This window comes from Parambassis ranga, chromosome 2, assembly GCF_900634625.1.
Source record: "Parambassis ranga chromosome 2, fParRan2.1, whole genome shotgun sequence".
In the NCBI taxonomy this organism is placed as follows: Eukaryota; Metazoa; Chordata; class Actinopteri; family Ambassidae; genus Parambassis; species Parambassis ranga.
The window spans coordinates 19,217,980-19,362,158 of record NC_041023.1 but is presented as its reverse complement, the minus strand read 5'-3'; the positions used below and the strand labels follow the sequence as shown (position 1 = coordinate 19,362,158).

Genomic DNA, 144,179 nt, shown 5'->3' with positions numbered 1-144,179 from the left:
GCCTCCCCTACAGATTAAGACTCAAGATAAAACCCTAGATTAGGTTAGGTAATCCAAAGAAAAAAGGAAGCTTCTGGGATTACAATGAGATGTCTCTTCCTTAGTGCTTAGATCAGACTCCTTTGCCTCAGCTGGGAGATTGCACCACTCGCATGTCAAGATCAAACTGCAATTGGACAAGGTGATGTGTGGGAGACAGCTGAAAAGTTGATGCAGCCGGGTTTTGTTTGGAGCTCAGGTTGTGTGAATTTCTTAAAAACCTTTGCTGAGTCATTTCATATCTGCTCATCTCTTCCCCTAAATAGCTCTTGAGATGAACTTTGCTATTTTGATCAATAATGCACTGTTAGCTTTTTATCTGATAAGGTCAAGGCTTAAAAAAAGGTTATTATAAGATATAGTAAGATGTGATACCGGAGGGATAGAAAAGAGAACTTGGCTCTTTATACGAAGGCTGTGTTAGAGAGGAGACTAACCTAAAGAAAAAGATGGATGATGAAACGGAACAATATGCACACAAGCGTGTAGGGGACAGGAGGTGTTATTTTGTACTCGATCATAACACTGTGTACTGGCCACCGGCTTCGCCTAACTCTCCACAGACGCATCTGTTTATCTTCTGTCTCTGTCCCTTTATCCCTCCTTCCACCAAACTGTATGCATCTCTTTGATCTTTACTTTTCATACAACCATGCCCTGGATACATCTTTAATCCATCTTCCTCCTCCTATCCTGAGGCCTTTATAGCCTTATCTCTATAAGCAATCAATAAGCTATAGAAACACATTCTCAATTAATGTTAATGTTCTGTGTCCTCTCTAGACCCAAAAGATCCTGTAAATCCCTGAATCTGTTTGTCCACATCTCCTGATTTGTGTCCGATATCGATTTACCATATTAAGTAAAATCAATAGGATTATTGCATTCACCTAGACTGACCTCATCAAAAAAGATGACTTCAGCAAATTGCTATTACTATGCTATTATCAAAGTGAGTATATGATGTAGCCCTTGGCCGCTTCATCAATAACTGTATCAGCAGGCATGTTACCATTGGCTTTCCCAATTATGAGTGTCAGCTTCAATTAGCTGGGACAACACACTTATTGATCAGAGTCCGCTGGCCATTTACATTCCTCCTCCTCCTCTGTCCTCCTGCTCAGAGGTCATTCAGCAAACATTCCAGCAGCCTCAAATTATACATTACAGAACACAAAGAGCCAGTCTCAAGCTCCTTATTTATCGCTAACAAAGACGACCAGAGGTACTAATCATAATGTGTATAATTTGAATGCTACAGCAGCATTCTGTCATTAGTGAAACTTGCATCATATAACACTGCTGAGGACACTGTACTGATTATTGAGGAGGATTGCATCTTTTCCTTGACCGGCAGCTGGATTTAGGAGATCATTAACTCACCCGCCATCTTGCCGGGCTCCAGGCTATGTGCTTGTGACCGAACCACCAGTTCCATCCATCTGTCCATTTTCTTCTGCTTACTGCAGCATAGGGTTGAGGGGCAGCAACCTTGGAAGGGAAACTCAGACCTCCTTCTCTTCAGCCGCCACCAGCTCATTTGATCATCCCTCCAGTGTGTGCGGTTTCTGCCCCAAGTCCTCCTCCCAAATCAACTTGTCCAGAATACCTTCATGTGCCCTAACCCTCCCAATGTGGAGGAGCAGTGCCTCTGCTCTGAGCTCCTCCCGGTTGACAAGTTCCTGACTCTGTTTTTACAAAAGAGTCTGCCACCCTGTGGAGGAAACTCATTTTGGCTTTTTCGTTTTCGCAATCTCATTCTTTTGTTCACTACCCATAGCTCGTTTTCCACATGTGGATAAGACAGATTGGTAAATCAAGAACCTTGCCTTTTGGCTCAACCACAATGTACTGAAGTAGGGCCCACATCACTGCAGAAACGCCATCTGCCTGTCAATCTTTTGAAACAGCTCTGCTGTATGGATTTTTCCAGTCAGTTTTGTCTTCTGGTTTGTAGCCCAGTGCATAGTATTCCTCTTTGCATCTTTATCTGCTGTGTTTCAGACAAGAACTCATTAGAGAGCAAATGTTCATGGTTGGTAGAACCACTTTCCAGTCTTAATGCCCATACTCATCTTTACAACCTCTGACAGGTGAAGTGACTAATATTGATTATCTCATTACAATGGCACCTCTCAAGGGGATAGGATATATTGGGCAGCAAATAAGCAGTCAGTTCTTGAAGTTAATGTGGCTGAAGCAGGAAAATGGGCAGGTTTATGGAGTGAGTGTTGGTGTATTTTGTGAGTTCTCTCTGTGAGAAGCGCAGTTTAGTAGTAGTCAAGTGTCGGTGCATGTGTATGTGATGTTTACCTCAGGAAGTGATGACAGCAGGATGCAGTCTAGGAAACTGGCAAGGCGGTAGAGACAGTGAGTTGCTTTTGCCAATATTCTGGCATAAAACTGCTACTTCAACACACACTTATTATCCATTCTTATTTGATAATGCACCTCAGAGAGGTATGTCAGGACACAAAGTTCAAAGTATCTTAGAAAGCTCTGAATAAATGATCATTATGTCGTTTAACTCCAACTGTATGCCACAAACTTTTGCTGGCATTGACTCACAAATCTCACAAACAGACACGTGCTACAGACTTTGGATCCACCTTCCTCCACCCTCAGCTGTTTCTCCAGAGGTCAGCAACATCCTGCAGTCCTCTCTAGATCAATAGGTCATGTCATTATTCTGCTGGTGGAGTTTCAACCACGAGCAAGCTCAACCTCCCAGGACTATCTCTGCACACTAATGACCACAAACACACATATACACAATTTAGGGCCATATTTTGTCTGGAACACATTCTTTCCTGGTTTAATGTGCATTTCTCTGAGGGATTTTATAATGGCTTTCTTCAGACACATACACGCAATAGAGCATTTTTTTTTTCTTCTTTGAGACCATTTTCACCTTTTAGCTCACACATCTCCAGAGATGTCACTCAGTGCTATTGACAGCTCTGGGAATCCACAAGACACAGCTGCTATTTCTATAAAAATATCCACCTATGAGGATGTGCATGTAATGCTTTTAAATACATAATTTAATCTGCTGACCAGGTGTGAGAGATTAAGACAAAATCTACTCCATTAGCTTGTGGAGGAAAATAAAAGGAACAAACAAACACTTGGAAGCCCATATGCCACAATCGGTGCCTGTTTACCTGCCACCTAAAAGCTTGACACTTATCTACTTTTGCTGATGCACTTATTGCGATGACAAAAAGGTTGCGTAATATGGAGGTCTCTCACTGTGTCAAAGAGAGGTGGAATCTTACCAATACCACCACTGGACGAATCAAAAGCTCTTTGGTGAAACTTAGATTAAACAGAGTCCTCCTTTGGCCGGTTACTTTCAAGTTTCATTCAAAGCAATTACAACATTATTGACATTAGTCCAGTTATTGTATGTCGATTTCTCCGCGTACTGCGGTAAACAGTTCAGGGTGACGGCCATGTTATGTGTGTCTCTCTGATCAATCAGAAGGCTCGTAGTTGAGCTTATAAGAGTGGCTAAATGCAGAATGCATTGGTGATGGCGGTGAAAAGGAAATCGTTCTATTAAATGCCTAATTAGAAAATGATTTCCTAATTGAATCTATGAAATTGAAAAATCATTGTGAAATTGACAATTGCATTATTTAATAATGAATTATTAATTAATTATGGAATATCTTCATTGTAATATAAAATGAACAACACTTTTCAATTTAGATAAAAATAATATTTTAAGTAGCCTAATAAAAAAAAAACTATAAAAATATTTTCTAATTTCACAATTAAATAGTCTTTTTCAAAAGGTTTGATTACTTCTTCGATGACACCCCTGGTCCTCAATAGCATATGGGAACAACTATGCCCTGCAGAGCCCTGAAATATCTCATCTAATGATGTCATAAAAATCATGATAAACACTTAGGAACTGTGCAACTGTAAAGTTCCTGCACTTCTACTTCAGGTTTGTTTTTAAACCCTCTTCTGTACTATTAATCACACAAAAACGTAGTAATGATTACTATATTGTGATTAAACAGTTTTATTGTGGTATCGATCTTTGGCACTTAGATCCCTTCCTCGAATGAGAAAAAGGGGAAACAGAATGTGTTTAATGCCAACATAGCACCACCGGGAAGGATGAGGGCTGAGAAAGAAAATGGCCATGGACAGGCAGCAGCAGTACGCAAGACAGAGCAGTCCTGCATGATGTGCCACTGTGTATTGTGAGCCTTCCAAGGATGTTTTGCTTCTTAAAAGGTGTTTCAGCCCCCCCCCCCCCCCTCCCCGACCCGCTCCCCGACCCACTCTCCCCAGAGCAGAAGAAGGTTAGAGGGGTTTTTGCAGGGGAAATCACCATCCAGGCTGAACTAATGGCCCCTGACAGGGAGGAAAGAGGCCGAGAGGAGTGGAGAGAGGTTGAGAAGGGGCTGCAAGGGGGGGATAAGAGGCAAAAAAAAGGAAGAAGGAGGGGTCTGCAGGGTGGGAGTGCGAAGAGGATAGACCTAGACTTTGAATGGTGAATCTGACCGTAGGAGGAGGATGGATAGATGCATGAAACAAAGCACTGGCAGAAAGAACTGGAGGATTTCTGAAGGTAGTTTGTCAGTTTTGTTAGCAGAGATGGTGTAAGAGGATTTGTGTGCAACAGAGAAAAAAGTTTCAGTCATTGAAATTCCGAGAGGGATTTGCATCTCACAGTGTCAACCCTCAGTATGCCTGAAAAAACAGGACAGAAACCAGTCCACCCCACTGTTCTAACTTTACTCGACTGCATCTAGATGTCTGCCTCTAGTCTTACAATGCTGCTCTGTTTTTATCTCCCTCACACAGTCTTGTTGTCTTCTTTGTCTTTCAGCGGTAACACCAAAATAAGCACATTATCAGGGGGCTGCTTGATGGTGCAGAGTGAGTCATGTCTCACTTTTTATATCTTTTGCTTCATGTGATTCTTTTTCCACGACTTTTTTTTCTGCTCTATGCAGATTTCTACTATGTTCTGATGACACAGACCACTGATCTGCCTCTATAGGCCCATGGGGCATTTGCGTGCTGCTTGAACAACTTTTTTCAAGCACAAAGTTTGCATACCTGTGATGTTCAACACTCACTTTGTCATTTGGTCAGCTGTGTGAAACTATGTCTGTAAACCCACCCACTGAGGTCCCTCACCACATATAAACCATGTTTTCCCACCAAACGGAACTGATGAAGCTGTTTGGAGGAGCAGCAAAACGTCTTCAAGAAAACTCTAAAAGTGCAGTTGCCTTGCCTAAACCATCTGAGTTATTAGCTAATGTTAAAACACTGTCTTGAACCAGTAACAGCATCTAATGACTCCAAACACCAGGCTAACTTACCATTGCAGATTACAATCAGCTAATGTTATGCGGTGAACACAAGCAACAACTAATGTGGAAATGTTGCAGTTCACCCCATGGCCTCTAGGGGCTGACTCCAAAAGCGAGTAAATCTCCATAGGCTCCCATGTTGAAATTTGACAGTTAACTTAATGGACGCAGGTGTCGCTCTTTTTACGGCTTTTTTTGCACTTAATTTAATGATTGTGTCTGTGTGTCCATCAGCCATCCTGCAGCGTTTAGACTTTCTCTGGTATCCCATCCTCTGTTCTTTTGTAAGTAGCAGACAGAGCTGTGGAAATCTGAGGGAAGGACTGCCAGCTGTAAAGCTGCAGGCAAAGATCTTTGTCACTCGGTCCCCTGGTGCTGTCTCTATGTCTCAGTCTCTGCCTCCTTCCTTCAACTTCTTCTCTCTCTCTGTTTTTAGTGCCTTTTTGTTATTGTTCAAAGTGCTGAATAGAGATTCCAGAAAGAAGTGTTCATCATTTCATGAAAATGGCGAGGAGTTTTAAGATGGAAAGATTTGTGCTGTTGGTTATGGCTGTCAGCATGTTGGAAGCAGGAGGAGGAGAGGGGAGGTGTAATGACCTGAGCAACTCTGACAAGGACCAAATTGTTGTGGTCAGAAGAGCTTGCAGGCTGCTCTCGATCTCCAGTGACAAACCGTGAACTAGTGACAGGGCATAAAAAGATAAGCAGTAACATATCTCTTTGCTCAGATTTTCTCACTTTGTTTTTTATTCTAAAGTAAGGGGAGACCTCTTTATGCCAGATAAAAACCTCCCACTCTATGTTCAGTTATGCATTCTATATAAATATCTGTCTGTTGCAGGCAATAAAACAGGATGTAAATGTGCCCTATAAAGCCCTTATTTAGTGACATCATCTACAACTTTCCTCAGGCTTTTTCTTTTTCTAACATTTTCTGACCTTTTCCACCTCTTTTTCCTCCATATTTTCAAAGCAGCAGCACGTGTTTATCTTATTAGCATTCTTTATTACCACATATACACTTCTGCTGTATCATCTGATGAGTGAGTCAGCCAAAACCCAGAAATATAAGTACGCCTCTTGTGGATAAGTTGTCGACTCAGATCCCGCCACCTTTTAAAACTTCATTCCTTTAATATGCACTTTTTAGAATGTATTTTTTATCTGTTATTTTTCTCACATTAGGGATTAGTAAACTAACTTTGGGCATCCATTTCTATTTGATCCTTCTTCCTCCTGTCTCGTTTTTGCATTCTCACCATCTGTCTCTCAGATGTACTTCATAGAATGTTCCCCCAAGCCCCGGTTCCTCCTTCCTTTGTGAAGGACTTTTGCTTCAACAAAAATATTCACCACATTGGGGAAAGGATAAAAAGCCCCTGTTATTTTTCTAAAAATAAAACCAGCCATCTTGATGGAGGTGATGCAAGGAAGTGCATGTGTGCACGTTGCTATTACTGGTGTGTTTGCCATACATGCGTGGGTGGGCTTCTTGCTTGCATTTGGATGTCTCCAAGTTTGCATGTGTAAAATCAACACATGGGTAGCAGGTTGACATTGCTGCACAAATAAGTGGGAACTGCATCTTGGCCTTCATGTAACCTTGTACATAGCTTTGTTGTCTCCCTTTGGCATTCTTACCATCTGCTGTACATGGCATCTTGTTTCACCCTGTTAAAAAGGACACCCTGGGTTTTTTTAAATGAGATTTCCTTGACAATTATCATACACTTATCTTTCATAAAGAATGTTTTTCTACATTTTCTATACACAGGCCCAATGTACTAGAAATCTCTAGCATTTTTATACTTCAAATATGCAACCATTTTCTGACTGTCTTTCATATTGCCACTAGAAACGAAAGGCCTGCGCTGGCATATAAATAGCACGATTATCAAGTAGGTTTTGGCACCTTTATGTAGTATAACACACAATATGTCACCATAAAATAATAACTAACCCTAATCATTTAAAAAAAAAAAAGGTGGAAAAAAGTTGATTACACAATTTATCTATAGAAAGCCTGACGATAAGCCCAAATCTTCAAGTTTGCTTTAGCTATTTTATTTTAATGTAATTAAATCATTAAATTTAAATTAAATAATGTAAAAGAAAGTGTTTTTAGTCAGGAAGTCAGGAAGTCTTCGGATGCTCCCATTCATCCAGGTCATAGTCATTTCCAAGAGTTTAAATCGAGGCAACTGGACTCAAGGATTGTTTTTTGAAGATGTTTTCCCACTCCCCCTGAGTGGCTTCTTCAGTTCTGCTGCTGTTCTGGTGGGGAATCACTGTCACGAAGTTCTAACAATTCTTAAAGTTTTTGGCTGTGAAGATTGGTGGAACTTTAAAAAACAGAATAATTATCATTCAGTTACTGTTTTAAGAAGTGCGGTAAACATGCTGAATATTCCCACTCTGGCCAGCTCTCATTGCAAAAATCTAAAATGGCAAGCAGAAAGATTTCCAGCTTGTGGATACCAGATGGGCACACATTGCTTCTATATAACTGTGGAACTGTATAATGGTCTGCACACTATTATAATAAATGGTTTCCTTGGTCTGTTGACTTCTTCATAAATATTGATGGTAAGCAGCAGGAGGATACTTCCTGATTCCAAGCTGGCATGGCGAGAGATTTCCAAGATAAGGATGGCAGGTGGGAATACAAACCAGGTTTGCTGAGTAGGCACAATATTATAATTAGTATCTTTGCTTTGCTGGTGTATTCTCATAAATATTCACGTCTAGAGGCAGGTGCACTGCAGGAGACATCAGAAGGTTTCCCAATGCCCACTGGAGCCAAGCTGCCCAGCAACATTACACTGGGCGGACCAGTCTGTTGGATGCTGCTAGCAAGTGCACCTGAGCGCACACACACACGTCACAGACTGTGAGTAAAAGTTGTGCATGACTGATGAACGCACCCAAGGTTTTGAGAAAATGTGAAAGAACATACATTTTGTGTTTTTGACCTTCTCTCTCCTGTCCACACTCTGAGATGAAAAGCATTCAGTAGATGATACACACGCACTGAACTTCTTTGTGTGTGTGGTGAAAGGTCATTCACACAGGTGACTCATCGTTGTTTATCGACATTTTGCACCTTATCTCTGCAAGCACACATCCAGATGTGTGAATGAATTTATATACATGTGTGTAAATCATGCACAAACACACAGTTGGAAGCCAGAACTGTGCACTTGTTTGCATTTCCTCGTATACCCATAGTGCATGCATATGTGCAGTATGTGCCACTGTAACATGTGACCTGCTGCACACACATGTTCATTAGAGATGATTGGTTGGTGATTTTATTTTGGAGTTTGTTTTAGTCTGATAACTTGCTTCTAAGTTGTGACTAAGCACATATATCTTTAAATTAAGGCATAAAATCCGAGGTGCTGATTTGAAAGCACAGCACAGCAATCTGATCATTATGGCAATTGAGCAAGGTCTTGATCATCCTGAAGGGTCTCATTTGGCATTAATGACCAGCTTGCTCTACATTTTCACTGATGACATGGGTACCTGGCATTAATCATTTAGCATGAAATTAATCATTTTGTATTTAATCAGTTTATACCGTTCAGCAGAGACAAATATCCAGTAATGTCTGGCCACAAAGCACCAAAGGTTAATTTAATGTATGTGTACTTTAAAACTGAAAAGGGAAGATCTAATGGGTTTAGGTAGGTATTAGTACCCCGTTATCAGTAGGAAACAATGCTATTTTCAGGTACAGTTATACACATATTTTACTTCATTCTTTGTTGTAGTAGCATGTCCACCCAGTTGTCATGTTGGCATCAGGGCAGATTGGAGGTGGATACCGGATACAGAGCTGTTTGGGCCAGATATTGTTGACAGTTCTGCCCTTTGTCTTTGACAGCAAAGGCCAGATTTTATTTGTCATGTTTGAATATGTCTTCAAACAAAGAAAAAAGAGCTTTCTCTTTATGTGTAATATGTGATAAATCCCTTAATCCTTTAATTAGTTCAGAGTGTTCCAATTACATTTTTTTTGCCAGGAAATAAGAAGGGATCTAACATACTAATAACAGGCTTTAAACAAAATTAATGGATGGACAGTCACAAAAAACTACAATATCCTATAAACTAAAATATCAGACCTGAGGTCTTATGGACTTTTTGAGTTTAATGTGCTGAATTAGCTGGATTAAATGTCTTTGTGTTGTCATGAAAAGCCACAGTGCCGTATGATAGTGAACCTTGCACCTAGACTTCCATGCTGGCAGCTATACAAACTCTCTGCTGCACACTACTCACAGTAGGCTCCACTGTACAGTAAACACACACAAATCCTGGAGAACACTTTATTGAAACAGATTTCCTTTGCCTTCAAGTGAACATTTGTTGCTGGTGTTTCACTGGGAAGATGTTATCTTTGGGGAAATACAAACACACATACACATTTGTCTCTTCGACATGTTAAAGGCGGTAGTCCGGCTGAAATCCTGCTCACCCAAGGGCATCTCCTTCTAGATGTCATGCTCGTGTGACCCCCCTGGATATTGTGGTGTGTATTTTATTTATGCTCCTGTTTGGAGACCATCTGTTTACCAATTCATGATCCAACATACACATTTGTTAGTGTTGTGCTGGTAAATTTAGCGCTTTAAACCTCACGTTAGGATGCAAAGCAATTCATACATTTTAAGGTTGTACCTCACAAGTTCCCTTATCTTTACATTTAATACATTTGATAATGTGCGGCCGTTAAGAGAATACACCCTCTTAACCCCCTTTCACGTTTCCTTCTTGCTAAGCGTGTCTCCTGCATGAGTTTTTCTCCACTGCAATTCAAAATTTACTGCCAGCTTGAATTAAACATGCTCAATTCAATATTCATTTCAAGTGAGGTCTTAGTAGAACATTTGTAGGTTTGTTTGCTTGCACATCCCAGAAGGGATCACCAGCTATGAGACACAGCCTATCCAGCTATCAGTATTCATGAATTATTTGTGCATTACTTAAGCCTCCTCATCTACTCTACTTCAGTGTATAACAAAGCAACTGCTTAGCTAACAACCATCAAAGTGACAGTTTCTTCTGCGCCCCACGTTATACTTTTTGAGAGGTTTAGAGACACAGCGTTAGATATTATACAAGTGCTGTAAAGTTTCAAGTCAAGCTACCAGGCAGAGGATCATACTTGCCTAATGTATGCGTGGCTGGTGTCCATGTCCCAGATCGATAAGGCTGAGATCCATTGATTAGTCCTGGATAGCCTGAGGACTGAGGGGGGCAGACAGTGATGACTGCAGCTTTAACACTTTTCTGTGTGTTAGCAAGCAACAGCTTTACATGCTTTACTGCCAATGTATAATTTAAGGCTGTGCTATAGGCTATCACACAGAAAATATCTGCACATTTAGACACATATTGATGTTGTACTGTGAATCCTCTTCTTGCTTAGTGCTCACACACAACATGACATGTTCAGGACCTCTGCAAATGTGAGGTTGTAAATATCAAACCTGATATGCAGCTCAGATCAGTCTGCATGTTGACAGGAAACCCAGTTTTATATCAAAATGTGTGATAGGTATTTGTTCCACAAGTAAGGCTTTGCAGTGGAGGTGACTACATGACAGCCTTTTCTTTTTTTCTTTTCTTTTTTTAACCCTGCTGACACAGGACTTTTATCCAAGTGACAAAGGCCTGTTCACCAAGGAAACACAGGTCTTTTTACTTGGAAGACAGGGTATGTTTTTTTTACACAGACACAGGACCTTTAGCCAGTTGACACAGAACTTTCAGCCAGGAGGCAGCATTTCTAGCCAGTCAATGGAGGACTTTCAGTTAAAAAAATGTGTAGTCTTTTTTCTTCAGTGGCTGATTACTTTAATTTTGTGGGTGAGATGCCTACATTTGCTACTCAAGCCTTCATTGTGAAATTATTGCATTTGGCTCTGAGGATCAACATAGCTACTACACATCTTTTTGTAAGACTTTCCTCTAGTAGAAAAAAAAGTAAATCCATAAACTCCATGGTTCCAGATTAGCATATTCCTACTGGGGTTTATCAAGCTCTGATTGACAGAAGTGCCACAGATGCTCTAAAAGAGCCCGATACTCCTCCACTGTATAGCAGCTGCAATCCAAAAATAGCCTGAGCTTTAAATCTCATCTTCCTTAACCGCATAAAGTGAGAAAATCAAAATTTTCTCTGATGCAACCTTAAAGGTTGACAGCATAATGCAGGTGACAAACCATATAACGCTCCCACTTTGCACAGAATTGCAGTTGTCAACTCTGGAAAACACTAAATTGTCAATAGTGTCACACATAAATGCATGCGTATGACACACACACACACACACACCATCAATCCGCTATATTACACACATATGCAGCTGTCAAAAACAAGAAATATGTACACACACACACACCGTTACATTAAAGTGGCGCCCTGCCACTTGCTCCACAATAGTATTACAGCGGCTCTCAGCCTGTTATGATCTCATTCCAAAAGCATTCAGCAGTGCCACAAAGCAATTCCAAACACATTTCCAAAACACATTTTGCAGCGCCACAAAGTGTTACATCCATCACCAAGGGGAATAAGGCGTAATGACCGACAGACACTGTAACAGTTGATTCCTCCCAATGTGTGGGTGCTAGGGAAAAAGTGCGTGTGAGTTTCTTTTTTGTGCGACAGCTTGTTCGTGCATGGGTGTGTCTCTCTCAGAGATCCATTGTGCCAGAGTCAGTGTGATCCCTCTTTACCTTAATGCAGGAAGGAATAAATTATACATCTCTGTCACTCCCTTTCTTCCAGCTTCCCTAGTCTACCTCTATCCTTTATTAAAGTCCCCACCCCCTTCTCTTCATATATACGGACAACTTCATCTGAGATAAAACAGCTCTGTCTTGTACCTCGTCTTGTAACTTACTTTCACTCATTGTTGGTGTGTGATTAACAACTGTGCACTCATGTCCTGCCAAGGCTCTCGATTTCTTTTATAATGGGAAGACGTAGTGAGGGATCATTGGAGATGTTGGCAATGAGGACTGCTTTGTAAAAGATGATGGAAATCGGAGAGGGTGAGAGACATAAAGACAGTGGAGCCACAGAAGATAAAAAGGACAAACTGATCAAAGAATCTGAAGAGACGGAAACGTATAATTAGAATGTGAAGATGTGCACTAACGCTTGTACAAGAGGAGGGACTGAAATTGTTAGTGAGTGCCTGTATGAGGAAGAAAACGATGTGCAAATATTGTCATATAAAAAAGCAAGACGGAAAGATGAGACGGATGAGATATGCGCTGCCAGTCATCGTACAGTGGACAGCTCACATATTGTTAACGTGACTTAAAAAGTCTCTGCAGCCTCTTTTTATATGTGGATAATACAAAGCATACAAAGCAGCCTGTGCAAACTCATATTAGTTGTGTACCTGAATTTGTATATGTACGTGTGGACGCAGCCTGCTGCCAACAGGAAGCTTCAAAGCCGTCAGACACTCTCACAGGCGCACACAAACACAGATGCTCTCGTTCCTCTGATCTTTTGTTACATCCTGTAAGAGGAACAGAACACACAAAAAACACATGCAATTGCAGCAGTCAGAGCGATTTCATCAGCCTCCCTAGTAGCCTTTGAGTTACCATGTGAAGCTAAAGTGGTTTTATGTTTTCTTTTCCCCCTAACTTGTATTTGTATTTCTTAACATGATCCTGCCTCTATTCGATTTTTAAAGGAACTATATTTACAGCTACAGCAGAAAGTTTGTTTCCCCCTGCTGGCAATGGGCATAAACACACATATGTTGTGCTTCAACAGGTAGACAGGTCACAGAGTGTGATGTAACACCAGTCATTGCTTTATCTATAATATAAAAGTAAAGCTAGCTTAGCATTGACATACACCCCAGGGTTGATTTGAGGATTTTTAAGCTTTAGAATAGCCATAATAATTATTTTTCTTAACACCAGAGTGTTACCCAGCCTGTTAATTCAGATTGCCACTGATGTATCAGATCTCACCTTACTGCTCATGCATCCATCCATCCATCTATCCACCATACACCTAGCTGCTGCAGCCTACTCTATCTCTGTTCTTATGTTGGTCCTCTTTAGAACTGGTGAGTTAGTCATTGCTGGTTAATGTGAAGCACATTGCTGTCATTGCACTAGTGTGCAAAATGTCTCCACAGACACAGATTCAATGTCCTGTAGAGAGATTTACCTGATGGTGATGGCTTTAATTACTCATTTCCCAAAGGTTTGAATATTACAGGCAGTTATGTATGTGAAAATCCTCCATTAGTGCTTAATGTGGTGCAGTAAAGTTAAGCACAATGAGAGGGAGGTAGAGGACTGATGAAAGACAGCAGAAAGAATGATATGAAGTAAAGAGGCATGTCATTGTGTTTTGTTTATTTATTTGCACGAGGGTCATGGTCAGTCGTCTCTTTTTCAATTTGGGTGTTTTTCAGCAATCCAGGGTGAAATCGCTCTGTCACAGGACAATATGGGATACAAGCTGACAGCCACACACTGCAGACAGTCAGAAAGACAGGCTTGTGGTCTAGGCAGAGGGCCTGTAGGTTAATGGGTCACTGACATACATAGACAGACAGCGGCCTACACTCTGTATCAGTGCCCACAATCACATCAGCTGCCTTTCTAGTTTTTCTTGTGTGTGCCACATCTTCATTAAGTAACTTGGGATTTCCCCACCATGACTGTCCTGGAAACAAAATCTCATGCCTTGACAAGTGTTTGCACACCTTATTGGTTTACAGTACCGAGCTGAGCAGACACAGTGATTACCTCTCACAGTATGTCAGTTGACCATATTGTGGCTGTAGAGGCAAATCATCAGGGAGAGGGGACTGCAAAGACAGCACTCAAGGAAAGTTTAATAGCACTCGTGTAATATAGCCAGCTGTGTGCTGATCCACTTACATGATTGACTACCCGCAGGGCTACTCTAGCCCATGATTGGTTGCCTAGTACCACCTTCCAATCAAGCTGCCCGGTTTAAATTTCCTAAGGATGTTATTTGGTGGTTTGTGTGCTCAGTTAAGCAGCTGCTTCTGCTAAATGAATGCTGCTGATTGTGGTGTTGATGATGATTCAATTATGTGAGTAACTATGTTGCAGGGCAGCAATTATCTTTTATCTGTCAAAATGACAAATAGCATTTTGATTATCTCTGAGGACGCAACTGTCAGACTGAAAACCCTGTTTTAATGCAGTATTAGTCCCAGGGATATTGAGCAGACAGGGAAAATAAGAAATGAAAGTTAGGTGGAAGGGCTTCTGTGTCCCCGGGTGATATTGTCTTACTGTCCTACTCACAAAAAGACTAAACCCACTGTCGGTGGAAAAAGTGCTGCGTCCTCTGCTGGAAATCATATTACCGTCCCTCTCAGAAAGAGACTGACAGATGGACTGAGACAGACAGGCAGAAATAACAGAAAAGAAACCAAGTCATCAGTCCCGGGGCAAGATGAAAGACAGGGGAGGAATGACAAAGCAATGGAGGGTTATGGGATGCTTTAGGAGATAAATATTTTTTTTCTTTGACATTTCTCCACTGAAGATAGTGATGGCAGGTGTGCATGTTTTTTTGACTTAAAAAAACAATATTATGGATACATTTTGCAGCTTATTCTTCTACTGTGACAGTATATACTGTATATGTTACCGATCAAACATGCTTCCAATAAAACATGCCTGAGATAAAGAACAAAAAAAGTACAAAAAAACTCAATCTATACTCCCCTCTGAAGTCCTGTACCACTTTATGCAATCCAGCCACCATGCTGTGTGTTCGTGCTGAACTCTGCAGTTTCCTGTGTGCTTAAGTAAAGGTATGTGCAACGGTGTGACAGCAGCTCCATCACCTTTCATTACTGTCATCATTAAGAGAATGAGATGTGAACGATGTTCACGGTGTAGAAAAACCTCTGGAGACAAACTCTACTACAATCTCGGGGAGGCCGGGGGGGGGGCACTAGGCACTCCAAAGCCAACTGTGTTTGGTTGTTGTTTATCAAATCCGAGAATCTAATCCTTATGAAGTTGATATGGCAAATTAATTAGCAAACACATTGTTTGTGTGTGTGTCCCGCAGATGTGGAGCAACATCTGAATTAATTTAAAGACTTGTGTCCTACAAGTCCAGAATTCCTTTCTGCTAAGCCCTGGTCTCCTCTATGCCAGCTCCTGAAGGAAATGCCTTCCTCTTTATCTGCAAAGTGCTTTGCTGTGTTGTGCCTGCTGTTGCTGTTGTGTGTCTGTTGTGCTGGGAAGGCCATGTAAAGTGGGATTATCTGATCTTTTTTTTTGTAGCTGAAAACAGCTGTCCGTTTTGAGTGGAAACAGCAAAGATTTTAGTACAAAAAACTAAGTAGTAAGTAGCAGGATGTGCGCCAAAACAACAAGCTGAACGTTACTAACATGGGTCTGTGAATTTTGCATAGTCTTATCAGAATATAAAGTGGCAATAATTACTCACTTTTTGTAAAGTATGAAATAATCAGAAGTTATATAGATAAAACTTTTGGCAATTTTAGGGACAATGCAACATGTATGCGCAGACCATAGCCTGTATATAAATATAGTTGCGATCTGGTGGGTGGCTGCAGTGTATGCCATAAACCCTGCCTCCCCCATGTTTGTTGTGTGGATACAGTCCAGAGTAAACACCAAAAGAACGGATTGAAGAAATGATTTCTCACCATCTTTCATCTTATCACCATCATCAAACCTGAGACTTGAGTCGGACAAGTCATAGGATGATAACCTTTACAGTGAAACTACACTTCATAGATATTACACATATTTGAGACTGTAGCTGCTGTACAATTCTGTGGTTAGTGCAACATGCAGTAATAATAATAGTTGAGAAGCAGGTCTGCAGCCCATCATTACCAGAAAAACAGGCTGACATTTCCCGTCCAAACAGCCATTGTGTACGGAGCCACAGTCTGCTTCTTCAGTGTTGTGGTCATTCCAGACAAGCTGCTCATTAACACATGTGATAGGGCGTGAGTGCAATTGATTGAGGGGGAGGGAGTAAGACTATTGATGAATTTATTTCAAAGGTAAAGAGTTAGATTTCACTTAAAAGTTCATAGAGATGAACAGAGCATGACATACCGAGCTGTGGTCTCTGTTGCAACTTGAGTATTACTGGCTTATGAAGGCAAAGTGGTGTAGAGTGGCACAGTGGAGCAGAGCAGCACAAATGTGTGAAAGAGCATTGGGGATTGTTAAAGGAGATGTGAATGGAAGGTGGGAATTGGTGAGAGTGACATGGGGAAAAGTAGAGCATCATGATGAGAGCTGAAGAAATAGAGAGATGTGAGGTGGACTGTTGGCATGTGAACCACACAGAGCTGCCTTGGAGTCGCACAAAATCCTACAAGCACACAGGACTTGAGTTATTTTGAGGTTTCTGTTAAACTAAAAGATGCAGGCAGAGAGGCGTTAGATGATGACAAGCTCATTTGCCATGTGCTGTGCACAAAACTGTTGATCCAAACCTCTAATTCCAATGACTGACCAATAATTTTACCTTGGCTGAAACCCCAGATGCTTTTTAAAGCTGGATTCCAGCTTCATTTGCCCCAAAAAGAAGCAAATCCTGGGCCTCCTGTCTGAATGGATACAGGCACAGGCAATGGGGTTTGGAGCTTCGGCAGAGATACAGGACAGGACACCTGCGGGGGTGTTAGTGCAGAGGTGTAAATAAGTGAAGAGAGGAATCCAGGTGGGGAGAGACGCCAGGGAGTAGACATGAAAAGGAGGATGTGAGATGAGGTCGAGGAATGACACAGTGGAGGACTCGGCCACCTTTGATTGCTGAAAGACAGATGAGGCAGATGAAATGTCACTTTCATGTTAACGGGTTCTTATAAATTCTTTTTAATGTAGTTTCTTGAATTAACACAAAAAACCTGCTGGTGCCAAGCCATCGCTGGTCTTGACTTTACTCTCTCACACACTGAATCTATGCAATAGCAATAAGCCAGTGTTGTTAGTTTCCTGACATGTTTTTAACAGAAATGCTATAAGTATTAGAAACAAATTAAAGCAAGACATTAATAACATTACTCATCTGAAAGTTGAGTATTTGAGTATTTGATATTTGATAGTCTGAAGTTCAACATCTGCCTCAACCTGTATCCAAATTTCAGATCCTAAATTGTTCATAATCTTGGATATGTAGTGGAAGATGAGGGACCACCAGTCAATTTTCACAATAGCAGCTGAGAAAGCTGCAACTGTTGCCTACCTATTAGGTTAATTTGGCAGTGTGTAATGATTCGCTACCATAAATGGGGCAGTTAGTATTAAACCAAAGTATTGTAATTACATACTACAACCAGAGAGAAAGTATTCGCTCCTTGAAATGCTAATCTTTTTGATGTGCCGAATCTCTACTGTATGATAATGTATTTATTGATCTAAATGTGGCTCAAGTATAGTAAAGGAAAATGCCAGTGATTATTAATTAAACACCTGTTGGTAGCGGCATAAACAAGCTGACCTTCACTAAAGACATGACATTTAGCAAAAGCCGTCAGATGAGACAAATGAGAAGGAATTATGAAAGGACAAAAACTGATGAGAACAATCTGTGTAGAGAGCAACAGGAATTAAACAGGGAAGGAAATTTTCCTTTGTCTTTTATGTTAATAGATGGCTTCATTAAAGACTAGAGAGTCTGAGGTAGAGAAAGGTGGAAGCAGATGGAGAGTGAAGTGGATTTTAGGTAAAGAAAGGAAAAATGGAGAAATTAGAGATGGATAGAAAGCAGAGACGATGGACAAAGGGCCGTTTTTAAGCTGAATACAATAAGGCAGTTGATGGTTGACTAAAAGTACTTTACTGTGGAGAGAATAGGGGCCAGTGTAGAGCAGATAGGCTCATGGAAAGCCTCTAACACAGTGTTTCTCAACCTATGTGTGCCGTTAGAGATCACTAGGTGTGCCGTGGGAAGTTATCCCATTTCACTTAATTGGTCTGAAAATTCTTATTCTTTCATTGTAAATAATTTGTCTTTGTCTATGCCAGCAGCGTACATGTGCTGTAGGACTTTTTAAAATGTGAAACAAAGTTTGGGAAACACTGCTCTAACAAAGACTTTCAACTTCCTAAAAATCATCCAATCAATTCTTTTGTGTTGCTTTTAAATCAGATTTCTCCACAAGGGATGCATAAAGAAGGCGTAGTCATATCTCTTTCTGAAACAGTGTGGTCTAATTTATATTTTTCTAAAAGTCCAGATTGTAAATGAATGGTTTTGTGTTTGTTTTGTGCTTATACCGAGCCTGTGGAACTGTAACTAATGAGCCAGCAATCAGCTTTAAATCTTCAGTTTTTCACCATTGTTTTCCTTGGGATTTAAAGATCGTTTTGCTTACTTTAAGTGTGTGCTTGTCAGATAAAGTTGGAATATTTTCCTAACTTTTAATATCTGACACATTCTTTATTTTTTTCTCACCATAAATCGTATTCAGAAGTTGTGGTTTTTCTATCACGCCTTCCTTCCTTTCTTTTCCTCCTTTGCATCCTAATATTGATCGCAGTTTTATCTGCTGTATCCTCCCATTCATCCTCCGTCCAATACTTACCTCCACCATCCCTCATTTTACTTCTTTCTTGCCCCAGTTTACTTCCATCTACCAATTATATGAATATCATCCACCTCCACCCTTCCTCCACCTATCCTATTATATTAATAGGCTGTGAGAGTGTGTGACTTCAGCAGTAGCTCTTTCTATTAGCTAACACTGCATTAGTGGATTTAATGTGTGTGCACTGCAGCCTGTTACTCAGTTGGACACATTAACAGCATAATGGCAGAGCAGGTTTTGCTGGTCTCATGTACAGCTGCAGGATGCACACATTCATCAGTAATAGTGTGTTTAAGTATGCATACAGCCCTGAATAAGTTAATTACATTGTGAGAATTACATCTATGCTTGCTCATCTACCTCACATAAGGAGAACGGGACTGCACAAAAGGAAACCATATAGCGTCCAAAACCATATGTGCATGCTAATGCAGCCACCGATGACTCACACAGTGAGTTTGTTAAAGTGACGGCACCACAGGTAAAGGAGGCGTTGTTCCCAGCATGTCCTTTAATAGAAATAAGTCAATTAAGATATAGAATGGACGTCCGGCTATAGTGCTGACATACGTTGGACGACAAAGATCCAAAAACAAAGGTGGAGGTGTTGTTGTTGGTTATAATGTTGCTTTAGACATGGTATGTTCTACACATGTAACACTGGTTCTATATATTGCCTAGAAAAGGTTTGAAGTTATAAAGACGAGCTAGATTTTTCTCACTTGGCTGAAGTTAAATAGTGTGCCCAAAAGATTGAATGATCTCTTAAGAGAAGTGAGAATCAAATATGTGCGTGTGTGCACATGTAAACCCGTATGAGTGTGTAAAACTTTGTTGGTGGATTGGAAGACACGGGGGGTATTCGGAAATGGAATTGCTTCCTCTCAGCGGGTGTGTGCGAGTGTGCGTGTGTGAGTGTTCTCCCCTAAAAATAAAATGATACCGCTTCCCTCGAGACCATATGGTACAGATAACAAGCCGGTCCTCTGACTCTCCTGCCTGTGCTCTCCCTGGTGGCACCAAAGAATGGCCCGTGTTAGGAGATTTCTTTTTAATGGAGTAACCTCAACAATGGGGGAACTTTCAAGTGGGGGAATATTATTTCACTTTCTTTTAACCTTGTCTTTGAAGGCATGTGATTTAATGTTTCATAATGTTGCAGTGTTTTTTAAGGCGTACACCTGCGAGCCTGTATCAGTGCAATTACCTTCTGTGAGTGAAACCCCATTGCTTTGAACTGAATGGCTGCTGACTAACTTCCATATCTATTACAGCAAACTCTGTAAGTGCTGACTTGTCCGCACTCATTACCAGCAAAACATAATCACTTCCTCTTTTATTGTAAGTTTAATTTTTAAGAGCAAGCACCTGCTAACAGCCTTAATCCTTAATTTGATTAAAACCACTTCATAGCCAGGAAATGTACGTTAAAGAATCACCTGTCTGATCATGTTTAAACTCGCCGTCGCTGAACCAGTCCCTTTCTATTCGTCTAAACTGTTGGAGTGGGTGTGTAAGTGTGTGTGAATGGCCTTTTAGTAATGCTTGGGAGCACAAGAAATAGATGAGTGGAATGTCTCACCATCTGCTCCACTGTTGTTTGAATCCTGAAACAAATGTTGAAATGCCAGAATGCATTTGTGCCTTTTATTTTTTCTGTGCTCCGTGAAGGCACTGGGACTGCTGTGACAACAAGCTGTTAGATTCTCCAAATTAGAATCAGTTTAATCACTGGGTACAATACAGATTCAGGGGTTTCATCTCAACAAGTCATGCATAAGACGAGAAATAAGGGGGAGTTACCTGCATTTTTACAGTGATTCAGTGCATAAATGAGGACACCTGTTACTGTCAAGCTATTAATGATTATTCAGCCTAGAGCTGCCATGTTGTCAGCTGCATGGCTATCACCTGTAAGAATTCACAATATGGTTTCATTGATACCTAACATATTGGTATTGATATTTAACAACACATTTATTCTGCTTTTGTGGAGATGATGGAGTTAAAGGTGGGTGAACAGAATGGCAGTAGTGAGAGCCAACATGCTAGGTACTGCATCTTTTTCTTTTCTTCCAGTGATGGCATGTGGCAAAAATGTATTGCTACATATATTTTCATGAATGTATTTCAATATTTGTATTTATATCAGGGCATTGGAGCCTTACCAAGCTGTCAATGGACAAGAGGACATCAGTCAATCTCACACTGATACTTATGTTAAGTCCCAATTAATCTAAGTTGCATTTTAACAGCCTGTTTCAATTTAGAAACATATGTTGCAGGCGTGGCAGGATTGTAGTGCAGTGATTAGCACTGCCGCCTCAGTAAAGCTGGCTTGTTTTAATCACAGTCAAAATATGTTGTTAAATATTATAAGAAGACTGAAGTATGAGTTTAGTTAACTGATTAATTAAGTATGTTTGATTATTTTTTATTATCAAAGGTGAGGTGAGGACGGAGCACTTCAAATGGACAGTAGATGACAATGTTGTCAGCTTGGCCATCCGGTCTTTCATCAGCTCGTCCCCCACAGACTTCAGTTTGTATGCCTGTGCCTCTGGACTCTCTGACAGGCTGGCTGTCAGATGTCTGGTCTGGCTTCCTCTTCTTCATGAAGCTTTTGGATGGTGTCTTCAAGCTGTCTTTCCAGGGCAGCACTGTATTCGGACTTGTTTTTCCATTTTCAACCAGCTGAAGCTCTTTGAGTTTGTGCTCCTTCTGCTGCAGAACCTCAGCTGGCTTCCTGTCATCAGACAATTTTTGTTAGCATCTTTGAGTTCTCTTTCCAGGACCAGATTGCACCGGTGCTCACAAGGACTCACAAGGACTTTTCTGTCTTCAACACATCATTGGTGTGCAGAAAGACTATAAGGTCCTCTGCGGTGTTTTTGAGCTGCTGAGTTTTGGTGTCAAGATTCTTGTTCTGTTGACGTCTTCTCCATCATGCAACTTTTTCTTGAGCGCTTGGTTTTCCATTTTCAGGACTTGAAATCTACACTGCCATCTACTCTTTGGAGAGACACGGTCGCGCTGTCCACACTTTATAAATGCTGTGCGACTATGCTGAAATGAAATTCCGATACGGTGGTGCTGCAGTTGATATATTTCATTGTCATCTGCTCTTAAAAAGCACAGTTCCTGCCCGAATTTCCAAACTTTAGGATTTGATACTTTTTAACTATTAATGGTTTTCTTCAGTGAGAATCTCTTCACATCACCTATGCTGCTCTGCACTGTGTGTGCTGGAGTTTCAACATACAACGTATGTACACTCAAAGCAGACATGGGCACACACAGTGCAGAGGACAGAGGAGTAACCAGTGAATGACAGCAAATGACTCTTACATAAAGGTAGATACTAGATTTATAAGAAAGGAAGAAAAAAACATGCACACACATTTCGAGAGAAAACACTCTTTTCAGACATGACAATAACATTGCATATTTAAGCCATGTGTGGACACATTTGTCCTCTTTTGTGTTGTTTAAAAACCAGTCCTTGCATTAAACACTGGATCAACACTTGTTTCATAACCAGAATGCATGCTCAAATGGTTTTAAAGCCTCTAATTTGCAACTGCAACGTTTTTCATTAAACAGGTTTAAAATGCTTTCTGAAGTGTATTGCATGATGTATGAGCCCCATTTACTAGCAGATAGAAGTAGAAATATGAGCCTACTGGGTGTGATGCTGGGGAATACCTTTCTGAAACTCAGATTCATATTTGATTCTCTTGGGTGTATTTGAAAAGAAAAGACTGGAATGCATGGAAGTTTGACTTTGGTGGAATTTGTGACATTTGCAGCTACAGTCGCGCAGTGGGATGCGGGTATGCATACAGGAACAACAAGAATGAATGCTGGCAGGTGTCAAGCGCTCATGTTGACACACACGCACCTGCCTGCACACACATACACACAAGCACTGTCAAGCAGCACTGGAACTCACAATGAAGCACTGTTGGATAGCACTTTTGTGTAACTGCAGGCAGAGACAAAACAGAGAGGAGAAGCTGCAGGTGGCTGGCTTGGATCAAGTAGCTGGGTGCCTTCCTCCTGTGTGTGTGTGTGTGTAGCTTTAGGTTGCTGAAGGGATGCAGCTGCTGAAGGAATATATTGCTCCAATAACATCGACATCAGAGGGAAGTGTGTCAATAACAGCGGGCTGAAGCCTTTTGGAGGAAAAAAGGTGACGTAAGGCCAATGAGGATGATACAATAAAGGACTTAATTTCTGCCATATTGTCATCGCAGATAAATTTATGATTGTTGGGCTGGGTACCAAACTTGGTAAACCAATCTGTGCCAGATCATCTGGGGCCAATTAGATGAAGCTATTTTTGGTCAGTTTGGTAGTGATTATCTAACACAATTGCTAAAGAAGGGGAGAAGTTGCGAGCAAGTAATCATTGGATTACACACTGTAACACAATATTTAAATTTATTAACATTCTCTACTTTTACACCAGTCAAGAATTAGATTGTTTGGGTGCACAATCAAGCTATCAAGTGTTCGTTCCCTGATTTAATTAGAAATAGCCATGACTACCCTGTCCCCAGGAGGTTTAATAGATAAAAGATAATGAGCAGTATAAGGAGACTTTCCTCTTAGCTGTCATCGTTAATTCTTTTGCTTAAGATATTTGTCCTCTGTTGATGTCGCTTTGCTGTGCAGTTCGTGTATGCTTTTGTAGAAAGTTTGGCAGCTCACTTATGTTACTTTGAATGTCACTTTGGACTGTTTTTTAAAAGACTCTGTCAAAAAGGCTGTAATGAAAATAGGATGTAATCAATGCAGCTCTATCTGTCAAACTGAGTAGTTTTTAATAATAAAGTGAAGATAAAATTGTGTGTCTTTAAACCTCTGGCTGTGTGTATTTGTTGTATATTATTAGCAGATTGATATCCATGGCTTTCAAAGTCAGGTGAGGTCAGATGGGGAGTTGTTCCGTGCTGGTTCCTAAATGTGTGTGGAAAGGTGTGGGTGAGTGTGTGCTAGTGTCTGAGGGGAAAGTGATGATGTATTGACGGAGATTTATTAAAGGCTGTAGCCTCAGGTCCCTGGCCTCTGGCCCTCTGGCCATCCTCTCTGATATTGGCAGTGTGTGTGAAAGTGTGCGTGTGGACACAGATGTTCCCCTGGAGAAACTTGCATCATGTGTCCAGTCATGCACAGACTCTAAAAACCCACACCAATGGAACCACTGTGTAGTTTGTGTGTCTGTGTGATATTGGCACTCCTCCATCACTTGTCATGCTGTCCTCCAGCTAACCCTCCGACCTTCTCCCAGCAGCCGGTGCGGATTCATTGCTGCAATTGTAAATCTTTCGAAGCTAAGTGCGGTCTTTAATAAGGTTCTTCTTGAAATTTAAATGAACTGAGGTGGGGGAGTTGGTAATATAGCTGCTGGCTCTGGATCACAGCTTTCTGTGTCACTGTGGTTAATTCATTGTCACCCTGAGCATGTAAGAAATGCAGGGTTCAATTTTAGGTTCCATGCTGTATTTGCACATGTACTTCCATCTCTGTGAACCGAATGTCTGTCTGGCTTGGCCGATATTTGCATCTCAGTTATCCAGTGAATTTCTACAGCGTATGTTCATATTCAGCAAACAGGTTGGGTGGGTTAAGCTGGATCTATAATCAAATCAATACTAGCCACTCGTAATCCAGGCCTTTATCTTCCTTCTAAGGTGATTACTGCAAGTCAGCCTGCTATCTCAATTAGACGTCACCCTCTTGTGTCCTGATTGCTAATGCTACATGCTAGTTTTACACAAATTAAATTAACCGTTATGCCTGTATGCTTATACAGGATTTTGGGTTGAACCCTTGATTTGTAAAAAAAAAAAAAAATCCTTGATAAAATATTCATGTTTAGGGGGGCCGTGGTTGTGAGGTGGTCTTGCTGCTTGAGTTCCTTGGCTTAAGTGGCAATGCATTCTAACTGTCAGACAAACACCTTCCTCGCTGCAGTCTGCCACTGAAAAGCTTCAGGGAATTAATGGCTCACTGGGCCATTAATTCAGTGCTCCGCTTATACTTGAAGCTCCCAGATAAACTCAAATGTTAGCAAAGAGAGCTAATAGGAGGAATGACTCAGTTCTTCTTATCTGGCTGGAGTTTTTGTGACTTTGACATGTCTTGTGGTCGATCAATCTCCTTTTTTTGTCAAGTTTTGTTTATTTAAGTGTGGAATATCAACGATACGAAAGAGTTAAGTGGAACGCCAGGGAAGACGAGCATTAACAGACCCTGTTTATGCTGGTCTCGCTCTGTTATTTTATTGTAGTATCTTCTTTATAAATCAGTCATTTCTTTGTCACTTCTGTTCATTTGCCTGCTGCATAATAGTTCTCACTCCTTTTGTTTTTCATCTTCTATCGGTGTCATCTCCCCTTTTTCTCCTTAACCTCTCGGCTTTTTAAACACTCTTCTCTTTTTTTATTTATTTTGCTTGCTGCCCTCTTTAGATCCTTCTTGTTTTTCTAGGAATATGCATTGCTTTGCCACCCCCTGCTTCTGTTTGTTTCCCATCAATTATCTCAGCTTTCTTCTTCTCTTCTCTTCTTTCCTCTCTCTGTCTATTGCATATACATTTTCCCTCTCATCTGTGCTCCCATATTTCCATTTTCTCCCCCCTGCTTCCTCTACAGTCCCTCATGCTGCTGCTAAACATCTCCTCTCATCATTCCACTCTTATCTTTTCCCACTCACTGTTTTCCAAATCTTCATTTTTTTTGCTCTGATTAAATGTTTCTCTGTCATCGCCCTGCCTCTCGCTCATTGCCCCCACATTTATGTCATCTTTTGCTGTTGTTTTTTACTCTTTCAGCTCTGACGTAGCCTCTTCGTTCTTACCTACTTTTCCTCACTGTTTGTCCTTTCATCTCATGTTCCGGATTTTATTTGCTTGCCAACAAACAAATTACAGGCGGCTGTTTTATTCTGGATTGCCTCTGATCTGGAGAGCAAACAGGGTAAAAACCAAGACAGAGAAGTAAAGGGAATATCTTTGTTGTTTAGCAGCAATTAAAGTAGCATCTCTGATCCAGAGAGAAGAACAACCATCTGAGAATAAATGAGGAGGAACATTCTTTATTTCTTAACTGTTATAGCTCTGCAGCTTTGTGCTTCTGATCAATATGATCTCTCTCGGATGTTACACACCTTCATACTACACACCTGTAATATTGTGTGATAGTTAAGTAAGTGGCCATTTGAGGATCTGCAGTTTTGTGCACCATAGATACAAGTTGTCAGCTAATACACAGGATGAGGTGTTAGTTATTTTCCAGTTTTTAATGCTCTAATAAATGCAGCAATTTGGGCTTCAACTATAAAGATGGACAGACACATAGTCAAAGTGACAAAATCTGAGAAGAAAGTTAGACAGATGGCCCCAGACAGGGACAACAGGGTTAAACAGAACCTCCCCAGCTCTCAGCCTCAGCCGTCTTCATCCTGGTAAATTAGCTTGGCGATGTCCCACTGTGCCAGTCCTCTCCTCATTAAACAGAGACCACGGCTGGATGTTTGAGAGCTGAGTCAAAATTTGAGCAAGTAAACAACTCTCTGGTCTGACTCAAAACCAGGGCTCCAGACGGCCTGATCAATTTACAGTGTGTGTGTGTGTGTCTTCCTTCTTCGGGTTTCTTCAGGTTGGATCTATCAGTCTTTTATCCCTGTTTTAAACTACCATACAAATGTCCTTTGCACGGCAAAGTGTGTATCAGTGGACAAAATTTAAAACAGGATTGAACAGATAAATGATTTTGTTGTGACATTGTTGTGGGTTTAATTAATTTAATCAGCGCCATCGACCCTGACCAGCCTATGTAAACCTTAATCACAATGACCCTGTTACTGTAACTGTGCGTTCAATCCTCTCTCTGACAGTGTTGTGTGTGTGTAAGAGATGGGGAAGCTGTGTATGTGTGTAATGCGCTGGGGTTAATTAGCTTCACACCACTGCCATCTATCAACCTAATGCTCAGACTCTGGCCCCCGACAGTTCCATTACTGCCAGACACACAAACACACACACACGGGGCAGTTCAGGTTGTAATCTGGCTTTTGTCCGGTTTCCACATGACGACAACGATGCCATAATATCTTTGTAAAATGATATTTTTATTGAAAATTTACCATAGACTTTCAAAGGAGTTATTTTTAGCAGGTCGCAGAGCACAAGTTGCTGACTACAACCCTTCTCACCATTTGATAAATTTCCACTAGTCTCAAGCATAATTTGTTTCGCAGTGTTTCCATCACTTCGCTTCCTGTGTGAGGATGAAGTGCAACTTCTTTTAACTTTGGTCCTTAGCTGGACAGACGCACACACAAGAAGCCGCTGGACTGGATCATTAGGTCTGTTAAGGTCCAACTCCGGCTGTTAGTTATCTACTCAGCTCCCCAGTGGGATTCAGACGGATCCATAGTGAGGCATGAAACTGTTCCCCTCTATCGCCAAAGCCATTAAGGAATAGACGGGCCGGACGTAGCTGTCTATAGTTGGTTTATATTGGTTTCACTACTCCCAGAGTTTCTTTAGAAGATACCAGTGAGAAAGATGCATTGCCTTTAAAAGTTAAAGGAAAGATTCAGAAAAATAAAGCCTTATCAGCCTGCTGGTGTGCATTGTTTGTTGTCGTGAAGGGAACATTTATTAGCTTGTACTATTACAATTGCTCACAGTTCAATTAGGAATTTATATCATTATATGTTGTTTTTTTATGGCTGCAGGATGTTTAGTCATCTGTGGGATGTTAAGAAGTACCAGTATTTTCTTTTGGATGGCCAGCTTGCTTTTCAGTGGCATAAAATAGATGAGTTTGTGTCTCTTCTAGAAAAGTGTTTGACTTTGTCGAGTTCTTTTGGAGTTTTTTTTTTTTTAAGCAGTGGCCGCAATAAGGTGAACGCTCCAGTATGTAAGCCTCACACTTTTCATGCAGAGAATAATTTTGGTAATCCGGGCAAGCCTGGGAACAGAGGATTAAACGTTCAATAGGACTTGATTATAAGATCCCAAACAATACCAAAGTTAAGAAAGGTCAGCACAACTCATGACTGACAGCCGTGTATCAAAAAACAAACTTTACACCAAGTGCCTGTGTGGTGGTAATTGAAACTACACACTAGCCTATATGTATTCGTTTTCATTATATGACACACAGTATTTGCTCTCTCTATCTCTTTTTCATACACACTCACACACATATTCATTAGAGCAAATGGAATTAAGCGGATTGGAGGCCTAATCTTCTTCCCCAGCGATGTGGGGGAACCAAGCGGTTAATTTCCCGCCTCTAACCACAACTAGAACTCCACTTGCTTTGAAAAAAGCCCCAGTCATTGGCAACTCACAGCACATGAATGATTCACAACACTCATATGTCTATGTCTACGTATATGTTACGTGATGTTAGATGTGTAGGCATCTGTGCTTATATGTACGTCTGCCTGTGGGATGTATGGATGTGTTTATTTTCAGCTAACACAGGTGTGTGTACGGTTGTAGAAGACAGTATTAGGTCTGTTCCTCCTTCCTTACTTCATTCATTTCCCTCCTACTCGGCTGTAATGACTCAGGAAATAGGACTAGAAGATGAGTGTGCAGTGCACACCAGTGTATGTTTGTGCCTGTATTTTTTCCCCAGCTGGAGAGTGAAATAACTAAAAGATCAAAGTATCAGGTTTGCCCAGGTCATATGGTTTCTCTTACCCGTTGCTGTTGTAAACAGACAGACATCTCATATTCCTGTAGCTGTGCATTCATTTCTCTTTGAAATGGATATTTCCCTATTTAAATGTACATAGAGAGTAAAAGGACAAGTGAAACAGCAGAGGCGCAACACACACACACAAATACACACACTTGGCTGCGCACAAGTTGTTTCCCTTTGCCTGCTCAGCTTTGTTTTTTTATTTGTTTATCTGGATCCTGTATGAATTATACATACACATCCTGAAGTTTATGAAAGTTTACAATTGTATTCCCCAAACAAACCAGTAACAGCACTCAAATGTCCCATGTATGAACTTCCAGCACTGTTGAAAAAAATATCCAACAAAATTAGCCAGCAGGCAAAAATATGTATATGCTACTGTTATTGCTGCTCCTTAAGAAAGTTCCTGAAGCTACAGAGCCTTGAGACTCAAGGCTGTTTGCACCTACAGCAGCACGTCGGCACCATCAAAGAAGAGCGATTCAGAACAATCCCACAAAATGGATCCATGACCTTTTAAAATAGCAAAGACAAGTGTAGATGCAGGGTGGCAGGGACTTCAGATGACGCTCACTGGGAATAAAGACAGTGAGTGATGGGCTTGAGAAGCATTCCAGTCACACACACACACACACACACACACTGTCTTGAAATCTCTACTCACAGTAGCTACTGGTTTTGCTGTGGTCAGCAGTTGTAGACATTTGTAATAGCTGTGTGTGTGTGGTTGTGTAGAGGACAGACAGCTGACACGTCTTATGTTTTGAGATTGGCAGTTAAGTCTTACTCCCAATGAATTCTAATGAGATGTCTGAAGGTGTGTTTTGTATGTTTGTGTGTGGTGTGTGTGTGTGTGTGTGTGTGTGTGTGTGTTGGGGAGTACAGGGTCTTCCCTAGCTGTCCCCCCTGTCGGAGAGAAAATCAATCTGCTTGTCAGCCGTCGAACACCTTCGGCCTATTACGGCACCTATCACTAGCAATACATGTGTGTGTGCGTGTTTGTGTGTGTTCTGTCATTGTGTCAACCTCTTTGCCTCTCCATCCTGCATTCTCTGTGTTGTGCTTTTTTCTGTCTGTCCTCCTGTCTGGTTCCCGCTGTCTCCTCTGTGTCTGTCTCGCTGCGTCTTTCTACCCTTAATCTGTCAGCCATGACACCATTGTTAAAAAAATGACAGAGGTTTGCATCAGCAGCTTACCTTTTGTTTCCTCTCTGTGTTGCACCACATTCACAACCTTAAATATTCACCACTGAGTGTGAGAAGTGATTGATAAATTATTGGCCTCTCAATTTCCTTTTTTTTTGTAAATTCCAGATCCCACAGATCAGCTACGCCTCAACAGCCCCTGAACTAAGTGACAACACTCGCTATGACTTCTTCTCTCGCGTTGTACCACCTGACTCTTACCAGGCCCAGGCTATGATGGACATCGTCACAGCAATGGAGTGGAACTATGTGTCCACCCTCGCCTCAGAGGGAAACTATGGTGAGAGCGGCGTGGAGGCCTTCATCCAGATTTCCAGAGAAACTGGTAAGAGCTTTTTTTCCCTCCCTTTGGGATGATAACTATAATCAAAAGGGTGTGAAAGTTTTATTGTCTCTTTTGCTGGTAGAAGTGGTTGACGCAGTCTGCTTTCAATGCAGCATTTGTTTGTCTGCCTCTGTAAGTTATAGTATAAATAGACTTGAGTAAGAGCTTCTGCATCAGGATATGATACCATGACATGATGTTTGCAGTGCACTTTGCTGTATAGAAACATGATCATTTGCTTTGGCCTGCAATTTCAGGAGAACTATAGAGAATAAAAGACGAGAAATTCTTGTTTAAATCTGTAGTGAGACTTCACGGAAACTTCACTCTCTAAGTAAATTGCAGTGTGTAGATTGCAGACTGTGGCGAGTGAACTGAGACGGTTATTACAGCAAGCATGTGATGGACAAGTGTAGCCGATTCATCTTTCTTTTTTCCAGTTAGACAGGCTTGTCATTTTTGAACAAGGCTTCAACAGTTGGGTAATTTACTGACCTTTAGATCTGTAAGATGTTTAGTGCACAGGTGGGAGGTACGGCAGAGAACTTGTAAAATGTCTGTCGGATCTGTCGTATCTACAATGTGTTGCCATTAACCAAATAATACTTAAAATGTAAATAGAGCATTTAAAGTGATTCTCACTTGTATGAGCATCTCATCCTTGTTTATATGGCAGTAATAGAGTTGCACTTTTTATTTTTTTTTTATATTTCTGTCATCATTGTACAAGTTATATGAAAAAAAAACCCTACGCCATCTGCCTCTGGCTGCAGAGACACTCTGCACCTCCCAGACAGCAGCCGGATTTCCTGGGGAAGCTTCTCTCCATTTGTCGAGCTGTTATCGTCATGCATCACTTAGGCTGGCACAGCTGTTTCAGAGCGATGAGACCTGTGATGTGACTGAGAGTGAGTTTATCATTGCACCCTCAGAGTTTTGAATTCCACTTCAGCCAGCTCACACTCTACCATTACATTTTATAGGCCATGTTTTGCACAGTTCTGCTTTGTCTTACTGCAAATAGCAGGGAGTCCAGGTAGCGTGCACTGCATGCTTAGTTAGGCTCTGTGAAGGACTTGTTCCTCGAGGTGAGTCTGAGCAAACCCAGCTTAATAACTGGGTTTGCTCAGAATGGGAACCCGGACCCTCCTAATTGTGATCCTTTAATATTTTCCACTTTTCACTGTTTAATTGGAGTGGCAAAGGAAATGAGAGGGAATTACACTTGAGTATATGTGAGTGACAGAGATACAGAGAGGGAGACAAACACATGCGATGGATCACTTGTCTGTTTTGATGTGCAGCTTAAAAGCTCAGTCCCTGTGCTCCCTGAGAACATCAAATTGGCCTCAAATCAGCTTATGAAATCCTCCAAGTGATGTTGACAGATCAAAATACTGTCTCCCTGTTTATATCTTTAATGTTTATTGAAAACACATCACGGATGTTGACAAATATTTACAGACTAAAGATGAGCTAAGAATCCATTTGAGGGAGTATCGGGATCTATTTTTGTCTGTCTTGTCGATCCTTCACGTCAGTCTTTTACTCCCTCCGACGTTTTTTTTTTCCTGCATTGTTTATGCTGATGCCGAGATGACAGTTCTGTGTGCATCTGTGCCGCCGTCTATCTGTCCATCTCTGTCTCTGTGCGTGTTTGGAGCCAGCACGCCCAGAGCTGTATACTGTGGCAGTCAGCACGTAGATGTTTTCTGTGGTGTCAGATCAGTGTGTGTGTGTGTGTATGTGTATGCACCACTGTAAACAGCAAAGCAGTCCTCAGGAAAGTGTGTATTTGTGATCTTGGGGTCAGCACAGTGTATTTTCTTGCCCTCTATGTGTATGTGTATGGGAGGGCTACATGCTGTGACAGCAGTACGTCAGTTGTTTACCCGGCAGCTCTGAACCAAGAAGATGAAGGGATGGCAGTGCAGAAAACTTGTCAGTGAAAGAAGAAAAAAGTAACAAAATAGGGAGGGTGTGTAGTGTTTTAGCAGCCTGTTGCCACCAGAAAAAATATGCTCAAAAAGGGTAAGTTGTGCTTCTTCTTTGTGTCCAGACTGTCTCATAAAAGTGGAGCTAAAAATTAAACTGAAGTGACAAAGTAGTGGTCCAATATGATGCACTAATCCAAGTCTGCTAAGTGAAAGAGTGTTTAGAATATCACCTTGTCGAAATCTCCCAATTTAACTGTTATCAGCCCGTTCAATAGGCAGTTTCAACACATTTTTCTTGCAGAGGTCTCTGTTACCAAGAAGTGTGTTAAAAAGAAACACAATATATAGGTGACCTGCTGAGGATGTGTGAATATGTGCAGGCTACCCAGAAAAAAAGCAAAATGCCTCCCTCCAAAGCATGAAAGGTGCTGTGTTTCATTACTAGTTAATGTACTGTGAGCTTGTCATTACTGTATAGTAAATTTACAGAGTGATGTACAGAGCGACTGTGACATGGAAAAGTCTTAATCATCCTGAGCTTCCCCCAGTGCCACAAAATGGCATCCATAGCATGTTGGTTAAAAGAAAATTGACTTTAGATTGTTGCTTTTGGCCAATCAGAATTAAGTGTTGAACATAGCTGTGTATTAGCAACCAACACTACTATTTACTGAGAAGAAAAATTCCAAATCAGCTACCCATATTGTTGTCTGTCATGACAATGTGTAAGTGTATGTTTGTGTAGTCCTATAAGTGTTAATCTAGCTGTAGAGGGTGAGTAATAAACGAGTAGAGGCATAATAACAGAAGAATGAGGGCCAATTAAACTAGAATATTAATAGGGATCCTAATATAGATGCACAGCGATATAGAAAGTTACCCATACACACACACACATTTATATAGTGACACAGGTGGATGTCTTTAGACACACTTGCACACGCGCACATAGCCACAGGGAATTTCTAGGTGATTATTTTGTGATTGCAGTGTAATGACTGCAGCTTACAAAGCACTCTGCATACTGATAGCAAACATCCATATTAATTGGTGTGTAATCGTTCACTGATGATTCTTGACATTGCGTGTATAAGAAAGAGAGACAGGGGTGAGTGTGTTCTTGCATATCAAGTGCACAAAAGTTTGAGAATAGGTGCTCAAATCTCATTAGCATATGTCAGGGGTTACAGAGTGTGTGTGCCACTATGCTACTTACAGAACCTGTTTAAATGTGCCTAGTCAGTCATCCTTCTCTGTGCTTGTCTTGTGCCTTTTCTTATTTAAAACACTAAGGATGTTAAATATTTACAAAAAAAAATTACTTGTCCAATATAGGCTTTGGAACTGTCCTACTTATGTTTGCTGCTGCACAGTTGCAGTGTTGTGCCACTCCCAGGAGAAGTTAAAAAGAGAATTATGTTTCAGCCAAGTCCACACGGCAGTCAGCAAAATGTTTTTGTTTCAAAAGGACTGCTTAAGGGAAAACTGGAAATAACTTTTGAGGTTAAAGCAACGAATGCAAAGCTTGGATGCTGCTGTTGAAAAGAGTAAACCTCCATGTTGTCACAGTGTTCACACCTTCAGGCTCAATTACTTTTTTGTATGCCAATGACTGAAAGATTTTGCTAACTTTGGATTTAACTCGTTAGGGTTCTCTGATCTAACAGGATTCTTGGTTTGAAGTCATATAAGCATTTTAGTAACACACTTTGCTCTAGAGGTCATCTATGTGTGAACTGGAACAAGGCAAATCGTTGAAATGTCCCCTCACTACTTGAACCCATAAGATGAGAAAATTGTTTAGATTGAAATGTTGTTTTGGTTGAGTTGTTCTTAAATTTACACTCTATGCAGATGATGTCATAATCTCCAAATCTCCTCCATACATGCCTCTCAAAGTTACCTTAAAAAAGTTATTGGGGACCTCTGTCCGAGGTACTGATTGCACACCCAAGTAGATGGTAGTTTTGGAACTCTATATTTCAGTTTTGTCTGGCAAAGAAAGACACTCCAGTGTGAAGTCAAAAGTGAAGTGTGGACTAACATTTTGTTTTACAACTTGGCGTTCCATGCAACATGCTGATGGAGTGACTTCCTTGACTGAAGATTGAAGAAGTTCATATTGAGTTTTGGCTTTGCCCAGCTGTGGATGAGGCACAGTGGTGTTGTGGTGGAGTCCACAGAACAAATCCTGCACACATTGTAGTGGAAGTGGGAATAATAAGATGATTTTTACTTTGGTTGAAGTTGGCAGAGCCAAACTGGAAACAAAATAAATGAAATTAAGACAAACCCAGGCTTTTTTGCTCCTCTTAAATATTTTAGGTGAAATGCTAATTTTAACAGGGATTTGGAAAAAATTGGAACAAGCTTCTTTTCTGAACAAGAAGATGCATTTTATTTCAGCGGATTAAGACAGGACCCCCGACTGTTAACCAGTGGTATAGAGAAACCTTTAAAGTGTTGCCCATGGATCGATTGAGCTCAGTCTTGAAGGGGAATGGGAACTTTTTTGATAAGCTGTGGGAGCCTTTTCTCAAATACCTCCCAAATGGTGTAGCAGGCTGAGTACACAGAGCACATTACACAGAGGCTTGGCAGCCTTTTACAGCCCCCCCCGAAATGATTAACACACCTCCTTTGGGCATTTGACACCAGAGCATTGAGAGCTCCTTAATTCTTGTAATGAAGCCAAGCTGTTACATGTTTTGCAAACTCATGCGATCTGTGTCCATGTGTGTTTTTTCCTGTGACTGTGACTTTATTAGAGGGATTATGTTAACAGAAGCACAGAGGAAAGACATACCAGAGTCACATCTGACATTATCAAAGCTCCTTTTTTGTGATTTATATGGTCTGTGGCAAACACTAGCATGGCATAGACAACATGTGACTATGTACTGGCAATTATCTTATGTCAGTCAATGCTGAACATACTAAATTTGAACAAAGCCTGAAACGGCAAAAAAAAAAAAGATGAATTCATGAAGGTAAACCAGAAATGGAGCAAAAACCAGCATCTCCACCGGGGTGGCATTCATTGTTAAAGTGACATCTTTTAACTAATGCTGCATCTTTTTCCAGTGGATTAACTCCAACACTTCCATTATCCAAAGTGTATAAATACAAAACACTTCTGCCATTTGCTCATCCATGCCTACATCCTGAAATATATTCACCTTGAATTTTACAGCTTGTGCAGCCGGCATGTTGTCACCCCCAGCCTTGGCTTTCCAGTCATGCAGAACTAGTAACAGACACAGCTCAGTGAGCATGGGCCAAACATGTTTTCTCATCATTAGTGACTGTTGACAAACTGGGTGCAGAAGATAACAGTTCTTTGCTTTTGTACACAATTAACAGACATATCCCACTGTTCAAAGGTTAATGAACTAATAAAGCAAAGGTCAATTTTTGGGAGAGTTTTCAGGGACAGTGTAGGCCCTTACTTAGTGGCAGTGGTGGAGGAAGTACAGACAACTAGGTAAAGTAAAAGTACAATTACCTGGCAAAATATGTAAATAAAAGTAGAAGTGCTACATCAACAATCCTACTTATGTGAAAGTCTTATATGCTTTTAAATGTACTTTAAATACTAAAAGAACTTTCACTTAAGTACTCACAATAAGTTGTCTCTGAATATCTAGGTGGTGCCATTTTGATAGAAGAATGCAGCTCCTGGTGATACTTCTGCCTCTACAGATGTCACTACTAGTAGATCTTTGCCAGCAACTCTTTTCTTTGAGCCCCACACAGAATGCACTGGTATATACACCAATCAATTTTGGCCCCTCTAAAGTCAAAAATATCTTTTAAAGACACCTACTGGTGGCTCAGTTCGGTGGAGGCTGATTTTGGATCCATGTTCAGTGGTTAGCTGCAGAGGACAGGAGGCCAGTGACAGTCAAGTCTGCTGCCGTGCTGCTGCCAAACACCAGCTCTGCTATCATTGGAGCTGATAGAGTCACCTGATTCAGAGATAGCAACAAAATCCATATTTTTGTGTAGATCGAGGAACACTTTGGCAAAACTTTATTCATTAAATGTAACAAGTAACAACAAACATTGTAGTGGAGTAGAAAGTAGAGCTAATAGCTGCAAAATGTAATGGAGTAAAAGTCTAAACTATGCAGCATTAGTTTTATATATAAATATGTAAAAATGTACTTAAGTACAGTAAAGAAGTACAAATACTTAGTTAAATTCCACCACTGCTTAGTGGTAGAATGTGCAGGGAGACCAAAATCAGCAGCATACCTGTCTCTCAACCTCAGCTTAGTAAAGGCTCCAAGTCTTCAGCCTCCCGCCGTCTTGCTATGCCAACTTGCTGCTAACCCTCACTGTGGAAATCACAGCATATGGCACAGTGACTGCCGCCTCCTATATCAAGCTGCGACTGGAGCATATGGATTCCCGTACTATGAAATGCACAGTAACAGTGCGCTTACCAAAGACGGAAGCCATCTTTTAAATCAAGTCACGGCCCTCTCTCCTTCCAGTACCCTTCCTCACCTCCCTACGGAATCCAACTGGATTAAAACTACCACATCTACATTCAGACACACTGCAGACAGAGAGAAAGGCTTTATGTGTGTGTGAGAGAGAGAAGTGTGGATTTGTATGTGTGTGTGGGGGAACCTGTAAGAGGAGTCAGAGAAGGATTTTTTGTGTGTGGGGACTGAACAGTCACCTCCCCTCCCTCCTCCCCCTGACACTGGCCGCTCCACAGAAGCTCCCTCTGAGGGGCAGTAATGAAGAAGGGAAGGAAATGAGCAGGAGAAAAGGGCTGAGAGAAAATAATTAAACGTTTATCTCCAGATTCATTTAATTAGTTCTCTGGCTCTACACTAATCTTCCGCCTTTTTGCTTAGCTTTGCCTCTTTAGTTCGCTTTCAGTCCACTCTTGCCCTCCACAATGGAGGCGTTTCTTGTCATTATCCAAGTCTTGCTACTGGCTTATGTTGTTTCATTCAGGGAAGAGGAATTATACATTAATTGAAATGCTCTGTGAACTACTATTGTACTTATTACACATCTATTTATATTGTGTTCTTAAACTAGACTACATAATATACATTATGAGTATTATAAGTGTCGGGTGAGGAAGAAGAGATATACCAAGAGGTGGGGGTCTGTGCTAAGCTGAAAACACACTACAGCACTCCCATTTGTCCTCTTCTGTGTCAGCTTCCTGGACAATAAATTGTTTGACTTCAGTAGACAACACAGAAGTAGTTTAATAGCTGCTGTTTCATTGATTTTACAGAAACGCTGCTTAGCGATTGATTTACTGCAGTTCCTTGAATGGCCACTTGAGGCTCCAAACGTGATTAATCCTAAAAAGGGAATTTTGTTTGTTTGTTTTTTAAATGAATGACTGCTCAAATAATCACTGATAAACTGATAAATTTTGATGTGCTGAGGTGTGCACAAATAACATTTTTCAGTCACACACACACACACACACACACACACAGCTTCACAAAAAAAATATATATACTGGAGAAGAAGAACACATTCACGCTCTCCTAACTCACTCAGCTGACAACACATGTGTCCCCCGGGTCGAATTAGCTCTCTGTTTCTTGTCCTTGATTACATTCCCTCTCACAACTTAAGACTGATACTATTCATCACCACACACGTACAGACACACACAGGGAGCACAAACATCAACCCGTCCATTTGTAACTAATTACGCTAGCCTTGGTTTTCATCTCAAGGTGAAGATGTCTTTGTTGTCTGACTCTCAGTTGCTTGTCGAGTTGTTTATACTGGTTGGTTTGTTGTGTGTGCTATGTGTAACCTAAAATACAGTATTTGTGCACCTTGTTGATTATTTTACTTCAGAATATAAATTGTCGAGAGGACATTAACATCTCTGAGTCTCCAGATCATATTATAACCTGGCTGATGTTAGCCTTATGTTACCAATCTCTCACCTGGGTGGAATTGACAATATCTATTAGGAGCTAACAGCCCTCTGCGGATGGCATTAGTATTACCAGAGGACATCTAGAAATGGTAATGATTACCTGAGCAGCTCTGTGAATTTTATCCCATCCAGCTGAAGTAGCCATTTTTAGCAATTTCCCCACAGCCTCCCCAATAAAACATCCGACAGAAATTACCTCCTGATTCCCTGAAAACTCTGGGGTTTGCCTGCGATGCTTTTTTTGACCTACTTCAGTATTTCCAGCTCCCATCTTCATGATTGGTTGGGAATTGGGAAAGAATAATTACAAAAGCAGTTTTGCTGACATGCAGGATCAGGCCCTGTAGCTCCAAACATAAATCTGTCTAGTTGAGTCACAGTCATATCAGCAAGTTTAACAACTGTGAGAATACACCAGCCTTCTACAGAATATATGTACTTCCTGCAATGTGGCATTAATGGCTGTTGACCTGTTGTTTGGTTGGAACTATAGCGTCCATTTCAGCTCTAGTGGTTTTCTTGACAGAGGTGAGGACTCCTCATACTCCCTTGCGAAAAATCAACAGGGAGACCGAGGTACAGATAGAGGAGGAGAAATTAAGTATTAGTGTGTGCACAGAGTAGGTCTTTGCCTGCACAACATAAAAGCACTTTCAAGCCTCTTCACCGTTCTGCTTCACTAACCTTTTTCTCATCTTTGCTCTCTGTGTGTGTAAGAAAGGGTATCTGAGGTCATGTTTAAAATATATGACAAGAATCAGTGCACCCTGCAAAAAACCCAACAAAAAGCAAGTTTAACTTGAACATAATTTTAGAGCGTTATTCCAAAATATTTCTATTTTAGAAGACCTGACACAGGGTTAAATAATTCATCATTTCTGAACACACAGTTTGATTGTGTATGTGTGGAGACACACATGCAAAATTGAAATTGGTCTTGCTAAGTGCTGCTATGAAGGAGAAAGTATAGCTAAATATTGTGAAAGTGTGAAAGAATCACACACCAGATACTCGGTGTAATTAAGGCATATTTCACATGAGTTCCTCTCATTTAAATGCAATCCTCGTTGCATCTAGCGGAAAAAAAAGGAAATAAAAAAAAACAAAACAAAACAGTTTCACCATTATACAAACTGTCACTTGATGATTGCAGGAAGAGGCTTAGCGTAGCTTAGTGGCTTTAAGCTTAGAGCATCATTTGTAGAAAATTAGATTTGCAGTCAGTGATCAAAGCTGAATTTAACTTTGATGTTGTCAGCCTCTCATGATCACTTCCAAACCGTTGCATGCTGATGCAGAGGAATGCAGACTCCTTGTTTTTCCACTCTGCAAATGAATGAAGGCAGGACGACCTGATAATGTTTTATCATACTGAAATGAATCCTGATGATGTGATGATGATTATGATGCATTTAAAACGGTGAGGTAAATATATTGATGACTCACCCCCAACCCCTCTATCAACTGCAGGACACTTGATTATGAATGGACACAAGTAAAACATCCAGGTGATTATGGATAAGAAAAATCACCTCTGATGCCGAAAAGGTTTGGGCAATCAGACGGTCATTGTCTTTACAGCTCAAGTTAGAGTTACAAGGGACTAAACTGTGCAACTGTAAGACAATGCCGTAATCAAGACGGCATGCAGTGCCATGACCCCTCATACATTTGTTGTTTAGCAGCATGAAGCACAGCTTACAGAGTTACTTTAACTGATGGAGCATTGAGAACTGATGTTCAGCAACAGATGATTTTCTAAACTCCTCAAGTGTTTGTTTTATTAGGTAGAGAACTCTTGTCCTCTTATTGACTGAGAGGACTATTTGACAGACACACAGTCCAGTTCCTTCAATGTTTGACCTTCCAAGTCGATTCAGAAGCTAAAACACTGGCTCTCTGGTGCCAATGGGATCTGTTTGGAAATGTTTCCTGGGCCTTAAGAGAAACACAGCTTTTAATGATATAAACATCTGCTCAATTACTGCAGAACCTTGCAGGATCTAATTCAAAGTAAGAAGCCAGGAGTGCACTCCAGGAAGTGAGATTGATTAGAATTCCTAGAACTCCTTTATTAAAGGTAAACAAAAGTTAAAGCTAGCCTCACAAAAGTGGGACAAAATGAACCTACAGAGTGGAACCAGCTTTATTGAGCCTGTTATATTAGTTAGTCTGTATCAGCTTTGGTTGGACTGTCAGAGGGAAATATACTGTTGACTGTAGCATTTTACACGTCTTCATTTTAACTTACTGTGTGAATCTTGTGTTACCTTCTTCCTCCCTACTAATAAATCAAACTTGGATAACTGCAGTCACATGTACGCGGACATTATCTCATCCACACACACACACACACACACACACACACACACACACACACACACACACACACACACACACACACACACACACACACACACACACACACACACACACACACACACACACACACACACACAGAGACCAACAGGCTGATGAATGGTGAGGTGACAGAGGCTGATTAGCCAGCAGTGAATGGGGCAGAATTACAACTCTGTCTGCACTGCAATTGCATTGTTGCTTTGACAAGGATCCACATCAAAATGCTGGAATGTGGGAAGAGTAATCGATGATCCCCATCTGTCTGTCTGTCTGTCTTCTTGATTCTTTTCTCTTATCTACCTTCCTTCCTTTTTGTGCTCATTGCCTCTGTCCTTTCCAATATCCATTTCCTTGGGTGAGACTACTAACTGGTTCCCTTAATCACAGTAAAAACGTTATAGTCATGCCCCTGTAATTTTCTTCTTACCATATAATTCCCTTTTCCTCTTGTTCTGTCACAGTTGGTTCTCTCTCTGTTCACTTCTTCACTTTTTCTCCACTCCTCCACTGCCTGCCTACGTTGTCTCCTACCCTAGTCTTAAAAGGCATTAAAAAGAAAAAAACCCTTATTCTCACAGTGGCATATGAAAAACTGAATTTCTCTGCTCTGCAAGATTTTAAAGACCACAGCCAAGAAAAATCCTCTGAAAGATCACAGAATTTCAAGGTTTTTCATACAACTATTGTAAGTCAAAGTCACATTGTGATGTATTTTATTATTTAACAAACTTCTCTGTGCATATAGAGAAGTAATGGATGACTGAATATGATAAATAGGAAGCTTGATTCACATCTAAACAGATGGTGTATATTTCCCACGAGGGCCTGCAGCCTTTGTTTCATCTTCATAAACTTCACTTTACCCCTTTAAAGTTCAGCCTCGGTTTCACATTCACTGGCATGTGGAGAATTAAGGCTGTTGCAGAATAATCAAGCGCAGAAGCATGTAAATTCATATTGACAGTAAGGCTAGGAGAGGGTAAAAAAACACAGAGCAATCTCAGAAGAAGAGACCGACAGTATATATGGTTTGAATGCAGATTGACGGGAGACTGGCAAATGTTTCCTCTAGAAAAACGCAGAGCTTTCTTCATCTGATGCAATCTGCTTCTGAAGCGCACATACAGTACAATTTCTTCTTTCAGGCGTGAGTGGAGGAGTCAGGAGAGCCTCACCTATCAAAGTCCTGTACACCTCTTACATTGCCTGCCCTTATATTTACATCTAAATGACAGCTGATGGTGACAGCAGTAGCGCAGACCCAATTATACGACGGGGTTGGCAGTGAGACCTGACAAATGATGGGTAATGGCTGAGGGTCGGAAGGCATTTCCAACACTTTCCACTTTAACAAACATAGCTGTGTCTCCATAGTTTGACTCTGACAGAGTAATTTATTCCCACTCCGCCAGCACGGAACCACGGATTTAAAAGTTTCACCACTTACCCGAGCCTCCCCCATTTTTCACTGCAGAATGAAACTGTTATTATTCAAAAGAGAGAAAAAGCAATGTATGCAGGCTTAGACACGGCCTTATATCTTCACTTACTTTTCCGTCTTTTCCTCCCTTTTGTATTTGTGTTGCTCCCCTGTTTCCTGCCTTTTTTGTTTCATTATAAGCACATCTTTACCGCTCCCCATACAGCGCAAGTTTAATTAGTCTTAGGTGAAACACAGACTGCAAGTTTCTGCATCTGCATGTCTTCACTGACGCCGGCAACAAGAGTGGTGTAAATCTGTTTATATTGATCCAGAAATTCAAGTAATACACTGGCGTCGAGCTAATGAGGAAGTTGGGTTCAATATATGCACTACAGGAATCAAAATTGCATAAATATATATCATAAATAAATAGACTTACTGTCTAGAAGTGGCAGTTATTAAGTGAGGAGCTGTAAGTCGAAACCTGAATTAATTTTATGTCTTCTCATCATGACACTTCTAAAATTATCTGTGTGATGAGAAGGTCATGCGCTTTTTGTTGTTTTCGAATCATTATTACATGAATATATAAAAGCATATGTGGTGTTGTCTCTGGCTCTTTATTTAGCGTTGTGCCTTTTCAAACTGTTGAGTTTTAACAGCTAGAACACTTTAAAGGGCATTCATGAGGAAACACACACACACAGATAGGCTGAAAATGTAACACTAAATGTTGAGACTGGGTTTGAGTGGGAAATTCACACATGGGATACAGTCACCACTTCATGTGACAAGAGCATTTAATGCCTATGTGATCAGGGAAAACAACCCACGAGGCTGTAACATTTGGTTTGTCTTCAGTGGGACAGTGTGCGATCTTGGCTTGGGTCAAGGGTCAAAAACGGTGACATACCTGCGTTGGATTTCTGGCAACTGGTAAAATTGAGCCATGGTTGTATCTTTATGCTTTGATGCTTTAGCGTTCGATAGGACAAATCTATGAACTATCAGTAACTGGGTGAGTCCATTGCCTGTTGGTGTCCTTGTTTTCTTTCAGCTTAATGTAGAGCTGGCATTCAGAGGCTGTGTGCATAATATTCCTGAAAGAATCTGTGCCGTTGAATGATGACAGTTAAGATAAGATAAGATAAGATAAGATAAAACTTTATTAATCCCGAAGGAAATTCTTGTGCCAGAGGTATCAAGTTACATTAAATGCAGTTAAGTACAGAGTATAAGAGTATAAGTGTCACTATAATCCAAAATAAGAGTACAGTACGCAGTATGAGCACAATATATGATACATGGATACAATGTGGAGATGTAAGGTGCTAAGTAAACATAATATAGACAAGTGGAGGGAATGACAGTGATGCCTGACATGATTATCAGTTAAGGCATTTTTCAGTGGTAGCTGAACGGCCTTGTTCATTCAAATTTATTAACTACACTAAATCAGCGATGTTGCTTGCATTTACAATTCATTAATAACCAAGTTTTGATCATCTAGACATTGTATGTGGGGGTGTCCTTCATCTTATCACCGTAGCCAGATAGGAAATGTTGTCATATCAACCAACCCTATGATGCATAAACCTAACTAGCCTGGAACTGAAAATAAAAGTTTCATAGGGCGATGGCAGAAACAAAACATTAACTCCAGATTTTCCTTTAAGCAATTTGTGTTCCTCCATCTGACTTTTTGCATTTGAAATATGTGGATTTCAAAGCTGACTGCATCATCGCCGTTTTGGGATCGATTGACACATTCTGTTGTTTACACGTGATGTTTATGCAGATTCTCTTTTTGAGAAATTGTGAGGAAGACTGCTAATGTTATGACAAAGTTTTGTGACACTATAAAATGTCACGCTGTCTTTGTCTCTCACATGGAATGGTAATAATTCACACAGCCACTGGATGTCAAAGATGTAAAGATGGGTCGTTGTAAGTGCTCAAATGAATGACCGGCACTGTCATTTTCCTGTTAGGGCCGTATCAAAAAGAGGCGCACGCTGTGACGGGATCACACCACGTCAAGGGAGATAAAAGACAGATCAAAGTAAAGAAGAAAGAGACTCGCCTCAGTGTCGACACATTAAGCATCCATTTCACAGCCACGTTTAGCAGCAGCTCGCATTTATAGGCCATACGTTAACTATATAAATATCGTTTAAAATTCCAATAGAGGTGAAACAGAGGTGGACATAAATATTACAGAGCTGTGCTGAAACAGTCTTCATCATATTAAATCTTCACATATTCATGCAATGTGTGCAGCAGATATTTAGAAAATGTTATTATTAATAATTATTTGTCTTTCAAGGTTGATCAATATGTAGGAATAGTGTATTGACTGATCTATGAAACCCACTCGATGTGTTTTCGCCCATTAACATTCTTCATGGGTTCCTGCGGCAGCATTTGCAAACAGCTGACAGGAAGTAAAACTTGGACCAAAGCGACGTCCTGGCGACACAATCCCAATTAAAATGGTCCGTTCAGTTACTCACATTGTTTTCACAAGCTGGTGGGAAGTTCCAAACATCTGGGGCATCTGTGCCGGATGCCAAAGCTGGGTGAAAAATACAAACACAGGAGCCCTGTGGCTCCGAGTAATTTAAACCAGCATTTAGTCATTTTAAACACGCACCTTCAGCATCACAACACAACATTTAACACCTGATTTAGTGACATGATATGTAAACATAACACAGTAAACTACTGTTTTTATTCGACATTGGTGCACCAGGAACTTCGCTGACAGAACTCCCAATAAGCAAAGCAAAAAAAGGAGGTTGAACACGACTTTATGCTAATTCAGAACAATTTGGTATTATTATTTTCTTGAATTTGAATGCCCGTCATGTGGAATCATGAGTAATATGTTGGTATTTTTAACTGTAAAAAAGCTCTGTGGTCAACATTTTAGGACTTCATCAGCAGCAGTCAGTCTTGTTTCCATGGTGATTTTTGACATAAATTTAGCCTTTTTTCCATGTGACAGACGCTTTTTTTCCCCCAAACAGCCCGACAGGAGAGGCATGCTCCAGGATATTTACCTCTCGTTTGGTGGAACCGGAGCAGAGGCATCAGTGCATGTTCATGCATCTATTTTGGAGTACCTTTCTTTCTTTTTCAAACTTGTAGTTTTCTTGTATATTTTTGTTTTTGATGCTTACTTTTTTTTTTACAGATTATATAGGATTGGCTCCAGCTAATCTTATTTGGTTCATGTTTTAACTGAAACCATTTGATTTACCCAGTAGAAATGATGTATTTAGCACCCTTCCTCCCACCATTAATTTATATGTGCCACCATATAGCCAAGAAAATGATGGAGAGGTCTGTTGCTGATGCCACAAGTTTGCCTTGTAACTTGTTTAACAAGCAGTTTTGGTACTTAAAGGCTAACTGAAAATAAGCTTACAATACTGACTGTGACCCTAGCCAGATGACATCACTACAGCCTAATCAAGAATCCTGTTAACCCTTTCACTACTATAATTATAACAGTTCGCCTTCTTTTTTTCAATGATTCTGTCAGAAATGTTCTTTGTATTAATTATTTTACCCGTTTTTCTTGACAGATGAAACATAACTTTCAAAAGCTGACACATATTTGTTATTATGTTATAAATGAACAGTGTAATAACAAGAAAAGTAAAAAAAAATAATTTTCATCAAATTTCTCTTTATAAACAACTATAAATGTACAGCAACAAGACTAGACAAGACAAAATTAAACTCAAACTATTTTACATCAACTCTCCTACGCCTTACAAAACTCCCGCCCCTGGCACACATGCAGTTTCATCATTACCGTAATGAATGTAATGGCGATGGAAAGAGACATTTCTCAGCTTTCAGAATCCGATTTTTTCAATAGTGCAAACATAACCAGAGCTACGGTAGTTTGAACAGTGCTTGGCAATTTCTGTCGCTGGCAACAGCTCCGTTTTAGGAGGGCTAAGTAGTATAGAGTTTAAAATTAGCATCCTTTGATGTTACATTAATGTTTTAAATGTAATCTTTTATGTTTTTATTCATTTATACAGCGAGTTATTTTATAGAATGATGTGATTCATCTTTTTAAGTAATCTCTATGCAAACGATGCAGGATATGGGGTGCCATCACTGCAGGGTCTGCTCATTTAGACTATGGATAAACCCATTTACAGTTGTACGTCAGATTTTATTTATAAAACAGATGGCCAATCCAAAGCAGTTGCAGACATCTGGTAAAATATGCAGTTTAAATGAAAGAAATGAACATTACTTTTGCATCGATTTTTAAATCCAGTTCTCACAAATTATTTATTTAGACATTTGATTGAATTCATTACTTTTCCCCCTTTTTTTGGGTGGGGGGATTTTGCCTGCTGTGTTGCTATGGCAGCAGAGATGGAGAGGTTGAGGGATGCACGCAGCTTGTAAAAGAGAAAGTTTATGTCAGATCCTAAGCAGTGTCTTAACAATGTTTTCTACTTCCCACACAGACGCATGCTGATGGTGCACATGTCCAGTGTGATTACCCTCAGAGAATGTGTTTAGAATTATATACATATGCCTTTATCTATCCAAAAAATGTTTAAGGATGGCAAATCAGCAAGGAAGACTTAAGACATTGTGTGCACCTGCTACATGAGAAGTCTTTGACCCTATTAAAAATTCATGAGAAAATACAAGAGGATGTGCTGCTCAACAAGCAGTGTTCTGCTGTCCAATTGTTTGTGTTTGTGTGTGTGTTTGCAGTGGTCGATGCTGGACTCTGCACATGCCTGCGGCTGTTCTCAGAGCAGAGCAGAAAGCAGGAAGCTTTCATTGAAAAAGAAAAAGGCTCTTTCTTTATCTCTGCTGCAGTCCGACTTTTTGTCGGTTCATTTTCTGCAGACCAGTCTTTTCATCTCACACACACACACACACACACACACACACACACACACATCAATACATCTAATGATGTATTAGTCGCCCATTATGAAAGATGATGAGCTCTCATCTCAGCAGGTCACATTATTAACTCTCTTCTGTGGAGCACCTCAGACAATTTACATACTGTATGTGTGTTTGTATTTTGAACTGAAGGTGCTGTGCTCATGTGTTTAAATTTAGTCTAAATTTCACTGTTCTTTCAAGCCCAGTGGTTTCATATACAAGGTACAGCTGCTTTCCTCTGTTTCTGCTCGCTGTTTTGCAAACCATCTCCAGCCCAGTGTGTCTAAAATCGTTGTTATTGATGCTTTTATCAATACCCAGGTGGAGATTTTGCTGCTGCTGTTCTTCCTTGTAAGCCTAAGGCAAAGGGGTCACCTCTCTGTCCTTTAGACTTTTCACATACTCACATGAAAAAGCAGAGGTCCCAGAACAGACCCATACCACCTATGGTATGGTATTGCTTGAAGAATTGAGTCTTTGTTTGTGTGTGGTTCATGTGTGCGACTTATGATCCAAACAACAAAATATAGTTGACATGGATGTGTTATAAAACTTGTTTTCTGAGTGTAAAAAAACAGATGACAGAATGAGACAGATGTAAGGCAACACAGTGGTCATGCATGTTTGTGAGTGTGTGTGTGTGTGTGTGTGTGGTGTACATGAAAGGGTCTCAGAATGTGTGTACATCAGCATCTGCCTGTGCCTATTTTGATGTCCTGATTAGCAGTGGTTATATTTAGATCATATTAATCTACTCAAACTCTGTATTTCCCAAGGCAGACGCAGGCACGCACGCACGCACACACACACACACACACACACACACAGCAGTCGCATTCTACTCATCAACTTTAGGACAGAGTGGAGGAAAGGGTGCATGAGTGCATGAAAGTCAGTCTAAAAACGGGAAATAAAAGTGTGTAGTCATGACTTGTGCTTGTCCAGTTTGGATTTTGTGCATGTTTATGTTGAAATTATTAATTTAGCTTTAGGCTCCTAAGATCACAAGAGCATAAGCTGGCTAACATGCAGATGTCTGCTATATTAGGGGCACATATTTTCCTAATGTTCTGTAATTGAAAGCAGATGTACCAGAGAAGCAGAGGAGGTGCTGACATCTAACTTTAACTGAAATGTAATTTTCTGAAAGAAGCAAATGAGGCAAAGCTGATAGAAGAAGAAGAAGGCAGGCAGAGAATGTCCAGTGCTTCAGTGATTTACACTTTGGGTCTGAACGCTTGCTTTGTTAGTGCGGCACACGTGTTGCTGCTGCTGACCCCTGATCCACACTAAACAAGCAAATGTTGTGTTTTAAAGACTGATTGCATAACAGTGGTGCGACTGGGTTGTCCTGTTTTAAAAGCTGGATGGATCCAATGTATACCTATACTCTAACTATACTGTTAAAAGTGCTGTCAAATGTAGCTGCACTGGTGTGGCTTGGTCTGAGTATTTCACTTTTAAGGCTACAGAGGTGCTTCCTTTGTGACTGCTACTAATCATTAACCATAGGCCAACTTGTTGTCAGAGCCCATTTTCAAAGCATGTGTCCCTTAAATTGAGACACAACCTCTGCAACCTGTGTCAGCTTGTATTATTCCTCTGTGCAGGTGTCAATATGTGCGTGTGTGACGTGTACGCACGTCTGTGTGTGTGCTCACACTCCATGTGTGTGTAACAAATCCCCGCAGTGTGATGGCCTTAAGCCCCGTGTTCCCTCGGAATTGCTCTGAAGAGACAAATCCAGAAGCTTAGGCAAATTACACACACTTACACCTGCATGTACACACTGAAACGCACACACACACAGACTTTCAAACTCCCATATCTTTTCTGTCATTTTTTTGCTGCATCTTACACGCACTGGGATCTCCTCGCGCCTTTTTTTATCCTTCTCTCTCTGTTCATCCCCTCTTTCTCCACTCTATTTTCTTCCTCTGTCTGTTTCACCAGTTTGCAGTCATAGGTTCACTGAGGCGTAAAGGCAAAATGGCCTCCTCATGTAATGGAAGGGTTGATGATTTCGGAAACACCATACCGAGTACACCACACACCAAACCCTTCCAAACACACACACACACACACACACACAGATAACATGTAGACGATGCCAAAGCTTTTCTGGCGTATTGTATTTGCTCCCCTATGGTGGGATTGACCATATGTCTTCATGTGGCAACACCCATGTGAGTGTGTGTGTGTGTGTGTCTGCGTTCATGTGCCTTTACATGCGTACCTTTTGTCAACGTGTGTATCATGCCACCTTGCAAAGTGTTATTTTCCCAGTGTGTGCATGTATCCTTTCAAGCAGGGAGAGAGGCTGCTGCTGTGGGCACACAATTGAAGTGAGCGTTTTACTGGCTCTTTCAAATTAAAATACAGCAGCTTACCCTTCAAAATCACATCTGCTGCAAGTGTTATTTCATCGATACATATTGCTGTTAAAAGATGAGTTATTAATGTAGATGATTAGGTTTGCAATATGGCACGGTTTTATCAGACATAATCAGAGAAATATTGAGCAGTTAACGTTACTGTAGGTAATTATTGTTTTTCACAATGAATGTTTCAGAACGAGCCCCTTCGACATCTATCCTTCAACTAATTAAACTACCTGCTTTTGAATGAGCCTAATTGGGAGTGCAGCTGTCTGTCCAACTGCCAAGCATAGACAGCTAGATAATCACTTTGACTGGAAGCCATAGGGATGTAAGGCGGAGGATCATTATCCCACTCTGCTATATTGCTGTTCTCCAGGTTGACACAGAAGTCTGTCACTTGATAGATTTTTCTGAAGTGAAGAGCAACAACTAATCTGCTTTATTAACAAAAAAAATTAACAAAACAAAATAAAATATATAAATATATTTTATATATAAAATGGCTGTGGGATGGATGGCGTTATATATGCGATGTTGCCTTTTAAAATGCTCAGACTTGTTCCTGACATGAATAATTATGTTGTCAGTTACACACCAAGGGCAGTGTGAGGTATCATTTCTAACTTAAGCAGGAATTTATGCAAAAATATTTGTCTGCATGATTCACTGCTACAGATGACTTATCCTTGATTTTTTCGTGTATAATAGTTTGACATTTTCTTATGTAGCCACCTCTCATACATATATATTGAGGAGAACTCCCACACCTTAGTGGACCCTACACATGATAGTTGATGGCAAATGACATTTATTGTTAATCCTGTTTGAATTATACTATGAATAGTATCAGGAGTAATGTATGTAGAAAACCCAATGGGAGCAAGTTGGAATCAAAGTATTCAGATTACAGTCTGTATCAGTTAGGTCAACATAAGGCCAGACAATTTACAACATGAACTACATCCAATACACCTTCCTAAATATGTGGACACATTCAGGATTTACATTTTAATCACTTTTTACCCAGAAGAACACTAAGGTGGCCATCACCTTGGCCTTATTTCTAAGCCTAAACAAAATAAATAAATTAAAGGTGAGGTGAAAATAACAAGATGTTCTGGTCATGTTGAGAGCTACAGCTATGTGAAACATTTGGCAAGACCTGGACAAAACATGGCCAAGATACAGCACACAACTCAGGTGGACATGGAGAGAGGAGAGGACAGAGCAGTAATCGATGGCAAAATTCAAAAGGGATGAAACAATTCTTTTAGTAGAGGCACGCTGAAGTTCAGTCCAGCTCTACACTTAAGCAGCAGTCTCTAAAATATATCAAACTGCACTGTAGCTTCTGCTTCTGTATTGTAATGATTCACACCCAGTGCAGGGATCCTCAGTTTCCTCTTATTGCAAATATGTCCAGACTTGAGCCCACAATACAGAGCAGCACTGACACACACACACACACACACACACAGACGGTCTGCTTTGTTAACAGTGGCAGCGGGTAGGCGTTTGGTTTCAAACACCTGCGGTTTTCCTGCTGATGCTCCTGCATTTTGTCTCACCAAACCTACACCTACAAACCTAAAAAAGAGGAGCAGACATGAGAGGAGCTGGGAGAGAAAAATCCATAAGAAAAGACAGATGTAGAGAGAGAAAGATGAGCGATGGAGGGTGGGAATAGAAATCTCATCAACCACTCTATACTTCTCACTTTCTCTCTGGCTTTTTTTGCCAGCAGTGGAGACAGACCGGCCTGCAATCAGGCTATAAATGAAACAAAGGTGTAATACTCCCTTTCCAGGAAAATACCAGTGAAATTCAGTTGAAGGCATATGTTGAGCATGCCAATAAAACAATAACGGTCCAGACTTGCTCATATTAGCAGATGTAATGATTTCTTTTTTAGTTGGCCTAAAGTGACGCTGACTCAACGCTCAGAATTGCTGTTTTATTGACTCACCACGCAGCACGCTCTCTCTCTCTCTCTCCCTCCGTCTTCTTTGTCTTAAAGTCAAATTAGGCATTTACTGTTGACTGGCAGAGGAATTAGCTTCATCCTTGAGTGGCAGCAAGATTGGCTTTGTTCTATTGATCCACAGCACGCCTTGATTTACACTTCACCTGCCTGTGGTAGGACATGCTTCTTATATAATGGATCTCCTAAATATTGTGGACACTTTAAGAACATATAAGAGATGAATCTTAGTAAAAGGCAATTATTCTTGATTGATATTACTTAAATTGAAACACAAAGAGGGAGAAGGGAGGTTTTTTTGGAAGGTGTCAGATTAAAAAAAATCGCCTCAGCTTAATAGAAGATGTTCTTAGATGTGTCAGTTTAACATCTCTTTCTGCAATCACAGAGGAGTGTGACGTGTCTCTGTCGACACTTTACATTACAGGTGTGAAGTAGAATCATGAGATCTCACAATGACTCAGATCATTCTCTGCCTCACTTTCATTTTTTTTCTTCTGTCTCGACCTCCTTGTCTCAGCCCTCTGCAACCCTCATAAAATTTGCTGCCCGTACTTGTGCCAGCTGTGTAATGTTGAACCTGAGACAGTCCAATAGACCTCCAGGGCGCCGCAGAGTCAAGTGGCAGAGCGTACGCTTTATTAAAATGGCAACGCGTCTCAATGGGTCAGCAGGTATGCCAGGCTGCGTGAAGTCATAGCATCGACTCTTGACCCCATCCTGATGGGGTCAACAGAGAGGGACGAGCCAGGCATTAAATAGGTTTCATCATTGTGTGTGAGCACACAGTTTTTTGCTTGTTTTATTAAATTTAGATATGTATTTTTCTTTTGTTCGATCATGTAAATGTAATGATATTTCAAACATTAATTTAGTTAATATTGGTTGACATGACTTTTTGTTTTGTTCTTTGTTACCTCTCTTTAAAAAAGAGTACCGTACTGTGAATTCTAACAAAACATGTGCCTGCCCCTCCTTTCAAATTTCTTACAAGGTGTATGCCTTATGCACTGTTTATGCTGGATGTTATTAATTTCAAATGACACTGGCACAGTAGATGCCAGTTAGAGTAATATACTGGGTCCCTTAAATGACCTCAAACTCTTGCCAGTGTCCCACTTGTGTGCAACACAGACATATTTAATTATGTGGTTTGATATAGGATAATATACTATACTAATAATGATTAGTATTTACCAAGTATATGTAACTGAATGATGGCCTTCCACTTTGTGGCCATTGAAGGTTAGGCAACAAAACTACTTGTTTAGGTTGAGGAAACAACTTTTTTCCAACTTTAAACTCGTGTTACAAGGTTAACTTCCCACACTAAGACAGACTTCTGTGCTATTTTTGTTGTTGTCTCGGTGATGAGTCCAGGAGTGGAGTGAACAATAACATCACATTGAACTTAGAACTGAAAGTTAAGACCAAGGTAACCACGGCAACAATGATGTAAAATTATTAATCACGAATTCAATCACGAAAGAGTGTTAAGGCAAGAAAGAGTAAGCGAGATCAGACATCATGTCTGTGGATGCTCTCATTCATCCAGGTCAAAGTCATTTCAAAGAGTTTAAATCGAGCCAACTGGACTCAAGAGAGAATCAGACATCATGGACGCTTTACTTAGTCTAGTTTACTAGTCTTAGATGTAAGTATGTTGCTTGGCAACAGTCCTGACTTTGCATATATTCATTCACCAGGCGCAGCTACAAAGCAGTTAATCAGACTTGATGCTGCTGGTTGTAATTCTAATTACAAAGAAGGATGTGGCTAAGGCCAACATATGAGCCGAGACATCCAGCTGTTGCACTTCACTCTGCATGATTTTTTTTTTATTCAATCATGTTGTTCAGGGAAAAATATTTTGTAATGATTGATTATGATACTAATTACCTTTATGTAATATATGTAAAATACCCATGTACAGTTGTCATGGTTTTTCTAGCCAGGCTATAAATATGTTTATATTTGTTATATTGGTTTATAGCATTTGACTCACTTTTGGAGCCAGCCTCAAGTGGCCATTGAAGAACTGCATGCCTAATTTTCATGATTTTTCTCACCATGAAATTCAGATGACTTGTTTTCCTGTTTAGGACAGGCTGCTTCTGTTGCACTGCAGAACAGGTGGATGTAGCTTCCAGCTGTCATCAAAAGTTTATACAGCAGACCTCACACGTTTTTCACTATAAAAGATAAGGAGTGATGAACATAATAGATGGTAAGACAATAGGATGATAAATAGAACAGAAAGAACAGAGCAAGGGCAGTTTGGACTATAGTTTATGACTAAGGCAAGAAAAGTACACTTGAATATTAAATGTGTTGAGATGCTTTGAAAGATGTCTAAGAGTGGTCAGTGACCTCGGGGAGCATGATGCACACTGTGTGAATAGAGAATTTCACAGCCTTTGCATGATGACGGTAATACATCAGAAAGAAGTGTGCCCACTCTGGCTTCATGACAGTGGAGGTAATAAAAGTACTTACATTTATTTATGCTGTCTGAAATTTTCCTCCAGCGGTTCTGTCTGGTCTTGTCATCAGCAACAATGTCACTGCTGTTTTGTGTTCTGTTGGTTGCGTTCCTGCTGTCATCTTTCTTTTTTTGCTCTCAATTCTAATGTGTCTCCACAAAGCTGCCATCTTTACATCATTTTTAGTGTTTTCATTTTAAAGTTTAATATCCTGGTGCTCTAGTGCTTTCCACACTTCATGCTTTCTTACACTGCACGGGCCTAGTTTTTTAACAGATCAATAAAGGCTCATCTTTTCTCAAATAGGCTGCTCTACATCTGCTCTGTGTGTGATTTGTGATAAACAAGGCCCCTATTTTGTGAGTATACATTAAGTGTGTTGGTAAGCAGTTGTATTATCATCTGTATCTTGTGATGGGGTTTGAAAAAAAAGATAGCTCGTCCTGTCGGTAAGCAGACAGACAAGCAGGGAGACAACAGGCAGATGGTCACGGAGCAGCACTGATAAAGAAATCATCAGCTAGTGAGGAAGTGTTCATCTGTACAACAGAGACATGTCGGAGCCCTCAGGGTGGCATGTTGGTCCGCACAGAGGTCTCAGTCTTTATTGCTAGGTGGATGTGATTCCACGGTTCCCTACCTTTGACAGGCTACATAAACAATTGTGGCACTACAGGACATTTGATTTGACAGGGCTCATAAGCAGCTGTAACACCAGCCCTGTGCCTGCAGGCTGTCTGTGGTGCACTGAGCCGACCCCATAATGCACGTCTCACTATACACTGTATACTGTACACAGACATTCACACAGGAAAAAAGCCAACAGCTGGCACTGAGTGCTAGACTTTCTGTCAATCAAATTTCAAATTTTTTTCACCTTCTCTGAAACTTTTTTTTCTCAAAATAGCAGTTCTTCAAGTGCCCACTTAAGGGCTGGCTGCAAATGCCTATAGACCTCAATGTGTTAAGCCCATGGCATCCTTCTTACCTTTGTTACCATAGACTGTATATAAAATGGATGGCGTGGCTCCCCTCTGCACAGTGTATGAGGCCATAATATCTTCCTTCTTTTTGTGTGAAGCTGAGCTGTTGATTTCCTGTTGACTATGATGTTACCTTCTCTCCAGGTTTAAAGTCAATTATAACTAATAAAACTTTTATAACTAATAAATATGAATGTATGGGAAAAAAAAGTGTGATTTAACTAGCTAGCCACAAGCCACAAACGGTCTCAAGGAAACATGTATTGAAAGAGTTGAAAGAGTTTAATTGGGTCTGTGGCCCATCCATTGACATGGAGTTGGCGGGGTCTAGGACCTATACTGCAGCCGAGCTGTTTTATGCCGACTTATGGTAGGCTGTTATGTCATCCATTTGGAGAAACAGTGTATGATTATAAGCCTTAGTGTGCGTTGAATTGATCGGTCAGTTCAAGAGAAGGACATGAAAGGAGTCGAAGAATCCATTCTATCAAGCTCTGAAAGGAGTTGAAGTATCAGCAACAAATTGATACAAGTGGATGTTTTGAATAAAGTCAGTGACAGTTTAGGAGGTAAGAGGTATGTTGTGATGTTTGTGTGTGTTAAATACATGAACGATTGAATGAATGACTTCAAGTTCACACATGTACATAAACATGTACATTGTACAGTATATATATATGTGTGTTCCATCTGCCTGTTAATGAATATCTAATTGCCTCAAGACTTTCCATTCACTGGCATTTCTGCCTCTGTAATTGGCTCACAGGGCTGAAATGTGGTGAGTGTGAGGCTGTGTGTGTTTGTGTGTGTGTGTGCACTAACGAAGGCCCATAGGAACTTCATTGATGCAATCATTTCTTAAAGCATTTTTGGGCATTCCTTGAAGACACAATGTCAAAAGAATCGAAGCCATTTAGAACCCTTAGGTTTAGTGCATGTGTGCGTGTGCATGTCAGGAGCCACTGCAGTGTGCTTTGTTTGTGCGCCAAGGCCTTTATTTAATGTTTGTGCGGCAGTGTTTTGTTTGCCTGCACACAGCATTTGTGTGCATGCGCTCATTAATAAGCAGTCTGCTTGTATTGTCAGTTAAAGCCCATTGCGATTACTGTCTGGCTTGCCTGGTTCTCCTTGAGCCAGTTGCAGTTTATGCTGTTCTTTCATGGCATTAATTAACAACGAAGAAACTCTTTGTGTCTGTGGGCTGGGGAGGAGTGTAAAAACACTAATGAGAAAGTCTCTGCTCTGGTCCTCCAGCTGCAGTCTTTTGTTCATACAGGTGCAAACACACACAAATCTGACACCATTATTATTATTATTATTTACATGAGTGTGTTCTTCCACTTGTATGCAAAGGTTTGGGGAACACCTACTGAGTCGCCGTGCCTCAGAAATGCTTTTTTTTTCTTGGTTTCACTTATTCTTTCTTGCAAATCATCTGCGGTCCAGTGATTTTCAGTGATTTTCAAGCCAGGGTCATTCCAAAAGCTTTTCTTGAAGTAGTTCCTGGTGAAATTTGGGGGTATGATTCTGATTATGGTGCCATTATAGAAGCCAGTTTCTTTTCAGTTTGACTTTTGTGGCTGAATGCATGGCATTTGCATCAATAAATCGCTGATATTTAGTGGAATCCATTCTTCAAGACATTTCACCTCCGTGCAGTGAGTAAGGTGCTCTTTTCTTCAAAAGCTGCTCCTTTAAATATCACAGACATACCTAGAGTTGCAGTTGGCTGCAGTATTTGTTTCAATTAGACATAGAGTCTGTTGTTTAACATTGTCTTTTGAACAGCAGAAAGGCAAATCATCACGTCACAGTATTGTTTTGTTGCCTGGCTTTGTAGGCATTAGTTCAAGAGGAAGTAACTTACCTTTAAAGGACCTTTGTGTGTGATATTGTGGCATCTAGTGGTGAGTTTGCAGATTACAACAAAAAGACAGTTGACTCTCAAAGTGTGTAGATGAGCCTGAGATGGCCACCACTTAATTTTAAAAATGTTATAGGAATATCCTATAGCCAGTGTTTGGTTGGTCCATTCTGGTTCTGGCATTCTGGACTGCTGCAGAAAGGACCCATTCTTAGATATAAGGGTATATAAAGGGCGTTGTAAGCTAGCAGAGACACTGATTCTCAGTTACAGATATGAATCCTATACACTATTCCTTTTTTATGTTTGCTTGCTTGTTAACGCTACCTTTGGGATTCACACTAAACTCCGTCTGCCACTCTACTCTCTATCTCTGCTCCAAATGTAATTTCTCTTTATTCGCTGCATACTGTCCACACATAGGTCACTGTATAAATGTACAGATTTTTTTCTGTTTCATAAGTGTTTCATAAAAAAAAAGAAAATATGTTTTTTGCCCTTGGTTTGCATGCTTAATATATGTTCCTCACATATACCGGCATGCCAGGTGTTAGCATTTTTTTCTCCTTTGTATTGAAATTCCATGTTGCACTTTTTGCTCGTGTACCTGAGATGAATAGATGATGTGGGGTTACAGAGAGAAAGATGGAGGAAGATGACATACCTGTGGTGAAGAAGGAAAAGAAATTCATATGGCAGAGAGTCCAAAAAAAAAAAACAACAACATACATACATAAAAAAGTGGAGTGGGGATGACAGATATAACAGAATGGACTATTTAACATAGCGTCTGGCAGTTCTCCTGAGAGTGCTTAACCAGAATACCTGATGATGCAATTACCATAGAAAGAGGAACAACACCCTCTGGGCCCTCTGTGTCTGTAGTTGTGTGTGGATGTGTCATCCCTCTGGTGGTTTTCTTGGGAACTGCCATCATCAGCGAGTTTGCACTCTTTGCACCATCAGAGATACAGACTGCTTCTCTTTTGAACCCTCTTCACAGTACTTACAATTGTGTTAATTTGTATTCTTGTCAAATATTTTTTTTTGCTTGTGCACAACAGTATCTTTAAAACAAGTTACATGGATTGTAACTGCTACATGGATTGCTAATGTAAAAATGACAAAATACCCACTGCAGTAGAATAGATTACTTCTATCCTTTATTTTCACACCTTAGACAAGCACACTTGATTTAAATTGAGTTACTGTCCTTTATTATAGAGGCATGCTTTCTTAACTGATTGACTCTATTGTGGTGATGGAACTGATAAGTCTGCTTCACTGCCATATAGGTGTTTTCAGTTATATTGTGACAAGTAAAAACATCAACACGGAATGAGTCATGTTCTTTTCTGTACATTGAATGGTTTTGAATAATGAGATTTTTTTGAGTAGATGTCTTCACAGGTATAATCTGTTTTCTTTACAAAATGTTGCCATTCTCACTTTCACTCAGCACTCAATTTGGAGCAACAATAAGCTCTATTTTCTGAAGTTATGGGTAGAGACTTGGAGGATGGTTGATGTACAAGATGAATAAACACCACATTCAGGCTAGATATGACACATATAATTTATGCTAACAAGTGGAACAAGTGGACATATTGCCAGACATACAACATTATACAATGTTTATATTAACAAAACATATGATTTTAATGCCTAACATCATGTCAACATGGGACCTCAAATGTCTGGGTAAGGAGTAAGGAGGGAGGGTGGGGACATTGGGAGTACATGCAGCACAAGTTCAAGTCCCCCGCCACTACATGCTGTTTTGTTCGATTTGGCCTTAAACTGCTATTGGTTATGTTTAGGCATTAAAAACAGGGTAATGATCAATTTAAACATGTTTTATAAGAAAAACAGTTCCTGTCACACAGTTGCCATTTTTTGGCTACCATCTAGGTATAAGTCCTCACCTCCACACACAGTTGCAGTGAAGAAATATGCCCATGTGTTCCATTTTCGAGGACTGCAGTATCAACCTTATGTTTTCCTGGTAAGGACAGGCTGATTTTGTAACGTAGAGCAACAAAAAGCAGGCACTTCCAGTGTAAAGCCAAACTGTATTTAGATCTCACACACATAAAATCTACATTATGCATCCTTTAAAGCTGAGTAAATTTTTGTGTTTTGATATGTTTACACTAATCTGTTGATTAAAGATAATTGAGAAAATACTAAACACATTCACAAGTGCAGATGTACGTGTTTTTACACATCGTTTTGTTTCCCTCACTCCAGCGTTCCTTTTAAAGAGACTCTTGATCCACTCACGGCTTTGACATTTTCCTCAATCTTGATTCAGGACCTGGTCATAGTGCAAGGATTGTCTCTGCACGCCTGATATGAAATGATCACAGGTTATTGTTTTCACACCGCTTTATCACCGCCCTGGGCGAAGGACGAACATAAATGCAAGGACAAAGCAGCTCTCTGTTTTCTCTGATTCAGTGAAATGTAAAACGAGGCCGAGAGGTTTGGGGAAGAGGGAGACGGAGCGAGTCCGACGGCCTGTGGAAAGAGACAGAGAGGGTCATCAGGACGGGGTGAGGCATATTTTGTGAGATAGTTAAAAAAATGCTTCATGGCATCTGTTAAATGAGGGCAGAGACGAATACAAATATGAGATGTAAAATAAGTCAAAGTATAAATTTTGGACAGAGGATGATGGCCCTTAGAGAACAATTAAAGATGAAAAGTTTGAGACGGAAAGCAAGGTGATGAAGATGAGAGAGAACAACTAATTTAGCCCGCTGCCATGGGAGGGGAGTGAGAAAGACAGCGCGAGGAGACGCGGTGGCATGGAAGAGATAGCGATGGAAGAGTGATTAATTTGTGGCTCAGATAGTGCTAACAAGACTTTGAAAAAGAGGGACAGGAGGAGTGATAGGAAGATGGAATTAATCTGCAGTCCAGGTATCGCCACTAATGTAAGCAACCTGCTAGCTATTTGATGTCCTCCACTGTTCATGAGGAAGGTCAGGAGACTCTTATTCTCATTCATGTTGGTTAAGTGGCTATGGCTTGTGATCGCTTTTTTTCTTTATCCATTTTCACTCATTGTTATGGAAGCAAGTTGTTCTAACTGGGAGAAATAGATGCCATAAACAGATAAAAGGACATCCTTTTCTTCTTCTGAATCAAAATGCGCTTATTTTATCCACAAATGAGAGAAATCGGTGTTAACTACCAGGCATCCTGTTACTATTATTCACGATGTGTCTAATCTAGAGAATGTGCTTTCCAAAACAAAGTTAACATTGTAATTGGTCGCTTCCTGAATTTGATTGGGGACTATTATCATGTTTATTGCTCACTAACAAACTGTTTTAAAAGTTTTTTTTGTATGCAATGATTTTGTCTAGTCTGTCATTCAGCATTGGTTTGCATCTTTGTCTCTTTGACACTGAGATCTGTCCAGGTCCTTATGATTTATAGATCCCTAGATTTTTTGGCAATTTTTCACTAACCAAGAAGTTTGTAACATATTCTGAAAGACTCCAAAGCTTTTTTAAATATATGTAGACAATCTTGTTGCCAAGCCTTCGCTAGTTCACACAATGTGTGTAAGATTTGTGTTTTGTTGCTTTTGTATGTATCAAATGAAAATCAACTGGTGTTTTCTACAAAATCTGTCTTTATGTTTGTACAATTTTAAATTTAACACATATGGGATCGGACTTGGTTTGTGTGTGACAGGCAGTATGTGGTCATTAGAGGCAGGTTCACTAATTTCAGAGAAAAAGTAGCTGTCAATCAGCAGCAGCATCTTTCTGCCAATGAAGATCAGAAGGCATTAAAGATCATTATGATTACCAAGACTAACTATAACTTTTTTGAACCCTCTGAACACAAACATACTTTTGTGTTTGTGTCAGAAAGTCATTGAAGTTCTGAGACTGAAAAAGTGTTGCATGCAGCATTCACAATGTTTGAATTAGTGTTTAACTGTCCAAAGAACAAGATGCAAATGAAGAGATATAAATAGATGTTCTAACCAGAGATAGACAGATGTGACTCATCTTGACACTGAGGTTACTTCTAAGATAATTAATTACATAACAGATGATTTTCTTTCCGTCATTGCTGACACCAGAAAAGATATATGACTAATTCACTGACTAACGCCTGTGACTGATGGCTGAAAGGGCCCTCGAATGACTAACATGATTCTAAAGCTTGTGTTATAGGTTGGTTGAAGCACAGATTGACGTCACCGGTGCAGGTGATAATGTATTCAGGAGAGTAGGCTCGAGAATGGAAGATACAGATAGACTATGAAGAAGACAAAATTACTTTGGGAGGTTTGGTCAACACTGCACTGCACACCTGTTGCTTCATTGCAGATTTGATTCACTGACTTGAATGCACATTGAGATTGAAGACCTGAAAGAGACAGAGCGTGCACAGAACAAGCCAGAGAGAAGGGGGAGAGAGGTAGAGGCAGACAGGAGGCTGTTACTGAAAAACAGTCTGTGTGTGAGGTGTTTTTTTATGCTTTTCAGTGATGTCCGGCTCCAATGTCAGTTAAGCTCATTGAAATTGAAATTTGAAAAATTGAAGCATATTCAGAGAAGAGGGTGAAGGGCACCGCAAAAGAGTGAAAGAGAGAGAGAGAGAGAGAGAGCTTTTGATGCTCTGCCAATATTGTTGAACTGTGATGCCAACAGAGGGCATTGAAATTGAAAGAGAGGGGAAGATCACAGAATCCCAAGGGAGGAAAATCCCCAGAGGGTGAGCGCCGAGACCTCTCTGCATTCCTGTCATGACAGAGGGTGGAATGAACAAAGATGACAATGGAAGGAGAGAGATGGAATCGCTGAAAAAGAGAGTAAGGAGGAGAGAGAGGTGCACGTCATGGGATGGAAATTATTCCAAGCACTTTTCCACAGTATATTTCCCATTCACTGGAACTCATATTCATGTTCATCGGCACCATAGCAGCGATTGACATTCATGTGAATCCTTTCCACTCCTCTCTCCTTCTCCTTCTTCCTTCTGTGAATTCATCTTAATGTTTTAAATCTCCTGCTTTCTCCTGTCCTTTCTGTCTTTCTTTGACTTTGGCTCTGCACAGCTCGATTTGTATTCTTTCTTTGGTCACATGAAAAGCAGAGGAAAATGTGATGCAGCAGAACAAAGGTACATGGAGGTCACAGAGAGAGGAGGAGACGGAGAGAGGAGAAGTGAAGCTTTTCTCTGTTGTGGCTCTGTTTACCAAAGAAACTGAATGAAGTTGTACAGTAAATATTTATTTATTTTTTTGTCCATATCACTTTTGCAGCCCTTTTGTGCCTTCTCGCTGAGAGAAAGCCTGCTGCTCACAGAGATGATTCAGCTCTTAGACTGATATCTGTATTGTCAAATCCCAAAAGAAAATGAGTTTAAAGGACGAGAAAACAGAATGTGATGTCGTAACCATGGTGACACAGGGTTTCCCAAAGTCCATCATAGTCACTCCTGCCTGCAGATGGGAGAAAAACATGTTTAATGATGTGAAAGGGTCTGTTTTAACCCACATCATAACTTTTCCTAAACTATATAAAGTGCATTTAATGCCAAAACCTAATTACGAGTGAAAGTGAAGGGACAAACATTATGGGTCATAAAGCACTGAAATGAAGAAGGCAAAATAGGCTAAAGTAAACCCCAACCCCCTAAGGGGAAAATAATCAGTTGTAAGCTCACATCCTCCATCCACCTCTTTGCTTATGGACATTTTGTAGCTGTGAGTTGAGCCAAACATCCATGTTGGACGATTCAGAAGTGAGAGTTTGCTTCCGCTATGCTATGTAAAATGAATGTACCTCCACTGTAGTGCTTAGTTTAGTTTAGCATAGGACTGACAATAGGAATCTGTTCAAATCTGCCTAGCAGCACCTCTGAAGCTCATTACTAAACATGTCATATTCTGTTTGTTTAATTTGTGTAGTAAAAATGTCACATTTTGGTTGTAGAGAGGTGTGTAATATGTGTTTCACAATGTGTGTGTGTGTGATCCAGTGCTTCCCCCTTGTTAGCTTTGATAGCTGTTATGGATCTGCCTCATAATCTTTTACTGGAGCACTTTTTCGTCTCTGTGAAGTGATTGGGAGGAACCAATTGCAATTCACTTCACCCAGAGAGCTGAAGAGGAAGGGAGGACAGGCTGAGAGAACAGGGAAGGGAGGGAGGGAGAAAGAAACAGCAACAGTAATGATGGAGGGTGGCAGCAGAGATCGGAAGGAAATGGAGGAGGGGGAGGTAGGTAAGGTGAATGCTGTGAGGGAGAGAGGGACAGATAAAGCAAAACCAAGAAAGAAGTGAGCAGATGGTGGTCAAGGGGCTGGAGCAAAGAGAGAGACACAGAAGATAGATGAGTAGAAAGACAGAAAAGTCAGCAGAGCTGTAAATTGATTCGAAGGACCCACAGACTTTACTCGGATCACCTCAGAGACAGTGATGAAGACAAATAGAACAGGGCATTTCTCCTCATAACTGTATCTCATTAGCTCAAATTATGATTTAAGCTACCGCTTCAATCGCTAAGCACTTTACTCTGCTTGCCCATAGAATCGCAATAAGACAATGTAAGACAATAATCCCTGGCCAAGAGAATAATTCAGTAAGTAATCTAAATAATAGATCCAGTAATAAATGCATGTTTTAGTTGAATTTTGAAGGTGATAATCATTGCTTATGAAGCTGTGTACCCTCCTGTGATCGTGTGAATACATTCATGTACAGTCTTAGACATAGGGGTGACATTCTGTGGTTTGTTAACACACTCTGTGGACGGAGTGGATGTGACATCACCTGTAGTTTTCTGTGGAGCCATTCTGAGTCTCCTTGGGAGGCTCCAAGTGTCTCCATGTTAGTGGTGTTGCAGTTAATCTGAACTCCCAATGCAGGTGAAGAGGGGAAGAGGGAGTGGAGTGAATAGCGTGAGCACCTCCCTTTCACTCAAGGCAGTCATGCCCATAATTATGCCTAATTTTGAGTCTTAATGTAAAAAAATTGTTAAATTATATAAATAAACATGCACCAAAAATGCAGCAAAAAGGGAACTTATCAATAGAGACCAGAAGGGTTTTTGGTTTTCATTCTAGGCTGTAAACATGTTTATTTCTGCTGTAACGCTGACCATTCAAACACTGGGGTCTATGGGAATTCACTGGCTTTTTGTAGCCGGCCCCTAGAGGCTTTGGGAGGAACTGCAATTAATTACACTTCTGCACGGGCTTCGTTTCTGAGCCCTGGAGGTTTCTGCTTGGTTCCACTTATTTGTCATGCATGCGTCCATGTGCAGACTTAGGTGTGTCTTTTGAGACTTTTTGAGACGTTTTTTACGAGGTTACACATTGTTGTTTTTGTTTTTAAATACTTCCACCAGCATCAATGTGACATCCTAAAACATCACGGAAAAGGATGTTTGTATTAAATGGACTCAGTCATTGCCACAAGCTTCACAGATGTGAGGATTTACTTGATTTGAATTAGACTGAACAAACAACTTTAATGGCAGATTGAACGACAATGAATCTTAAAGTGTGACTGCGGTTGGATTTCGCTTGCTGTGCCCAAGAGCCAAATGAGTCCTCGACTTGTCATGACTTAACCTTGTAATTCTCAACCTTAAGTGTGACGTGGGTGGCGAGATTGTACAAGGCAGATTAGAGAAAGGCCGTGTTAGACAAGGCTGACAGCAGCATTAGCCACTTTAAGACGACACTGGGTGTGTGTGTGTGTGGATGTGTTTGAAGAGTGTGAGAAGGAGAAAGGAGGTGTGGGGATAGAATGTCTGTATGCGACTATGAAAATGAGTTTGTGTGTGTTGAAATGCAAGTAAGGATAGTTAGTGTGTGTGTGTCATTGGGAATCTGTTACCAGAGAGGGGCAGTCCATCACATTAGAGTTAAGACAAAGCTTATTAAGATAAGGAAGAATGGGACAGACCCAAAAGCCTAAAGGAACTACCGATAAGACCAAACAGTGTCAGTCACTGTGCGTGTGTGTGCGTTAGGAAGGCATGCTTGTATTATAACTCCCTATCACACTTCCTCATCACCCTCTCTCACAGTGTGAAGGGACCGGTGATTAGTGACTAAGTGGGATCAACTCTCCATTGGGCTAAAACTCAGGTATGTTTAAAAAAGCTACCGTCCTGGTGAGAATGAATAAGCAACTAAAAATGTTCCTGTGTGAGGGAAAGGTAATTATGTTGGAAATAGGTAGGTTTTGTCTGAGCGAATATCCCTCATTTATAGTCCGAAACTAAAATCTGTGATATACAGCATTGTGAAGCATGCAATAATATATAGAAATAAAATCTGTTTTATTTAAGCATAGAAACAGATTAAAGTAGCAGAAGACCAGACGCTTTGTATGTGTAAGGCTTTTAAGTTGTCAGCCAGTCTTAAAGCTCTCCTTGGTGCTGCAGACAAGGATGCTCTGACATCGGAGAATTGATAATAGGCTGCCAAAAGTGTTGTCAAGTGAGTGAGCTTACATAAACATTTCAAAAAGGACAATGTGAATCGGGCTGTTTCATGCATTAAAATGCTACTTTCCACTATCTGACTTTCTAGATGTAAAATGTCATATTGTGCCCTGAACACACCACACAGTGACAAGGTGACTGTGACAACAAAAATAAAGGTACTGGAGTGTATGATGAATTGTGTGTTTCAGTGTAGATATAAAGGTCCAGTGTGTAGGATTAAAGGGGACATATGTGCAGAATATTAAGGATTGTACATATAATTGTTACCTGTGTACAAACACATTGTTAAAGGTGTTTTTTCCACTGCAAAGTCGGGGGTTTGTATAGGATCTGTCACCTAATCAGCTCTTTCAACCTTCCTGTTTTTATTGTATATATAACATCCACCCAGGTTCAGGTGGTGTTGTGAAAAAAAAATATTTCTGCATCTGTGACATAATGAGCCAACACAGTCTGCAGTACCATGTCAGACTGCCGTACTTTTTCTTGCTTTGTGAAGTTGTTGTTTTTGTTGACTTTTGTTTGTTTGTGGATACATGTTACAGGATAACATCCTGTAAAAGGGGGTGTGGATGGTGCAGGTCACCCTAACATGGCACATTTTTCTGCACAGGTTCCTGCAGTGGAAAAACCCTACACCATGTTTGTTTAGGAGTGGACCATTAACACATCCTCTCTAGGGTCGCTGTAAGAATGTCTTCTGTGATTACTTTTCTCACACCTGCCTAAACTGAGGCGTAAATGCACATTACTGCTTCTGTAGCATCCGGAAATGAACAGGAGCACATTTCTTAGAGACAGAAATTGAATCCAAATAGTTTAGGGGAAATGGTGCACATTCATTTAGGACATACATATTTTATATCTATGCAAAACTAATGATATGGTAAATTAATTCTCTAAGCTCTGAATGATAGCTGTTTCCTCAGGTATCTTACCTTTCGTTTCACAGTGTAATAGAGCTTTTCTGTGTGGCATTGTCCTGTGTCACAATCTTTTTTTCTTATTTGTGCCTCTATGCAGATGGAAGATTATATAAGGCCAGAGAGTGAAATTCATAGAAACATCTTTGCTTTATAGGTAAGCTAGCAGGATTGGTTACTAAGCACGCAGCACACACAAAACAGAGGTTACACATACTCATACTGTCATGTCCACAAGTGGGCAGTAAATGTAGCTGTTGCTATCAGCCTCTCAGCCCATAAAGACCTGGAGTGGAAATCCAAGTAATCAGTGAACATGCTGTAAACTGGGAGGATGGATCCTGTGTGTGAGCATGTGTGTGTGTGTGTCAGATAGCAGACACAGTGATAACTCACACAGTGCAGTGATGAGAGGGGAGAGACTGCAGTGGCATACAGCTGGCATTTTATGGCACCGCAGCACTTCTCTGGCTGCCTGTCTCTCTTCTTTCACCGCCTCACTATTTCACTTTTCCCTTCAATCCTCTGCATTACAGCTTTCATCTCTTCTCTCCTCCTCTCTCTCCTACGCACACCAGCTCTCACTCCTCGTTTCTCCGTTTGATGTCTTATAGTCATTCCGTCCCACTTTCTGTCCTCATCTCATACACCTCTTCCACCATCTTTTCTACTTGCTCCTCTGCACACTTCTTCCCACCATCCATTTTGCTTCCCCCAGCCTCTCCCTTTGTCTGGCACCCCCACCTACGTCTGTAACCCCCCTCCCTCTCTTTTACTGCGAGGCATCAGGGTTCTCCAGCGCACAGTGTGCATGCTTAATGAATCTTATGTCTTTTACAAGCCTCATCTCTGTCCTGCCTCTTTATGTCTTCCCTCCACCCTGCCACTCCTCTACCTGTCTTCACCTACTCTCTGTTTTTGCTTTATTTACTAGCCAGGAGCCATCCAGCTGTTTACAAGGAATAAGAGCTGCCCAGGGGACACCAGAGGGGATGAGGAAGGGTTGCTGTCTCTGTTTATGAGGCACCCGGACCTTGTGTGTGAGGGAGTGTGCGTAAAGGCTCCCTGCCAAGTCGGGTGAATGGAGATGTATTGAGATTTAAAAAGGAAGATGCAGATCTACTACTACATCTTTTCACAGTTTACCTGTGTGTTTGTGGCCTGTCTGGGTTTTGTATCTGACAGACTTGTGTGTGTGTGTCTCCTGGCTGCAGACCAGATAGATTGCCATTCAATTGTTTTGTGCTGAGGAGAGTATTGCTCATCGTGCTCTCATGTTGCCAATATCTTCCCTGATCATCCTTCCATTGATTCGGCCTGTTGCAGAAATGGCTGGGTCATGTGTTTCTCCTGGTAACTCAGGCTCCTGATAAACAGCCTCAATAACCCTCAAAATGACTTTCTGATCAAATTATTGATTCATTTTGTGGCAGAATCATTTGACAGAATGGTCCAACCAGCTTCATGTAATGGCTGTAGAGGTGGAGCCGGTACAGGCTCTTGCCTTCATATCAAACCTCCAACCATGTCATTTACTGCAGTTTGATGTTTTGAAGTGATCATTGCAACAGATTCGCCAATTTAGATTCGTTAGATAAATAATTTATCAAACAAGGATTTTCTGCTTCTAACATTCCAGCACAACATATTTCCTCTTAATGTCAGTTCTTACTAAAATATGATTCCACATTATTTTTGTAAGGAGGTGGTTCTATTTCTGCTCTCATGATGGTCCCTGTGGCTAATGGATCAAGACAGCAAACAGTGGAGCTCAGAGCACCAATCCTGTCTGAGTGACTGAGTCATGGCTGTTGACAAATGTCAGTACATTACTAATATGTAATGTACAACCATGGGTTGACATTAAGCTTTTTACAGATTGAAGAGTCTGTGATGGAAAATGTCTATAACTGTTATGTTTATTTCATACAAATCATGGTTTCGGATACACAAGCAATAACAAAGCACACCAATAAAGGCAGTAACCTACTGGCCAATGCCTAATGACAACATGTTTGTAACCACTTTGAGAAAGCTGAGGGATGTCATGTGCTTAAATCGGTGGTATGGTGTTCCTGGTACAGCGTGTGCTGCTCTATAGACAAAGCTGTTCAAAGCTGCTGGTGTTGTACAGCAGTTTCTGGTAGTTGGATTTGATTGTTCCCGGTCCTGTACTGTTATAAATGTGTTGACTAACTCCCTCTACAGGTCCAAACTTGGCTTAGCTTTTCCTATTCAAAATTGACATTACGCACAACCGTTAGTTGATTGGTTCTCTTCTTAGACCTTCTCAGATTGGTTAGTTTGTAGCCGTTCTTTGATTGGTTTGTTCATATCACTATTCAAATTGGTTTGTTCATAGATCCTTGTCCTGCTTCTGCCTAGATAAAATAAAAATATTTTGAATACAAGCATTACTGGGAAGCCAGAGGCATTTCTTTCCATTTCCTATACTAACTATTGTTGCCATTTAGGAATTTGAAGCTCTTATACTATTGATGCAGTCATTGTTAGTCAGTGTGTGTAAGAGTAACAACTGAGTGCCTGCGTTGTGAATATAAATGAGAGCAGGATCACAATGTGGAACGTCGTACCTTTTTGTCAATTACACCGATCCTTTCTCTGTCAATTTAAATGTTTGTGAACTTGTCCCCACCCAATATTTTACTCATTCATCTCTGTCTAGTGGTTGTTATACAGAATATATTCATCTGTCTTTCTATTTTGGTGTTTTTGCCAAATTGCAGAAGTGGTGACTTAATGTGAGAATAACAGCGGAGGTGTGTAGTTAAGTTAAAAACTGTCTGTGCATTTTCTTAACACAGCATTATGTTTTCAGAAAATAGTCATCACCATTGAGTTTTTGTCCTTACCACAGGCCTCCCATTTAAGGTCAATTAAAAGAAGAAGCCTAAATTTAAACTTTTCCTTTTTTAAAATCTACAACAAAGTAACAGCATCAGTGATTGTTTTTGCACCGTGCCAACCAAAACATTCTGACTGTTATTTGTACTTCCAGCTGGACTGGCTGCTAGCTCATCTGTCATGGGCACAAAGGCAGACTGCTTCCAAAAGCCTCCTCAAAGAACCCCTTGTGGATGTCCGGCTAGATTGCCTGCTGTTTCTCTGTCATCTCCATAATTGAAAGAGAAGCAGTTGATATGCAGTCATGTTGAGCTGTCATACACGTGTCTCTCTGTTAATGTAATGTTAATAGAAGGTTAGCCTCTGGAGGAAATACCTTCCAGGTCTGCCCGGTAATGGTAGTGCTTGATCTTTCTCCTGTGCACAGTAAGTGTGTGTGTCTGTTTGCAGACAGCGTATACTGTGTGTCTATGAATCCATCTGTTTACCTTAGTTTCATAGTGTGTTTGCAGTAATGAGTGTTCATCTATACTAGTGGAAGATCAATAGTGGATCTCTTACGATATTGTAGTCAGTCTGTATGTTGACACATGGAGCAAATCCCGCTTTTGTAAACAATGTCCCCTCCATACATTCACTGTTGGACCAATTTTATCCTGAGAAAAGAAACATATCTTCTAATGCACCTTCTGCAGTGCCCCCGCTCACACATAAGCATCTTATTGTGGCTGATTGTGCTATTTGCCCCTAATGTTGTGTAGGTTTTCTTTTTTCACCACATGTTTTGACTTCCTGCTCTAAATAGTTCCCACACAGCTCAGCTGATTTAATCAATGCGTCAGTCACCTGCTGAGCTCAAGCAGGTCAGAATCAGTGCTGACACATCTCACTAATGTAAAATGGCAAATGATTAAACTCATTACTCACTCATTACATACTGTGTATAACTCTTGCCCTGGTTTCTGCTCATAGCTTTCCTTGTACCAATTAAGTCTTTAAAAATGCATTTCGTGCCTTGCATCATTTTGCAACACTAACTAGCTTTAACTTTTTTGCTAAGTAACATCGTCAGTGGATAATGATGTTGAAATAATTGGTTGCTGACAGGAAGGTGTAACAAATGACCGATTACTTCATAGCTAAGTTACAGCTAGCAGGCCAACTAGCCTTTCTGCTACATCTATTGTTGTTTGCAAGCAGTTAGGAAAGAGAACATAGATGGGATGCACGTTACTTCCCCACCAGAGCACAGCTCACTCAGTATGAGTTGCAAAACTACCAGCAACATGGCTACTTTCAGCAGGGTAAACTACCAAGTAAAACAGATGATTGTCTGCTTGCATTAAAGACAGTTGGACTTCAACAGGGATCTTCAAAACATACATAAGAAGCAGTGATCATACATTGACATGTGGCTGGGAATCAGATTTCCACACATTTGGAACTGGTTTTGTAATACTATATAATAGAACATCTGATGGTAAGATAATTGCAATGAAAAATCTTTCAGTACTTCAGCTTGGAATGCAAAAATGAAACAGCTCTTTGTTTCAGGGCAAATGAACCATCTTTCATCTACATAGTTATGGACCAATAACACTAAAACAATATTTTGCAGCAAGGTGTATGGGAAACAGTTCAAAGTGAGAGCAGCTTGAGGGGCAGATGTGCTTTGACAGAATTACATTAAGTTGAGGTCGAGGTGAACATACCTCAAAAGGGGGTACATTTACACTGAAATGGATGGAGAAAGAAAAGAGAGAGGCTGAGAGGTGGAGGAAGGAAAGAACTACAGAGGTAGAAACTGAACAGGAGGAGGAAAGAAGCACAGAAAGGAAGGAAGGCTGAGCAGGAGCTGAAAAAAGGGCACTGGCAACGCACTATTGAGCCCTTGTTTTCCCCAGTTGCTGGCTGTATTTTTCCTCTCTTAGTTACTTTCTGACAGCTTTAATCAACACAATAAGGCTTGCTGAGATTTCATTATGGAGCCTTAGCCGCAAGGGCCTTTGAGAAGGGGATAGATGGATGGAGAGTTAGGGTAGTGAGATCGAGATGGAGGGAGGAGAGATATTTGGAAGACCGAGGTAGAGAGAAAGGGATGGACAAAGTCAATAATAGGAGAAAGAAGAAGGAGGGATGAACGAAGGAAAAGGCAGGGGGTAGACAATGAGAGAGAAAGATGAATATAGCTAGAGAGTGGAATTAAAGAAGGGAGCGAATCGATGGATGGATGCTGACACCCCTGCAGAGGAGAATGCTGGAATAATGGTGTTATGTGGCCACTTGATTGGCCCTTAGCAGCATGGGGGCCCACAGAGGAGCAGATCAGTCTCTCACTTCCTGGATTACGGGGTCAAAAGGCACACAGTAGAGAGACAGATCATTTTTGATGTTTTTAATGGATACAGAAGGAGAAGAAAACACTTTAACCCTTTATCTCTCTCATGGAGTACTCAGACTCACAGTGCACATACAGTGTGACACAGTGTTATTAAAATCACTACATGTCACTAGGACAATGAGTTTGAGTGGAGCAGTCACTTGTGTTCTTTATCATACACAACACAAAGAAAACACTGCTTCCAGTTCTTTAACCCTGCGGCACTTTCCTCCCACACACACACTTTAACAATACACACATCAAAACATAATGTTCCTCTGGTGGGAACTGTTATTTGTGTGTCACATATACAAGCTGTTTATGCCTATCTCACACACAGCGAGTCAGTCTGACAGAATGATCCTACAGATTTCTAGTAACCCAGGGGGAAAAAACCCCAATTGATCTGGCATTCCTCTCTCAAATAAGACATCTAATGTGTGTGTGTGTGTGTGTGTGTGTTTGTGTGTTTGAAAATCTGCAGGTACTGCAATGTTTTTTTGTCTGCCCCCATCCTCCCCACTGTATCCAAGAGAGCTGCCAGCTGGTAGAAAATGTGGGCTCAATATATATATATATATATATATATATATATATATATATATATATATATATATAATAAAGAGTAAGTTTTTACAGCCACATAATCAGAATGTTCATTTCCATGACAACACTATTCAAATTATGAAAAGAGGTCCTGATTCCATCTCTAGAGAATGAAGATAATGATCCTCTCCCCCTCTCCTCTGCTGTCTCCAGTGATCCCTCTGTAATATGTAGTCAGAGTTCAATCACCCTTTTTCTTTAGTTCTCTCCTGACTGAACTGTAAAGCCATCATTGACCCCTTTTTTCTTCAGCTAACACGTTGACTGGCAGCGGGTTGAAGTGTATCTGTGTGTTTGTGGTTGCTTGTATATATCTTTTGTGTTTGTCATCCATTGGATGGAGGGACTGTTTGTGTGTGGTTATTCACCCAGATTATATTTGCGTCCTCTGCTTTTCTGTGACACACTCACCTTATTAAGTACTTGGCAAATGCCAGCGTACTCTGTCTAACCTTTTTCGGTGAGTCTCGCTGTCTTCCTCCACTCTCTGGCCCAACCAAGTGCTCACACAGACACATATAATCAAATGACAAATCACTGAGCAAACAAAGTGCAGCAACTCCTGCAGCATATGTAAGTATATTGTGTTCCTGTTTTATGTTGCAGTGTTTCGATTTAGCCCGTGTTAGCTCAATGCACTGAACATGGACAGCATGTCTACAAGTGCATCACTGTTACAGCGATGTACCTGTGATTAGCTGGATCAACCAGACAGTGTTCAAGTCTCTCCTCGTCTCACTTTTGTAGTAGGAAGTGTTATTGAGATGGAGTAAAGACAAGCCACATGCTAGTAATACTGCTCCCCAGGAGCACAGAGGGAGGGATGGCTGGGAGGGAGGGCGACAGAGAGAGGAGGTGCGCAACAAAGCCTGCCGCTGAGAGGAGAGAGCAGAAAGACAAAGGCAGAACATAGATAAATAGAAGACGCATATATCTTGTGCTCAGCAGCAACATGGTGGGAAGGAGGGATGATGCATGTGGCGGGAAGTTGAGCGAGGAAGCGGGTGCACAGTGTGAAACGTGGAAAGTGGAAGGAGCAGATGAGGAGAGGTGGAGGAGATCCAAGCAGAGCAGAGAAGGAAGCAATGGAATAAAAGAGTATCTGAGCGTATTTGTCATGGTTTATGTAATGAAATACTTTTTTCATTAATTACAGATCATTTAATAAAAACAGAGATCTATCTCTTCTGAATGGCTGAGATACAGAATGATAATATAAGGCGATGCAGCAAAAACACTCACCATGGGGGGGGGTTAAAATAATATTTACCATCTTACTTGTGCTTGGCTTACATATAGTCCAAAAACAAAATTACATTGGGTCCTGTTTTCTGACCTTCTGCCTTCTGGTCTTTGTGCAGAGGCCTGAAGTGGGAAGCACACCTAACCACCTTTCATGGAACTACTGTAGCATGAGGCATGGAGAGCAGCAGCAAATACTCCCTGGATAAAGAAGAGAAAAGACACTAAAAGCAGCTTGTAGAGGCAGGAAAAAGCATTTTTAAATAAAGCGGCCCCAAGATCAGCTTATGTATGAGGATTCTGGACTAATGCTATGCTCATTACGATGTCTCACAGTGGGATTAACCTTTAATTGAATTTTTAAATGGAATAAAATATACTTTTATAATATGAATCGTCACAATACTTTTTTTGGTACATGATGAGCAAACATAATTGTGTTTCAGCAGGCGAGGGGTTTTTACTCTGACAAATGAATTTCCTTCCCTGCACTTTGTTCAGTGAAACGGTCTGAGGAGGCGATAGGAGCAAGTTCCAAATCACCATAATCCTGCACACTAAAATCATGCTGCTGCATTTTTGCCACCATCACACCCCTGGCTGCACCTCTCCGCCTTCTTAAGTGAAGTCATGTTCAGGGCTCGTCACCAAAATATCAAACACTTGCATTCGCGAGTAAAACCTCTGTTGAAAATGTCACTTCAACAGCGCAAAACCCCTCAGTGCTCCGTCATGAAAATGGAGCCCTTTGACTCATGTGTGTCTACATGGCACTGCTGTAGCTGTTTTTTTTTTTCACCTTGTCACCTAAGCTTTTGGCAGTAAGCACTTTGTTCATTAATGCTGGATGAAGCAGAGCCCTAGGCCAACAGATTGTACGTCAATACCTGAAGAATACTTCATGTGCGAGGCATATTGATCTGATGAAATCTATGCATGGAACATTGTTGGCCAAAGCAATAGTGCATTCACAGCACCTGGCCAAAGAATAAGGCGTGCTTTATATTTACGGTGAAGAAAAGCAGAACTGTAGGGTTAGACTCTGTGAATAAGAGTCAGTGAATCTTGATGAGGTTGATATTTCTAAATGTTGTCGAAATTATATCGAACAGCTGGATCAATTAAATACAATCGAGTGTAGCTCCTATTCAATGCACATTGATTGCACTGTTTAAAGTCATGAAGGCTCCATGATGAATATATATGAGGTGTGCTGTAAAAACCTGCTCTGTCTGTCCTCATTCATTTTCCTTTGTGGTCTTTTAAGTGGACACGCTGATTGTAAATGTCACATTTTTAATAGAATTCTTTCACTTTTTTTCCTAGAGATTAAGAGGATTTGTCAGGAAGTCCATGTAGTTTCATGCACAATTGTTTGAATCAAGAGCAATAAGTGTAGTTCATTATGATCGTCAACCGCTGCTGTTTACGTGTGTTGCTGTAACTGTGTCTTTATTTAGATGCTTTATTTAGAAGATGCATGCTTCTAAGGCAGCATATAAAGGCTAATTGCCTCACAGTGTGGCGACAAGCTTCTTACATTTTGAAGGCTGTCAGTTTTTTGCATTGAGATTATATGGAATATTTTTCCAAACATTTGCATGTAGCCATATTGCCATTATTTGTAAAGCTCACAGTGTTACCATCCCAACTATCAAACCTCCGTAAAGTACATTAGCGTAGCAGACAATAGCTCCTGTCAAAGTTGCATGCGGGGGCGCCTTTCCATCAGACACACACCCACAGGCATGCACATAAACGGACACACATACACACACAACTCATAATATATTCATGGACAGCCAAGCTTTTTCCTTCTATTGCAATTCAGCCGTCATGTTTCCCCACGCAGATGCTATCAGCAGCAATAAGCCTGTGTGGTCATTGCTATTCAAAAACTATAATGCAGTCCATATATTCTGTTCCCTGGCAGACCCTAACAGGAACAAATTACTGGCTGAAGTTCCGTGGGCTGTGTGTGTGTGTGTGTGTGCGCGCTGTGTTGACATATCAACAAAGTTACTGTTATTGACAATTTACTGTATGAATGAACATATATTTAGTTTACCACTTTAATTGTCACTCTTTACTGCTTCCATTAACATGTTGATAAACAGTTTTCAGTGACGCGCTGCTGAGTGATAAATTCTGTTGATTTGGAGGAGATAAAGATGGGTAAACTGGTAAATAAAGCATGTGAGTGTTTATACTCAAACACATGGTTTAGTTTAGTCATCAAAAGCAGTTATTCTGCTATTAAAACATCTTCAAGCATAAATTGCATTTATATTTAACACAGAAGAGGGTCAAATAAAATAAAGTCTTGGTTTTAAATGTCGGAAATTGGAAGTAAAAAACATTTGTTTATGAAAAAAAAGGAACTAAAATAAATCCCACATTACTTCCTTTTATCCTCTTTGGCTCCAGTAATTAAAATTAAAATCATATATACTGTGTAGAGTACTGTCTAGACTGATGATGATTTTTGTATTTGTTTATTCCTTATTTTTTTTATTCCCAAAATTTGATACAATAATAATAATAACTATTGGTGGTAGTGACATGTGTGGCCATGCAGTGAACTGCAGAATTAGAGTGGAGGAGTGGTGTATCAACAAAGATCACTCCAAAAAACATGTAATAGGCCACAAAGTTACAACTGCATGGACACTGTGATCCAAAAAAGTACACTGCTGCCTGTCTGCGGTTTGATATAGCTCACGTAGACAAACCAGAGGGAACATAGTCTGTGGACAAATAAGTCCAGAATAGCTTGGGATAAATAAAGTATTTCTATTCTATTCTATTCTATTCTATTCTATTCTATTCTATTCTATCTGGCTTAACATGAGGCCTAATGTTAACGAAAAGAAAAGAACGACACTGCATTCCAGCATATGAACGTATCCCATATAGCTGATGGTAGCAAATGAAGTATAACACAACCCAACTTCCCGGTCTTAGTACCTTTCTAATGCTAGCTGAAAGGATAACTTAGCAATGCTCCTTTAATAATGTAGCATCCAGATCAGCTGCTGGAGAATAGATGAACAAGATGGTGTTTGCAACTTGACAATCTATTAACACATTGGCAAAAAAAATCAATTACATTTCTTGAAATTCTTACACAATGAAGCCTCAAGTTTTCATTCTTATCATAGCTGAAATTGAACTGTTATTTTCTGCACAGGGTGTGAGTAAGGACATTCATTAATGCTTGTGAGTCCATTCACGGCATCTTTTTTTGTTTTTTTGTCTGTTTGATGACACACAGTGTGTGTGTGTTTACATGTCCTTAGATAGGATGTGGACATGGGCTTGGGGACAGCAGGACATCCCAGCCTAGGGACTAGCAGGCATCAGCAGGAATCTGATGCTGTGCTGGTGTGTGTTCAGAAAAAAAAAAGAAAAGAATCAAACACATCTATTCACACACATACACACAGTCACGTGCACTCACATAGCCTTAGTTTGAGGGCACTGCTGTAATTGGATGTCTGATTACTGTCAGATACTGTGTGTGTGTGTGAGAGAGAAAGACGGAAGGCAGAGGAGGGAAATAAAATGCCAGAAAAAAATGAAAGAAAATTCCTCTCTGAGGGTAAGAGAGAGAGAGAGAGAGCGATAGAGATAGAGTGCAACAGTGGAGTTAAAGAAAGGGAGATCGACCCTCAGAAGTCACAGAGAGAGCGAGACACAGGGAGAGGAACAGAGAGTAGCAGACAGAGAAGTGGGCATGTTCTCTCTTTGTGATCTCTGAGCTTAACGTTGACCTTGTGCTTTTTATCTGCGGTCTGACATCCAATCATCCCTTGCTTATCTCTCTCCTTCCTTGCCTTATTCTCTACATCTTTTCATCTTACCATCCTTTTTCCATTTCCTCTTTCCCACTTTCTGATTCATCTCCCTCTTTCCTTATCTGTCCCACCTCTCATCCCTCGCTCTGTCCCATCCTTTGAGCTCCTCCTCGCCATCCATTTCCTACCCCACCCATACTCGATTCCACCGTCGCTCTCCCACCATCCAGCAGAAAGCCAGTGGGATTAATCTGATTGATTGGAAGTATTGGTGATGCGTGACAGGTGCCTGGAAGGTCAGATGACTCAATGGAGACATTAACTGACTTGTCTCCTGCCCTGCAAGACTTGCAGAAATAGTCTCCAGTTGCACTTGTCAACCCTCACTGCAGTACTGATAGTAAACACTGTCACTGTTATTTCTTGTACAACACTGTATTTAAAAAAAGACATAAAAATGCAGCTTTCAGTACTTTGTCCACACATGGATCCACCTGTCCACCCTGAGAGTGAAGTGCTGACTTCAGCAAGACTTTCCAAGTCTTATGCTGAGGACAGACCTGCCACTTAATCTTACACATTTTCTGTGGAGAAGTCAGGTGTTAAAAGCCAAGAGTGTCTGTACAAAGATGCTCTGTTCTCCTTGTGTCTGTTCTCATATCAAAACAGCACAGCCGGTGCTCTATGTGTAAAATAAATTTGGAGGACAGGTTTAATTTAGGTTTAACCCAGAGACTAGTGACTTGTCCAAGTCAAAGGTACAGCTGACGCAACAAGGCAAGTCAGAAAATATATATAAAATTTGACAACAATAATGGCTTGTCCCAATAAAGCTCCAGTGCAGAACTCTTGTCTCCCACTTTTGGCAGTCAGAGTAAACGCTGTTGTCATGTGCTATTAGCTGCTTTCGCACAGAGATTGCGTTACAAAGCCTCAGCGTGCGCTTTTAAAAGAACATGCCAGGTGCGCCTTGTGTTAACTGCTGTCAAGTCGCCCTTTATTACTACCTCGATGCCGGCTCAGAGATGTAACAAAGGTGCAACAAAATCCTTTGCTTCCACAGTGAGGCAGATTAAACTTGCAACAGCACCGCAACAAACAGCTCATGTGAACGGGTCTTTTGATGTGTGTCGGTGAAATCGCTTCTGATGGGATGCAGAAAGCGGTTGCAACACTTCATATTTCATTTAATATTGGGGTTGAAGCAAGTTGAAGCAATGCGCTGCAGCTACAGGAAGATTCTCACGCATTTTAGCCAGAATCTTCTGAATTAAACCAGCGATCATCCATCTTTCATGTTGCATAGCATTGTTTTATTTATTCTTCCATCGCTATTTGTTGGTGATATTTTAATATTCCTTGCCTTTACACTAGCGTTAGCATGTCATAGTGCAGCCAGATGGCAGCGTCTCATGCTCTCATTCGGGGTAATATTGTAGTCTTCTGTGCATGCAGATGACCGTGGCACCGCATGTAGAACAGGAGCAAACCTAACCCTGCTCCACCCTAACTAAGTGACCTTGATTGTGTGCCAAGCATGTTTGAGTAATCTGGGAGCACTATCAGTTATAACTATGATGCTAGCTAGTTCACCAACGTGCATTCCAATTTCATTCAACCAGCCTTTGATGTTTATTTTCTGTCACCACAGATGCCAGAAATACACAGATTTATCTGCTGATGGGCTTAATTATGGTCTTTACTGTGTGAACTCATTTGGCAAAAGCTTAAATTATGCTGTGATGTACTGAGGCTAGATTGTGAATTCAATTTTGAGATAATACAAATGTTTTTTTCTCTGAAAATGTTTTATTTTCTGCCATGTATCATTGCAAATATTCATCCTGGTTCCTCTTACATTGGGCTGTGTGCTATTAATTTTACCTCAGTGTGTTTTCACACAAACATTTACCAAAAGTGCATTCAATTTCAACTGAAACAACTTTGCCCTTATCTCTGTTTTTATTATCAGCAAATTATAAGCAATTTCAGGCTTAAGTCCATTATGCTCTCACAAAAAGCTTTTCCACCTCAGGCTTAGTTCAAGTCTGAGCAGCAGCAGCTTTTTGGGTTCGGGTAAGGGCCGTCCTATATTTTCAACCCCATCTGAGGCTCTAAGACCTGCAGGATGCAAGGCATATTTTAATGGGAGGATGTACATTTTCTCAGGACAGCGGTTTTGTGGGTGTCGTCAATGATTCATTAGAAAGCCTGAGGAGAAGTTTCAACTCTGATCATAAAATAAAATAAATAAAAAAAAAAACACACACACACAATATTTACCGCACCACTTAGTCCACAGCACAGAGAGAAGAGAAATAAAGCCAGTCTCATTGTTGGAGCTCACACAGATACATGCAAAGGCAAATGGTAAGCATAGGACTCGCACGTGTGTGTCTGAGAAGCCAGCCACACACACACACACAAATCAGTGACTTCAAAGGCCCATGCTGCAGTGCCCCAGGCCACGAACAAAGCACTGAGAAGCAGAGGGCAACTTTTAATTTTAAAGCGTGTGCTAATGAGGTTTGGAGTGTGCTTATATGCTGTATTTTTGTGATAATTCTCCTGTAGTAACTATTCACTGGCAGGTATTTTTTTATGTGTGTGGATGAATGCAGTTTTATCAAAGAAGGGCTCGTGAAGCTGGAAAAAGAAATTAATTTCTTGCTGTGTGCATTTGCAGGACACACAAAGACTCATATTCGAACCAAGCATAATGTACCCTGTGCTCATAGTGACAATAGACAATTGCTGCCACTCTTTAATTTGGTTATATACTTATGTCTAATAGAAATATGTCTTCAAGTACATGCACACACACACTCCACAGAAGGAGACAAGCTAGCTTTAAAGCTGCTCTCATTACTCACCCTGCTTAGCAGGAAGCCACATTAACATCTGTGTGTCCAGGCTGGGATGCCAGTACAAATACATTACAGAATCCTTGAGTGTAGCAGTGAGTCTGTGTGTGGTACTTCCACAGCTTTAAATACAGTTTTAGTGCAGGGTTTGCATACATGTTCTGCTGTTTTCCAATTAACGCAGTAAAAAAACAAGCTGCTCCTTTGCTTTTGTAAAGTCTCTTTTGTAAAGCTTGCAACTGGCATGTCTGGTTAGTTAGTAGACATATTTGAGTTGCAGCTGTGGTTATAGTAGTTTGCATTTTTTATAGGTCTCTCCTATATAAAAACTGACAATGTGGTTCTTCTTCAAGCCCACTGTTACACAACTGGGGCCAACGTATCTTGCTTAGTAGGATCAGAGTCTGCGGTGGAGATGTGAAGCTGCATCGTGGCTGTCCTGCCCACACACCCACTTCCAAGTTGAGCAAGCCCCTCCCACAACATTTGCATAGCTTGGTTGCCCCATTGGCTGCTAACAATAACCAGTTAAATAAAAATGAGCACAGACACTATCAAATTTAGCTAACAAGTTATAAACCATCTCTGGAAAAAAAATCATTTTTAGTTTATACTACTGCAGCCAGCCATTAAGGGGCAACGGAGATGTTTTAGCCTCACGTTTATGATGTCATCCATCTTTAGTCTACTGTCACTCAATACTGTTGGAGAAGACTGTGGCTACAACTGAGAGAACTTGCAAGTTAAGTCAGTTATTAATGTTTAGATACTTTGCATGTGTACTCCCTAAAAATGTTTCATGTGAGATGAAAATGTCAGATTATTGATACTCACAGTGACAAGGATGCATTATTCTACCTGTATCCATTCATATCTCTATTGGGTTGTAGATGGGGAACACACAAACAGTGCTGTTTCCCATCCTGTCACAGAGATACAGAAAAATCTCCAAACAGAGGAGTTAATTACTGACTTTAAGGATTTTATTTAGAACTTCACTAGACACACTTAACATCAAATTTATCATTATCACTTCCACCCTGTGTCTTTTTTTTTCGGATGTGCTGCATATATACACACAAAAATGCCTGCTAATCTGCTCCCACAGACAGCATTTCATAGGTTGATACCAATACACAGGACACAAAACAGGCAATTGCGATCATAATATGCTCCAGAAAGATGAACGCACACAGACACACACTAGGAATTAGGAATCAGTCAGATTCAATTCCTCACTGAAGCCTCAATAATCAGGTGATTAGTGATAAACCGAGAGCTCGGCATGTTGCTGCTCAGGATGTGGAGCTCATAATTCAATTAGCTTGTTATAGATGTATGTGCTACAATTGAGTGAATTATGTAATAAACTGGCTACTACTGTGATCTAACACAGCTTTTATGTGAAGTGAATCAAGTGAATTTCCGACTCGTCTCACATTAACATGCCCAGTGTGTGATGTTATGTCTCAATCAATTATCGCATTTTTATACAGTGAAATTGTGAGGCCTCAGTTGAAATTTAACATTGCCTCGCTCGCTAGCTTTTCACACTTTGGTTTTCCTGCAAATGCAGATACTAATTTCAGTCATTTTTATTTAAACCATCTGGTGGTGCAATAGTTTTGTGTAATGAAACACAAGTTTAGATGAAGAGTATAATAGGAGAGGCCAACGCCTCAGAATGACTGCAAGTTCCTATTCAGCAAATGCCAGAGCAAACAATGTCAAATGCTGCATTTACTTGTTGTTTGTAGGAAACTTCTTTGCACAATCATGTTATTTGCACTCTGGCTGACAAAGCCAGTGAAGCTATTTACTTCCGAGTCTATAGTCTGATAGAACAGCAACCTGGAGTCTATATCCAGCAGTGCTATTTACACCCAGGGTGACGTATAGGGATCAGGTTTGTTTTGCCCCTGAGTCCGAGTCTGAGTCATTTGATTTTGAGTATCTGCCGATACCGAGTCCCGATCCGATCTTTTTAGAATTCTCTACTCATTGCGCTCTGTGTCTGTGTGTGTCAAGCGTGCTTACCGCTTCAACTGCCCCTTTGCATGGGTAATACTTCCACAAAATGCCCGAATTGCACAAATGTTTCCATTCAAACTGGTAACTTTTACCAAGCACCCGCCTCATCCCAGTCTCGAAAACAGGACCTCTCGCACCCAAACCAACAGCCAGTCTATTTACACCTTGTAGAAAGCCTTTCAAACAGGATCAGGGAAAGTAACACAATCTTTTATGAAACCTAACCAAGTCATTTTGTTGCCGAAACAAAAAGTGCAAATTTGATATATCAGGTTCAGATGGAATGCAAAGAGATATAAAAGTTGAAATAAGACGATGCATTCAGTAGGAATTTCTCTACGAATGATTTCACTCCACACTCCTTAGCCAAACCTAATGGCTGCAGAACATTTACTTTATTCGGGCACACTTTGTCAAGTACCACAGCTCCAGGTTTTAACCCAGATCTTTACTAATACCAGGTCTTGTTGATCAAAGAAACACTTTTATGTGTCTGACCAATTTTTATTTTATTTTGCACAAAAAAAGGGACTTTCACAGAAGCCATTGCCTCAAAAATAGGTTACACATCATTGTACAAGTTTTTTCCTTTTAAGATCCGTCTCTCTTTCAGATAAGAAGTAAATCCTCTGTGCCGTGTCGTAATGTTTGAGGGATTTGATGTAAAATCTCTCTCCTCCAAGCACCCCACTTTTGTATTTAACGGCATTCGCTTTCAACTCGTCATTCTGTGAGTGATTAAAAAAAAAAGTTGTTGATATTTCGTCTAACCTCTCAGCTTTTCCTTTCAACAGAGCAGCCAAGGTGCGTCGCTAATAACTGACGTTCACTTTGAACAAGCCGCCTTTTTTCTGCACCATCAAAGACGATGGAAGTGTTTCAGGAATAGCAGTGATTTAGGCTGCACACAGACACATCTGATTTTGTTTTTATCTGTTCTCCATGGGGACAGTTATTGATGATGGGTCTGAGGCTGTGAAACAAATGATGATTTATTCACTTTTTAAACAACTCCAAGGACAATGGTGAGAAGTATCATAAGTATTTGTCTCTGGTGTGTGTGTGTGTGTGAGGGTAGGAGGGGGGTTGTCTGTGCAGATTTTGTCACTTTAGTGATTATCCTTGAGAGGCTTTTAATTTGAGGCTAATGAGTATTTGTTTTAGCAGTCATGCACACTGGTGTGTGTGCATCTGCGTGTGTACAAATGCGTGTGTGTGATTAAAGATTGTGATATAGTGAAGGCGACAGACTGTACAGATGTTCAATAAATGGGCTGGAACAAGCAGGGAGGAAAGGAGACATCATTCAGAGGCATGTGGATAAAAATGACAAATAGCGAATAGCGAATGTGTAGATACACCCAGTCAGTCATACAGAGTACAAAAGACACAAATAAAGGCAAGGTGTAACAATGACATAATCAAACCAAACTGCCCCTGGTCCTGTCATGGCTTGCAGAGCGGGATGTAAATAGCATATTTCAATGGCAAAATCAATAATAAAAATAGTAATAATAATAATAATAATAACAAAAGTTGCAGAACACTTTCATGTTATACAGATTATGCAATGACGTCATTTAGTGGGACAGCCAATAGCAACACTGGAGCATCTCTATGAAGCACAAGCAGTGACAGAAAGGAAACTTCAGAGAGGCAACAGCAGCATCACAATATAATAACTGATTCTGAAATATGGTGAATGTTGGATAATAAGGCTATATATTTTATGCTGATCATTGGTATTTCCAGAGTGTTAAAAAAAGAAGAAAGAATAAAAAAAAAAAATTGAACCGAACCGAAACCATGGATTTTGTGAACCGTTCCACCCAAAAACAGAAGTGCTAATTAACAGCACAGTCTGGATTAGTGCAAATTTGCAACGGTGTGTTTGTTTGTGTTTGTGAGAAAGAAGGAACGACCTCACAACAATCTTTATCATCACAAATGTTTTTTAAACAGCTAACATTAGCACCTTCTACAGTTATAAATGAGTGAGTATATAGAGTGCAGGTTTTTTTTTTTGCTCACACTGTGCAGTGTGGGCTCATTCATCGTTATCTTTTTATTGCGGTTTTCTCTTTCACAATTAACACCTCCTACCTCCACCATTGTTTCCTGTCAGTCTCTCTTCTCCATCTTGGTGTTGTCAGCCCTTTCACCCCAGTTTTCCACCCTGCTTTTTATCCCCCCCCTTTCTAGCTCTAGCAAGTATGCAAGCATCAGTGTAATGTTATTTTGTAATGAGCACATTTCAGAAAATGTGTTCAAAACATATGTGTTCAAACATTATAGTATATAGCATCATCGTATGGTTCATATGTCCTTTATTTCCACTGTTAACTGTACTCACACATCTACATAGAGTAGGTGTATATAGTTTAACTAACTACAATCTGGTGCTGGAAACCAGCTGATAAGTCAATATCTGTAGGATGTATTCTGGAAAAAAAAATGTTAATGACAGGCTCTGCTCTGAATCTCCCTGGAATCTTGGTGTCACTGCCATTTTTTGATACTGGCTTTTTTGTAAGAATTATGTATTTTAAATATTGTGTGAATGTTACTTTAGAATTCTCTGAAATCACCTTGGATCTCCTTGAATATGCTGCTTTATTAGAGTGAGTTTCTTTTTTTTAAGTTATGAAGTTGTTGGAAGAGGTCTTGGCACTGAGTGCTTTCAACACAAGTTTTGAGTGTGGTCATATGAAATGGGTACTGATGAATACAGATGAAGGAAAACAATTGCAAGTCATTGACTCTAACACAAGTGATGCATTTTCTCTCCCTCTCGCTCTCTCTCTGTGTCACAGGTGGGGTGTGTATTGCCCAGTCCTTGAAAATCCCCAGGGAGCCCAGGCCAGGGGAGTTTGACAAGATCATCAGACGCCTGCTGGAGACCTCCAATGCCAGGGCCATCATCATGTTCGCTAATGAGGATGACATACGGTACGTGCTTTGCACTTCAACAAGAAGCATGGCTGCACAATGGACAGCCTGTACCAGTGGTAGTTTCTGTTTAACAACATTTTCTCTGCCATTTTCAGTCTTATAGTAGAGACCGTTACAGCTGCACAGTTAGTTTTAGTAAAGGCAAGTCATACTGCTGATGTTATGACAGCCAGTGAAAAGTATAAAGGAAAGGCTCGTTTGAATTTATCCACAGTAAATCACTTGGTTAGAAGGTACATTGTGTAGATCAGATCAAGTGGAAAGTGGGTTACAGCAACTGGTGTTGAATTGTTTGTACTGGTTCTTCTACAGGGCAGGCTTTGCAGTTCTTTATGCACATTTCTGCTTTTCTTTGTTTTTGTTTTTTTTGTACTTCAGACGCATCCTGGATGCGGCTAAAAGGAACAACCAGACTGGCCATTTCCTGTGGGTTGGCTCAGACAGCTGGGGGTCCAAGATCTCTCCTGTGATTGGCCAGGAGAGAGTGGCAGAGGGAGCCATCACAATTCTTCCCAAACGAGCATCTGTGGATGGTAAGAGTGTCTGTACAGATGTGTACAACAGGTGCTTCCAGACAGGCTCCAACCCAAATGATGGCAGAGTATGAGCAAGCTTGTTCTGTGTCAAATTAACTGAAGCTGAAGATGTGTGTGCTTGAAATCTGATAGACAGAATTAAGCAGATGCAGACAGGGCAAAGACCAGAAACAGATATGAATAATACTCATGTTCTCTCTTTCTTGGTCCCAGTAGGCAACACGTTTTTTGCCAGTAGGCCAGGGAGAATATCCTCATTTGCTTCCCATCACAGCTCCCTATTAGATAATTGACTCCTGGAGGGTGATAAAGGCGACAAGATATGAACTGAAAGAGAGGAAGTAGAAGCTTAAATGAATCAAAGTCAGCTTTGGCTGCTTCACATGAGGGAACTCGCTATGGGGTCTTCAGAAAAGATAGAGGAGCTGTGAGTGAGTGAGATGGAACAAAGAAGAGCACACATGCTGAGTTACCAGTTTATTAGGTACACCTGGCCAAATGATAAAAAATTCTATCCAACACACATTGTCCAAAAGTGCCTAAAATGCTGCATGTTCCTACTTTTCTTTTCGAAGGAATAATTTGACATTTTAGTGACATTTTTGTGGTGTCAGACACTCTTACCTTAGCTATCACAAAGCCTGTGAAACTGGGGAAACAGCCAGTCTGGCTGACACCAGAGGTAAGAAAAGGACACGCCATTGTGGCAAGACATTCTTCTGTGAAGAGAATGTGCCACCAGTTACACTCTGCTAATTATCAAAGCTAAGAGATATTTTCATCATTGTGCCAAGCTAAAGATGTTCAGGCTCAGGTTTTGTGTTTAGTGTTCTGATAAGAGATGAAAGTCATGAATCACTTATCACCTCGTTCAGTCAAAGACTTGGTAGTTTGCTTTATCTTTTGCACTGGTTCCATTGATATTTGTTATGTGTTCATTTTAGCAGTAAGCTGCTAAGCTGAAATATGTAGCCAACAGAGTGTCAGGTGTAGTTTCTTTAGCAACCACTTGAGAATGGCTCCAAACGTGGTTTATTCCCCATAGATAAAATATCTAACTTCATGTCATAAACATGTATCTATACTAACCATAATTTAACCTTGTTCACACACAGCTGCCCCCCTTGTTGGCAGTAATTTACTTTTCTCATATGAGGGGAAAAAAAAGACTTCTGCACCACTCTTGTATCTCTGTTTTTGCGATCTTTGTGTCTGTGATGGGAAACATGAGATACCATATGACACGTGCCTCCTGCTGAGCTGCACAGGGAGTAAAGGCACTGTTCCCAGCAGCCGGTGGAGCCACACAGGTGCACAAAGGACCCGTTTCTCTGACAGCAGATGAGATTAATCATGGCAGCTCTTGTCAGCTTTTACAGGGAGTAGGACGTGGTGCAGGCTGTTCAAGTCAGGGTAACAGTCCACCACCCTCCACGGACTGCTTGACATGCACTATGTTACCACTTAAGTACATGCAGTGCTGGAAATTAGACCTTTTTATTGGTAAAGTGTAAATGTGCATACCTGAGATCCACAGGAACACTAAAACTGTACAAGTACCCACTAAAGATGCATAAATAAGGGATACTAATGAAGAAGAGATATTTGTATCACACAATACAGAAAAAGCAGTTTTCCCCTTTGATCGTGAGATGATCAAAGTATTATACACAAGTCTATATTTGTCCCTTTTTCCTTTCTGTTGTGTAATCTGATTTAAATGTTGCATTAGTTTCAAGATTTGATAGAAACCTTAAAGTACATCATGTTGCCATCATGCCCAGTGAATTTGAACCCTTTAAACCCTGAGGTGTTCACAGCCTTCTCACATTATACTGTTGAACAACACTGGGAGGATGGTCAAACAGGAATTAATTGGCCTTTTTCTGATGATTTACCCTCTGTTGGCTATGACCAGTGTTCATTCAGGACCAGCTGAATCAAAGAAAAAAATCAATTGCTCTGATATAATTGGCCTGTGTGTATGTGGAAAGCCTAAGGCAGGAGATCACACATCTGCTGCCCTTTGTTGTGTATGCACGGAAAGCCTAAGGTGGGGAGAGAAGAAGCAAAGACCAGACCTACATAACAGAGGAGGTATTAATGACAACAGATGAGCCACGTTAAACACAGCAGAGGCAAGGAGCAGGTTATAAAGCATTTGTTATATTTTATCTCCCTGTATGAGAAGAACTGAATTTTTCCAGGGAGTCCAGCTGTTACAGTCTAACTAGCAACTTGAGATCTCAGAATGGTGTTCGAGATGAGCGATAACTCTAAGATCAGACAGTAAGAGCTGAAGACCAAAAAACAACAGCTTTATATAATTTATTAGCTCAGGACATTAGTTTGCTAGCATACAGAGGATTTACTCTGTTCATTTTCCAAACAAGGAAAACAGGTACCTCTCTACCCTTCAATGGCCTTTAACCCTTACCCTCTCTGTCTCTTCAACAGCATTTGACCGGTATTTCCGTAGCCGCTCGCTGTCCAACAACAGAAGAAATGTTTGGTTTGCAGAATTTTGGGAGGAAAACTTCAACTGTAAGCTGGGGATGCATGGCAAACGGCCAGGAAGTCTGAAGAAATGCACAGGTAAGGCTCTGTTCATTACTCCTTCCAGTGTATTCAATGTGGTAGCGTCCGGGGGGTTAAAATGGTTTGTTTTATCATTAGAGTTCACAGAAGACAACTTTAGGGCTATAAGTGTCCCTTTTGGCAGATTTGTTGATCTCTTTGTCAACGTCATCTACACCTGCTGCAGCTTAATAACTCCATAGAAACCAGTTAGGCTAAGCAACCTCTGCTTTTCCAATCACACTAACCCACAGATTAACAACATCCCTCTGTATTTGTCTAAGGCTTTTTTGGAGCATCTTAGCTCTATGGAGGGGTTTAATCAGTATATAGGTTGTAAAGTGCTCTGCTGGCTCTAATAAGTACCATTAAAGCACAGATCACAATAGTAGTAGTAGGCTTCGAGGAGCAATACAGCTCAACAAGAACAATTGTTTGTGCACTCAGAGCTTGAAGGGAGATTAAATAATTGTTGCAGTCTGTGCTTCTAAATACAGCAATGCAGTTTCTTCTGTGTGTGTGCTGTATGTGTGTGTGTATTTGTCCTGTAATAGGCGCCGCTTGCATTTCGCTGTCATCAGAATGCTGACGCTTGTTTTTTTAACACAAGACCAAGCACTGCAACTGGTGTGAAACCTGTGTGTCTTGTGCCATGCATGGTTGTTTGTGCGTGCGCACTGTCATCGGCAACAAAAAAAAGTGTCATAGTTAGAGCAGAGTTTAACACTGCCATCGGACTGGACCTCCACGAATGATCCTTTCAGTTTAGGTGCTATATGACCTCTGTGCTGATAAAGCCTCTGTGTTTATGTGTGTGTCACGGCCAGTATTCCCTGGCTGAGGCCTGCCATTAGTTCACATAATTAGGTTTGTAAGGGCTGTGACTCCCATTGACCATCTATTACTACCCGTGGCATCTGTGTATGTGGGCGTGTATGTGTCGAGGGCCCAGTAGTCATGCAACAGAGTCCATTAATTCCAAGTGCTGGGGATTGTGACCTCCAAATCATCAACACGGAAGCCAATCAGCTGCCTGCTGCTCAAGGTCGCCGTGGTGACACAGTTGATGGGAGGGAGGATGTGGAAATGGGTGCGATTATTGCTTTTGATTGGGCTTAGAGGGAGAGACTAATAGAAAGTGAGACAATGTCAACAAGCGCAAATAAGAAAATTAACAGGAAGAGGGATTGGAAAATATTGTTTGGGTACACAAATTACATATAAACAAAGAGACAAAGACATGGTAATACCAAACATGGATAATGCAGGAAAACCAGCAAATGAGAACAGACAAACTAATACGATGCAGAAAGGCTGAAAATATAGGCAGGAAATTAAAACAGCTTTTTGTGAACTTGAGCAAATTTTCTGATCTCAGATTAATGCTCAGTACCAAGAGCTGGTTTTCATAGGGACACACTGACTCTATCAATGCTGTACAGTGTTTCAGTGGTAACAAAGGACCAAGACGTTAGGTTTGTGTCTACCATCACGTATAGCTGTTTAATGACCAATCAACAAAACTGTAAATTCATTAGATGACTTTTTTTTTTCCAGTTACTTTATGAGATTGGCAGAGAAGTCTGGAAATTCAGGAGAGTCTTTGAGTAGACCTGTCTGTGGTCCTCTGCAGTGAAGGATCCAGTTGAGATCATGTCTGTACAGAGGTCTGTAAGAAAAAGCACAGCTTTGTCTTCAGTAAGGAGGATAGACAGCCCGTCCTCACCATAAAAACACAGCATGAGGTTGATATTTCATTCGTTAAACAGAACCTGTGTGTGTGTATTTCTTTCTCCGGACGCATATATACATGTTTATGGGGATTCTTCCTGCTGCAACCAAGAAACTGATATGGTTTTCCTTTTTAAATGTGTTTAATGTTATGAGTTTGTTATGGATTTTAAGATGATCTTCATTTAAAACCCTTTGAATACCTAACCTTATCCAGTCGTATTTTAGCCCAAATCCAGTCGCAGTTAAAAACGTTAGTAAGTTAAAATGAAGCAAAACAGCTAGTGGTGTCAATGGGACTCAAACCATGGCCTTCTGAGTGAAAATCTGCTGCATTGCATATATCCACCATTACCAGCCTGACTCATTAGTCCTTACTCAGAATTTTGCAGCTGTAGTGGTCCCATATGCAGATAAGGTTTGGCTGTACAATCATACTGTAGGTGTGTTAAACGTTTTTTGTTGGGAAATATATGGTGGCTGCATTATGTGCTGAGGGTCACTTGAGGGTTTATATTTTCCTGCTTCGCTTGGCAGCACCTGAGGAAGTTTCTTGAGACACAGAGATCTGACATCTCTGCTCTCTGTCTTTGCTTTGGTTACCTTGACAATGATGCTGTCATTTAACCCCTAACTAATAATCAGCAACCACCAGGGGGCTAAAAAATAAAGCAGGGCTGCCGAATGATGAAGAAAACATTGATTGTGAATCATATTGGCTATTAGAATAAATATATTCATAAGTCAGAGTCATTCCTCCCACAGTGACTATCATATATTATAAGGTATAAGCAGTGTCGTTGCTGTAACATTAACCTTCTTGTTACTTAAGGCTGCAGGTCACTGTTATGCATATGATATTAAGTATAATTTCTGCCTGATTTATATTCTGTAATATTTTAAAATACATTTTAAATAGTAATAGTTGTGTTACATTTTTTTTGTATATATGGCAAAGAAGATTACTGTTGACGGATAAAGAAATTCAACACTTGCATCAGTTTTCTTCACCTCTGTGCTTCCACCTTCCTCCATCTGTCAGAACAAAATTGAGTTACATGAAAAGAATACATATTTTATGGAAATATACCCAGCAGAAAGTAAAACAGAGTATTGTGTATACCTGATATCTTTCAGCAGTGTTTTAAGGCCGGTACAGCTACTATCGCCAGAGCCAGACCTGTTCTCCAGTCTGATAAATTCATTTTAATGATTTATTTAGAGTACATTACCACAACTTTCATCTTTCATCATTCCATCTTTCATCAAGAGAATAGTAAGCACACACACAAAAAGGGGAAATCCAAAAGGCACTCAGACATCTGAGTAAAAAGTAAAAAGCCTCTTTTGGAGACATGACTCATAAGCACATCATCCTGGACAACTCAGACGCTGGAATAAAAGTGTGTTCGGTTGAAAGCGTGCTGTCAGGTAAAACTGATGCCTGAGGGGAAACGGAGTGAAGCAGACACCAGATCACAGATAAGCCTGCACGGTTACATGCTCGCAGATGCTTACATGCTCAGTGCTTGCAGATAAAATCATGAATGAGCGCACAAGCTGCGTGTTAATTAATATGGTACATTGACAGCTGATCCTTACGTCTCGCCGGCTTTGTCTTTCTATAGATACAGGTGTATACACAGCGCTCATGGCCTGCTAGTTTTGTTACTCACACATTTCAAAGTCATGCTTGCTGGGTTGTTGTCCAGTCAGAGTTACTGAAGTTTGACCAAACACAGCATGTCCAACCCCAGTGCCAATGATCCAGAAAATCCAATTGGACTTCACCATTTGCTTCCTCTGTAAAGCCGAACTGGAGTAATGGTGGGAGTAAAACAATGAAGATTGCACCTTTTCCTGGGTCAGAATTACAGAATTTAGCCTTCCCACCTGTCCCTCTGTGTTTGTAATGATGATCTACAGGGTTGGGTTAGCAGCGCCGTCACACTGTGGCTCGCTCTGATCTCTCATATCATTGCTGCCTTGTTCTGCACAAACAGCTTTTCCCTGCTCTGGGATGGACATAAACGCCAGGGACAGGCATGACGGACACACACACACATAGAAGCATAAGTACAAATGCATACACAAACAAGAGGAAGAACACACATAAACCCCCACATACACACACATGCTCTGTCCACACACTTTTCCACCTGGACACATCAGTGGATTCATCCCACCAGCGAGCACCAGCGGCTTGTGACAGGGGCTGTAAGCCTCAGGTACACACAGAGGAATTGAAGCACACTCTGAGCAGGAAATGAGCTCGTTACACTGTTGGCTGTGTTTTTTTTTTCTTTGTCATCTTTTGTGTGGGTTGTGACTGGTGTCACTCTCAAGGGAAGGATACTCTGATATTCTTTGTTGACTTGTCAATGTTGACATTACAACATCTTGATGTGTATGTATATGTTTCTCCCTCCAACCAGAAGTGAGGCTTTTCTTATGGGCCATGTATCGCTGCTCCAGACTTGTTGGCTTGTTAGTCTGTGTAGAAAAACTGAACTGACAGTGCAGCCATTTGTGTGTGTGTGCCTCTTTCACAGGTTACACAAACAAGCCCCTTTTTTTCGGTTTTACTGTAAATGCGGCAAATAAAAGTGAGCTCAATTCATAAACACAACAGACCTGAGTGAGTAAGTAGTTATGATGGCTGTAGCATTTTTAGAGGAGCTATTTGCGAATTTGCTATTTGCAAAGCAATTTGTAATAATGTATATTTTATGCAGCTGTGTAGTTTGTACTTGTACTGTGTTGCTTATTATGGATGAATCTAGTATAGCATGCAGCATTTAATGGGTCCAGTAACACATCCAGAGATTTTCTATCTCTCCTGAACAGGAGCGGAGTGCATCCTGCAGATACACGGAGCACTAAGCAGTGCCGAGTCCATTCTGAACACTGAGTACAGTTATTACAGTAGAGTGGCGAAATTACAATGTGCAAAGACAAGGTACAGGTACATTATATTTCATCAACAGAATTCATTCAACAAAGAAAGGTGTACAAAGAATGAAATACCTCTGCAAATAATGAGAAAAGTGCAAAACACACATTAGCATTAGCAGAGTCTAAAACTGCCACCCAGTTCATAGCTGTGCTGTGGTGAGTGTGTGAAAAGAGCACAAAGTCTGTGGGAGGAAATCCTCTCCTAATAATTTTAAGCTGACTGCACACTAGAGGATAATATGCCAGATGTGCCCTCCCCCCTACAATTAGCAGGGCGTGGCCTGATTAGAGGTTTGCTAGGGCCAAATGGGTACTGAAAAACCTCATGGAAGTGTGCCAATAAGATGCCTATCTACTGTCTAAATATGCAAGACGTATCCCAGCTCACTCATTGACTATCCTGCATATTTATTTTTCTTTGAAATCACTTAATGAAATCTGTTGTTGTGGTAACGTCTGTAGTCTCCCTGGTTAAGATTTGAAAATCCTGCACTGTGTAGCCAGCCTGAGCTCTCTGGTCTACTTTCCCTGATTAGCAAGTTTACCATGAGTGTGTAGTTCCTTTATGCAGTTGCCTAATGAAGATTATGCTGCGACTTCCTTTCTACTTGATCAGCAAAGAGAGATTAGGGATTATCAAGTGCCCACCCACACAAGCACGATGCTTCACCCAAGTTTAACATAAATAAGTAATACAAAGTGTAATGAATCATGGATTTATCTTCTAAAGGGTAGTATGTGATGGTTTGATGAAAGTTCTGAACACACAAAATGCTTTTCTTACGTTCTGACTGCTTTTGAAGATGCAAAGTCCTCATCCAGTCCTGGTGATGTGTGCGTGGATCTGTCTGTGTGCGATGCACTCTACCATTCCAGGAGTTAATTAGAGCCTGACTTAGCCCAGCATGCACACATTTACCCTTACGTACAAACACATGTTCACTCGCTGCAAATAGACCATATCCTAACGAGGTCGATGGGGGGAAGGAGAGTTATTAGGCTCGCAGGCTGAATAAACTGTTCCCTCCCCTGTGAGGAGGCCTGAGGGCCAAGCAGACTGGAAGATGGAGACGAACACAGATGGAGAGCTTGATGGACAATTAAGAGACAGACAGACGCGGACAGACAGATTGCAGACTACGAGACACAGACAGTGTTTTATGACTCTTTGCAGCATCAGGTGAGACGCAGTGTCATTTAGCCGCAGTCAATCCATCCCTTCTCATTTTCTTGTAGAGCGCATGGTTACCTGACTCCTCTCAGAGATGCACAGTGTGTGCACATGTGCTGGCAGCTGAGATATGATGTGAGGATATGCATGTAAGCCTATGTGTTCCCATCATGCACCATGTAGTTTGGGCACATACTCAAGACAGAGGAAAACCCCCACACATTAAAACCATTGTGTTGAGTTACAACCCTTTGAATCCAATCAAAAGACAGAAGACAGCATTTCTTTGACTATGCAAATAAAACAACACACAACATCACTACACATTATTCCTAATTTAGTGTCGTGTTTTTGCCTGCCTAGTCCCATATTCCCTCTCCTTTTAGCTCAGTCTTGGTCTGCAGCACCTCCTGAGGGCACTTTACTGCTAATTGTTCCTCTGTGCTCACCGGGTAGCTGTTTAATCTGGCTTCTAGCCTGTGAATAATCTAAGATATTGGGTTTATAAATTATTCAAACACAGGTCATAAAAACAATGGCAAATGTATAGGGATGATTCAGGACACCTTGTGTACAGTACAAAGTTGGAGACAACCAAGCTCTTATTTTGTAACTTTGGCCAATAAACAGGTGGAGTTATATTTGAAGTGGTTGTGTTGCGTGCTGTGTGTCTGTGTGTGTGTGAACCTTTTCCAGGTAGTCCACCAAACTTTCCATCCCAGAAAACAGACACTAGTTTTTGTGGTGGTTTGGCATGTGTGTGTTTGTGTGCTTGTATAATGATGAGAAGACCTGAGGCACATTTGCAACACAAACAAGCCATTCTTGTTTATTTGTTCATGTAAAAGGAACAGAAAGGAGAATAATAGTTGAACCGACTGACAAAAGAAAAGTAAAAAAAGTTGAAGGCGGGAGAGCTACTGAGCATATAGTCAAGTTCTGCCAGCACGAGTGATTCAGCATAATATAAATTATGACTAATGAATAATTTATATTAGCTCTGTGTACTTTCAGGAGTAATTTATAGCAGTAATAATGTAGACATATAATATATATTAGCCACATATGTCAGCGGCATCACATTATTCATGTAAAGTGGTGTTCTGCGGTGGATTGCTCTTCATAAAGCAGAAAACATTTTCACTGCAGTTTGACAGCAGGTCTGAGGAGAGAAGGGGAAGCCGATGAAAGACGAGGATAAGAAGGTAGAAGCAGAGTGCCAGAGGGCCAATAAATTCTGCTTCACTTGAACTTTGGTCCCATCTTTGTAGCTTTAGCTACAATTGCTATCATTAATGGTAACACTGCACTTAGTGATCAGAGGAAGCTGTGACAACTTTAAACCTCTGATTACCTGTGGCACACGTCAACTGAAAGAATCAGTTTGCAATGCAACAGACACAACTGCCATATATGGTGATACACCACCCAGGTGCAGGTCTACATCACCGCAGCAATTAATGTGGCAACAGAAATCAAGGCTTCAAAAAAAAAAAACGCCTTCGCCATTTTGTAGCGCTGTCCGAATATAGTGAGAATTTTTAAGGCTCTCAATGTATCCCACAATGCATCATGAAAAGTAGTGTCCGACCGATGGTCACTACATTAGCGATATGTACCATCTTGCATTGCGCGGTCCATATGGAGAGTGGGGAGTGAGTGATTTCGGACACAGCCAAGGACTTTTGACCAACTCCTGTCTCCAGATTTATATTTCCTGGTCAAATATCTAATTTACTGTAGAAATATTTTCTGAGAACTCAGGCTTGACCACATTGTGGAGTTTTTTTATTCTATCAACCCAACACACACATGTAGTCCGCATAACATTAAAATAATATTTGACATTGAGTTTTGATTCTACATGGGGGAAAATGCAGGCACCAATTATGAAACACACACCCCGTACGTTTGTACAAATAGCCACACATGCATCTCTTCTGCAGACCGAATATAATGACTAGTATTTGTGCAGCAGTGTATTGACATAACCTTCTGGCTCCAGCGCTCTCTTGTCAAATCATGTAGAGCAGAATCTCTGTCTGATGCTCATTTCCTATTCTTTGCTATTGATTATTCATTTCTTTCTTTGCCGATTAGCCTCGAAGCTAGCTCTGAGCCAGACCAGGATGGATGGAACAGCGCCTGTGCCCACATGTTGTGGATGTAGGCATGCATGTGTTTATACTTCATAACATATAAGGCAAGAACATATTCAAATAAAATAGGTGTGTGTTTGTTTATTGCTACAACAAAAATTAACATATGTCTCTGAGTTGTGATGATTTGTGTGGTAAGCATCCCCCTATCCTGTCATCCCTTTGATTTATTTTAGACACGTTTGATAAATAAGGGAAAAGCTAATTAAGCAACCTTTATGTAAATATATTCATCAACATCTGAACTGAGTTTGCATTTTTTTCTAAGGTATATAAATAAATTTCCTCTTCTTATATTTTTATAAGCCTCAAATTATGCAAACGAACTCAAGGGAGGGTGGGAAAAAATGGAAGAAAAGTAGAAATAATGTTCTCTTAGGTGATGAGAATGAAGGAGGAGGGAATTGACGGCCTTCCAAATTGATGTTTAATTAAGGAGCTTGTACAAATCATTAGTCTGTCTGTCATCTGTGGTGCCATCAATCACTGTACGTGTAAAATCCGCGCGGCACACTGGTCCATGAAGGCATCCATCAAAGCACTTAGGCATTCGGCGTTGCTGCATTAGTCGCACCTCGCCACTTTAATATATTGGTTTGCGTTTGTATTAGACTTCACTGGCGAGGCAGAGCCATGCGTTTTAGTGGTTCTGCTGGCATCTGGCTCATCTTGGTAAATGAAGCGGGAAGGAAAGGCCACGTGGTGTGGCTGCATGAGTTGTTTCCTCCCCCTTTTTAACATCAGGATAATGGAACACAATACTTTTCTAATTATATTTTAATCTTTGGCAGTGTCGAAACCATTTTTACCACTTTTCCGAGGTGTATTAGAAGTCGTTGACATGAGTATAGTTTAAATGCTAGTTGTTCTCACAGCATAGAGAGCTGCCGAGGCCGCCTCTGGTCAGACAGGCTTGGCCGGACAACATCCACCATTCTGTGGCAGCCATTGCAGCAATAAACACGTCTTATGGGTGCCCATCTATTATCTACATACAGTCACTTTGTAAGATGTGATTAGCTTAACATGGAGAAAACAACATTAAGAAATCTGTTATTACTGTTAAATAGAGGACTTTAAGATGCCAAATAAGGTTCTTGTGATAAACTCCCACAATCATCTGTCTTAGATTATTTTCGACTGCACTACTACCACTAGCTGACTGGGGTCAGACAGAACGTTTTCATCTAATATATATGTTTGGAGAGCAGTACTGCTTTTGCCACATTGGGTTACATTAGATTAAAATGTATTTCACACCAGCCTGTTGCATTTCTATGTGTAGCATTTCTCTGCTAAAGCTCCCCGAGCCTGTTAGCTCCTCACTTTATTTTTTGTCCTGGTATTCAGCCTTCTCTCCAGTGTGAGTCATATCACCACCTCTGCACTGAAAGAGCCAGGCTAGAAGATTCAAGTGTTGTGTCATGTTGTTTAAGAGGGTCTGTAAATCTTCACAGACCTCTTTAAAGTGCCGGGTTATGAACTTTTTAGTTCGTCATTTGCAGACTTTAGAGTTGCTGCTGCTGTTAAGCTAGTAGGTGTCAGCGTCTACAAACAGTAGATTATCTCGGTTTCAAGCAAAACTTTCATCATCAAGTTTTTGAACTCAGTCCCCCCCCTCCGAATGCCTGTGGCTTTTATTAAACAGAACCAGGATGAGTAATGCATTTGTACTGATCTAGAATCAGATCACAGCGCTCGGCCTGCATGCCTCTGCAACAAGAACAAATAATCAGCCACGAAATATGAAAATGACTTGGAGGCAGATATGGAGATGATTGCCTCCTCATGCAGTTTTTGGTTTGCAGATATTTTATGAGACATGAAAGTTACTTTTCATCTGTACTTCTGCCTCTCAGAGTTTTTCAGAGGGTTCTTTTTTTTCTAGAGTTTTCAGAGCAAATCCTTGAGCAGCCAACCAGCCAGGCTGCCTGTGGTCTCCGATGTCATTAACAGTGAGCAGAAAGGCTGAATTTAATTTAGCAGCTGCAGGCTGGAAAGTGGGGTAGTAGAATGTATATGTGACTGACAGGGTGAAAATCAACATGTGCGTGTTTTGCCCATCCCAGCCTTTATCCCTGTTTATCTCCGCCATCCGTTTCTCACACACAGTCTGCACCATAATGAATATTGGATATCATATTCAGGCAATAAAGACTCAGCTGAAGCTGTGCTTTTGTTTTGTTTTGCACCTGCATGCATTATGTGCAGAGACAAAACCAATGGATTTCATTGATGTCGCATGGTGTTACGGGCTGCAGACAATGGACAGACTGATCCAATAAAAGCTGCATTGTACTGTACTTTTCACACTGTTCACACACACACACACACGCTCGTCTTCCTCCGGTTTCAACACCTGACGCAATCCCAGGAAACACAGACTGTAGTGTTTTCCCAGTTAGCTCTACTCATAACAGCGAGAGTCGTTTAGCTGTCTCAGGGCAGGATTGCATTTTCTTGCGATATGCTGATTAATGATGCATCATGTCATTTCACATCTCATATAAACAGCAGAGAGAAATACTCATTACCGCTCGGCACATTGATCTATGGCTCAAAGTACAGTACGGGGCCATGCACTTCCTGTGAATGGGAATTTGCGCAAATGCTGAATGCAATTGTGTTTAAGCATGTAGTGATACATCAAAAATACATATTCTTTGTTCAGAAAAACATGAAATACAAACACACTCTATGTAATGAGGTCAGAAGTCTAACTAATAAGTTCTTTTTCAGTTTCTTCTCCTGTGTTACTGAAAAGATAAAAATAAATACCTCTCTTGATTCCCTGTTCCTGCTTTCTATTAGAGTTCATGCTTATAATTTAGGCAAGCAGCTAGCTCAATGAGTTAAAAGATTAATATGTAAGTTAGTACAGTATGAGGTAAATGTAAAATGAAGCACAAGGTAGGTAAACACTGTTAGATCTTTATAGTGAACTCACATTAGCTAAACAGACACAAAAGAATGGAGTATTTTAATCACAAATTTACGTTACTTCTATCTCATTTTTAATGGTGCAAACATTAAGGCAAGTTAACTTAAGATAACTTATATTACTGTAATTTTCACTCACTTGATTTTTCAGTAGATAACACCAAAAAAACTCAAATAAGTCTAAGATCTTCAGACTTAAACTCGACCACACTGTTGTGTTCTCAGTTTTATAATGAAAAAAATGGCGGCATCATGTTCAGCCTTGTGTTATGTAAACATAGCTGGTGCAACAGGACTTACATTAATTAATCTCTTGTTTAGCTTTATTTCTGAACTATTAGCATAATTAGCTCTGTCATTATGGAACATTAAACAGACAGCTCGAGGGCCTTTGTCGATTAGTGACAAAGTGTCCATATTGAGCACAGTTCTAATATACATACTGCTGCTGTCTGGTTCATGTGGCACAAATGACCAAATCCCATAATGTTTGAATCAATATTATTTATCCCTTTGTTTCTCTGTTGCACTTCTGCGCCACACAAATCTGTGTTTATGAACCTCCCTGCCTGCCTGCATGTGTGTTTCAGATACAATTAGCTATGAAACCGGCAGCAAGGTCAATTGATTTTACAGAGATGTCCATATTAGAAGAGTCCCAAGCAGGACAGTGGACAGTCACAAGTGTGTCATAATTGTCTAATGTTTTGTTCACTTATCAATAAAAGAAGTTTACCTGCATACAAAAAGAAGTCACACTTTTACAGCCCTACCGACTGCTTGCAAGAATATCCACAAAACATACTTTTTTGTTGGTGTGCTCATGATTGATGTTGTCTATTTACTCTCATTCCCACATTGTATCATTAAACAACCCTTCCACAGTGATGAGACTGATAAGTCTCTCCATCATCTTCACCCATAGTGAGTATTTTCACACATAGAAGACAGGAACTTACTGTTATTTCAAATATTGAATCAAGACAGAACACTGTTCAGATATTCTTTCAGGTAATGCTGAAATGGTGCATCTGTACTAGTTTAATTGGTGCTGTGCATAGATTAAAGTGCCGGACACGCATCCATGAACTTTTTGTTCAGTTCAAAATCTACATTCATTGTATCGGGTGTCTGTTGCCCAGAGATTAGTTACAAGAGCAGTAAATTGACTCCCAATTGGATCCATCAAAGCACTTAGCCAGTCAGTTAGCTGCATTAGCTTCACCTTGCTGCACTTTTCTATTGGTTTTTGCTTCTGCAGACACAGCACTTGGTTGAGTGTAGGGCTCACCTCACCCTGATGCACACAGGGTTGTGACCAGAGTTAGCAGCATCAATCACAATTCAGGGTAACATCAAAACTGACACAGCTTCAAGTATGCTTTTAGAAAGATGTCTCTAAATCAGAATTAATTATGTATGTTTTACACTATAGCATCTGGTGTGACTGGCAAGAAATAAAGACAAATATATTTGTCTGTGAGGTCTAAAAACTGGGCTTCTGGCCAGAATCTGGCTATGCTAATGAGGACCGCTCTCGTCTCTTTCAGGGACTGCTGAGGTGTGAATGTGTGTAATAATGAATGTTGAGTAGGTTGTTGGCCAAAAGGTGCATGCTTTTGTGCATAAGTAAAGGTTACTGTCATTTGTACTGCTGGTTTTCTAATGAAATGTCAAATTAAAGGCAGTGATACACATAACAGCATGTCGACCTGCTCTGTTGAGCAACAAGTTGTTTTTTTCATGCCAGCTGCCAAGAAATGACTCCAAAAGGTTCTGACCCTCCGTGCAGTCTGTTGCCTTAAGCAGTTTTCCCCCATTTTTTTTTTACCCCCCAAATCTTTTGGATCATCACCCTACAGTGTGTTCTACGTGCTCACAAAATCAATATTGTGTTGCCTGAAAGCAGCTGACTGCAGTCACAGAATGAATAGCTACATGTCTGAAGTGGACAGGCTGGGAAGGTTTGCCCTGAAGAATGAAAGAGGTTGCGCAAGCAGACTTTGGAAGCTTAGAGTGTTGGCTCCAGCTGTCGCCATCTTGGCTGTGACTCCACCACCTGGCTAATTAAAAGAAGGGCAAAAAGGTAGAGCTGAAGCAGGGTGGTGTCTGAGTGGACAGCTCATGGCAAGCCATTCACATCACATTTCCGCCATACTTTAAACAGCGTTTTTTACGTCGTACGCTGCAGAAAACGCCATTTTCACTCATGACGCCGTACAGCGTTTTCTAATATTCTAATGATCTCCGCCCCATAACTTGCTCAGCCACTGCAGTTTACTCTTTATTGGCCTATCAGCAGAGAAGAAGGTCAGACCACACTAATTCATCACCGATCTCCTGTGCCAAAAAGGATCGCTTCGGTCTGGATCATAGAAGACTGTATATATAAGCCATGTTTCATGAAAGAAATAAACTGAATTTTGTTTACAATAGCATTTGTTCACCTTTCTTCTTACTTCTTCTTCTTGTCTTACACACTTAAATCACAGAGAAAAGAACGTATGTTTGCTGACTTTTTTAAATCAGATTGGATTGATTTCCATGTTATTTGACAGACTATCCTGAAGGACACAGCTAGCAAAGTGTGCTAACAACTCAAGAAACGCTTGTTTTCTGATGTGGTTTCACTGTTTGCTTTGATTTTGTCCTGCTGTGTTCCCTTTTTGATTGTTCTTTGGGAGGTTCTGGAAACAAAACTACTTGGCTGTCATGTCCTGTGCTGTCTAAAACATAATGTGTTGCCTGATATGTTGCGACGACACTGGTTCAGTTTGGCTGCAAGCTCCACAGTCTTACACATCACAGTACCTCGGCAGAGTTTGCCTACATGGCCTGGAAACAAAACAGCCTCTTACCTCTTAATCACCACATATCACCATTATCACCAAAAAATGAAGAGAAAACACCTGACAGCCTTCTGTAACTGCAGATTAGATTTCATTCTCAGGATTCCATTAATTCCTCATGGACGCTCGTATTGATTCGAGGCGCCTCTGCTCTTGCTAATTCAACAAGGCCAGTTTGTGTTGCCTGAAGGTGACTGCTACTTTTAGGAAACGGGTGAATATAGTGAAGAGAGAAAGCAGGAATGTGAGAGATAAGGAAGGAGCAAACAATATCTGAAAAACGAAGGGTTTAGTTACAGGAAGAAAGGAAAGTAATAACTAAGCATGTTAAGACCTACGCTGTGGTTCCACTCTTTGAACTTTTTGATGAAAAACAGAGAAAATGAATGTTACACTCAATTACTGGTTTCAATCTTAATGCATCAAGGAGGTTTTATTTTTATTAGCTCATTATGCTAATGAGTCATTGCACAAAACTCTCTCAATAAATTACAATTGTGTGTGTGTACAACTGAGCGTGAGTGTGAGCCATATACTATATGTGTCAGAGGAAGACGAGTGTTGTGTGTTCGAAAAATGCAAATATTCATCACCACTTGATGAACCTAAACATTACCCCGCAGTGATTAATTAGGCTGCTGTAATAAGATAAGCTTAAAGACAAAAACACCACAAACATAGAATATATGTTGTATATAGCATAAAAACAGCTAGAATATAACCAAATTAACCAAACATGCCCGTGTGACCTGAGAATGAAGTGTCTTTTGTCCTCTCCTACCTCTCCCACATACACAGAAATGCCATTATCAGTTGTTCAGAAGATGTAAAGAAGGAACGTGTTGTTCTTTCTTCTGTAACTTTGCTACCAGGGCGAGAATGGACTGAGAGGAGTTATTTGTCACTGTCAGGCTGAGTGCCCCGCTGCCTGTCTGCTGGTCAACCTGCCTCGAACAAAGTTTTCATCTCTCTTTTTCTCTATCTTTGCTCATTTAAAGTTTTTCTCCGTCTAAGCACACTTTTTCTTTTTTTTTGTTTCTTGTCCCTTATAAGGTCTCTCATTATTCTGTCTGTCATTGCTGAACTGTACGTTGTGTTTGCAAATGCTGAATGGGGTTTCTTCCCTTCGTTGTGACTCTTTCTGTTTTGACTGCTTCATCTTCCTCCTCTTTTTTTTTAGGTTTAGAGAAAATTGGCCGTGATTCCAGTTACGAGCAGGAAGGGAAGGTTCAGTTTGTGATGGACGCGGTGTACGCCATGGCCCATGCTCTGCACCGCATGCACCGCGAGCTCTGCTATGGATACCCAGGCCTCTGCCCACGTATGGCCAACAACATCGATGGCAAAGAGCTGCTCAGCCACATTCGCTCGGTCAACTTCAATGGTGAGTTTTCCTCAGAGGTTTCCAGCAAACTGTTTTTCTCCATAGATCAAAAGGTACTAATTACCTCTGACTACAAAAGCTTTGCATATCATAGACAATATTGTGGTTGAGTTTGGACACAAATGAGTTCAAAGGTTGACTCATTGACGCATGCAAATGTTCATGGATACTCAGAAAGGCACACAGCAACAGTGACATCTTCACATAGAAGAATCTCTGTTCAGGCCAGGAAAGACTCAAAACACATAATTTAAAGGTTTCCTATACATCAGAACAGACCTTTAGCAGGATGTGATCACAGAGCATCCCAGAAATAGATTATTTGGTTGATAATATGTCTGCCAGATACAACCTATGGTTACGTTTTTGACAAGGGAAAAATATCACAGTGGACTCTCACTCAGGAGTCTGAGGTCGAGTCCCCTTTACAGCTTGAGCTGTTATGTTTTTACCCAGTGGTTTAGTTTTGCAGATGGGCTGGAAGTAGGGACTATGAATATATCTATAATATCCTTCCTTTTGAGTCTCATCCTAGTAAGTATTCTAAGTTAACAGCATCACTCCAAATCCAAATGTATGCTTTCACACCAGCATAATACAACTGTAATGCATTTTAAACCCTGCCTAATCATACTTTATTCGAGAGCCATGTTGATCAATTCTGGTGATTATTCAGACCATTAAATGCAATTCTGTAATGGTACCCATTGCTAAAGAAGTCAAATGTGTATGAAAAGACACCAAATCAAAGTAAATTGAACTTAATAACTAGATTAGACCAGAACAAACTAACAAGCTTTGCTCAGATGGCAGCTATTGAAACTTTTTAGTTGTTTTTACATATTTTCCATCTGTCCACCTGCATTGTAAAGTATTTGCTGATTCTGATAAGCGCTTATCGTTGTTGCTGTAGACAGATCATCATGAGCGGAAAGGAAACGTTCTCCCGGGTAAAAAGAAAACATCAAAATAAGTGGTTTTCTCTTTTTTTTGTTTGTTAGTTCACTTTTCTTTTGGGATTTCCAAGTTTAGTAAAATTCCTCTGCTGTCACACAGCCCAGCTTTGTCTTGGTGATAAAGCTTGTGGGAAGTGGAGCAGTGCTAGAGTTCCTGTGTTACTGTGCAGTTTTTTGACGTTTTGTGCTACAGTATGTGTGGTAGTGTTTACAACAGGCGTATGTTTCTGTGTAAGAGGGGATTCATCGTTTGAGGTTTAAAGTTCTTTAAATAAGTGTCTTCCTGAATGCTGTACAGTATTCTGGCTGTGTTCATCCAGCCCGACTGACAAAGTCAGCTTGTAGTTTAACAATGCATAACCCAGCTTCTCTGCTAATTTGTATAATCCTTCCCATAAAACATGTCAGGTTGCTTTTCACCTTTAAATGAGCTTGCTTTTTTTCTACACATATTATCTTCTTATAGTTTTGCATCTGCAGTGCTCAGTCATTCATTTCCCCTCTCCTCTCTCTCTTTCTCTCAGCAAGACTTCCTCAACTGTTGACAAATTTTTAAGTGGGTGAAAAACATTTGCTTATTTCCAGAGTAGTCTCAGACATCTCATTTGAATATTTTCTTATTAATCTTCCCTCCCTGATGTGCCGGTACCTGTTGTTTTTGCCTTTTTTTTCTTGTCTTTTCATTTCCTGTGTTCCTGTGTCCGGTATCGTGTGGAATACATAATGTGTGATGAGTTAGAAAGCAGGAGAAACAGAAAACGGGAGGATTACAGGAACTGATTTAGAGCTGAGATTAGAATTGCATGAACGTTTGGAGTGCAGAATATGTGTCGGTGTTTGTTATCTGTGTCTGTCATTGCTAGAAGTGTCACAAAAGCAATTCGCAGACAGGCACTGATTGCTCTTTCATACCGCGACAGCAGGTTTGTGCTCAGCTGTGATTCTCAGTTATTTCTGCCCTGGAGGGGAGAGAAATCATCCCATAACCACAAGGTCACCAACTTTATCCCCAGATGAATCACTGAGCTCCTCTCACTCACTGGAAGCTGCCCTACACAGAACGAGCAGGGAGTGACCCAGCCAGCATGGAGAGTAAAAAGCTAGATTAGATAGAGCTAAAGTAATATTTAATGTCGAAGGCATGCCATCCTCAGTATGTTCTGGAAAAGAGCATCAGCTAGAGTGCAGTTGCTGCACGGCCCTGCAGTGTCAGTTAGTGGTGGAATTCTTCGATGCATCGCAATCCAGCCGTGGACAATTCTGAATCCATTATTAAATGTTAAAGTATCGGTAATCTAAATTTAAAATAACGTGAATTACATGGAACAAAAAGGCAAAAATGTAATGTGCAGCACAAGGTCACACAGATACTTTACTGGGATGGACACAACCAATCATGGCTGAGCAGGGGTTGTCCTAACCCATTTGTCCTAACCATTGACAGTAAAAACTATGGACAGAGCTTCCGTGACGTCACCCGTTTGTTTCTGAAGAGCCGTTTTGAGGCTCCGTGGGAGGCAGAAGCAGGAAACTCGCTCTGTGATATGGCAACCACCTGTCACTCAAAGGTAATAAATATGTGTAATTTTAAGTCCGAATATAATTAAAACAATTGAGTTGTAAAAAAAAAAATCACCCCCCATACAGATGAGATTTGAGACCAGAAGGGTTTTTTGTACCAGGCTGTAAACGTGTTCATTTCTGCTGTGAAATCTGCCATTTTAACATGGGAGTCAATGGGAAATGACTCGCTTCGGGAGCCAGCCCCCATCAGTTGCGGCATGAACTACCAGTTTTGACACTTCCACATGGGCTTCCAGTTTGAGCCCCGAAGGCTGCAGCTTGATCCTAACACTGCTGCAAAGGTCTTTAATAACACCGATGTCCCACTCTCTCCTGAATGTTTTTTTTGTGTATGTGAATTACATTTTAGAAAACAAAGAATTAATTTTTTTTCTATAAAATTCAGTCCTATTTTGGTACAGTGAAAACATTTTGTTTTGTCTGAATAAGCTAGGACATATTTACATTTTTATTTATCACATTAGTGATAACTGAGTGAAGGAAAAAATATATGTTGCTTAATTGTTTCCAGATGCATCATGACTTACGTGAAAAATTCCCACCCCTAGTGTCAGTCTCTAGTACAACGATGTATAAAGTTCAACATAAATAAGTACTGGTACATTCCATGTGTATGTTTCCCTTTCCCTTCTACTTTCCATGCTTGAGTGTGACATTATTGTCAAGATCATAAATGTACTAAATCCATCATGTCAGGTGTGCTTGGGGCCAAACTACAGGTAGCTCTGTCCATGTGAGGAAGTACTGGCAGGTATGGGTGTAGCTTTTTATGTATATATTCCCCTCACAAATGCCAAAATTGTGGCCAATAAAGGTGTTTTATTTTCCTTTTGATTTAGGTAATTAGTATGCCACAAAAGAAGGGGGCAATAACATGTTTGTCAGGATGTTCTTATTGCACCTGATCACAGGGAAAAATGTATTTCTTAGGTTATCAATACAAGCGAGATGTTCCACAACCAAAGCAAGACAGAAGACACCTGCAGCAAGATCTTTTTAGTGTCTTTTGGTACTTAACAGTAGTTAGGTTGTTTGCTTGATGTGTTTAGGGTCAACATGACATTGATAACACTAAAGAATGGGCAAAGGGAAGAGGGTAGCTTGAGCTTCATCTCTCTCTCAATCTCTCTCTCTCTCTCAATAAGTCAAAGTTGCTGGAGCATGGATTCTCTTTCTCTGTGTTCCCTGTGGATCCATACCAATTCACCTTTTCAGTCACTGCATGAGGGAACAAGACAGAGTGAGGAAGAGGGGGTAGTTTCGAGTTGTTAGGGCAGTGATTCTTCTCTTGTTGAATCTAAACCAAGTCAAGTTAACTTAATAACAGGTAAGAGTGACAGAGAACAGAGGCGAACAAAAAAAACAAAAAGATCATCTGTGTTTTTGAGCAGTTCTTTGAGGGGCATTTACCCAGCTATAAGGTGGTTGTAGATTACTTTACTCGGCTTTAACAGATTATTTTGAAATGACTCATATTTGTGAGCAACAAATATACAAAATACCTGAAATCACTCAGTAGAATTACCTCACACATCACTGCACTGGCACATGCACACTACAGAGGTTGGTGCATTGCAGAGCAAATAAGACGGACAATAAGGAAACCCAGCCTGGAGCAGCAACCACACACCGTGCTTTTATTTGTCTGCAAGTTTATTGGCTTGTCCAGGCAAACACACACACACATACACACTCATTCATATAAAAACATGCAGACAAACACAGGCTAATGCACACCCACACACATAGCAATGTTGTTAAGAAAAATGGAACCAACACTTAAATAAAGCATTTTTTTGTTGCAAAATAGCAAAGGCGGTAGCTTCTGTTCTCGCTTTTATCACTGCAGAGGGAGCAATATTTAGTCAACAGACTGCAGTGTCATGCTGCGATGGGCAACAATCAGCAATCAAAAAATGTGAAATGAAACAATGACAGAATGTGATACTGTCTGTTGAATCAGGGATGCCTGATTACCACCCACCCTGCAAAGACACCAGAGTGCTCTTGACCCAAAATTCAAAACCCAAAAAACTTTTTTCAGGAAAAATAAGATAAATATGCAAAAACATGTTAAATAGAACCAAACATCACACACAGACTAACTTCTACTGGCTTTGTCAGATGTAAGTTCTTCACAGAAACCTTTTCAAATAACGACCTTGCTAACGTTTTACTCTGCTCAGTGGCTCCTGTGTTCTTTTCATTGCTCCCCAAAGACTCATCAACTGATCACTGCAGTTTGTGCATGTTTTCCTAAAGGTTTACAGTGCAGCATCTGAACAGTATTCATCCTGACAGTAGGCAAGCGGACACATTTTTAGCACAGTACTTTGTAAATACTTTAGTGGACAGAACTGCAGTGCAGAACATTGGCAGGATATGATAATATAAAAAATACAATAAGTAAAAGCCAAAAAGTTAAATAAAAACAACTGGCGTTCTTATGCAAAGCCCAGCTTAAAAGGTGGGTTTTGAGTTTACATTTGAATAAATCTACATTTCCAGCAGCTCTCAGGTCAGTCAGGCAGACTGATGGGACAACTAAGCTAGCTTAGAATCTGGGACCTTTTTTGTGGAGTTTGCACGTTCTCCCTGTGCCTGTGTGGGTTTTCATTCGGGTGATCCAGCTTCCTCCCACAATCTAAAGATGTGCTTGTTAGATTACTTGGTGATTGGTAAATTGCCTGTAGGTGTGAGTGTGAATGGTTGTTTGTCTGTGGACATTGCCCTGTGATGGACTGGGTGTACGCCGCCTCTCACGTAGATAGCTAACCCTGTACTACAGGACAAAGCGGGTTCAGAACACGGATGGATGGACTCATGTAGCATTAAGCTGTTTACTTGGTCTCCATTTCTAGATTGAAATTTAGTTGTTAATATCAGAACCAAAGTCAGTTGTGAGCCACCTTCTGTGAGGAAATAAAGTCAGAGATAGCAGAAAGTGCTGCCTGTTTTGTCAGTCAGTGTTTTGTGTGTGTGTTTTCCATTCAGCTCTTATCACTGCCAGGCTGTATCTCCTGCCGAGAGACAAGATGGACAGTCACATGGGAACCAACTTGCACTAATTAGAAGGGCTTGACTTTGAGAAGATGAACCGTATACCTGGCTGAACTGCCCTGTGGTGATGTGAGGAAGGAGCCGGCCAGATGGGAGGGATGGAGCTCACTTTTTTATATTGACCTCAGAGAGAACGAGGGAGCTGGATAGTACTGGAGCAGAAACTCACCCAGAGATGATGAACTTGACCAGATATTAATGATCATGGCAAGGGGAAAAGGGAGCAAAGGAGACAGAGGGTTAGAGGGAGTCTATCTGGACATAATGACCTTGGATGGAGAGAAAAAGCATATGGAGAAGAGACAAGGGAGGTAGGCAAGTGGAAAGAGACCACAGGGCACAGATGGACGTCTGGCTGAAAGAACGTGAAAGTTTGTTGGCTAAGAAACTGGCTTAGAACAATGAGAAAAATGTGTGTGGGGTGAGAGAGATAAAAGAAAGATGAACTATTCTGGCCAATAACAGCTTTAGATTGGAGAAAACAGCCAGAGAAGAAAGAGTCATCTGCGGTGTGTCCATTCAGTGAGGAAAGAAAAATGAAGAGAAGCACTGGGTGCAGTGAGAGCAAAAAAAATGTAATGGTTGAAGAGTAAAATGACCTTCAACAGGGACGACAGAGACACAGAGACAATGTGCTGACTGGGATACATCAAACTTAAATTTTGGCTTGGTGACCTCGACGAGCAAGAGAAGCATGATGAGGATGAATTTGATGTTATATGCAGGGTGACATTAAAGGAAATGAGAGGGAGAAAGTCTAAAAACACAGACAGCTCTCCTGGGTCAGGGCAACCACGAGACAGAGAGGATGGAAAGACGAACAGTGTTTTGGTTTCATATTCAAACTTCATCCAATCCAGAGTAGCTGGAAATGGTGATCTTTTGGATATTGGTCCAAAGTGTAGCTGCCTACAGTAGCTCTGAACATAATATTGAACATGATGACTGTAGCGCTATATGTGCTAGTGTGCTGAAAATGGAACTACGAGCATGCTAACCTATTATATAACTTACAGCTACCTCGGCTCCTTATGTTCTGGCATCTGTCTTCTCTGTTGGGAAATGCAGACGACAATTAAGTACCTGTGTTAAAAGCAGTTAGCTTAGCTTAGCATGAAGCCTGGAAGTCATCTGGTTAAAAGTAACTAGACCTAGAAGACATCTTTATGCATTAACTCTTTGCAAGAGAGCAAACTGCTGCTTTAAGTTATGCCATAATCAGAGGCCAGCAGGCGAGGCAGGCAACTGCTTGTGTGTTGTGTCCCGCATAAACACACAAATATGCAGCCATAGAAATGCATACATGTGCTCTGTTTTCAAGAACTTTCTACATTTTTCTGGTGAGGATGGGCTGATATTCTACAGTATTTCATGCTGTCATAAACACAACAGACTCACACATTGTCTGCTACTGACCACCTGCTGCCCCCATGCAGCCAGTAGTAAGGAGATTACATACATACATTCCTGTCCTGTCCAGGTAGTGACATCTTACCTGCACATTCCATAAGAAGCTTTGTATATATATATTAGGCAGCTGTGGTGGGACAGGCTTTAATGAAATGGTGAGGAGTGTGCACACGACCTGACACATAGACTGACAGCTTGAGTCATATATATTCCATATAGTGTAGACTCTCGTCTCCTCAGTGTTACACATTGTCACTGAAATAAGCTAGTTTGGGTTTTTTTTGCAGAGGGGATCATTTGCTGAATATAATTTCAGATAAGAAAAATTGAATAAGAATAGGTAGATATAAAAGCAATCAGACAGAAAGTGAACACAGCAGACAGGTAGACATGTTGCCACATAAACAGAATAGGAATTGAAATGAGTTTGAGAAAATGAGAGACAGGAATAATAAACTGTTGTTGCATATCCAACAGCAGTGAAGCTCACATCTTCTGGTTTTTTTTTTACATATTTTTTTGTCAGGAATGCGCTGGTGATGGAGATTAGATTTAACCAGATATAATACAATTTTGTCAGCAGCAGGCAGGAAAACACAAGCACACCTAATCAGCTCGCTGATGGGCTGATGCATGTGCGTCTTTTTTACTTTAATGCTGCGCTGCGCCTGCATGTTGTGATGGATGGACGTGGTCGGGAACGTGAGAAGAGCTAAGGAGTGATGGAGAGACCATGAATACTGTAGGAATATGTATGTTTTTGCTATAATAATGTACGTGTGTGCATGCCTGTCCAAAGGCCATCCAGCAGTAATGAGGGTGCACATGCTCCCAAACAGCCTCATAATCTATTATCTGTGCCGCTCCTGCTCCTCTCTTTTTGTCTGCCAACTTTGGTAATGCAGCTCTTTGTTTCTTGTTTTGTTTATTTCTCCTCTCCCCTGGCTTTCATTCCCCCTAAATTGTATTTCTACCTTCAGTTCAGGCTCTTTTGTCTCTTTTGATCAACTTAATATGGCCCTCTGCCCGTGTTTTTATCGCATTTTCTCGTCTCTCTCTTTTTCCCATTTTCTCACACACTACGGGGAATAAAGATCACGACACAAATATTAGCCCCTTAAATTAGTTTTTTGTAATTACTGGACATCACTGGCTCTTATTTTTAGAATCAAATCTTGGCTGTCTTTGAGACCCGAGGACTTGTATGCTATGAATACCTGTATGAACTTTAGAAATAGTGTCACCCACAGGTAAAGGTGTATATTTGAGCATTATGTCCACCTTGTGTTAATTGTTAAAAGCATTTCTGTCCCCTGCTGTATCTTTTTCTTGTTCTTTTATCTGCTGTTTCTCTCAAATCTTCCTGTCTGTTGTTTCTGCTCAGACGAGGCAAAGAGTGATAACCAGAGAGATGACATAGAGTGGAGGAGGAGGGAAAAGAGGGTGAAAATGTGTAGTTTTTGAACCGAAGAGCAGCAGGATGAAGCAAAGAGGGGCAAAAATATGCTTTGAACAGGAGGGTAAAGGGAAACAGCTGTTGTGGAAGGATGGGGGCTTGGCCACGAGGATAGTTTTACAGCAAAGCGGTTCAGAAAATACAGCAAAATACTGTATGTGAGAAAATTCACAAATAGTAGAATCTGAGTTAACCTGTTGCTTATATTCAGGTGCCTCCTCCGCTGGTGACCACTGTGAAAAGGGTTTAGTATTGTTTTTGTCTCCAGGATGAATTCAGGCTTCATTATCACTTCGCTTCTGTCATTTCATATTCTCTTTTTGTGCTTCGTTCACTGTCTGCTCGCTGTGTCGTTCTCTCCTATTAGTGCCATCGATTCACGGCACACAGATGGGAGCCTGTTGGCAAAAACTCAGAAAACACACACACACACAGACCCATGTTTTATTAATGCATGCTGCAGTGTAGTTTTTTTTATTTTTCTCTGCATCATAAACATTTAGTCTTTGGTATGAAGACTTGCTATTTATCCTCTAGTGTTTCCAAAGTGAACCAGGCAAAGCTGTGGGCTTTTCTAACAGCCCGTCTGCTTGTTCGTCTCTCACGTCATTTCTTTCTTTCTGCCCATTTTCTCTAGCAGGCAGAGATCGCTTAGCCCCTCAACTTCCATCTGCCTTCTCCTGTCCTTGTCAGCCAGGGAGGTTTTAACGCTAATTGAGATTCTCACACATTCTTTCTACCTCTTGCATTCTTTCATTTGGAGTTTTCTGGGGTTCAGTTTTCACCCTCATTCTACTGTCTCTTAATGCTTACATTTAAAGCGTTCCCACAGACCTGCTTATATTTTCCTCTGTCATTAATGTCTTTGTTTTACTCATCATATTTGTAAAGGTTTGAGGCAATACCCCCCCCCCCTTGCTTTTTTTATGTATTTTTTTTATTGCAAATCAATTCGTCATCTCTTCTCCTGCACCTTTATAACTGATTCCCTCCTCTGTCTGCCTTAGTCTCCCTCTGCAACTTCATTTCAGAAGATAAACCTGAATTCACAATGCGTGAAATCTTCCATTCATTATCAGATATTCTTTTACATTATTGAAGTGAAAAGGTCATGACCCGAGGAAAAGTTGTGTGATTTTTGTAGCTGCAGAGCGATGCCTCTGGCAGGAGGGGAGGTTGTATCTTGCCAGAGTAACACTTCTGTAGAGACTGTGCTGCTGCAGCTGCTAGGAGATGAACCAGGGAGTTGAAATAAGTCAATGAAAATGTTTACAAGTGCACACACATATACCCACACACAGAGATGTAGCTATTCCTCTGTAGCTCAATCTGAGTCGCTAACTCAAATAATGTAGTTATGCTAACCTGCATCTTTGTACTTCCTGCTTCAGGTAATATTTTTTTGCAGTGGTGCATCTTCGTTTAAGTAGCAGAACATGATAGATATCACTACAGGATGAGGTGGAGGTGTGTTGCCAGGGTGACGGGTGAGTCATATATTTTTCAAGGTCAGGCGAGCAAAAGCAGAAAGTTGTGTACAAGCTGTCACCGCCACTGCATGAACACAGTCACAGTTGTGTCTTTGCGTCATCTAGTAGATTCAACCCTGTTGACACCATCTCCCCTGCCCTAGGCTTTCCATGTATGCATGCAAAAAGGCTGAAGGAATAACGATGGAGGAACCTTTCATGGGGTCGCCCATAGCAATCACTGACTCATCTGCACAAACTCTCATATTTTGTTATGCTATGGCTATGGCTAAGAAAATGGAATGTACAATGTGGCGTGGCAGATTTGAAAAGTTCTGCCAAGATGGCGGAAGCCTCCCACAGTGGGCTCCAGGAGCGGATCTGGTTAAAACAAACAGCTCATTTTTTGTTGTTTTTGGTCGCAGGATTCTTTAAAGTAAATTAAAACAAGTCTGTTTTTACAGCTTCTGCTTTTGAGAAATGGTGTAAATTTGGTCATTTTCCTCCTAAAAAAATCACATGCCTTTGTCCCACATATACTCTAAAAGGTATAATTGTTTTTAATTTTTCCACTGGAAATATGTTGAATAAACAAAACAAACCCCCACACAGCCTGGCCATGCATCTCTCAAATGAAAACATTAATCAGGATGATGAGGGGTTGTCAGCTGCCTGTTTTTCCAACATACTGGCTTTTTAATGCCAGCTCCTGTCAAGAATATTGTACATGTGTTTGTAGTCATTTGTGTTGCTTTTAAAAGTGTCTTTATCTACCTTACTTACAAATTGCCAACAGATGGCACAAAGCTATGAGATTGTATAATCATTTTCTACTCAAGGTAACCACAGCTTCCAGAGGAAATAGTTTCTGCTCCTCATAATGTAAAGTACCCGCCAGCATGTCTCCACTTTGAAACACAGCTTTAGTGACTGCATTCCTGCATTGTTTTTAAGAGGCTTGATTGGTGTGAAAGGAAAATTACAAGAAAAAAACATGATATTTTCATTTGAGTGACATTAACCTCCTGCTTTGGGCGTTGGTTGTAGTCTGGCCCATCGAATAGTTGATATAAGCCTGTGTACTCAGGTTTCCAGGGCTGGTTGCTAAGGTGCTGCTGTTAGCTAAATATGCTGCTTTTTTTGCCTATTCCTTTATATTAGGCTGCATACCAGCTAGTGCAAAGGGTAACAAAAGGCTGACATTAGGAGGCTGGAGGGATAAGGATCCAGCCACATCACTGAACTTTAAGCCAGGATTTGGTCTTTATTGCACTTTCAAAGGATGCTTGTTTAGGATTAGGATTAATTTTAGAGTCAACATCATGTCATCGGGGTTATTATGGCACTGTATGCTGGCGAGGTCCAGAGAATGGACGACGCTGGATTCACCAGTTCAGTGATGTGCACATCATTGAGTGCCTGTCTGTGTTTACCTTTGTGAAAGAAAGTCAAAGTTGGAGGCATAATAGTACAGTTAGATAACTCTTACTGAAATGTGGACCTTATTCCTAATTTGTGGCATCAATGAGAAGTTGAGACGTTTACTTTTGTCTCCTTATCGATTCTCTCTCCTCCCATTCATCTTCCTTACACTCTCTCAATGAAGGCCAATTCCTGCTTATTCTCTGTCTTTTACCCATTATGTGTGGACCCCTCATTATTTCTGTTCGTAGAGAATTTTGTTCTCTCCTCCCTGTTTCTTCCTCCTTCCCCACTTGTTTAAATGTATTTCTGTTTTTATTGTGAGTGCTACCTTTTTTCCTCTCTCATGATTCACACGTTTGCTTCTAACTGTTTTTATACTATAATTCCCTATCATCCCTCTATATCCATGGCATATTGTGCTCATGTGAAATTTCCATTATGCAGTGCTTTCTGCACATTTACTTGGTCACTGGATTTCTTGTATGATATGTCGGAAATTTGATTGTATCACCACATTAAAGAATGGTTGAGAGACAAAGAGAGAGAGAGGAGGATAAAAAGTTTGTGTTGTGCCTAGAAGACTAGATCTTAAAGGGGCATACATGAGTGTACATATTCAGTAACACCACACACACACAGCTGCATGCAGGTACAAGAGTGTAGACCAGGGTGCTATGACATCGGAAAGTCACCAGTTCACCACCATTTGGCCCAACAAAAAGCCATCTTATAATATTTTTAATAAATTTCTTGATACCATGTTAGCATAGCCAGAACCTCTAACCTTTACACTCTTTGTTTGTGTTGAGGAAATGCAGCTAGAGGATGCATTTTCACATATTTACCGTAATCAAAAATGTTTCAACCAAATCCCATTTCACTTTGATTTTTGATTTTTACTTCTCAGAAGTTCTGCTCATTCCTGTAATAAACTGAGATGCAGCAAAACCGAAACGTAACAGCAATCCATTAAATGTGAAGGTCGACGCTTTTGTTTTGACTTGTTGCAGGAAGTGCTGGTACACCAGTAGTTTTCAACGAGAACGGCGACGCTCCTGGAAGATACGACATCTTCCAGTACCAGATCACCAACAGATCAACTGAGTACAAAGTCATCGGCTCCTGGACCAATAAACTACACCTCAAAGTGAGATTTTCCAACACACACGCATTGCATATGAGCACATAGAAAAATAATCATATACGTATTTCTTTGATTAACATTTTTGTTCTGGTTCATCCATCTTTTTTATGACCGTCAGTGACTTCTGTGTAATAATGAAAAAAATGCCTTCACAGTAATCCGAAATATATTTTTGATTTGAGTGGTTTATTGAAGCTTGTGAGATATTTATATTTATAATACACAATGTATATGATGCAGAAGCCTCGTCCTAGTTTCCCTGCTCACACACATGCATGCACACAAACTCCTGGAGCATGCTGAAGTGCTCAGAGTTATAAATCCACCCAGGACTTCATTAGAAAGGCCGGTTGACAGATGAGAAGACTAATAGACACAAAATGCTTTCTGGCTGATGGACGGCTTGGCTGACTGTGAGAGAGAGAAAACAACTGCAGCAACACAAAGGACAACACACATTTGAGACACACATGATTGGACACTTTGACAGTTGACAGATTAACAGATGTATTTAATTAGTTTAACAATCCGGCTGGGTGTGAAGGCGTGGGGGGGTGCTGTGACTGCAGCAGGTGGAAATTTCCGGTAGAAAGAAAAGTTAAAATATTTATTGTTTCACTTTGGTAATTAATGCACAAGACGTCCACTGTGGTGTGTTCGGGTCCATATTTTATGGTTTTGTTAGTGTCTGTGTCTTTCAGTTTGTGTGTCAGTGATCAAATCAAGTCCACTGTCTCCATCCCTGACGAGTTTTTTCTCCCTCAACTAGTTTTTGTTGGCCTGGTACTCAGTTGCTGTTTAAAACAGTAATGCTCCATTTTATTCATCACCCTGGGCAATGGTTGAACCTCAGGGACCCGACATAATGACAGACTTCATTACAAACACACATAGCTTCAAATTAGCACACACAAACACAGAAAGTCACACATAAGGAACAGCTCAGGGATTCACTGTAACGCCAGCATGACACAAGCACAAACAAACAACACACACACACACCCACACACAAGGAAATACAGATGGCCTATTTGTGCCAGATCTGATTATGGTCTGATTGCCGGCTTCCAGACTAGCTAGTGTTAGTTTTGTGCCTGGCAGCACTCAGGAAAATGATCAGAGGATCCGCTTGCGCTAATTGCTCACCAAGATACCCTGAAGACATACTTACTGCAGGTACAGAGAAAAGTGAGTGGTACAGGACTGTTAACACATGATAATGTCAACTTCAGCAGATGGCTGACAATCTTTGTGGTGTATTATGTCCCATCCTAGGAGGCAAACTTTTATTTTGCTGTTTGAATACACAAATAATTACTTTTCTCCTCCTCTCCTCTCCTCTCCTCTCCTCTCCTCTCCTCTCCTCTCCTCTCCTCTCCTCTCCTCTCCTCTCCTCTCCTCTCCTCTCCTCTCCTCTCCTCTCCTCTCCTCTCCTCTCCTCTCCTCTCCTCAGGTGGATGCCATGCGTTGGAGGACGGGTGACCCATCTCTGCCGGCCTCTGTATGCAGCATCCCGTGCCGCGCTGGTGAAAGGAAGAAAGTAGTGAAGGGTGTGCCATGCTGCTGGCACTGTGAGCGCTGTGAGGGATATCACCATCAGGTCTGAAATGGAAAATATCTTATTTCTCAAAACAATTAAATGGATTGCACTTCCATTGCACTGTATTGTCATTTTAGTTTGTTTGAACTTACTTTCCAAACAGCTATCCAGGGTAACCTGCCATAGTAGTATGTAAAAACATGCAGTGGTTAAGTGTACTCATAATGGCCTTAACATTTTATTTTTTTTCAATTAGTGCACTAAACATATTCAATTAATGGTGACACTTGATTAAGGATGTCCTGCATCTGATTTAAAACTCTTTCAAATTTCAGAGCAGTAAATTTCTAGAACAAAACTGGATAATGATGACCTCAACTTTATGCAAATGAGGGGCGGCCCAACACTAACATGTTAGTTGTTGCTAACATGTTAGTGTCTCCATGCACCTGCTCCACACAGCTGTTATCTACTTGCTCCACAGTTCAAATCTGTATTTCTTTCCCTCAAATCATTTCAGGCAATCAAAAAGACCGAGCCACTTAGGTGGCCCATTTGAAATTTATATATGCAGGAAGAACCCCACAGATGCTATTAAAGCAAATGGAAGTACGTAATTCGAGGTGAGGGAAAGGGTCTGATCGCACATTATAAAGATACATCCCCCCATGTTAATTATATCATCGTCAGGGACAATTTGGCAGCCCATCATCCTTCTTATTAAGTTAGAAAAATCCTTAAGCGACGAGTCCATGTGCAAAGAGTTCCCTCACTCAGGAAGCAATAGAAGGAAAAAGAAAATATCAGTCATAACAGCGGGAGTTGATGCTCATCAGAGCAGGCAGTCAATACTCATTCTGCAGAAACACATGTTTGCTGTAAAATCAATAATCTGCCAGCACATAAGTGTAGATTTGAGATTTTTTTCAGAATGGAAAATTGTATAGAAGCTTGACAAAAACAAGTACGTGACTGCTGAGCAGGTGTACAAATGTTGCCCTCCTTTCCAGCGGCAGTTGTTCTAATGTTAGATGTGACTTTTTTTTGAAGAAAGATTTTCTTCTAAAATATGAGGCCGCTGCCACAGTCAGTGGTTTGGATTGTCACACGAGTTACCAAATGTCTATGTTCAAATTCTCTCCCGTAGGCCTCAGAGTTTACCTGTGAGCTGTGTCCGTACGAGATGCGACCTGACTCCAACCGCACCGGCTGCGTCCCTATTCCCATCATCAAGCTGGAGTGGCACTCCCCCTGGGCCGTCGTCCCTGTCTTCATTTCCATGCTGGGCATCATCGCCACTTCCTTCGTCATCGTCACGTTTGTCCGGTACAACGACACGCCCATTGTTCGAGCGTCAGGTCGTGAGATGAGCTACGTGCTGCTAACAGGAATATTCCTGTGCTACGCCATTACCTTCCTGATGATTGCGACGCCAGATGTGGGCGTGTGCTCGTTGAGGAGGATTTTCTTAGGCCTGGGGATGTGTTTCAGCTACGCTGCCCTGCTCACCAAGACCAACAGGATACACCGCATCTTTGAACAAGGGAAGAAGTCTGTAACAGCACCCAGGTAAAAAAAAAAAACACACACAGCTGTCTGTCATTATGCACCTTCTGCCCTTTGTGTTAAAGAAATGTAGATTTTAATGGCTGCGCTGGCACTAAATGTTGCTCTGGCTTTTTTCTATGCACTCAGGTGTGTCATACACAAAGACTTAACCTCCACTTCCTCCTTATTAAGCCACTTGCAATCATTACTCATCATTTATTTTTCATACATTATTTATGAGAGGCATGAACTCACTCTAACCTATTGTGCTGTTTGCACTCAGTGCGAGTGACTCTGGGAGAAAGCACCAACTAGGTGGCTAAAATGTTAATACAGGATTTAACTGCGGTAATGGTCAGCTGGAGTTTTCATCATCACCCTGCAAAAGACTTTTTCACAGACAAGATTTAGAGGCTGTTTTCAGGTTCCAGTGTGTGTCCTGCCTCCAGGTTCTCAGACATCTTTTGAGCCTGAGAGCTTGGAGGGAGTGGGTTGTTGATTTGATGTTGTGCGTCCCTCTTTTTTTTCTCACATGATCATCAGTTTTCTGTTTTCTGTGCTATGTTTTACTGCAGCGTCTCCTCACTGCCTCTCTTGTTTCAGAACTTATCATTACCGTCTTTCTTGATGCCCCTCTTACTGTTTGTTTGTGTATGGCTGCATTGAGAGGAATCGCATATATTTGTGCTGTTGGGTGTGAGAAACCATGAAAATCAGGTTTTTTTTTAGCTTTAAAGAGGGTAATTAGGTTTCCATGCAGATGTTTACATTGTGCCATATCAGTAAGAAACACACAAAAATTTGAGGGAGAGGTGTGTGCAATGCAAAGTGGGTGGTTGTTTGAAACAGCAATGATGTGGCTTCACTTCTCAACCCCTACAGGGCAGACTCTGGTTCCACGATGGTGGCACCCATGAACGAGATATTTTGTCTTCACTTTGTTTTACAATGGGTGGAGGCAGAGCAGTGTTGTTTTTCTTCAAATATAGTCTATTGCTCAACAGAAACATCTGCTCTCAGCCAGTTTATTGCGCTCCAACAAGAAAAAAACCACAACAGTGGAAATTCACATTAGCAACCACATTACAACAACACTTGTTTTGAGTATAGAGTTTAAGCTAGTGTAAAAAAAATGGTTAGCTTGGCTCTTATCCCATTGGTTGAGCTATAAACAGTATTACTCTCACTACCACAAGCAGGAGACAAACAGCTTTAATGACAAAATCTTTACATCCTCATATTACTTCCTTGCAGGTTCATCTCTCCCGCCTCCCAGCTCGTCATCACCTTCTCCCTGATCTCAGTTCAGCTCCTGGGTGTCTTCGTCTGGTTCGCCGTGGACCCTCCCCACACCGTGGTGGACTACGGCGAGCAGCGGACCCAAGATCCCCTGTCAGCACGTGGAGTCCTGAAGTGCGACATCTCAGACTTGTCCCTCATCTGCTCCCTGGGTTACTCCATCCTTCTGATGGTGACCTGCACGGTCTACGCCATCAAGACGCGAGGTGTGCCTGAAACCTTCAACGAGGCCAAGCCCATCGGATTTACCATGTACACCACCTGCATCATCTGGCTGGCATTCATCCCCATCTTCTTTGGAACGTCACAGTCAGCAGAAAGGGTGAGTGCACTTTGTGTGAAGCTCACTACGTGTTTTTATTTTTTTTAGTGCACTGAGTATATATAGTTGATGTCAGTACAACACTTAAGCCCCATCATCTGTAAGAGGATGAGGTGCTGATGTGAGTGTCTGCTTGTCTGTCTTTTAGCTTACCCCTTATTTGACCTGGTCGTGATTTAAAGCAATTCTTCCTCGGCACATCACAGTCTCCAGAGAACTGTTGTGTGTTATTTGCCTCCATAGACTTGGCTGCAATGATTCTGAGTGTATTTGTGTAAAATGTTTTAATAAGGTAACAACTCACTGGCAGACAGAAAGAGATTATGTGTTTTTTTGTGCCTTCATTAAGAAATCCTATTTTTCTGAGTCATACATTTGCATACATTGCCTTGGTTAAAAAATGTTTTCAGTTCTTCCCTGCAAACTTTTTTAGAGATCTCTTGGTTTTTTCAGCAGAATAGATGTTCTGCATTTGCAGCTATGTTGCTGGCTTCGATTCTAAAATCTCCTGACAATCCCTCGTGAGTACAAGAGGATTTTCTGTCTAGCTGATTTACTGGATCCAAGCCATGGTCCGGGCTTTTACAGGCTTGTACTGTAGAGCTAATCTCTCCCACCTGTGGTTAATTTTTTGACACCTTAATCATGTGATGTAACCATGCGAGAGGTGTGTGATTGTTTGGCAGCATGGCAGGCAGTCCTATCAGTTCAGAAACAGAGGTGCGGACACACAAACACAAATCTTGCTAATCTGATTCATAAGACAATACACATGCTCGACCACCGTGTTTACTAGAGCTAAAGCAGCAGTGGTTTATTGATTCCATTTCTTGATAGAGCAAATATTCAGTTTTTAACAATAAAACACTTCATAGGCTCATTGAGATTCATGACAGGTCATTGATTGCACATGCCCCAGTTTGTACATCACAGTGTTAAACAAGCAGAGCTTTGTGTAAAGTAAATGTAGATGGGTAAACAGACACTGCTGTGAAAAACTATTGATTTGACTGGTCTCAAGCATGGGGTTTAATTGATAAATTTGTGACCTAAAGTAAAAGGATTCTGATATAAGAAAACTATCCATCCATTTTTTAAACCCGCTTTGTCCTGTATTATCATGGGACCTGTGGGAGGAAGCCTGAGTATCTGGAGAAAACTCATGCAAGCACAGAGAGACAACATACAAAACTCCACACAGAAAACCTCCAACCAGATTTGAACCAGGAAACGTGTTGCTGTGCCACCCGTTTTAGAAAGGCTAGAACATTTATTTTTCCTACATTTACACACTTTGTTGAGGATCCACTCTTGGGTAGAAGTTGGCGCCTTGGTCCTCCAGGAAGTTATCACAATCACTGTCAAGACAGCGACCGCTGGGCTACTTGGGGAAGAGTTTGTCAGGTGCCAAATGAGTTCAGTCAGGTTTGAATGAGACACTAACATATCATCTGTTTGTAGCCTCTAGTTGTTGTCTACCCTGTGCTTTCAGTGAGGATGATCGATGTCAATCCGGAGTTCCCGAGTTATTCTCAAACCTGTAAGGAGCTAGATTAGATCTCAGCTGATGTTATCAGGCTGTACTTAGCAGCTGGGTGAAAATAATGTTAATTACTCTGACACTGAAAACGTGCTCCCTTAATCCAGATAATTATAGAAAAAACTATTTTAAAGAGATCAATGAATCCACTGCTTTATGGTTTCCATTTATGCCCTGGGAATTCAAAGAGGACTCAAGTGTACTGTCAACTTGAACTTTAAGTAAAAGAGCTCACAGCGCTGATATACAATTATTAATTACCCAAAAAAGAAACAAAAAAACTTCATATACTCTATATTTGCAATATGTAGCGCTGCAAATTAAACTATCAAACCAACATATATGTAAAAACCACCTTCCTTGTGTGCGTGTGTGTCCCTGAGATAGGCATCAACACATTCATTGTCATTTTTCTGTCCCACCGTGTCATCCTCTGCTGCATACAAACCGTACACCTTCGTGTCCACTTGAAGGCTCACGTCTCTCCTTCCTCTCCTTCAATAAAAACGAGTCGACTCTTATAATCTCTCCCTATTTTAGAGTGTCAGGCATGCAATTTTCATTTCTCCTTTTCCCCACGTCGTCGGTCTGTTTTCCTTTCAACGCAGGTGTCTGCCTCTGTCGCATGGCAAAAAGCTGACATCCAAGTGATCCTGTCTAATCACACATCAGAAAATCATTCTCTTGCTGCATGTTTCATAGTGTTTTTCCTCTGCTCACTCCTTCCCTACAAGCAGCCAAAGAGAATAGATGGAATTTGGAATAGATATTGATTGACATTGACCTTTTTAATTCACCACATTCATGCAGTTGATAGTAGTACTACAGTCAGATCCTAATGAGAACACAAATGCTTCAGTGTGACAGTGTAACCACTTATGTTGCCTGTGACCTTGTTTATGTTGTTCTGTTTGTGACCATATATGGGTGCAGATGTGTGTCGTGGCACCTTTAGGGTGCATTCATGTGTGCATGCAGAAGTAATTGTGTGCTTTATTAGGCTGTATATGTAAGTGTGTGCGTGCATGTTTTCATGTTCTCAGACGTGCTGAAGTGCCTTGTCATCCTGGATGGGCTGAACAGCACCCATGCCATGGTTGCTTGGCTAATTAGAATGTCCACCAGCGACTGTGTGTGTATTTGACTGTGTTTGTCTGGTGTGGTGTGTTTAATTGGAATATCCACCAGTGCACATTTGCGTCTCTCTGTATGTTGTTTCTAATTGGAATATCCTCTGGAGTGTGTGGCAGCTGGCTGGCTAACAGATAGAGCAGAAGAGAGGGAGGAGAGAGAGGAGTAAACAGGTAATGATGTGACTTGCTGATGGGGCTTTAATGAGGAGAGCTCTACCAAGGGCATAGGTTTAGTTTTAGAAGGGGTGGGGGGTAGTAGTGGCTACAGTTAGTTGGAGGTTAGATGACAGCATGGCTCACATTATAATTAACTTTCTTGTCATGAGCTGCCTAAACATTCATCAAAATGATTATGAAATGAAAATAATGTACCCTACATTCCTCTGAAATGCTGACATGTGTGAGAAGTACAGTAACATGACAACCCCCAGGGTTTGTTTGTAGCATTGAACTTGAAATAAAGCTTCTGTTTCTCACACACCTATTATGTGTAGGCATGCCTGCTGTATGAGCCTGGATTATCTGCACCATTCAGTCACTCTTGTCAGAGCAACTGTAGAAACTGGACAAAAAAAACTGAAACTCGAGGTCCACTGACTTGCATCTTTCAATGCGTTTCAACTAAATCTCAAAGTCTGCATCAGCAGAAAGAGTTGTCATGGAGACAGCTCAGTGGTCACGGGTCATCCTTGCAGTGCAGGATTAGTGGTTTATCTGTAGCTCTCAAAATCAGGGGCTGCATAGGCTGCATCTTTGGAAGTATGTGGTTTGCCAAGGCCAAGACTACAAAGTGGGAATTGTTAAAAGAGATGGTTAGGCCTGCAGAGCGTTCCCCTGGAGGGTTTAACACTTTTTGAAGATTTGAAGGCTCGGTATTCATAGGCTGCCAAACCTTCACACTGACTTTGGTAAAAGACTTCTGGCCTACAGAAGATTTTCAGATTGTGCTACCAACTGTTTCAATGATAGCCACAGTTCATAGTTATAAATAAAGTGTACTTCATCATAAGAAGCCTTCAGACAGCATTGTATTAGAATGTTGAGACAAAGTATGTGTTAAGCAATACATTTGACTTGAAGCATAAAAGCACCATTGTTTTATCTCTCTCTGTTTTGAGACAGATGTGTGGTTCTGTTCTCCTTGGGGCTGTAAGCAACATTTTTCTTGGGTCGTCATTTTGACCATTTGTTATTACAGTCAGAACTGACGCCCAAGGGTTTTCATTTAAGTTCTCTTTTCTGAAGAAAAAGACCCAGAATGCCCAGATAATTATTTTTCCAGTTAGTTTGTAGCCTGTCAGTGTCAGTCCATTGTTTCACATTAGTTCAGATTTAAGTAAACCTTGTCATGTTGTGGCGTCATTTTGACAGGTCATTAAAGTGAAGTGACCTTTCTGAGGATAGAGACACTGCTGTCTGTAATAAATGGCTTGATTTATCAGGCACACAGTTATGCTGTTAGGGGCCCTCTGGTGATCACAGGGATTCTAAACAAGAACCTGTTTGTGAAGGCTATAGCCAGCTGTAGTCTCTGCCACAATAAGCCAAATGCTATAGTCTTATTGTGGCAATCACAATAAGATATAGCATTGTCATTGACCACCACTCACTCATCCTGTCCATAGTGGTTTCTATCTATAATATGTGCTGTAGGCATTTATCTGTGTTAATATTTAATGAAACCATAGACTGTTAATGCAGATGGACTATGTGGCTCCACCTTAGCCAAGAAGTATCTTGTGCTATGTTGAAAAAAGACGCCATCTTGGAAGAGGTGGAGGCACATTGTTGCTCTCCCTCTTGAACACCTACCTGCTTCTGTGTTGACACTTTGTGTAGCTTGGTTGCCAACTGCAACATTACTTCCTTACACTTGGGCAGCTGTCATGTTCGCCATCTACCACATCCTAATTTTTTTCTATGTTTCCTGTGTACTTGCTTGTTATAGTTTCTTCCACCATCTCTTCTCATATTCTTCTTTTCTCTTCCTTTCCACCGCATCGGTCCTTTTTTTTTTCTCACATCCTGTCCCTCACACTCCTCTGAATACTCAACATCTCTGTGAGTCACAGGGGGCAGAGGAAAAGAGTAGGAAAAGGGAAAAACACAGAGAGAGATAACAACTGGAAGGAAAAGTTACAATGAGAGACAGGGACGTGCAGGGATGCTGTGAGTTGCAGAATAAGAATGCGAGAGATAAATCAAGGAAGAAAGGGTGGGAGGGATTCTTAACCATCACCGGCTGGTGAAGTATTGTTTTGAAATAGGTCATGCTACCATGCAGAGGATGCTGGCTGCAGACAGCTTCTGCTGCACCCTGCAGGAATGCAAAAGGTTCAGTACGTGTTGTGTGAATGTGCACGTCCCTCAGCCTCTGTCTGCTTATTGTAAAGGCTTAACCGCAGGGTACATCCTCTCTCCAGCTATCTCACCCTGTGTGTGCCTCATCATTCCTTGGCCTTGATGCTATAGACAGGAGGCCATCTTTCTTCTCTCCTTCTTTTCTTTATCTGTATCTCTCATCCTGTCTCCCTGGAAGCCACCTCCCCTGTTCTCCAGATGTCCTAAATATGGTCAACCTGTTATCTCACGCCTCCAACAGGCCAAGCAACCATTTCACTTCTACCTGGAAAAAAACAGCTTTTTTTCATTTGCTTTGCACCAGACACATAGATCAGGTATCTTGTGTACCAATATGGTTTAACATCTGTGTATTCCATTGCATTCTCTGAGGGCCTGTGTGATGTAAAGTTCATCACCAGAAAATAATTGCAAACGTCTGGAATGCAGGAGCACAAGAGAACTGCCCACTGAGTGAGGAGGTCAGTTGTTACCTGCATCTGTACAGTTTGTCTTTAAAGCCAAATGTGCAAAGGAAATTGACCTGGACTCCTACACACACTTCCTGACTCTGAGTTGACTTTAAAGCAGTATATTTTGGCAACAACAGACCAGCCAGGTGCACATCCCAAGGGATCCCAAGCACTCCCCGTCTGTACTAACTTCCTTCTGCAGGATCCCAATGCACTCTTAGGTAAGAGCCCCTGAAGATCCTGCACATGGGGATCCATTAGGAGAGCTACAACTCCTCAAGCCAATCATAAATTGACCTCAGAGGTTTGGTCCAGCTGCTCATACGTGTTAGATTTCTAAGAGGAGTTGCCCTGATCCCTGCTGCCAGCTCCTCTCAATACAGAACAGCAGGTGTACAAGTTGGAGAGTGTGCCCAACCCACCTGCAGAGGGCTTATTTCAGCTGTCTTTGCAGCCACTATAACCACTTTGCGTCTCTTAAGGCCACCCACTTACCCTGTCTCTGGGATACACCCTCCAACTCCTTCTTTAAAACACACAAACACAATTCCGAACCTCAGGCCGAAAGAACACCCATGAGTCCTAACCTAAAAATTCCCCTCTTTAAGAGGTGAAAAATTGCAAATGGCCTCACTTTGAGTAACATTCTTCATTTCTGTTCTGACCTGGTGATTGTGTTTGATTCTCAGGAGCATACTGAAAGAAACACACACAATCTATCTCCCTCTCTTGCAAATCCATCTTCGAGGTTCACATCACACACACACACACATATACACGCAGTGTCGCAGCTCAACATCCAAAGACAGATTTATGGCTATGAGTGTGGTCCCGGTGGAGAACCACTGACTGCCCAGATCCTTACCAGGAGTAACCGTCGGTAATCAATCTACAGTAATCAGAAGAGGCTTTGAGAGAGCAGGTAGAAGAGGGATGGAGGGGCTGAGAGGGTGTGAACAACACTGCAAAAGAAAAGGAAAGGGAGAGGAGAAAGGACAGGCAGCTACAGGGTTAGAAAAAGGTGGCATATTGCATGCAGCATATGAGTGAACAAGGCAAAATGCAGCAAAGAAAAAATGAGTCAGAGTGTGGGCGTGTGGTGCAAGAGAAACATTATAGCCGATAGACTCAAAATCCAGGCGCGGTATGACACAACCTTGAAACATGTAACAAAAGATGTGTGCTAATATTAGAGAAAATATGAAAATGTACATCAAAGATAAAAGAGTGTCAAATTCATACAGATATACAAAGAGAACATTAGTGAAAGGCTAAAACAGAAGAAATTTAAACGTCAGTACCAGCAGCTTATATCCGTCTCTGGATGTCTAACATAATACAGCACATGAACCTGAAACTGGAGCCAGGATGAATAAAAATCCTCAGTATTTCAATTAAAAAAATATTTAATTGGTTAAATAGTCAATTTCTCTAAATTCATTTAAGTGCATTTCACATCGAAATTGAAGTCTTAAAAAAGCCTCTTATGCTAATAAGCCTTTAAGTTCTGTCAATGAGCAACATCTTAGCATCCATTTCTCAAGTTAAATAAAACTTTGAATGAAATGATCAGCAAACTTGAGATGTAAACAATAAAATCAGCCTTCAATCAGTATTTAATTAACTAAGCAGTGCCTGTAAATAGAATGAGTTTACAGTAAGTGAATGAAAATTACCCTGTTTGTGGTATTATAAAAGTCTACGGAAGCATTTAAATACTATATGTCAGGCATGCTTAAACACAAAGTGGGTGCTGTACTTGAGTGCAGATGGATTATTTTATTAAGTGTGTGGTAGCATTAAGCTAAAAAGCTCAGTAATTACAACCCCACATGTGTCATGCATGAAGAAGCTGCAACAGTTTAGTGCCAAAATATGGGAGTTTTTATCAAGAAAAGGGGGGAGGGGCTAATAAATGTGCCTGGATTCTGTGCCAATTAAGCATGACCCACTGACTCATTTGCATGAAGTATAAATATGACATTCCTTATAAAATGTGGAATGTTCCAGAGTCAGATCTTTGAAGTGTTAATCACACTGCCTTTGGTTAAGATTTTTGAGCTCTAGTACAGAAAAAAGAATACGAGTAGGGATGTCCAGATCCGATCACGTGATTGGATATCAGGCCTAATTATGTGGTTTCACACTCGATCGAAATCAGACGTTATCTCCCGATCAGTACTCTGATATGTGTTGGGCCTATCAATGACTCTCTGGCTTGTTGTCTAGGGGTATGATCATCTCTTTGGGTGCGAGAGGTCCTGGGTTCAAGGCTCGGATTAGCTGTTTCCTTTGCGAAATTTCCAAATTTGGGGATGGATGAAGTATTTATAGTCTGCGGCAATGCGTTCCGGGCAGTTTGAAGTATTGTGGGGTAGTTTGTGTGGTTGCGAATATTCTATTCTTTACCCTGTGTTCATTGGAGCCACTGAATCACAGAACTCCGTTCTTAAAACCGGGTTTGTTCTTCATGCACATTTGCCTTTTGTTTGTTGCCTGGGACATCTTTTATTCAGCTTCTCTTTAGAGTCAGCAGGTGTTTAGGTTTTCCAGTGCATGCACAGCAGTGAGTTTTTCTGCAGAGTTGTTTGATGTCATGTGAAAATATCCCATTGTATAGTCATGAGAGAATATTCAAATTATAACAAGTGTAAACTTTAAACAGAACAACATTACCTGTAAACATTCTAATATTCACACATGCAATACCTGCAGCAGCAAAGCACAGAGATCAACACAACACATAGAGAGGACACATCACCTCTGAACATTTTTTTTTAATTTCCTCTGCTGAATTCAGACGTCATGTCGTCTTCACTCTGACAGAATTCACCAATCCTCAGGGTGATTATCTTCAGCAGGGTGTGTGGGCAAGAAAAAGGAAAACATAAAATCTTTCATTTATTTTTTGAAGGAAGAGGTTTTGCAGTCTTTTCTCGTGGGGTTCTGGTGGAATCTGGTTGTTTCGCTGAGAATGGAGAAAGACAGACAGCAAGTGTCAGATCCTGACATCAAACAGCGAGAGATGTTGAAGGATAGGGAGTGTGGAAGGGGAGGGGCACCCAAGGGGGACCTCACACAGAGATGCTCGCAGTCACACACACACACACACACACATTCACAAACCCGTTCAGCGACACGATCCTTTGGGGAAACACAGAGACAGGCAAAGAACCTTATACATCCCAACTTCACTGCTAAATTCTCTTTCAAGGTCCAGAGCTGAAGTCATCACCATTTCATAGTGCTGTTGTTTGTTCTCTTTGAACCTCCATTGTTATTTTTTTAATTCCTACAAATGTCTGACTTTGGAGACAAATAGCCTGACAAAGCAAAAAATCAAAAGATAGATTAAAAAACAGTCCTTGTTGTGCTGGCAGCTCTTTTTTTCCAAAGTCTATTTACATTTCCAAATTCTATTGTTACAGTCTGTTGACGTAACAGAGTATCTTTAATGAATATTTTGAATAAATCATGCAGTATTAATTAAACACGAGGATGATAATTTAGGCAAAATTAAAACATTGCAAAATAGATAAATGAATCCATTGTAGATTCCCCAATTTTAATTACTGCTGTGTCGCAGGTCCCAAGGGAAATTCAAAAGTTTGTTGCCTCTTATAAGCTGTCTGTGTAGATGCATGAAAACTGGCACCCATGTTGCTGGCAGTGAAGAGGAAGGCTTGGCTTTGGAATTTCAGAAGCTCTCTCTGACTAAAGTCTGAATCAGGGATTCAAAACCTGGTCAATAAAGAGTCGAGTGGCAGTGCCATTTTATTTTATTAAGAGGACTGTTTATGTCACAGGTAGAATTGAGACTATTTTCTAATCTTATCAGTGTTTAAGTGTTTTAAACTAAGCTTTATTTCACCTATTTCACCTACTTCATCTCACCTATATGTCTAAGTGTTTTGTAGGTATTCTTAATGGTATTTAGAGCAAGTTCCGGCTAGTAAGTTTTGACCAATGAAATTATCCCATATTTAGCCACCTTCTTCATTAGGACAACATAACACGGTGTCCCTGCCACATTGCTCCCTCCATCCTTAGACTTTTGCAGTGCATTGTTACCATGATCAGATGACGCTGAGCAATACGATTATATGCTCTGTTTATGTAAATGTTATGTCATATGTTTTATTAACACAAACAAAACCATGTGTTGTATCTGACAGATAGATAATTGACCACATGTTGCATTTTTTTCCATGAGTATGTGTTGGCTAAACAAATGGAAACAAAGCTCTGTGTGGGTAAATATAAACCTCTAGGAATAAAAGGCCAATATCTTCAGCAGTAACCGTAGTGACAAGCCACATGTCAGATATATTTCTAAGTTTCATTGCAAGGCATGCACTCTATTTCTACAACTTATCTACTACTGTCTACTGATGTGTTGGTATGTTTTTCAATGTCACGAATGTTAGCTGGTGCCAATAAATATTGGCAAATACTGGAACATTATTTGACCCATGGAGTGTGTACATATATTCAACCATTGAGATGGAATTTTGTGTGAAATCAGCATTAGATAGCCACCAGGGCTGCTCCCGAGTATCACTGCCTCAGCATTATATTCCAGAATTAACAGTCATTAGCACGCTATAATGAAACAGCTCAGAAACATCAAGGCAACACTTTACATCTTGGTGACTCTGTAAGGCAAAGGGGAACAGTGATGTTTCCATCACAGGTTTGATGTCAAAACAGTGTTTATTAGCAGAGGTAGTGGACTGTACTGAATAGAAAGTAAATTAAAAGAAGTGCCGACCACTGATAAGCTCCTTTAAATAAAGTCACCAAATATAAAGACCTTGATTTCATTATCTTTTATTCATTTCATTAGAATTACAAAAGATGGTTGGGACTGTGCAACTCATTTAATGTAGGAATATGCTTAGTATCATTTCCAGCACAGTTTGCCTTCATCAGGAATATTTGCCCCTGACAGAGGAGCAGAGGTGCAGTTACTTCCATCTCACCTGCTCAAGGTGTGACACGTTTCTTTCCTACAGCCCGGACAGCAGCCTGCAGGCTGATGGTGCCCCCCCATAAATCCTCGCTGGGTATTTTAATTGGCTGTAGTTGTGCTCGGCATGACCACAGTCACATCATTTAGACGAGAGAGAAAGAGAGAGCATTGCTATTGACAGCAGGGCCATCCTCGCTGCATGCATTACAATAAAACTTTTACGCATAACTCAGAGCTTCTTTGACTCGAGGCTATCGGCTGAACCGCACACAGATGTGCAAGTCGATAAGAGCTACACTAACAAGCTGTGGCAGAGCAAATACAGCTGTAACATTATTTCTTGAAATACCCTCTGCACTCTTTCATGACACACACACACACACAGACTCTGGTCCAGTATGGATTAGACGGAGAAAGAAACGTCTCTAAGAGCTGTTTTGTCGAAGGTAATGAGGCACTTGTGGACCACGAGTAAGCATGGGTCCAATTAAGCTGGAGAGACGCAAACGTAAAATATTTGTGTGACGGCGGCTTCAGTCATCACAGAACAATGTTAGAAATATGTGTCATGGGCGTGTGCAGAAGCAGAGATTATAACAAACTCTGTATGAAAAGCATTTTGACAGGACGTGTTCTACACTGAAACTAGTTAGCTTGCAGTCAAAAGTTATTCTATACTTTTTCTGCATTATATTGAATAACTGCTGTACAGTGGTATTTTGATATATTCAAGAAAAAGAAAACATTATGAAACAATAAACCTGTCCTCTACACAATAGTAATGCCTAGAGAGATCTCTGAGTGCTTCTTCTGTCACTGGTACTTTTGTTGGATATTTTCGAGTCATTTCTATCTGCAGCTTGATTAATGTTAAAAAGGGTATTTAGGTCAGACATTATGTTGGAAAAACATGTTTTTGTGAATGGGTCAACATTAAAGATTCTGCCAGACATTTTTTTTTTGGTGTGTATTTTTTTGTACGCTGTCAGTGGAGTAAAAGCTCATTTAAACTACAATTCGTGCCCCTTGGGTGAGAACAGTTGGGTAGATTGAGTGAGAAATTCAGAGATCAGGCATCTGGTGAAGATACCCCCATGGGCCCCTCCCTTTAGAGGTGTACCAGGCATCTTTGCAGATACCACAAGGGCAACCCAGGAATTTATAGAGGATTACATCACCTAGCTGGACTTGTGGGGTGGGCAAAAGCTAGGGAAGGTTGCTGAAGACGGGGAGGTCTGGGTGTCTGTGCTAACCTTGTTGCAGCCCGTATTTCTGTTCCTGAAAACAGGCCTGTGTGCATGTTTCTCAGGCTGCATCTCTAGGTGATTATGGGGGTGAGAATCGTCACCATGGTACCTAAAATTTGTGACTACGGAAGGTGGTGGTTTTCCTTTGAAAAATGTGTTTAAAGTTAAAAATGCATGTGTGTTTAAGGGCAAACCTCACACTGAATTATAGTGCCTTACCATACCCAGTAGTTTTTAATGGCTAACCCAACCTACAAGTGAAAGCAAAACAGCTCTTGTTGTCAACATAAAACAAACTCCAGACTCTAGATTGAAGGTCAGCCATGCTGTATCACAGTTGTCCCCAACCTCTCTTTTATGATCAGAGGATGTCTGTCATTCACCCATTTGTTCCATTCTAGCCTTCCAACATAACCGTAATATGTGTCATCTCTGGCAGATGTATTATCAACAAAACGTTTTTTGTGTGACGAGAGAATGTAATGGATTTTTTATATGCCAGTAATGTCACTTATACTTAGAGAATCTGGGCTTACAGCATGTGAGCAACACTGGTAGACAAAGCAGCATGAAGGCCAACACTCTCCTTTTTCCTGTCTTTCTCCCACATTTGAAGTGCATCCCCCGGGCACTTTACCATTTTGTTGTTTCTCTTATGAAAACCAGGCAACCCACATCTCAGGTGTCCAGCTACTGTATTTCTGAACTGGCTTTTGAACTGAATCTTTTTTTCTGTACAAAACTGGTGCAGTTGAGCTTTAGGTATTCAGCACAAAACACCTCAGCATAGGCTACAGCTTGGTTGCTTTATCTGGCTGGTTTACTGAGACAAATCAGAATGCAAACGGTCTTTCACACAATTTAAATAAATAAACAGACATAAAATCTCTTCACCCTCCTGTGGATCAGGTGATTAAAATGATGAGTGGTCCCATGGTGCAGGTGGAGGGAAACAGGAGGTGTCAATTAGGCACACAGAGAGAGGCAGACTCACACGCCCAAGGGGGTTAGATCCTAAATGTTTTTATGAAGATAGTTCAGGACCTTCAAGCAATTTAAAAAGTCACCCTGCTTACCAAAATATTTGGTCAAGACAGGCACCTGTCAAGGACGCCTGAACTCATTATCGACACGCACAGACGGGACTTGTTAAATGATGCAGAGCTGAGATGGGAAAGAGAAAGACAGATGACAGGGAGACAGTCTGCAGAAACACGGGATGAAGGCCTAAAAGACAAAGATAATAAAGAGAAGAAAAACATGGTGAGGATAGAAAGAGGACAGAGAGATGTCAGGGAGCTTGGAGTGCAGAGTGCCAGCCATCATTAGAGATTGTGTGGGCAGGGAATGGCAAAGACACTGATGAGAAGAGAGAAAGTCTTTGGAAATGGAAGATGTCTTGAACAATGCTTTCTTACCCTTCTTTTTTTCCCTCCTCTCGCCCATCTGTCTTTCTTACCATTCGCTGACTCAAGACAAATAACCAAGTCGCCAGCAGTCGTTTATTTCAAATGAGAGCTCTGAGATGAGAAGAGCGCGTGTGAGTGATGTCAGGGAAGAGATGTCAGTAACTCTGTAACAGCAGAGAGTTAAACTCAAGTTCAGCTCTGGGTAAAATGTTAAGCAGCGTCCAGAGGAAGGGCAGATGTTCTTCCACTGAGAAACATCTTCACTTTCTTATGATCATGCACGTTGTCTTAGATTTTTTTCTGTTCTCTTCCTCTTTTTGTACTAAACATGTGAAAAACTTTAACTTTTATCATAGCAAGGTTTCTTTGCCAACAGGCTCTGTTCCTAAGTCTTACAATGAGGGGGAACCCCTGATCACAAACATGCTGTTTGCCCATGGTGGCGACTGATGCAGGGCTTTATTCCTCAGTTCAGTCACTGTCCCTCTGTGCTGCTTCTTCTCTTTATCACTCTTCAGTCTCCTGTGAGCCTGTGATTCTTCTTTTTTGTTTTTGTTTCGTCTCTCTTCCACTTCATTTCTTTCATATTTACACCATCTTTTTCTGCATCTCTTCTCGTGTTTCTTCTGCTCTTTTCTGGCTCTTTGATTTCACCGCCCTCCTCTTGCTGTGTGGTATGAAAGGAGCTGCAGTATTCACAGAGACATAAGAATCAGAGACTTTTTTGTGTGTCTTTCTGCTGTCAGAACTCATGGTTAACATTTTTGCTTCTCCATGCCTGCACATGTGCAACTTACATACATTTAGACTGAGTCTTTAAATAAAGCAGATTTTAAAATATATATTAAAAGTAGGGCACTACATGTGAGGTAATGCAGCTGACTCACTTTTAAATGCAACATAGTGGTGTACAGAGGCCGAATGGCAAACAATCCAATGCCCAGTGAAGTCAGAATCCTGTGAGGTGTGAAGTGTGATGCACATGTGACAAAAACAAGAGGCAGCTGTTCACACCTTTATTCACTATACCTCACAACGTTGGAAGAAATCTTCTGCTGACATGCTACAAGTCCTAATCTGCTGTAATGTAACTGTAAGTATCAGACTGACTACCAGACAGAAGAGTACAGTGCAGTGCAGAAGATGGGCCTTATTTGGTTCATTTGCTTCTGATGTCGTCTTTATAGTACAATCTATTAAAGCATCATTTACAGCACAGCCAGGCCAACTCAGAAGGGCCCTTTACAGTAGCTGTCATGCTTCAGCTATCATATGTGTCTGCAGCTCTCCTCTCCGCATGCATTAATGTGCGGTCCAACTCTTAATCAGCCATGTGCCCCATAAATTACATCCTTACACAGATATTCAGGATCAGAAACATACTGTACAAGTGAAGCTTATCCTCGATGGTAAAAGTTTTTAATCTTATGGTTTGTCCAAGATGAAACAAGGTGGCTAAGAAAAATAATAGTGCTGTTCTGCTCTTACAGGGGTTATAAATGATGGCGATCAACACTGTAATAAAGCCTGGGTGGAATAACAATGGGCTATCCTTTAAGAGCTAATTGAAAAATAACAAGCTGTCCACTAAAAGAAAATCCTGGACGAGCAGTTTAGTCGTGAACACAAAACAAAATGAGTCATGGGACGTCAGTAAAAACACTCCCGAGTAATCAGCTTGGCCAACATTACTCAATTTAGCCGAAGCACTGCTTCCTTTAAAGCAAGAGCAACAAAATTTCCTTTGCTTCTTTTCCTTTAAGCACACATTAACCACACCTTGTAGACTTGTAGAGTTTTCTTGAAGACGTTTCGCTGCTCATCCAAGCAGCTTCATCAGTTCTAACTGTTTGGTGGGGCAACATGGTTTATATGTGGTTGCAGACCTCAGTGGGTGGGTCTGGGTAAAACTTACAAACAATAGCACTAAAACAGTTAAACAGAACTGATGAAGCTGCTTGGATGAGCAGTGAAACATCTTCAAGAAAACTCTACAAGTCCAGATGCCTTGCTTCAATCGTCTCTACGTATGATGACCTGGATGACTGAGAATCTTTTTCAACAGCTAGTAGTAATAGTACGTGGAGCTTTGTGCAGCTTTGTGCAGCTTTGTGCAGCTTTGTGAGCCATTCTCTGTATTAAAAAAAACATTTAGGAAGTCTGAACTTTGGACCAAAGGCTAGATGTAATGGAAGCGACTATCAGCAGACGTACTGCTGTTTTGATAAGAGCGAGTTCACAGCTAAAGGGAGGTGGTTTTTTTCATTTCTACTTTTATTCATTTCGCTTTTCCTATCATGTTTTTTCTTGATCTCAGTTTCATTCCCCTCTATCCCAGTGAAAACATGTTTTTCCGTCTCCATCTGTTCCTCTCTGATATAGTAAATCACTGATCCTTTTGTCACTACGATTCAATTAAATGCAACTTGTCGGCAGCAAAGATGAAAAAGAACAATATGGGAAAGTACAAATTCTTTCACATTTCTCTTATGATCTGTTTCCTTGTGTTTAATTGACGATCCGTCTCACATATAAAATCCATTCCTGCTTATAGCTTTATGTGTGTGTGGAGCCTGTAGGGCAGCTGCAGGCAGAGCTCTTTTACCCCTGGCTAACACACTCTGTGATGTTATGATAGGAAGGTCATGCAGTAGTAAAGAATAGCTCTGTGTGTGTTTTAAATATTAAGTTATGGATTACATAGCCTTTATGTGAACTCTGGTTTGTTTGTTGCGTGTGCATTGAGTCCATGTTTGTGCGTAGATGCATCTTTTTGCCTCCAGTTTTTTGGCAGCGCACTCCCCTTTCCCTTCGGCTACTGTCAGTGTTAACTTCCACCTTCAGGCAGGTGTGTCTGCAGCAATATGGACCTTCAGACTGAGGATATTTTTGGTGTGTGTGGACATTTTGTCCTGTGGGAAAAAAACATTTTGCTGGTTAGCTGATAGTCAAAAGAGTGGGCATTTGCATTCAGGTATTAGTTAATTAAATTTCCTTTGTCTTTGTTGAATTTCTTTTATAATAATAGGCTCTTTTTGATGCCAGGCTCAAGAGGTTCTGTTGAGAAATTTCCCACCTTTTAGAAAAAAGGCATCACCTCCTTTAATGAACATGAACATATTTCTGTGCAGGTTAAATTAAGTCAGAACATGATAGCTCAGTTCTGCAGTTGTTGATTGAGAAGCCTATAGTGTCCATTTCCTGTTGCCTTTTTTCTATTTTAGAGACATAAATATACGGCCCACAATAATATATCTTCTAAGCTAATTAGGGTAGCTGAGAATTTGATCACAGGCCATCCTATTTGTAAGCATATTGCTACATCAATGGAAAGAGAGCCAGGTTATCTTACTAACATTGGGCCTCATTCACTAATATGTGCATGGAAATGTTCTTACTTACAAAATAAGTTTGTATCAAAATCACAGTGGAATTCATGACACTGTGCACTGGCCAATTTTGTATTTGCCACCTTGCATATATGTGTGAATCAGAATCATTCTACATGCAGGCGCGTGTTCGCAATTTGTGATTAGCATACTAGCCGAGAGTTGATTCATGACTGAAGGAAGCGGTTACAGGAGAAGGTGTAAATGTTACAGTTTGTCAGAAGTGATGACGCCAAAAGGCAAAAAACAAAAGAACTTTACAACCAACTTTATTGGTAAATCTTTAGATTTTAAAAATGTTAGTAAAATCTCTTTTTAATGAATATGGTTTTATATGCTCTGCATGTTCTTAAAAGGGATGTTTTTGCATTTACACTTAGAGTTAATGCACAGATATGTTTGTGAATGAGGGCCATTGTCATGCCATTAGAGTTCCTCCTTCATTACACTGTGATTGGCGTATAATTGACATGATGTGCTAATTTTCACCTTTTTTTTTCCAGTGCACTCCTGTTAGCTAACATCTTTCCTCTCTTGGCCACAAAATCTCTCAGTCTAACCTTAACTGTGGTGCATTTATGACATGAACATGCACATAGAAAAGTCAAACCTGTCATTCCAGCTAGTGGAAAGACATATACCTACATTAAAGTGTGTACTTGTTGTACTCCACAGTGCTCTGCCTGTAGCAGCACTGGTGTCTCTCTGGATTGTGAGCCAGATGACTTTGCAATGTGATTTGAGATTTCAGACAAACTGAATAGGAATCACCTCTCAAACCACCTCCACACTGTCCAGGCTTCCTACAAATCAATCTCTATACTATCCTGATATGACAAAGGAGTCTGTAGTGGTTGTGCAGCCCCTACAGACTCCTCTGCTCTGTTTTCCTCTCTGCTTCTTGTCAGGCTGCAGTCACTGATACAGCCTCATTCACTGCATCTGAACACTTCTTGACAGTGTTGCTTACTGTGGTTCTCACTGGTCACTCTCTCTTTCTCACCAGATCAGTGTCTCTATGAGTCTTCCTCTCACTTGCTGCATCAGTTTTTGTGTCATGTGTGTTCCCTCCTTTCTCCTTTCTCTCTGACACCCTCTACTGACACTACTCTCCCTTTACCTCTCCGTCCTCTATCTCTCCCTTTCTCTATATGTATATAGTGCTTGCATGATAAGCCCTGTGTCTTGCGCTTGTCAGCTGTGTCAGGGGTGTGTGTGAAGCCTGTCATTACATCTGTCCTCCTCCAAACTACCCTCTGAAACACTCAGAGTACCCGAAGGCTCAGTGCACTGCAGTGTGTGTTTATCTGGGTGTGCTCTTATTATAACTGTGCTCCATATGACTGAATTGATGTGGTCAAATAGAAATTTAGTGGGGATCATGTGACTATTGCAACTGTTCGCATCACCACATCTGTCTCTTAGTCCACCTTTGGACTGTACCTGGCACCTTGTTCATGGTAGAGGACAGTTTCCAGTCTGACAGCACAGAGATGCAGTTTTTTTTTTCCATAGGCAGACTGCAGTTCACCAACAATTTCTGAAAAATAAAGTTTTCACTTCCTAATGCAGGCCAGGCTTCTTCCAAACTCTCAGGAAAACTCATCTGAAAGTCACTTTAGTGTAATTCCTGTCACTGTGTTCTTAAACTGCACTCATCTGGTGTTGTCTCAAAGAATTATTTCAGACTCTTAGACAAGGAGATGCAGTGCATGGGCAATTAAGCAACGTTATTGGTGCCATCATTTCATATATTGTTTGATCCACCTGCCGGTGTGTCACTGTAGCTGTCACCATACAAATTTTCTGCTAATCTCACCCTTGTTAGAGCATCCATTACTCCTGTGTTTCCCATCTGTCTTTGTCCTCCTTCGTTCATCAGACGTATTCTATAGCTGGACGATTAAACAGACCGTCTCTGACAACTCGAAATGTGATAAATGACTTTCTCACTCTCTCTGTTTCTTACTGTCTTCTTTCAGATGTACATCCAAACTACCACCCTGACCATCTCTCTCAGCTTGTCTGCCTCTGTGTCTCTGGGGATGCTCTACATGCCCAAGGTCTACATCATCCTCTTCCACCCCGAGCAGAACGTGCCCAAACGAAAGCGCAGCTTCAAGGTGGGTCTCATCGTCTCAATTGTCGATAATAAATCATATTGCAGCTTCATTTGTAACTATGAAAATCTGATCGTGCAGGCAATTGTTACAGCAGCCACCATGTCAGGAAAACTGACCCAGAAGGGAGGGGACCGGCCAAATGGAGAGGTTAAAACTGAGCTATGTGAGAGCATGGAGACCAACAGTGAGTAAGAGAACACCGAACTTTTATAACTATACATATAAACTATATAAATCTCACACTAAAGTAGTCTGTGGTTTAGAACATTCTTAAAGGTGTCTTCTTTAAAGCAACATTATCCAACTATTTAACCTCTAATTATTTTGATGGGCTGTCCGTTTCATGTCTGATTATGTCGGATATGTCAGTAATGAGCACAGCTAGAAACTTCTAACTGCTAACTGCAAGCAGCCCTACACTACCATAAAACGCTTTAGTCATAGATCATATTGTTCTGATCTTTTAATTAAAAGTTTTAAGTTTGTCTTTCAGTGTCTTTCGCTGCTCAGATTTTGCTGTGATTACCACTTGTGACCACAGGGGGTGGTGTTGCTCAGGCAAAGTGTTGCTTTAAGATGACATATTAATTCTATAAAATGCATCACCAATAGTAAACACATACAAAACGACTAAGAAAAGATAAAAAAATGACATTTGTTACCCATGTAGAGTGTAAAATGTGTTTATGATGCAGTCTACCAGCCGTCCATGTGAGCTTATTTGAAAGCACTTAAATAACTCACGCCCACCCAGCTTGTGGCTAATGTGTATATTATATTAATTGTGTGTTATGAAAGCACCATACAAGCAAACAAACAAAACATTCTCCCATGTGTGCATTGTGCCTTGATATACCATTTCAATTATTTTTTTGTTTTGCTTTCATTTGAAAATTAATTTCACGCCTGCCTTTGTTTTTGCATGGCAAACCGCTGCAGCATGCCGTGTTACGCTGCATCCGCTTCACTGCATTTCGTCATGTTGAGCTGGTTTCTTGTATGTCAGCAGTAGCCCTGACAGGAGTGTGTGTGTGTGAATGTGCATGCATGCTTGCATGAATATCAGTGTGTGTGTGGTCACATAGTTTTGCACAAGTCTCCATCAGTCTGTTGATGTTAATGGATTTTTGCATTTGCGTGTGTTTTCATCCGTCCTCACATGATCACAATGTGTGTGTGTGTGTGTGTGTGTGTGTGTGTAGTGATCAATGTGTTGTAATAGGATTCAGACCCACATTGCAAACTATGCTCTGTGTGTTTCTGCCAGCGCTTTATGACCAGAACACCGCAACTCTTTTTCTCTTCTTTGCAATTTCTAAGCTATACATGCACTGCTGTGTAACGACACTCTTCAGTAGTGAGGTTTCAGTGCTGCCATTTTAGTGTACCTTGTATATTTAAAGCAACTGAGAACAGATCATGTTCAAACTGATGCTAATAGATGCTACTCACATAAAACAATTTACACAGCAGCAAGCAAAATATGTTTTACAATGTGTTTGAGCTCTCTTATTTGTGTATGATGATGCACTTTTGTTCATCCTGGGTGGGGATTGTGTGTGAGTGATTGAATGCTGAACTGTTTTAAAGCAACTTCGATGACTCATGTAATATTAGCAATAAATGGAACATGATGACTTCAGAAAATGGGTCATTTCCAAATGGACCAATCACAAAGTTTCCAGTCTTAATGGACATAGATAGAAGTTGAATTTCGAGAAAAGTACACATATAGCTGCAGCATGTGTCATGAGGTAGATATGACATAAGAGCATTTTTAAAGTATGACCTTGTGTGATAGTTTGTCTAAATTGAATTTTAATAAAGGCCACAAACTTATTATTAAGCACTGCACTCTCACACGTATAGATCCTGCTGCTGTATGATGCTGTTTAATACATCCAGAGGACAAACAGCTGGAAGTAACCAACTCATTTTGTAAATAACATGATGGTTTTATGAATTATTCATAAAGTCAGTGTAACATTTGATTATTGACGTACAACAGTGGGAACAGTGTTTAACCTGCACCCTCCATTACTATAGGAACAGTCTGATTTAATGTCTGCAATGTTTGAAGAGACCCAAGACTGGTTAGACTAAAGCAGGTGGACACTATGGATGCTGTGGCCACATGTCACAAACTCTTTTCTCAACTCTTATTTCTTTTCCCTGTCCGTTCCATTCCATCGGTTTCCCCCTTTCTTCTCTTTCATTTGTTGTTTTATTTCCCCTCATCCCACCTCTACCACCACCTTTCCCGCAGCTTCATCAACTAAGACGACATATGTCAGCTACAGTAATCATGCCATCTGAAGGGACCACAGAGGAAGGATTGGACAGGAGGCCGAGGAGTGGGGGGGGCGTGTCTCTGGGCAGAGCCACATGAAAGAAGGAGCTGTCATCCAATGAATAACTGGCTGGGATGGACGGATGAACGGACGAACAAGAGGGCCCAATGGAATCCAAGCATGAGACATTTTGTATTGTTCCCCATCAAACCACAGAGGTGGGACACCACATAAACAGCCAGTCAGTGTGCCTGCTTTCCTGCTGCTCACAGCTCATTGGTTCTACCATGAACTTATCTGTTTTAAAAGAAAAAAAAAAAAAGAAACATGAAAAAAGTGACATACCATAGGACACTGTGGTGGACAGAGTATTAAAAGCTACAAAAACAACAATAAAAAAAAATCATAAAAAAGAAAATAAAAAAAAACACTCAGAAACTGTGTAGACATTATATCTAAAAGGGCAAAGGTGGGGCTGAAAAAGAGATTTAACAGATTACATTTTAAAAGATATTTAAAAAGAGAAATGTAAGAGAAAAATCTATGAGACTCAAACATGTTTGTTGTTATTCTCTACTTGTAAGTATTTTTGTGGTCGTGACGATTTTTTCATTCTTGTCTCACCGTTGTCTGATGGATCGCCCTTGCATAATGAGATGAGTGTGTTTCCTCTCGCTGTCTTGGCTAACTGGGTTGTAGCCTTGGGTTGTGAACCTGTAAAATGCCATGGTTGAAGCATGCCAGTTTTTATACAAAAAGGAGATTTATTTATAATAAAGGAATGTTTTGCAAATGTGTAGATTTGTTGTCATGCTTTTCAGAAAAGGAGGATTGAAAACGATAGTCACATCATGGAGCAATCAATAACGCTGAAGGCCAAGACTCCGTTCACACTGGGGAAATCAATCCGGCTAGAGCGGGATTCGGGCCGTTTTTGGATATGTCCGGATTGTTTTTTTCTGAGTCTAAACAGCATGAATCTGGATATATCCAGATTAATTTCATCTAGCCGGATTGGCTTAAATCTGGCTCAGGTCTGAACACAAATGCGGCTAGCGATGTCATACTTCCGGGTTCACAGGGACAGTGTCCGGGTCACGTACAAAAGCTGTGTGTAAGCATCCATCAAACTACGACAGCTTTGTCCTGAGTTTATTTTCGACAGGGCTACAAAGGATAAACTGCTTTTTGAACCAGGAAAAAAAAAGTGGCTTTAGGCTTTTCGGGGATCTTTTCCGCATGTCTGTGTGACGTACCTCGGCTGCAATATTCTATTGGCAAGTCAGTGTCCAATCGGACCATCGAGCAATATCACGAGGGGCTCAAACATCCTATTGTAGAGCCTTTGTGCTCTGACGTAAACACCAAAGATGGTTGAAGGACAAGAGAACTCTCTCCTCTGACTAGCTGGGTCGTTTACACGGCTGAAAAGCGTGTCTGAATGCAATAATAGACGCGTAGCGGACCGTTATCTGAACCGGAAAGTGCGTCGTTCTGTATACCCCTGTCATACACTTTCATACACTTATATATCTTACTGGAAACGTTTTATTTGACGTTTTAGCATTGCTATGTTGCGCTAACAAAACATAGCAACGGAAGTTACATTGAAGACGTTCCGGGTGAACAGGGGTCGCTCTCCCCCACCCCCACCTTATCAGAAAGATGGGGATGGGGTTCACACCTCAGCCCATCAGCAGTCTACACAAGGAGTTGTATCAAGAAAATAAAGCTCAATTGACACACAGGATATTCCTAGAGTAGCTGACAGCCCAGCTGTGAGGCAGACCTGTAACAGTGGCATCAAAATCAATGGAGCGAATGGCACTTTTTTCACTTATGGTATAAAAAATTACATAACACCCTAAACTACATGTTCATAATGGGGGAGAGTTTTGTTACAGTTTTCTGTGTTTTTTTCAATAGATATGTATGAATTTTATTTTTCGCATTATTTTTTTCGTTCTCTTTCTGGTGCTAGAATTATTATTATTACAGTCATATAACACCACTATAGCCAGAATATTATGAAAGCCCAGGTTCTCCTGAAAAAAAAATGTATATTACTTGATTGTGGATTACAAGATGACTATTTAATGAGCAGTAAAACACAAAGAATGCCAGGCGAGGAAAGTCCCCAAAAACACTCATAGACCTTGAAGGGCTAGCTGGATTGACTTTCTCCAGTGTGAACTTGGGCAAAGTGAACGGGAAAATCACACCTTTTACAGGCAGAAGAAACCCTGTGAAGTGTTTGTTGTTCGTTTGTTGTTTGTTTGTGTGTGATCTAATACTCTTTGTGTTGTTTGTGGTCTCTTCTGAAAGCTGTGAAATTCTGCCCCGATGACAAAGTAGTAAATGTCAACTTGTTCCACAGGTGTGAAATCACAACAACACAACTCCTGTTTATTTGCTGGGAAATATGTAGGAACGTTTTAGAGCATGTTACGCCCATTGGAAGTTGTTTGTGAGCCAAATGCTAAATTTTGCTTCGATGTCTGGTGTATGTGTTACCCATCCGTGTCTTTTGAGTCAAGGATTTCTATTTTGTGTCAATATAATTACAACCATTTTGGTGTGAAAATGACAAGACAATTATTAATGACTCACCCTGCAGCATAGAGCATGTACTAATTTTGACTCCACACACACAACAGTCGTCTTCTCTCAGTCAGGCCTTGGCTCTGCCAGGCATTCCATGGGAACTTTAAGTCACCCACTGGAGACGACGATCAAGATAGCACAGAAAAAAAAATCTTTGACTGATAAACTTGTGATTTTTTTTTTAGCTTTTTTGAGCTGTGAAAGTTTCCTGCTCTTCAATTTACTTTCTGGAGTTTGACTCATCACTCAAGTCACTCTGGGAATTGTGGGAAATCCCCTGTCTGCAGGCAGATGTCAGAAACTCTTGAAGAAGAGCCTAACTGTTGAGGGATCCAGGGCTGCATCCTTTGACACTTGTTTGTCATCACACATGTAAATCTGTCTGAGAGTCACTCCTGAAAGAAACCAGATGGTGGATGCTGTGACCTCGTTGTCACTT

The 144,179-nt window shown here is 40.8% G+C and overlaps 1 protein-coding gene across 1 annotated transcript; it reads left to right on the top strand.

Moving 5' to 3' along the window:
- The first annotated feature begins 30,155 nt into the window (after positions 1-30,155).
- grm8a (glutamate receptor, metabotropic 8a) lies at positions 30,156-141,234 on the top strand. Its single transcript, XM_028400866.1, has 12 exons — positions 30,156-30,267; positions 84,566-84,701; positions 85,083-85,237; positions 87,698-87,835; positions 102,803-103,006; positions 115,377-115,513; positions 116,964-117,110; positions 118,198-118,619; positions 119,853-120,219; positions 138,705-138,845; positions 138,924-139,033; positions 141,112-141,234. Exons 1-12 carry the CDS (start codon positions 30,156-30,158, stop codon positions 141,122-141,124), a joined length of 2,082 nt encoding a protein of 693 aa, XP_028256667.1. The 3' UTR covers positions 141,125-141,234.
- The last annotated feature ends 2,945 nt before the right edge of the window (positions 141,235-144,179 follow it).

What these genes read in the sequence shown, in the direction of transcription:
- grm8a (XM_028400866.1), top strand. Translation starts at nt 30,156, where the DNA reads ATGATGGACATCGTCACAGCAATGGAGTGGAACTATGTGTCCACCCTC. An exon ending in GCTAATGAGGATGACATACG is followed by an intron (nt 84,702 to 85,082) that starts GTACGTGCTTTG and finishes TTTGTACTTCAG; the next exon opens with ACGCATCCTGGATGCGGCTA. An exon ending in CGTCACAGTCAGCAGAAAGG is followed by an intron (nt 120,220 to 138,704) that starts GTGAGTGCACTT and finishes GTCTTCTTTCAG; the next exon opens with ATGTACATCCAAACTACCAC.